The sequence below is a fragment of the Archocentrus centrarchus genome, chromosome 8 (genome assembly GCF_007364275.1).
Source record: "Archocentrus centrarchus isolate MPI-CPG fArcCen1 chromosome 8, fArcCen1, whole genome shotgun sequence".
Classification (NCBI taxonomy): Eukaryota; Metazoa; Chordata; class Actinopteri; order Cichliformes; family Cichlidae; genus Archocentrus; species Archocentrus centrarchus.
In genome coordinates, this window is record NC_044353.1 from 16,246,200 (window position 1) to 16,378,989 (window position 132,790).

The 132,790-nt window shown below is 41.3% G+C and overlaps 3 protein-coding genes across 3 annotated transcripts; 2 read left to right on the forward strand and 1 right to left on the reverse strand.

The window, feature by feature from the left end:
- Window positions 1–4,722: 4,722 nt before the first annotated feature.
- On the forward strand, window positions 4,723–22,823 carry nacc1a (nucleus accumbens associated 1, BEN and BTB (POZ) domain containing a). The gene is given in 9 exon segments (XM_030736233.1): window positions 4,723–5,022; window positions 9,128–9,281; window positions 10,186–10,458; window positions 10,629–11,244; window positions 11,364–11,534; window positions 13,778–13,883; window positions 14,049–14,146; window positions 18,777–18,987; window positions 18,989–22,823. Coding segments are annotated over 9 exon segments (1,920 nt in total). The 5' UTR covers window positions 4,723–4,804; the 3' UTR covers window positions 19,062–22,823.
- Window positions 22,824–35,173: 12,350 nt separating this feature from the next.
- On the forward strand, window positions 35,174–36,190 carry ier2a (immediate early response 2a). The gene has a single exon (XM_030736029.1). It carries the CDS (start codon window positions 35,269–35,271, stop codon window positions 35,830–35,832), a length of 564 nt encoding a protein of 187 aa, XP_030591889.1. The 5' UTR covers window positions 35,174–35,268; the 3' UTR covers window positions 35,833–36,190.
- A 7,063-nt stretch (window positions 36,191–43,253) lies between these two features.
- Window positions 43,254–110,355, reverse strand: cacna1aa (calcium channel, voltage-dependent, P/Q type, alpha 1A subunit, a). The gene is made up of 49 exons (XM_030735635.1): window positions 110,263–110,355; window positions 109,746–109,885; window positions 101,623–101,714; window positions 100,816–100,968; window positions 100,411–100,598; window positions 98,722–98,825; window positions 98,402–98,517; window positions 97,527–97,571; window positions 97,339–97,422; window positions 96,098–96,304; window positions 95,686–95,798; window positions 95,352–95,464; window positions 95,114–95,245; window positions 94,771–94,843; window positions 94,286–94,403; window positions 93,076–93,143; window positions 92,791–92,897; window positions 87,389–87,439; window positions 86,407–86,575; window positions 85,504–86,126; window positions 85,061–85,404; window positions 84,842–84,977; window positions 80,417–80,546; window positions 79,848–79,907; window positions 79,628–79,734; window positions 74,625–74,639; window positions 72,801–72,900; window positions 72,478–72,638; window positions 72,137–72,277; window positions 71,839–72,040; window positions 71,572–71,736; window positions 71,093–71,203; window positions 68,633–68,716; window positions 67,462–67,464; window positions 64,803–64,919; window positions 63,862–63,927; window positions 63,431–63,531; window positions 63,066–63,216; window positions 62,566–62,693; window positions 60,948–61,044; window positions 56,634–56,739; window positions 56,082–56,189; window positions 53,525–53,625; window positions 51,938–52,053; window positions 51,702–51,834; window positions 49,980–50,093; window positions 46,812–47,028; window positions 46,280–46,551; window positions 43,254–44,697 (listed from the first exon to the last, which is right to left on the reverse strand). Exons 1-49 carry the CDS (start codon window positions 110,353–110,355, stop codon window positions 43,897–43,899), a joined length of 7,176 nt encoding a protein of 2,391 aa, XP_030591495.1. The 3' UTR covers window positions 43,254–43,896.
- Window positions 110,356–132,790: the final 22,435 nt, after the last annotated feature.

Here is a 132,790-nt window from a genome sequence, read left to right on the forward strand (position 1 = left end):
GTGGACGAGATTCGCCCTGAGTTCCTGAAGGCTCTGGATGTTGTAGGGCTGTCTTGGTTGACACGACTCTGCAACATCGCGTGGAGATCTGGGGCAGTGCCATTGGATTGGCAGACCGGGGTGGTGGTCCCCATCTTTAAGAAGGGAGACTGGAGGGTGTGCTCCAACTTTCGGGGGATCACACTCCTCAGCCTCCCCGGTAAGGTCTATGCCAGGGTGCTGGAAAGGAGGGTGCGTCCGTTAATCGAACCTCGGATTCAGGAGGAACAATGCGGTTTTCGTCCTGGTCGTGGAACGCTGGACCAGCTCTTTATCCTCTCAAGGATATTCGAGTGTGCGTGGGAGTTTGCCCATCCAGTCTACATGTGCTTTGTGGACTTGGAGAAGGCATTCGACCGTGTCCCTCGGGGTGTCCTTTGGGAGGTTCTGCAGGAGTATGGGGTGTCTGGCCCATTGTTGCGGGCCATTCAGTCCTTGTACAACCACAGTGGGAGCTTGGTCCGTATAGCTGGTAATAAGTCGGATTCGTTTCCTGTGGGTGTTGGACTCCGTCAGGGCTGCCCTTTGTCACCGATTCTGTTCATAATTTTTATGGACAGAATTTCTAGGCGTAGCCAGGTGGCGGAAGGCTTCTTCCTTGGTGGCCTCAGAGTCTCATCTCTGCTTTTTGCAGATGATGCGGTTCTGTTGGCTTCATCAGGGGGGGGGCCTCCAGCTCGCAGTGGAAGGGTTCGCAGCCGAGTGTGAAGCGGCTGGCATGAGAATCAGCACCTCTAAGTCTGAGGCCATGGTCCTCAGCCGGAAAAGGGTGGAGTGCTCTCTCCGGCTCAGGAACGAGTTCTTGCCTCAAGTGGAGGAGTTCAAGTATCTCGGGGTCTTGTTCACGAGTGATGGGAGAAGGGAACGGGAGATCGACAGGCGGATTGGGGCTGCTTCTGCAGTGATGCGGAAGCTGCACCGGTCTGTCGTGGTGAAGAGGGAGCTTAGCGTAAAAGCGAAGCTCTCGATTTACCGGTCGATCTACGTTCCTACCCTCACCTATGGTCACGAGCTTTGGGTAGTGACCGAAAGAATAAGATCGCGAATAAAAGCGGCAGAAATGAGTTTCCTTCGAAGGGTGGCTGGCCTCTCCCTTAGAGATAAGGTGAGGAGTGCGGCCATCCGGGAGGGGCTCAGAGTAGAGCCGCTGCTCCTCCACATCGAAAGGAGCCAGTTGAGGTGGCTCGGGCATCTGATTAGGATGCCTCCTGGCCGCCTCCTGGGTGAGGTGTTCCGGGCATGTCCCACCGGGAAGAGGCCCCGTGGTAGACCCAGGACACGCTGGAGAGATTATGTATCTCGGCTGGCCTGGGAACGCCTTGGGGTCCCTCCGGATGAGCTGGAGGAGGTGGCTGGGGAGAGGGAAGCCTGGGCTTCTCTGCTTAGGCTTCTGCCCCCGCGACCCGGCCCCGGATAAGCGGAAGAAAATGGATGGATGGATGGATGATTTCTACTGCTGCAAATCCACTATACCTTTGACAACAAACATTGTTGTTTCAGGGTTAGTGCTTTCCCACATTCAATGTGAAATTTAAAAAAATGGACAAATTGCCAATCCTGAAACACTTTAATTAGAGGTTTATTTATTGAAAGAACTTGATGAGATGCCCTTTAATGATTCTTGTGCCTAAGTTACAGGTCTTCTATAGCTATTGGACACTCAATGTTTCTTGGACAATTGTCATTTAGATGCTGTTTCATGCACACAAGAGCTCAGATAGGTAGACAAGTAGACCTGGTATATGATTAGGGTCGGTATCAGCAAAGCATCAACTGGTGTCTGTGAGTCAGAGATTTCAGGCAGTGGTTGACTGCAAAAGATTTTCAAATAAAATAAATGTATTTTTACCTATGTTGACATAGGCCCATTCAAACTACACGAAGACTTTGCACTTTAATGGAATGTCCATTATATATATATATTTTTTTTCTTTTAATCTATGACTTCAAAAACAGAATAAAAATGAGAAAAAGACATGGACACACTTACACAACATAAACACATACACTTATAAGTTGGGCGGGGGGAGGGGGGGGGTGGGCCATCTCACACCCCGATTTCTTATGCCTCGCCCGGGGTCGGGGGCGGGGGGGTCCTTGGGGACCGGGCTGGCGGCATCTTGGGGTCACTGTTGGCCCTGGGGTGGTTTCCGCTCCCATCTTCAGAGAGTGGGTAGCTATGGATGAATGTGTGTCTTTGTATTTGTCACAGTCTTCGTGAGTATGGGTGGGCGAGTGAATATGGTGTATCTATGTTTATGTGTGTGGGAGAGTGTGTTTGTGTATAAATGTGTACATGGGTGTGCTTGCCGGTGTGCGTGTGGTTGTATGTTTGGCTGGACCTGGGTCTGGGCCGGTGGCTTGCCTCCTGACCGCTCCTTGCTGGTTGCCTCTCCCCCCCTGCCCCCCTGGGGTGTGGGTACCTCCTGGTTCCTGGGTGGGGCCGGATGTTCTGATGTGGGTGGTGACCTGCTCCCCTGGGGGCTGCGGCGCGGGGCTGCGTTGGCTTCTTCGGCGGGGGGGGGGGCCCTGTGGGGACTCGGGCGGCCCTTGGGTGCCGGGGGCCCTGGGGCCCTGCTGCCGGCCATGCGGGGGGCTGGCCGCTGGGGGGGGGCTGGCTTCTCGTTGCCTCGAATGCTCTGGTGCCCTTGCTCCTTGGCTGCTGGGACTCCATCTGAGACCTCCGTCCTCCGTCTGCTGGGAGGGGTGTACGGTTGTCTTTGGAATGAGTGGCCACGGGTCTTCGTAGGTCTTGATGGGCTGCTGGTGGCCTGGGCTTCCTGGGATTCTCTTTGCCTGCCTCTGGGTTCTGATGGGCGGGGCTGCGGCTTTCTGCCTTCATTGGTAAGTACATTTCATGACACAAACACATATACCCACATAATGACACAAAATGGTTGGTTTGTATAACTATTCTTCTTTTATTTTTATTTATTTATTTATTTTTTTTTTCCCCACACAATCTTTAATTTTGCAGATATTGTCAATATCTTAAGTTTAACAAGTGGCTTACTATTTGGTTTACTTACTTGCACTCTTTCCTGTTTCTTTTTTCTATTTTCTCTCCTTTTTTTTCCCCTTTCTTCTTCTTCCTCTTTCCCTTTCTCTTTTCTTTCTTTTCTCTTTTCTATTTCTTAAGCCTGTCATTTCTGGCACAATTTGATAAATAGCATGTTAAAAATAATTCAAATAAAATAAAGGATTACACAGTAACAAGAGGAGCCTATAGAGAACCTATAGAGCTCATCTTGAAATAGCAAATATGTTTGGCACAACAATGCATTCAGATCACAGTTCTGTTTGCAAGATCTGCCAGACATGACAGGCAAAAAAAAAAATAAATAAAAAATAATAATAAATGTATTTTTACCTATGTTGACATAGGCCCATTCAAACTACACTAAGACTTTGCACTTTAATGGAATGTCCATTATATATATATATATTTTTTCTTTTAATCTATGACTTCAAAAACAGAATAAAAATGAGAAAAAGACATGGACACACTTACAGAAACAAGACAAATCAGTAAAAACATTAAGTAGCAAGTTTGGAAGAACTTGAGTCCTGACCTCAACCTGACAGAACACCTTTGGGATGAATTAGGGCAGAGACGGTGAGCCAGGCCTTCTTTTCCAACATCAGTGTCTCACAAATGGGCTTCTAGAAGAATGGTCAAAAATCCCCATAAACACTCCTAAACCCTGTGGAACGCCTTCCCAGATGAGTTGAAGTTGTTATACAGTAGCCGACATCATATTAAACCCTATGGAATAAAAATGGGATGTCACTCAAGTTCATATGTATGTGAAAGAAGAGTTAATACTTTTGGCAATATAGTGTATGTATGTATGCATGGATAACAATAATCATCATATATACATCAATTTCATCAAAGACTTCTACTGTAATAAAATATTTGGATGTTTTGGCTAGAATTACAGTGCTGGGTTGCCCCAGACCTGATTAGAGGACAGGACACAGCAAACACTTCCCAAATTAATAATAATAATAATTAACTGATGCTCTCATCAGTCTTTACTCAAAAGACTTGACAACAGCCAGGACCAAAGTGGAAGACATTATAGGATAGCATCTTTTTGGGTACCCATATTGAAATGCATGTGACAAAAGCGCATAAATAGAAGAGGGTTTTAGGTGCTAAATATATGGCATTGTATGTGATGGAGGTTTCTTTTTTCCTCTTCCATCCAGTGGAACCAAAGGGTTTTTTGTTTTGTTCTGCAGTTTTTGCCATATTTGGGGATATGCTCTTTTGATGGCGTTTGTTTACAAACCTATAACTCGAGTGATGAAATATTTGTGTTTGTGTGTGTACTCTTGGCACATTGGATTTTGAATTTGCTGTGCCTCCAGCTTTCAGGGGGGAAAAATCATAGAACAGAGCACTCTATAGATAGGCTGCTATAAATAATGCGCCTGCACGGCTTATAACTGTATGTCAATTGAGCAAATATGCCTGTGTAAGTATGATAGGTTTCACTTGTTTACAGCCAACAAGGGCGCGGATTTATCCCTACTTTATATGCGCCTGCCGGGTTCACTTAAGTTAAATAAGTACACACACACGGCGTACTTTTCCCCAATTCCATAGTTCATATGCGAAGAGAGAGAAAGATAGAGAAAGAGAGAAACCCAGACTGTTTCTCCATGCAGGCTGCTGCTGTGCCAATGCGCAAACAGTCCACGCCGTGGGATAGGTCTCCCCAAATTGAGGCTGCGCTCGAAACGATCATGCGATTGAATGACGGGCGCGTCATGCTTGTCTTCCTTCTCTGCTGTTCGCTGCGATCAGTGGCTCTGTGTTCCGCAATCCCCTGGGATACTGTACCGCCCTCGATGGCTCTGCTATCGCCGTTTCGCTCACACTGAATGGCTGCCTGGAGCAAGGAAAAACGGGGAGAGAGAGCGCTGCGTCTCCTCCTTTGAACCAACGCTCTGCATCAGCTTCCCAGCGCGGGGGTGAGTTGTCTTGTTCAGCGTTGCGTGAGACATCCCGTCGGGGTCGTCTGATGATCCACCGGCGGCGGCAAGAGGAGGAGGAGGAGGAGAGGGTGGGCACCCGTAGATTTTTAGGGCTGATAGGGAACAGTCCAGCAGCAGCAGGACATGGGACAATTAAAGTTTGGGATAAGTGCGCGACTTAGGGGATGGGTCCGGGTTGGCACAATCTAAACTTTCTTTCGCCTTTTCCAGCTTAATAAAAACAGTGATCGGCGTGGAACACTGTTTGTTTTCATACATTAAAGTTAATGAGGCACGCAAAATACGCGAAAATGCAACGGCAGTCAGGTTTTTTTTTTTGGCACGGCAGCTCTTGTGAGCGCCGGCTGCAAAGAATTGTGCCTTGTTGTGCTCCCACCCCCCGCTCCGTGCCGCACTGGTTCCGTCTGGCTCGCCCTCAGCTGCTGCGTGTCCTGGGATGACCTGTTGATGTCGGTAGAATGGAGAATAGCAGGGGGAGCGATTTCCCCCATCACCAAAATATTTAAATAAGCAACATTTGGGCCTGACAACCGGCGTCGCAGCACGGCTACCTCGTCCGCTCGGCCAGTAAGTGCTTTGTTTATCTTTTGAGTGCGGAAATGCTTGACATTGTGTAGCTGGGGCTGACTGTGCGTGAGGTGGATGGTGCGCCGGGGCGAACCCAAAATATTTAACAGTGGTGTTAGCTTAGCCGTTAGCCACCTCCTATAGGCCCTGCTGCGGATGGAAGAGAGGGCATCAAGCGTTTAAGCGCTGACAGCCACGAGGGAAATAAGGGACTTCTGAAACTGCTTTACATTAATGTACCCGAATGCCATTTGAGGGCACGTAAGCAGTCGCATACCGCCGCCCTCAAAAGGGGGTTTGCTGCCATCCTGGGTTCCCCTTAATACATCCATGCTGCCCCCACCTTCCAGTTGCCTCCCGGCGGGTTAGACGCGGAGCGGTCATCCCAGTTGGCTAAACAACTCCTTATCTTCTCCACATTATCTGACATCAGTTTCAGAACAGAGGCACACTAGTGGCATGTTTTTGTTTTTTTTAAATAAAACAACAGATATATGTAGTTAAGAAGTTCTGTCTGTAAAAATCAGTCCCCTTGTTATGAGAATAACCAAAAAGCAGGCCTATGAGGAGGACAGCTATGCAAGCATGGGCGCATATAATGAGGAAATGCCTATAGAGGGAATTGTGTGCCAGCTGCATCAGGGGACTCCACATACCAATCTAAAAGCCCATGCAGTTTCCAGTCGCAGATCTGGCTTAACTAGCAAAGAGTCAGGCAGAATAAGTTACAAAATATGTTGAAAACCATCCCATCATAACACAAGTAAACCCTCTGAATGCAGACAGGTCTTTAGTATGTTGTGAGTATGTCTGACCTACTTTACTCTCATGGCTGGTTGGTTTGAGATCTAAGCCACGGGGTTAGTTGGGGTGAATTTCATTTGCTCTCACTGCTGCACTCTACTGTATATATTTAAGGACCTGAGATTATTCTTCTCATCCCTGCAGGCCCTACTGCCCCTCCTTAGTGCATAGAGACACACACATGTGCACACACACACACTCACATTCTCTCTCACTGTTCGGGCAAACTGTGCAAACACACCCCTGCTCTCAGCCCAGTGTTTGTGTGTCTTTATGTGCACGCATGTGTGCTTACTGTGGCTCGCCAAACTGTAAACAAGCAGTATTGTCTAATGTCTGTGTGTGACTCAGTGTGCCTTTTGTGGGTTTGTTTGAGTTTGTGTGTGTGTGCATCTGTGTTTTAGTATGAGGGAGAGGGAGCTTGAGTGAGACAGAGACAAAGGGAGCATTTCTCTTTACCCTGGAGCTTGGCGAGGTCCCAAATGAAAGGCTTTGGATATGATGGGGTGGCTCACTCCAACCCTCATCAGTCAGTCACACCAAAGTTGCTTTTATGTCTCTCACAGGGTGGGCTTCAGTCACTCAGCTCTCACATTATCAGATATCTTATGCTGATATGCTTTGTGGGTGTATGTGTGTATGTGCGTGCATATGTAGGTGCAGCAAGCATTCATGCAACACTTTTAAGTGGTAATGTCTCTGCAGTGCAGGCCTATACCCTCATCTGCGTATATAGAAATACTTATGACTGGACTTGTTCTTTAAGTAAAGCTTTCCGAGCAGTGAAATTCCATGTGGGCTGATCAATGGATCTGTTGTTTTCACAGCTCTTATTGAGGGTACAGACAGCATTTACATGCATGTGAATGACACACCACCGAAATCAGTTATAAAATGAGCTATCACAATGGTGTAATACCATCATAGTGTGTTTACATACCCTCACAGTATGAAGAAGTAATGTAATATACCCTGCTTATAGTTGTCATAGCCACAGCAGAGCAAGCACTGGCTCATTTTAATTTAATATTGACAGGCATAATCTATCAATCTTAAAGCGGATACAGGCCAAAGGGGGGCATGTTTGCCTCTGACTGTTGTCTGAAGTGAATGGAAACATGCTATGTGGTTTTTGTTTAGGCCACACACACACTTTTGCACATAGAATACCAGAACATGACCCAGTTATCCGAGGACACGGGATTTTATAGCTCACAGAAGACACAGAAAATAAAAAGGCTTTTACTGAGCCTGCCCCTGGCACCAGCAACTACTGCAAGGCTGAAGTGACGTATAGGATTAATGAAATGTAGATTATCCTGTGGAAGTTTCAACAAAACTTAGGTTGAAATATCAGCGTGCTGCGAGCCTGCCAAAACCATTCGGTAGAGTATGTGAAGCAATAAATGTGGCCGATGTCGGCTGGGTTTTCAAGGGATATATTGTTTTAATTGAAGGGTACCTTCCTTTAAAATAGAGGCATTTCATTATGAATCATTTTTGGCCTAGCAGACCAGTTAGATTTAGTCATCCATTTTATTGTATTGTGCAAGGTTCTGACATTCCTCATCTGCTTAGCTGTTTAGGTTCTCTGTGGGTTCTGTCTTTTAACACGACTGTGTTACATTACACCTTCTCCTCACACTGCCTGGGGAGGGGTGTCCGCACTCCAAAGAAACAGAACGAGATGAAACTGTTTTTGTCAATGTTGCGAATGTGTCTTTCCCAGCAATCCCACATGTGACAGCAATCATGAATAAAGCAGTGTAGCCCACAAAGTTTATAATGTATCAGAATGTCACCCAACGAGCTACTTGACAGTTCTCATATAAATATTCTCATTCCGAGTCCTTCAGCACATCAAAGGAGTCCTTTTGTTGTGTTGTTTGAAGAAAAGAAAAAAAAAATTCCAACACATTATTTGTAGTGGTACAATCCAGTTCTCCGAAATGTTACTGATTGCAAGTTTTGTGACAGCACTGCTCGTTTCTGCCCACATCACAGCGGGGCCACCAGGTCGGAGCTCATACTTAATAAATGATAGCAGTTTTCACACATGATCATATCTTTGCCAATTCTTGCTTGCAGCCTAGATGAAACATGCTGGAGACAGCACCCGTGGCCTCCACTTTCTTACTATGAATTTGCCAGTTACCTGTGCTATTCACACACGACAGCCAGCATTACACACTAGGCTTCCTTCCATGGAGCTGGAAGTGTGAGGACAGTTTAATATCCTACACAATAAACTGAGTAATTGTGTCTGTAAAAATGACTTCTACTAATTGAAGGTTTTGTAACAGCCATGTGGGCATGCCTTCAGTCAAATATCCAGTGCAAAAACAATGTTACAGCCCTCATTAGTTTGGTTCCTTTCTTAAAGGTTGTAGGCTTTTTTTAATATTAAAAATGTTTGATTCTACATGTTTGAGCTTTGTGTTCTTACATATAGGAAAAAAATCACTGGAGGAAAAAGAAATACGCAGGGCGGGAACTTCTTTGGGATAGATTAAAAACCAAAAAACACCCACTTTAAAAGAATACATTATTTTCCAGCAACAACTCAGTATTTCCACATATAATGTCAGTCCTATTTTTCAATAACCAGGATTTGGATCTAGTTGTGTGGATGAGATGTAACTTATTCACTTCCTCTCCTCCTCATTTGTACTCTTTGTTTGTTTCTGTCCGTCTTTTCTTTCCCAACAAGACCTTTTGGTGGTGTGCGTAGGCGCACCATGGCCCAGACCCTCCAGATGGCGATCCCAAACTTCGGCAACAACGTTCTAGAGTGTCTGAATGAGCAGCGGCTGCAGGGCCTCTACTGCGATGTCTCCGTGGTGGTCAAGGGCCATGCTTTCAAGGTACTGACGAGACATCATGTTTCTCTCCTTTTCAGAAAGGCAATTACACTTAACTGATGGAAAGTTGTGGTTAAAATGAAGAAGAAAAGATCTGAGTGTAAACCAAAATCCCTGTGGCAGTTGTGTTGCATGGAAAAGGAAAGCCATTATTCTTCAGAAGAACTGCTGTTTGGACAGTTTTTTGGGGGGGAGATGTTGCAACATGTAACTTTGTGCAACAGAGGCAGATGATGCATCATTCAGTGTTGATGCAAGTTTGTGCAAGTTTCCATCTCTAGCATATAAGGTGTTATTAATGTTTGTCGTAAGGATTACTTTTAGTCTTTACATCATCGTCTTCATGTGAAGGTGATTATGTAAAGATTATTTCTGTAGAAAACTCTGCAGTGCCCTTGGTTGGATATCTTTCCTCACTCATGCAGGTTCTGTTGAAAACAAATACCCAGATTATATTTTCTTTGGAATTTTCTTTTACTTGCTCAGTACTTTGTGCATTGGATTCATTCCTTAGTTAAAGACTTACCTAATGTGTTTTTCCTTAACCTTCATTGAGATCTTTCACTGTGAATAGGGCTTTCTTTTAAAAAAAACATTGAGAAAACTCAGAATTAGTATTTTAAGAATGAAACGACACCGAAGCCATCCATCCACCCATTTTTTTCTGCTTTTGGGTCCTTTTAATTAATGTAATTTGCACTTATGTCAGTTTTAAACTGTGTTACATCTCCAAGTTCTGTTGCGTACAAACAAAAAAAGGTATATTTTATTATGTGTTGTTTTCTGAGAAAAGAAGGTATAGCATGAGGAAAAAAATGAAACATCCCACTATTCCTGAGTAAATCAATGTATTATTGCATATAAAATCATTTTAAAAGGATTATTTTAAAACATCTTTGTTTCTTAGGCTCATCGAGCAGTTCTGGCTGCGAGCAGTTCTTATTTCCGGGACCTTTTCAGCAGTGGCAACAATGGCGGAGTTGCCAGCAGCAATGAGAGCAGCCCAACTGTAGTGGAGCTCCCGCCAGCCGTGCAGCCCCAGAGCTTCCAGCAGATTTTGTCTTTCTGCTACACAGGCCGTCTCAGCATGACGGTGGGGGACCAGTTTCTCCTCATGTATACTGCTGGCTTCCTGCAGATCCAACAGATCATGGAGAAAGGCACTGAATTCTTCCTCAAGGTAAAGCATTTAGTTCTGAGTAGAACCTTATCGAGCAATGAACGTTATTTTATTACTAAAATTAAGGTTGAGATTTGTTTGTTTTTTTAAGACTGGCTGCTAGATGAGATCTAGCACATTTTATATTACCTGTATGTTTACTCAAAGGTGATGTGTACATTTATTGGTAGGTATCCTCCCCCAGCTGTGACTCCCAGGGTCTTCATGGAGAGGAGGCCCCGCCTTCAGAGCCCCAGAGCCCGGTAACGCAAACCAGTAACGGTGCAGCTCGGCCCACCTCCTGTCTGACGCCGCTCCCACTGGTATCACGAGTTAAGATGGAGCAGCCAGCGAGCCAACCAGAAGCAGCCACTCCTTACTCTGTGGTTTGCACTCCTGTAGCCAAGCGACTGTGGGAGGGGGGAAGCACCCGAGATGGAGGTGGTGTAGGCTCGGGAGGAGGAGGGGCCAGAAAGGCAGCCCGTTATTCCCAGGAGGCTGTGCGGGGTAGTGCTATCCAGAGCCCTGGAGCCCTCGGACTGGCTGTGGGTATGGGTGCCACCACAACCAGCCTCGCGGGAATGATGACCAGTGGTGGTGCCAGCACCAACGGAAACTCTGCGGCAGGGCTTGTCATGTCAGAGGGCGCCAGTCCTGGCACCCTCAGTACCTACGCTAGTGACTCACCTATCAGCTACCATGATGACGAAGAAGAAGAAGAGGGGACAGATGAAAGTGCTGAGGAGCAGTACAGACAAATTTGCAACATGTACACCATGTACAGTATGCTCAATATGGGAGCTGCAGGTAATGGACATAATAAAACATGTAAATGAGAAAATAGGTTATGTTTGTGCAGACATTGTGACGTAGGTCATGCGTATTTCTGTAGTTTATTCTAATTTTTGCATATGGTGGTTTTCTAGCTGCTGGTGAGCGCGTTGAGGCTCTACCGGACAACGCAGAAACACGTGGTCGGATGCGAGGCCGAGATCTTTCATGTCTTCCCGCGGAACTCATTGCACAGATAGGCAACCGCTGTCATCCCAAACTGTACGAGGAAGGAGACCCTGCTGAGAAACTAGAGTTAGTCTCAGGTATGTGTGTGCACTTAAAGACACCAACATTTACAGTAACAGAGTACGGTTTGTTTTACAACTAGATGGAAAAGAAAAAAAAGATGAAAGACATTATTTTTGTTGCCCAAACCTGTCCAATTATCTTGGACAGGTTACCTGTCTACTAATGTCAAACTTAACATCAGAAACCTGCAAATGAAGGGGGGGGCTGTGCACCCATCTATAGAGCACAAGGGGTCAGTGAATGGTTTGAGTATGAATATCATGTGAACCTTATTATTTGGCCTTCAGTCACCTCTTCTCAATCCAGTTGAACACCTACAGGAAGACCAGCGTGCTAAACATTCTCTACAATCATCATCAAAACACCAAAAGAGGGAAGATTTTTGGAACGTTATTTTCATCCCTCCAGTGAAGTACCAGAGACTCTGAGAATGAGTGCTAAGGTGCATTACAGCTGTTGTGGTAGCCTGATATGTGTATGTGGGTTTTTCTTCTTTAATTTGTCACTAGTCTGTAGGTGTCATATCTAGCAGTGGCATTTTGTTTGGAAAACAAAAAACACCGCGGTGGTTAACACTGTTGCCTCACAGCAAGAAGGCCCTGGGTTTGAATCCACCATCTGGCTGCAGCCTTTCTGTGTGCAGTTTGCATGTTCTTCCCATGTCTGCGTGGGTTCTCTCTGGGCACTCTGGCTTCCTCCCACAGGCCAGAGACATGCAGTTAGTGGGGTGAGGTTAATTGTTGATTCTAAATTGCCCATAGGTGTGAATGTGAGTGTGAATGGTTGTCTGTCTCTCTGGCAGACTGGCAACCTGATTTGGGTGTACCCTGGCTCTCACCCTATGGCAGCTGGGATAGGCTCAAGCCCCCCTGTGACTCTGAATTGTATAAGCGGAAGAGGATGGGTGGATAGATGGATGGATAGATTAAGAGGGTTAAGCGAAATGTCAAAAAAGTAACTTAAAGGGCCAAATTGTATGTTGTTTTTTACATCAATTTGCGGACCGGAAGTGGGCGGGGCCAGAAGCGGCCCGTGGGCCGCAAGTTTGGACACCCCTGCAACTGTGGTATCCTTTGTTTTAAATCCAATTAAAGAAATGGGAGAAAATTGTGTTTTTGCAAAGGTTGCTAGTAACAAAGTGCCAAAAGATACAATTTAAAATTGGACTCTTGCCAAGTTGTCTGTTATGTGTAGACACAACACTGGTTTATCCTTTGAGTTAGGCACCATGAGTCATAGGTTAGTGTTCAGTGGCTTAACAGACAAAAATCATTCCTTTGAAAAGGGTCAGGTACAAGGACGGGACTGAAAATGAGTGAAAAGGCAGCAAATGTCCAAAGAAAGACTTTGAAAGATCTTCAGAAAGCCCAGAGAACTATTCTGACTCACTGGAAGCAAAATATAAAGAAATTAGGGGTCACTCAAGAGTTTTGCACAGTGCAGTATCTAGAAATGTTACGTTAGTTTGCTAACATATTTTTGATGCTTTTAGTCATTGTTTCTGCTGTTTTTAGCTTCTTTATCTTGCATATTTATTCTTGTTTTGTGTTATTGTTTATTTTATTGTAGCGTGTGGCAATATTCCATAAGGTCTAAATAGGACAAGCCAAGTAGCACTGATGTTGTCCTCAGATGACTGGGATTGGCACTGGCAAGCAGGGCCGTATTGCACATGTGACTCAGTTTGTTTATGTCAAGGACATACTGTGACTGTGTGTGTTTGTCACCTTACCAGTGGGGGTTACACACTTCACTTTATAGCACCATGTGCCTGTGACAGACAAAGGAAAAGACTGAAAAGAAACCTGAACCAAGTGTTTCAGGGTGGTTTTCTAGCACGTTTGTAAAAGGCAAAAACTACCACAATAAAAGTCAGAGGAATAAGCGTAACTTACTCCCCATTTACATGACCTGTTTTAGTTTGATTCACATTCAAATGCAAGACAACAATTACAAACAATAGTCAGATGCAAAACTTGCAATTAAGATTAGCAGAGAAGCCAAATCAAACCTCAAAGCTATGACATTTAACTAGAGCATAGCCTCCTTTCTCCCCACCCACAGCTGCAGTGTGATATGAATCAGAGCTGTCACTAGATAAACAAACCCTCCGTTCCAGTTACCGATAGCGAGGATCCTGCCTGTATCATTGCTGTATATGGCCCACAAAACTTGAAGGGAAATGTCATAAAGGAAAATAAGAAATAATCTCAGTAGATAATCAATAGTGATAATAAATGGTTTTAATTGTTTGCAGGTACTTCTGTGTATATATCACGAGCTCAGCTAATGAACTGTCATGTGAGTGCAGGGACCAGACACAAGGTGCTGCTGAGGAGGCTGCTGGCTGCCTTCTTTGACAGGTTTGTTCAGTCTGTGTCTGGATCTATTTATGCAAGTGTTTCATGCAAAGTTTTAATATAGAAATTAAAGTTGTTTTTTTTTTTTTATCTGGTGGCATGAGAAGCATAAATCAACTATTTTTGTATTTCCTCTGTTCTGTGCATCTCTTATTTTTGACGTATCAGGAATACTCTGGCCAACAGCTGCGGGACAGGCATTCGCTCGTCCACCAACGACCCGAGCCGCAAGCCCCTGGACAACAGAGTGCTCCACGCGGTCAAATGTGAGCGTACATGTTTTGTCTGTCTGTGGGTGTTTGCACTCAAGCATGCAAACAATTTGCACATGTAAAGATGGAGGGGAATGTACATGCATTCAGACTGTACACAAACACATTGTGTATTTACACTATAAACTAAAGCACACTGTAGCCAAATTCATGCCTGGCTGTGTAACGTCTCAGTTCTTCCTCTCAGGTACATTTAGATAATAACAATAATGTTAATCTTTATTTATATATAGTATTTTTCCAGCTCCACATTGCAAAGTGCTTCACATGAGCAACATAGCACAACAAATGTTTATTTAAAAAAAAAAAGCATACATAAGACTGCAGATGAGTACACAAACAGGAGCTTATGTGCATTAAGTGCACCCTGAAAGCAGATTTTGACAGCACACAGACCAGAAGGAAGATATTGTGCTATTTATAATTACATGACTACCAGTTTTATGATGTTTTAGATAACCTTTTGTTTCTGCAAGCCAAAGCTTGTCAGTGAAGGTTTGGCTTGCAGAAAACTTAGGCTACTCTTGACTTGTTGTTCATTAGCAAAATGAGTGGCAGTTGGACATTTTAAGTGATCTGGCCCTGCACATGTGCAGACAGACCTTGTTCTAGAACAGCAACTGTCTCTTTTCCAGTATATGCTGCAGGTTTTTTTTTTTTTTATTCTTAAAGTTCACTGTTCTATGTGTGGAGTAGCTTTTAGCATACTCCTTTGTTTCAAGGCTAACCTAACTGAAGTTAGTACAGAAGGTAAGGAAATTTGTGTTTGGTTTATGTCTTTGTTGTAACAATCCTTTTTTGGCAATAAATCTTACATCGTTGGAAATCCTGTTTATTTCCCCTTAAATGGTGCAACATTTGTAAGGAAAATGCATTTGTGGGTTGAGCAGCAGAGTTGAGTGTGTGGGTTGCACCCATGAAAAACTTGCCACATTTTCTCTGCAGATTCCAAGCAGCTTATTCTGCTATTGACTTGTTCGGAGTTATTAGATTAGCTGATTGAAGTCTGAAGAAACAAGACATATTGGCAATTTAACAATGTATTAATTTAACAAACAGGGGCCTTAGAAGCACGGGCAGCCCACATACTCAAGTCTGCTGCTCAACCTCCACATGTGTTTTCCTCACAAATGTGCCACCATTTAAGGGGAATTAAACAGGCTTTCCAGCAGTATATTTATTGCCAAGAAGCATTTTTACAACAAAGAAATAATCAAACACAAATTTCCTTATTTTTTGCACTATGTCTATCTGTAATCGTGTATTTAATGCTTATAAAAAGATCCAAGAAAGATGGTTTTTGTCTCACATAGTAACTCTGCCAGGAAGTGAAGAAATATATTTCCGAAAATGTTGAACTGTTCCTCCAAAACAACTATAGTAACATTTTCATGGATGTTTTTGAAGGCGCATGCTACCTCAGCCAGGTAGCACCTGTTCTTTAGTAGCTTTAACCTCTCAGATTGCTTAAAGTTGCCCTCCTCTCAAAGCCCTTTTTTCTGTACAGCTGTAATTTTTGCACAAAAAATATGCAGAAAGTGGAAAATGTGTCTTCTCACTTTTGACATCACAACTAGTCTGAAGCCTGTGTTGCACATCACACACATTATGTTGTGAATAGCCTTTCAGTGAAGTACGAGACACTTTCAGCAGCAGTCTTGTATATGGTAAACTTTTTGAAGCGCAAAATAATATCTGTTTTATATTTGAAATGAAAGGCTTAAAAAACAAAACAGTCATATTTCACTTGTTCACATCAAACTAGAAATGCACGCCAGTTAAAAACAGCCATTCACCACAACTGGTTGTAGCTGGTGGAGCCATGGAGTTTGCTAACTAGCTGCTCTCCCCCGTACAGCCTTTTTCTACTGTGATGTGAGTAAACAAGTGAAATGTGGCTTTTTTGTCCCTGTTGACTTGGAAGTTTGTTTTGCTACAGTTTCACATATTTTATTGACTACATTAACTGGATCTTGGGTTCAGCATTCCACTGAGGTTTTTACTATTAGAAGCCTGACCTCTAACAAGGAAACAGAACTCAGTTTTTATTTTATTTATTGTTTTTTTGCAGAAAAAGATGTCATACCCAAAATGTTATTTGCCTTGAGGGGATCTTGTATTATTCTCCTGGCGCCGTATATGTAGGTGATGTACCAGAACCATCACGGGGAGAAAAACAACTATACCGCACATTACTAAACCAAGTAACGTCTGTTCCAGTAGTGAATATTAAATACATTCCCCAGAAGTAGATTTTAATCAAAAATCAGTCAGCAAAACAACCGCTGCTTTGTTGAGGTCATGCCACATGGGCTGGGGTTTTCTGGTGTATTTCATGTAATGTAACTTTAGTCAGGATAATAAACATTGAGAACAACACGAGAGACAGCTGGATAAATTACTTTCCTGGTGTTTATAAAATATTGTGATTTATTCTCTACAGCAAACAGTTGTCTAAACTGTTTGAGTTGAATTTTAACTGAGAATATAAAGTGTTGATTTAGATATTAAGTATACTTCCTTTTGTCAGACATAAGCTGTTGTCACATATGCTCTGCAGTCCTGAACCTTTCTAGAACTTTCTCAGCAGAGGTGCATGTGAGAAGGCAGATGTCCGATGTGGTCGAATTGGACCGTTCTTTCCAAGACTGTGATTTCAAAATTTTTCCAATAAGTGAATAGCACAGATGATATTCTGGTGCACACAGGCAGTAACACAGGACTATCACCTATTCATGTCTGCTGCCTCTGCACTCTCTCTACGGGCTTTTCTATCACCTACATGCTGTGTACACATAAGTAAGGACAACTATGGAAAATATACTGACCTGATTGCTGAAAGTTTATGTCCATAAACGGCTACAGAAACTGATGAAGTTCAAAGCAGAGCTCTATAAAATACCAGTCAAAAGTCTGGACACACTCACCCATTCGTGTGAATTGGTGAGTGTACTAGAATACAACAGATGTCCGGGTTTTTGTTTGTCCATGAATTCCTCCTACACAATCAGGAGTTCAACGACCAAACCTGGCACACAGGTACGTCTTAGGCTCCTGATGGTTCTTATCTATATCCAATACACTATATTGCCAAAAGTATTTTCTTGTTTGCCTTCACACATAAATGAATTTGAGTGATATCCCATTCTTAATCCAAAGGGTTTAACATGCTTTCGGCCTACCCTTTGCAGCTATAATAGTTTCATCTTCAACAGGCTTTCCACAAAGTTTAGGAGTGTGTTTTTTGGCAGTTTTTGACCATTCTTCCAGAAGCACATTTGTGAGGTCAGACACTGATGTTGGACAAGAAGGCCAGGCTTGCAGTCTCCATTGTAATTCATCCCAGATGTGTTCTGTTGGGTTGATTTCAGGACTCTGTGCAGGCCAGTCAAGTTCTTCCAAACCAAACTCACTTGTGTCTTTATGGAACTTGTTTTGTGCATTGGTATTGGTGCGCAGTCATGTTAGAACAGGAAGGGGTCATCCCCAAACAACCCACAAAGTTGGGAGCATGAAATTGTCCAAAATATCTTGGTATGCTGAAGCATTAAGAGTTCCTTTCACTGGAATTAAGGAGCCGAGCCCAACTCCTAAAAAACAACCCCACACCATAATCCACCCTACAGGTGTAACCCAATCAACCTGCACCAATGAACCTCTGCAGGACAAACCCTGCAGAGTATACAAAAAGTGGAGGGGCTGTAACACTGGGAACCGCCAAACCCAGACTGATTCGTTACTCCAGAGAACACATCTTCACTGATCCAGAGTCTAGTGGCAGTGTGCTTTACACCACTGCATCCAATGCTTTGCATTGCACTTGGTGATATAAAGCTTGGATGGAGAGCTCAGCTTCCATGAAGCTCTCTATGCACTGTTTGTGAGCTAATCTGAAGGTCACATGAAGGTTGGAGGTCTGTAGTGATTGACTTTATGTGCCTCAGCATCTGCTGACCCTGCTTTGTGACTTTACATGGCCTACCACTTTGTGGCTGAGTTCCTGTCATTTCCAATCGGTTCCACTTTGTCATAATACCACTAACAGTTGACTGAACTATTTAGTAGTGAGGAAATTTCACTACTGAACTTGTTGCACAGGTGGCATCCTATCACAGTACCACACTGGAATTCACTGAGCTCCTGAGAGCGACCATTCTTTCACAAATGTTTGTAGAAGCAGTCTGCATGCCTAGGTGCTTGGTTTTTATACACCTGTGGTTATGGAAGTGATTGGAACCCCTGAATTCAATGATTTGGATGGGTGAGTGAAAACTTTTGGCAATATAGTGTTTTATAACGTCATCATTCTGGCTAGCAACCACCTACAATGGGTTAAAATGACCCATGTTTTTTAGCATTACACATTATAATAACATGGTCCACTCCCATATTTATTTATTTAAACACCTGCCAACCCTGTTTTATATATATCAGTTTGCCAATATCACGATAGATCAAACAGTACATGTAGAATAAATCCATATTTTTTAAAGCATCAGCTAAAGGGGTCTGTTTTGGTAGAAGAGAGACTAAAGGATCTGGGAGTACACACAACACTAGTTCTTGTCTCCGTTCACATCATCAAAGTGGGATCAGCACTAATTGTTTTCCTTCTTCTTGTCAGTTTATTGCCAGAACTTTGCAACCAGCTTCAAAGAGAGCGAAATGAACGCCATTGCAGCCGACATGTGCACCAACGCCCGACGCGTGGTCCGTAAGAGCTGGATACCCAAGCTAAAGCTACTGATGGCGGAGAGTGACGCCTACTCTGCGTTCCTTCCCGATGGTGTCAAGACAGAGGAAGACACCCTCGGGGCGGATCCAACCTTCGACCCTGCCTCATTGGAGTCTGCCGGTGGTGCTGGCATGGAGTCCGGCGGCTCTTCAGGTGAATCATTACCTGGTGTAGGTGGGGATGGAGGACCGTTATTTTGAACAGTTGGTGACGCACATACCAGTATTCCCCAGTTGCGCTTGCTTCCTCACTCTTTGGCCCACACTGATCTCTCACATTTTGACTGTCTATACTACACTGTTAGGGTCAACAGTTGTTGCCCTGATGTAACCAGGACTTGAAAACCTAAATTTTTGCTTTATGACTGTATAATGGACGTAATCAAGGAAAGGGAGGGCATAAGAGGGTCTTTAGTTGTCTCCTAACTGCCCTCTGCCTCCCCTTGTCTTTTTAAGGTGTGTAAGCGCATCCACTGTTGCATATTAAATACATTCCCTGAGGTGCTGGTGGTTTTGGGGCAGGGGAGAGGAGTTACCAGTGCAGCTTGGGGAGGAAGAGATGGCTGGATGGACAGATTTCCAGGAGTAGAAGTGACGGGTATATTGAATGTAAGTGTCGGTGGCATTTTTCTCTATGCAAACCTGACAACTTGTATTCCAGCCTCGGGAAAGAAACTAAATTTTAAAAAAAGAAAAAATAGATACCTTATTAAAACAAAGTAACACTACCTGTTCTTCCTCACCTTACATCTTTCACTGATCACCCTGCAAGTATTCTACAACCTCACCTCACCTTTCTTGAGACCAGAGAATCTCACCCGTGTTTCACTGTGTGCTGTCTTACAGAAATATCTCATTCTGCCTCTGTTTTCTAATTTTCTTCGCATGTTTCTCAGTCTGTAAACTGAAAAGTGATCCAGAAAGAAGGTGAAAGCTTTTTACTTAGAAGATTGTAAAGGGAAAAAAAAAATTTGAAGGGCAACAGGTAATCAAAAATGGTCATATTTTTAGAAGACAAAACTATATTTATACAAGTGCCCATGCCTAGAATGGTGTGAGCAGAGAGAGTGAGAGGGATTGTTTTAAAATCTCAGTAATCAGCTTTTATTGAAAGAGGGCTTGTCAAATAAGGAAAATTGCTATTTTTGCAGGAGTATAATAATAATGAAAGGAGTCTTATCATAGGAGCCTCATTTATTTTTATCCTTATTTTACAGTGGAAGTGATGGAATGAGCAGTTGAACTGCTAAATTTGACACATTTCATCTTTTGTTCACTATCTTTAAAGGAATAATAAGACTGCTTCCGCTGGCACGACTGTGACTGTGATTACCATTTCTTGTAAGGTTGTGAACCTGCAACATTTGCCTCCTTTGATAAAACATTGGCCCACAGTTTTGAAGATTACATTTGGACATTTATAGGTTACATCTTTCTGACAGTTCTGCTAGTTTAGTCTTCGAAGTGAAATGATTAAAAGAAGAGGGGGAAAAAAAAAAAAATGATGATCACAGAAAATAATTGTTAATGAGGCGGTGTGTCTCTTTTAAATCTTTACATTAGTAAACAAACTGGTGGGCACAGTGAAGTCATAAGGAAGCAATACTTCTTGACGCAAAAAGGTTTTATGGTACTATATCTGTGTGTGTCTGTGTGTGTGTGTGTGTGTTCGACATAGTTCTCTGGTAAGAAAGCCAAGTCTGTATTGTGCAGATATGTCTCTGGTGTGTGGCTTATTCATGTATGCAATGCACCACCTCTTTAACCAGGAAATTCAAAATGAGTTTTATTTTGAAGTTTGAAATGATTTTGCACCTTCCACGAGCGATAAGAGTGGTGGTTTCTGCACCTTATTGAGAAGAACTAGTGTTTCATGCACCTTTTGAGAACTGTTGTGTAGCAATCAAACCCCTTTAGGTGGAATTTTTGTCTTTTTTTTTTTTCCCATGCCTGCCTGTATTTGTTGTTTTTCATAGTGGCACAAACTCCTACTGTAAATAATCAAGAAGACTGTTGAGTTGAATCCCAAGTGTTCTTCTTTTCTGTTGCTAAATGTGTCTGATTAAGAAACGTCAACAACTGACCTTTTGTATGTGGAAGTCGGTGTTTGCTAGAAACCTGTTTGAATGCATGTTAATCTGTAAGACGGAGGGTAGCACAGGGGATTCATTCTTACGTTTGCAGGCAGAAAACCATAAAAATAGTCGGGGTCTGACTTGGAATGTGTTCTTAACCTGAAATGCTCTCAGACATCTGATTGCTTTCTCTTTCAGGAAATGTTTTTCCATAAAGGTTCTATTTTTGTGAAGACAGGTAGAGTTTGAAAACCAGGAAAAGGTTGATGCTTCCTATTGAAGGCAGTTAAGTCTGAAACTGCTCTGTCTTACTGAAAAAAAAAAAAAAAACTAGTGGTATGATGGATACATTCTAGTGCAGCATATTTTCATTATTGTTTAAAATTCTAGAATGGTTTAGGTGGGAGATACACTATATGGATGAAACAAAATGCAGTACCTTGTGAGTATTCATTAAGGGTAATAACAAAAAACCTCAGTTTTGCATTTGACTGTAGATGCCACATGAGCACCCTCCCCCACGTACCTCAAGTATCTTTGAAGACTGTTGTGCTTCCTGTCCCTTATGCAGCTGGTGTCATGTTTCACTCCTACAAGTTTATTCATGCGTTTCATAAAGGCAAAGTAGTGGTTTATGTAATTTGATCTGAATTATAATATGTAGCTTTAATTTGTTTAGTGGTTTTCAAGCAATGTTGTTTCACATTCTTTTAAGTAAGACTATTATTTTTAAAAAATTGCCAGACTTGCCAGGTTTGTTAAAGTTGCCATAATCAGCTGAAAGGTTTTTATTGCATGATGTTACACAGAAGATCTGTCTGACATCATGACAGTGAGTCTCCAAATACGATAAAATATGAAAAATTAAGCTTTTAACGTGAGAAACACGTTTGTTATTTCCCACAGTAATCATATTACTCAGTGACCCACTGATTGATTGATTGTATTGAGTCACTGACAGGAGCTCGGCTACCACTAGTGTATCGGTGTTGACTCTAATGAAGCAGCAGCCCAGCCCGTATACGAAAATGTCCCCACTGCACCATTGACCTAGTAAGATTGTGCTGCCATTGCACCTCAAAAGCCTACTACATATAAGCACTGGTTAGGGCCCGTGTTGCGATCAGTTCAACAAGTTCAGTTGAAATAAAGTGCGGTTACGGGACATTTCAGGGGTTTCACCTTTTAGGAAAAGTTCATTGACAGCGAAAAACTCCCTCGTTCACAACTTACTTGCTCAGTCCTCCATCATCACTAGGTGTGTGGGTGTTACTCTGTTTTAACTTGTGTTCATTTGAGAGCTCTCATGCTTTTTTTTTTTTTTTTTTTTTTTTAAATTGCACATCCTGAGCAATTTCTCTACCTTTCAGCATATGTGTTTACACTTAGAAAATATGTAGACCTACACACTTGAATGGATAAGGTGTGGCATGGCATTGGGAACCTTTTGTCATTAAACAGTACATATATAAATATGATTATATACATGTATAGATAAATACTGTATATTATATATAGACGCACACATAGACTGTTTGTTGTGCACTCGCAGCATGAGGTATATATTTACCCAGATACAACGCTTCTCTTCACAACCTGTGCAGTAATTGGTCTGCCCATGTCTTTGCCCCTGCTCTTTGCCCTCTGTAACCCTGTAGCACCAGTGGACCTCCCGTACTGCTCATCCTCCTCTTTCTGTGTTCCAAGTGCCAATAACTTTGTGAAAGCCCTGTAACTGTGACCCAACATTATCAAAGGTAATTGCACATTAACAACTTTAAGACAAATGAATACAAATCATAGAGAAAATGTCAAAATGGAACAAATAATGAATATCTTAATAAAAGATTTGTAACAATTTCTTTCAGACTCTTTTTTTGTGTTGTCTGCCACTTGCTCTCATGGCTTTCGCTCTTTGGTGAATTCAGTTTAATCTTAGTTACTGAAAACAATAGTGAAATAAAGTATAATGTGTTTTTGACCGCACAGTGCTGCAGTGGTTGGCACCGTTGCCTCACAACAAGAAGGCCCTGGGTGTGAATCCACCGGCTGGCTGAGGTCTCTGTGTGGAGTTTGCACGTTCTCCTTGGGTCTGTGTGAGCTCTCTGTGTGTTAGGTTAATTGGTGATTCTAAATTGATCATAAGTGTTATAGTGTCTTCTGTGTTAGCTGTGCAGTAGGCTAGTGATTCATCCAGGGCCTTTCACCCCATGACAGGTTCGAGCCTCGGTGTGGCCCTACATTGAATAAAATGGATGAATGTTTTAATGAAACTAATTATAAATCCAGAAAATTTGTTGTGGCTGAGAAAAAAGTCAAGTTAAGTTCCTTTAGAACCTCAATCTATTTTATGCTACATCTAATTTGGGGGGAAAAAAAGGTATTTTAGTTAAGGAAATGTTTCTTTGTAGAAGTGTTTTAATGTAAGTTATTTAAGTAAGCACCAGTCATGAATATAATTAAAAATCTCAGACTCATTTTTGAATGTTTCTCTTAAGCCACACTTCAGTGGTCACACCTGGAAGCTGTCATGTATGACCTGTTGTTTTCATGCTTTCTGAACATGTCTCACACATCTGTTTGTGTCTTCATTTGTTTACAGTTTTGCTTTTGCACGCTTTACATGCTTGAAACAAAGCTGTTTTTTTGTTGTTTTTTTTTTGTTAAAGGAAACGGGTAAAAAAAAAATGTTTACAGGAAAACAGTATCACATTTCCTTACAGTAAATGCCATAAAATGATAGAAATGGTAAGTGCTTCATCAACTTGGACATAAATTTCAAATTCAGTCTATCATGAAGTAGGCCAACCAATTCAGAATGAAGTACTCTCACAGTCTCCATTTTCTTTGCACATAAGACTTCTTTTAACCTTGGTTTCAAAAGCAAACATGCAGCACAGCAGAGTTCAGTAGGCTTTTGAATTTCCATTGTTAAGTGCACCACCCAGTGTTAAAAGGCTACAAGACAACAAACTCCAGGACATCAGATCACTGAAACTATACAAACATCTTATGATCTTCTGCCTCAACAGCTCAAATCTAAGCTTATGGTTATATTTACTGCTGCAGTTTTGTGCAGCACAGCTATAAATCCTTCCACACAAAGAACTGATCTATAGCCATTGCAGATGACCCACAAATCACACATCAGAATTTTGCCAGCTTGCTGCATCCCCGTTTAGTTTGCTGCCACAGCGGTGGACTGTTCAGTAAAGAAAGTATCCTCTGAAAATGGGCTTAAAACCTACATTAATCTGTAGTTTACAACCCCAAAAGCTGCGTAAAATGTAAATTTAAAAAATCTGATGGCAGCAACACATCTTAAGTTGGGACAGAAACAACAAAAGGCTGGTAAAGTAAGTGGTACTAAAATGGCTGGAGGAATATTTTTCAACTAATTAGGTTAATTGGCAGCAGGTCAGTAACATGACTGTGTATATACACTGCTCAGAAAAAATAAAGGGAACACTCAAATAACACATCCTAGATCTGAATGAATGAAATATTCTCATTTAATACTTTGTTCTGTATAAAGTTGAATGTGCTGACAACAAAATCACACACACAAAAAAAAAATCAATGGAAATCAAATTTATTAACCAATGGAGGCCTGGATTTGGAGTCACACACAAAATTAAAGTGGAAAAACACACTACAGGCTGATCCAACTTTGATGTAATGTCCTTAAAACAAGTCAAAATGAGGCTCAGTATTGTGTGTGGGCTCCACATGCCTGTATGACCTCTTTACAATGCCTGGGCATGCTCCTGATGAGGTGGCGGATGGTCTCCTGAGGGATCTCCTCCCAGACCTGAACTAAAGCATCCACCAACTCCTGGACAGTCTGTGGTGCAACGTGACGTTGGTGGATGAAGCGAGACATGATGTCCCAGATGTGCTCCATCGGATTCAGGTCTGGGGAACGGTTGGGCCAGTCCATAGCTTCAATGCCTTCATCTTGCAGGAACTGCTGACACACTCCAGCCACATGACGTCTAGCATTGGCCTGCATTAGGAGGAACCCAGGGCCAACTGCACCAGCATATTGTCTCACAAGGGGTCTGAGGCTCTCATCTCGGTACCTAATGGCAGTCATGCTACCTCTGGTGAGCACATGGAGGGCTGTGCAGCCCTCCAAAGAAACGCCACCCCACACCATTACTGTCCCACTGCCAAACCGGTCATGCTGAAGGATGTTAATTTAAGTCTAATTTAAGCTTGTTACCAGCGTTCAGTTATAAAGACTGCATTCCTGATGGTATGGAGGTGCACACCAGCACAAGCTGCCAATTAGGAATTGGAATGGCTTCATGTAGAAGAGTCCAGGTGCTGAACTGGCCTGCCTACAGTCCAGACTTTTCACCTACTGAAAACATTTGGCACATCGTGAAATGAAAACTTCAACAAAGACAACCCAGAACTGTTGACCAGCTAGAATCCTACATCAATCAAGAATAGGATGAAGTCCAGCAACTGATCTCCTCACAGCTACACAGAGGTAAACATGGCCTGAGTCAAATTCAAACTGACCAAATATTTTTAATGAAACAGTAAAAAGTCTCATTTTAAACATTTGATTTGTTTTTTGTTTTATAAATTTGCAAATCATTGCATTCTATTTTTAATTTTCATTTGACAGTGTGTCCCAACTTTCTTACAGTTTGGGTTGTAAATCAACAATGAATTAATCGTGAAGGTGGATGAGCTTAAATACCGGGGGGGGGGGGTCAACCATCCAAAGCAATGGACAGTGCACAAGAGAGATGAAGAAGAGAATGCAAGCACGGTGGAGTGGTTGGAGGTGAGTATCGGGGGTGATAGCAGCAGAAATGAAATAGTGAGATCTGCTATCATTTGTGGTTTGACAGTAGTGGCACTTACAAAAACACAGAGAGCAGAGCTGGAGGCGGCAGAGCTGAAGATGCCAAGATTTTCACTGGGAGCAACCAGGATGGACAGGATTACAAATGATTATATATAGAGGGAGAGTTCAGGTTAAGCAGTTCAGAGACAGATAGGCCGGGATGGATTGTGTGTGGTGTAGGAACACGTCGAGGGTTGGTGTGGCAGAAGAGGATGTAGGGACAGAGTGAGATGGAGGCAGATGATGTATTTCTAGGTCAACAACCACTGACCTAGTGAACTTCTTTAGGACAGTGAGTATGTTAACTTCTTTGTACAAAAAGTCAAATTTTCTTGAGCTTTTATTAAAGCACAGGCAGACCAGAAGCAATGACACCATCAAAAGACATTTATATCTACTTTTCTTCTTCTTTTTTCCTGTGAGAGGGAGAAAAGCAACTTCATGGTTGGTTTCAAAATTACAATTAGAGGAATCTAAAACAAACACTTGGGATGAGCTAAGACATCATTTTGCAGTGAATGACTGGAAAAAAGTACAAATTACTGATGAATCCAAGCAATATTCATATTATATTTACATCTGCTGGTGTTGGTGGTGTTTTGGTCCATCGTGTTTTAAGTCCAAAGTCAGCGTATCTGTCTACTGGGAGATTTTAGAGCACATTATGCTTCCATCTGCTGACAAGCTTTATGGAGATGCCAATTTCCTTTTCCAACTGGACTTAGCACCTGCTTACGGTGCCAGAACTGCTACGAATGGCTGCTGACCATGTTATTATGAGCCATAATCATCAAGTTAAAAAAGCTTCAATAAAATGTAATGAAACAAAGAATATATGAGTGTTTACCCTTTTGAATTAAATATAAAGAGAGAACTCTTTCACAATATTAAAAATTTTTGACTTGCACTAGTAGTCTATACATCACCTTTTTTCACAAACTTCAATGAATTATAGTAGGAGAACATATTAAGATATCAGAATGCAAGAGCTTATTGATTAGGGCACCTATCACATGACCTAAATAAAAGCAAAACTCCATCCATCTATCCATTTTCTTCCACTTATCTGGCTGGGTTGCACGGGCAAGAGCCTAAGCAAAACTGTCTAGTAAAAAATATTCTGATAGAGAAGTACACATTTGTCAGTTTAAGCTTTTAAATCAAATTGTTAAAGTGTAATTTGTAGCTAAACATTTTGGTTTAGATTTTAAACTAATAGAAATATTAGAAGCGCTCTCAGACTTTTGGGCCCCATATTAAATTTTATACTACTATTACTATTATACTGTATTATCCCTTGCAGATGACATGCAATTCTTAAGATGTGGGACCCAAGCAATGCTTATACAATACAAATCATTGTTGATACCAGTCGCTTCCAACCAGTGACTGTATTAACCCTATATCGCCATTTGTATCATATTTGCTACGCAAGATTCTGTGACCTCTATTTTATCAATGTGATCAATATTTACCACAAAAACCTGTTGTATATCATTTGAGACATGTGATCTGCCCTCTAGTGGATTAACAATGTACTGCATGCAGTGGAACAGCTTTTTTTTGCCTTTTCAAAATGTCTGCTGACAGGAGGTCATCCACACATGTTTTTCTGAAAACCTTTGCTAATTTTTGAGAAGTTATGGTAAGAATAGCATCAATATTGTTAGTAATTTTTAAAAATAAATACTTCCTTTGTTGAAGCAATGCATAATTACTTAAAAAATATTTTTCAATATTACAGTTAAACCGTGTTAAAAATGTGTGTATCAAATTTGATACTGCAGGTATTTAAGGTGTTCCAGTCCTGAACTGTCATGTGACATTTTAGTAATTTAATCTACAAAATTCCTGCCACAATACAACCACACACTATTTTTGATGATTGATATAAACTGGTTAATCACTGAAATGCCATTTGAAAATACATTTTGGGTATTTTCCAATGGGTTCCTTTGAAATTATCATCTCTATGCTGTGCTGATGAATTATTTACATGTGTATTTTTAGATCTCAAAGAGACTTGAGGAAGAAGAGAGAAAAAGAAAGTACATTGAAAATGTCATCAATATGATAATAGATGGAAATTCAAGTGACATAGAACAGTTAGGAGAAGATGAGGAAGAGGAAGAGGAGGAGGAATGGACTCCTCAGGCCATGCATGATGAAGATGATGGAAGTTCAGCTAGCAGTGATGAGGAAGGCTATCAGGATGAAAGTATAGCCCAGACAAGTATGGAGGTTGAGGTCTCAAGAACAACTCTGGACACAATCAGTAATGAGTCAGTGAAGGGCAAGGCAAAACACAAAAAATACAGATGGAGAAAAATACAATATCAAGCTCCATCTGTCGATTTCATTCCAAGTGTTGAGGAAGACACAGAGCAAAGGTGTGACATGACACCATACATGTACTTCAAACAGTTTGTTACTGATGAAATGCTACAGGAAATTGCTGAACAAACAAACATGTACAGTGTACAGAAGCAGGGCAAGTCAATAAACACAAATGCCAAAGAGATTGAGCAGGTTGTAGGCATGTACATGCATATGGGGCTAGTACAAATGCCCAGTGTAAGAGCCTACTGGGAGATGGAAACAAAGCTCCCCGCAGTTTGTGATGTGATGTCTCGAGATCGGTTTCTGAAATTGCTGACACTGATTCACTTTCAGGACAACCTCAGTGCATCTGATGATGCAAAGAAAGACAAATTGTGGAAGCTCAGGCCATGGTTACAAAAACTGCAAAAACAGTTTCTCTGGATTCCTCCTGAAGAATGCCACGCAGTTGATGAAATTATGGTACCATTTAAGGGAAAGTCTCATCTACGTGTCTACATGCCTGCAAAACCTCACAAATGGGGTTTCAAAATGTGGGGACGAGCTGGACAGAGTGGCTTTCTTTATGACTTTGATATTTGTCAAGGTGCAGAAAACCCAAACAGAGAGAAGTCTGAAGTTGGTGTTACTGGAGAAATTGTGCTGAAAATGACATCAACACTTCCTGCAGGAAGAAATCACAAAGTCTTTGCGGACAACTACTTTACATCAGTTCCTCTGGTCCAACATCTAAAAGACAGAGGAATCCACTACATCGGCACAATCCGCATGAACAGGATGAAAGACTGCGTCATGAAAGATGAAAAAGAAATGAAGAAAAGTGGAAGAGGGTCAATGGACTTCAGAGTGAATCAAGACAACAACATCATTGTGAGATGGTATGACAACAAAGCAGTGAACCTGATTTCCTCTTATGTCGGCATTGAACCTGTGGGAAACGTGAAACGCTGGGATCGCAAGTCCAAAACTCATGTGATGGTTCCCAGACCAGCCATTGTTGAAACATATAACAAGTTCATGGGAGGTGTTGATCTCCTTGACATGCTGTCTGCACTTTACAAGTTCAGCTTCAGATCCCGCAGATGGTACATGTACATCTGGTGGCACACTGTTACTGTAGCAGTCATCAACGCTTGGAACCTCTACAGAAGAGATCAAAAGAAGCTACAACCTAAAATGAAACCAATGGCTTTGCGAAGATTTCAGGCTTTGGTTGGCACTTCTCTCACAACCGCAGGAAAGGTCAAAATCAGGTGTGGCAGACCACTGTCCTCTTCAGAAGCAACTCCAACACCACCCCGTAAAAGGCCAAGCTGCAGTGTCCCTCTTGATGTGAGAAAGGATGGCACTGATCATTTTCCAACATGGGAAACCCGGCAGAGATGCAAGCACTGCACTGGAAATCACTTTTCACATGTGTACTGTGCAAAGTGTAAGGTACATCTGTGCCTGAACAAGGACAGAAACTGTTTTTGTGCCTACCACCAAGTGAAATAAATGGCTGTAAAAGGTTCAATGTAAAAAAAAAAACAAAAGTAGTAAACTGCCTAGAGTGTTCTAAACTTGTTAAATGTTATGGGCAAAACAGTCTTTTGTTCCTTAAATTAACATTGTTGTGAGAAAAATGTTACCAAAAAAGCCTACTGTATCAGATGTGATACAAAAAAAATATAAACAAAGTGATGTGGCAACAAATTTTTTTTTGGATTTTGTTTAAAGGCCTAATAAACATGTCAATTCTAAAAAATTAGAATTTTCTGACTATTTTTTGATGGGTCAGGCTTTAAAGGGTTAAAGCTTCCAAGCCTCCACTGCCCCCTGCTGGGCCATGAAGGCAAAGCAGGCGGGGCCAAAAGAATTAATTAACAATTTGTTTTTGGTCCATTATTTCTTTGTTGCAACAATGCTTCTTGGCAATAAATCTTATACAGTTGGAAAGCCTGTTTATTTCCCCTTAAATGGTGCCACACTTGTAAGGAAAATGCAAGTGTGGGTTGAGCAGCAGAGTTGGGCATGTTGGTTGTGCACATGAAAAACTTGCCAAATCTGTCAAAGCTTCCAAGCTTCTGCTGCCCCCTGCTGGGCCATCAAGGTAATACAAGTGGACTGTGGGGCTGGTCCCTTCTGGGGGTCCTTAAGATGAGAAACTTTTATTGTCATTTCACAATACAATGAAATTTTGTTTGTATGTATATATATATATAGAGAGAGAGAGTCCTGTATGTTCTGATAGAACACCTTTGGGAAGAATTATAATGGAGACCATGAGCCAGGCCTTCTAATCCAACATCAGTGTCTGACCTCACAAATACACTTCTTGGAGAATGGTCAAAAATTCCCTAATGCACAGGGTGGGCCGACATCATATTAAACCCTATGGATTAAGAATGGGATTCACTCTAGTTTATATGTGTGTGAAGGCAGACAAGCAAATACTTTTGGTAATATAGTGTATTTGAGACTCTTTCTCAAAGGTCTGCCACTGTGATGGATACTGGATCCTGTTCAGGGAGGTTGCTGTAGCATTTGTATTGTACCTCATCAGTTCCAAGTTGTGATAGCAGTTACTTCTTGCGGATGTTGGAAGACTGAGCTACGAATTTTCAATGTTAGTCTAGAAGGGTGCTGAAGAATCCACATCATGTAACCCCTTTCACTGGGGTTACATGTGTAGCAGCATTGTAGTGTAGCACCAACAGCTCTATTCTCATCCGTTGTTCACGTATGTCTTGTTCTCATCATTATTTCCTGATATACTGATGAGAATACCTCATCAACACCTGACACAGACCCCGTTAATCCAGGTGACATCCAAGCCGCTTCCTGTTATACATCTCTCGCTTATGTTCCGAGGTAGGCTTGGGTAGCATGGGCGGCCTAGCCTGGGCACCCTCACTGGATGCATGCCCTGGCTGGGATTCGAACCCCTAATCTTGTTCCAAAGACGGTCGGTGTTGCCACGATACCCAGCTACTTCTACACTATCCAGCTGCTAAATAACTTGTAAATGACCTGATGGTTAGTTTTACCCTACCGATGATGTGTTGTTGCAATAGGAATCCTGCTCAGTACAAGAGGAGCCGCTGGTTCAAACATTTGGTGTATGTGCCAGTGGTATGATGCTACCATCTGCGGGTTTATGACTGAATGCCTCTAGTGACACGAGAGGGTCTTTCTCGAGAAGTGCACGTCAGGTTACATTGTAGGTTACCGCGTAGGGTTCAGAAGGGTTTCCTGGATATGTACGTAGGCCCCGCAAAGACCAGATGCATAAGTCTAAATCAGGCCTAAGTCAGAATCCTGCCTAGATGCAGTGATACTGAGTGCTGTGGATATTCAGTTGGTCTCAGATAGCTGGCCCATCCAGGCTGGTGAAGGAGAGTCAATTGTTACAAGGGCTGGGGGACAACGGTCGCTTTTCTCCAATCTCATGTTTGTGGAGAACTTGGTGCTACATACATAGTTTTTAGTTTAGTCAGTACCTGGAAAAGATAATAAGGGAGCATTCGGTGTTAGTTGCTAGAAATAAAGGTGTTCATGGAGAATCATCCTCAACAAGCAAGCTGCCACAAAATCCAAACTGAAAACACACACACACACACAAAGAAGGGAATGTTTCATCTCAGGCTTGTATGATGATCAGAATTTTGATTAAAGATTTTGGGTGGGCAGGAAAATTTTGATATTTTGAATTAGGGGTTGCAGTCTTGATCGTGGCAATACTTGGTTTATGTCAGAGGGGAGTTCTGCAGCTATTAGGGGATTTAAGAAATGCCTCACTCATGTAAGAGTAATGCACTGCCTGAAATGCAATGTAGATATCTGATACTGAATAAGGACATCAATAATTCAAGACCAGAACAAAATGCAGTGCAGCGGTAATGCATCAGATTATTCCATAGAAACACAATTATGAGAAGAGTGAATGCTCTCCTCTTCAAGATAGGAAATGCTTTAGTGGGAAATTCTTTTGTTACAGCAGTTAAAATAATAATAATATTTATTGAATGTGGTATGACAGATTTCCCATGTCTGTCTTTGTGGCAGCAGAGCTGAATCAGTTTGGTGTGTAGCCATCCTCTTCAATTTGAGGATGATCGCTCTCTCTCTGGTGTTATTTGCATTCAGAAGCAGATGAGTTCTCCCAGACCACAGCATCTCCTAGTGCTCTGTACCCCTCTGCCTGCCTACAACGTATACATCCAATAGGGTGTTGAGTTTGTGTGACCAGCAGCTGAATGTCTAAGGCAGCCATTCCCAAAGTCAAGAGTGCTGTGGCACATTTAAAAAAAAACAGAACAAACATGGGGCCCACCCAATCTTAAATCTTCAAAGCACAAGAAAAAGTGATGTATTTCCTTGAAATTTGTGTTATTAAGGCGGCCCATCTGCAGTACCTTCGCGGCCCACCAGGAGGCCCCCTACCCCACTTTGGGAATCACTGGTCTAAGGTGTACAAAGTAATCAGGAATGGAGAGAGCACTGTTCCCTGTGGAGTTCCTGTGCTACATATCATCAAATCAAACAGCACACTCTCCAATCTCTCTTCCTGTGGCCTGTATGTCAGGTAGTCAGTAATCCACACGGTGGTGGATGTCTTTACTGATGTTTCCTGAGGAGGAAAGGATGCATGGCGAAAGAGGCAGCAGGGGGCTGTGAACTAAACCTGCTGAATAAATTATTTGGCTCATTTGCTCTCTCCAGACTGCCCAGTTTCTTCCTGCAGAAGGATTGTCTGCCTTCTTAAATCCAGCGATTTTCTTCATTCTACTCCACAATGAACTCCTACTCCTGTGTTTTTCTGCTTGAGTCTGGCCTCGAGCTTCCTCTTCTACGAGCTCTCGCATTTCCTCAGGTTCCTCAGATCATGCTGCACTCTCCTCAGTTCTTTCCTGTCTCCAGACCTGAAAACTTTTTTTTTCTTTTTATTAAGCAATTCTTTCAAGCAACAAGTGACCCAGGACTTTGATTTTCTGTTTAATGTGAGGTCTGGTGAATTCTTTATAAGCACTTCATAATGGGCCCTAAAACGCCAGCATTTTTGAATCCCTTCCACAGGATAGCCACAAGAGGGCACTCTTCAACTGATCAGAAATTTTGTTACAGTGTTTTTAGATGATGTAGATGTTCAGTCTAATCTGGATTTTCTGTCACGTTGTCCCACTCCTAGTGCTCCCGCTTGTCTTTGATAGATTTGTTTTGGGTTTGCAGCCTGTTTGACTTACACCGAGAGCTAATTTGAACACAAATGCCACACTTGGAATCATCTCCAAAACATTTACCTGCTTATTTCGTGAAGAAATAAAGAGAAAGGTCCACACCTGTCTGTGAAACGGCTTTTGAGGAATTGCTTTAATATATTGATCTCCTCGAGAAAAAAAAAAAGAGGGGGGGGGGGGCTGCGCATAAATAATACGTCTTCAAGTTTTGCTTCACTTCTGCTGAACCCTTCAAATTAAGGAAGACGCTGCACTTTAATCCCGCATTCATCATATGATGCATTTTTTTAACACAGCTAAAATAGCCAAAATGTTGTCAGTGCTCAAAAATGTATCAGCCTAACTGTATTTTCCAAGTCACAGCATGTTTAAGAGATTCCAATCTATCTTTATTTGCATCTTATGCTTTACTGAAAGGTATTCACGAGAGAAAATAATGACCTGCATACCGCACATTCCTTTGGAAATATGCAGCCTGAGATTTGAAATCGTCCCCTCTCCCTTCACGAACCAAAAATCTTCTAGGAAACATCTTTAAAACCGATACTGAGCACATTTTTAAGTTTAAAATTCTCATATTTATGTTATATTTCATGCAGACTGTTCTGTCACTGAAATGGGAAGTAGACATTCTGCGGTTTCTGATCACCCTGTAATGTAACAGAGTTGAGTTTCATTGTCCAAATATGGTCTGAAGGAAGCAGCAAGCCCTGACGCAATCTGATGTTGTTACTTTAAATGGCTTCAGGAAAGCAGGGCTCCCTCTCACGTCACGGGTTTTCCTTTGAGCTGGCCCACTACAGCCGGATGGGCTAAATATGGGCATCTGTATGTGATCCTCCACCTCCCATTTTTTTCTTTCTTCCTGCAAGAGGAAGCAACACGCTGGGGGATGGGTGACACCGGAGGAGAACTCACAGACTGTTATTGAGAGGTTAAATGATGTTCATCCCCGGTGTGGAAATGGACAGTAACCGATTGAAGGAAAAAAAATTAGATTTGCAATTTATGCGCTACTAGATAATCTGGTGCAGGTTGCCTGCTAAACTCAACTCGATCGATCAAATTTCAAGATGATTATTATTTTTATTTTACTTTTATTATAATTCTATGCATGTGCAGTCTCGTTGTTTGTGTTATAAGCCTCAAAAAAGCTTTTTTGGGGATATTTTTTTAATTCAATATTCTTGTTTATTATGGTTTGCAATAATTCATTTATACTTCCTATTTCTATGCAAAGAACTGCATTAATGTATACATTAAGAATCCTTGCACACTTCACATTTTTCAAAATAGACAGCAATTATTGTATATAGGCTTTAATATATCTTGTTTGGTTCATATTTATTCTTTGATAGCTCATATTTATTTTCATATCTGTATCTCGTGTTTTTATAGCTCTGTTTTATCTTATTTTTTATTCATTCTAGTTGCACAGTGTGTCTCAAGGAGAAGCATTTCAATCCTGTGTATGTGCTGTACATAATGCAGAATTCGCAATAAAGCTGACTTAGACTTTATTATTTTATTCAGTGTTTATTTATTTATTCTAATCACTGGGCGAGTTATTTTTTCTGCTGATCAGTTACGTGCTTCGTGTGTGTTTCACAGTTTCTAATTAATAGTCATGAGCTGATTGTGTCTGCTCGATGATTAAATTAGCTGTAGTTGTCTAACCAGCTGGTACGCGGCTGTGTGAAACAGGAGTCCGGGTATGTGGCCGGTGGGCGGGACTCTTTCGTATGACGCGGGGTGAGTGACGTCAAGGAGGTGATAAGTACCTGTCTCGCGCGCCGTCTGGGTCTGTATGAAGTCAGAAGGGAGACACGGAATATTCAAACCTTCGACTGTTTGTCTTGGTGTAGTTTCAAAACAAGCTGTGACATGGAGGTCAGCGCAGAGGCCAAGAGGATCATGGTCGTGGCTTTGGGGAAACTGTACAGCTCCCGCACCCAGCGAGGGGGTCTGCGTCTTCACCGGAGTCTCCTACTTACTCTGGTGATGAAATCTGCCCGGGAAATCTATCATGCGGCACAGGCGACGGCAGAGAGCGTCGCCCCGAAATGTGAACTACAACACCCGACTGATGAGATGATCGCAGAGCCAGCAGGCGCTCAGGGGCTCCAGAGTCCCGCTTCTCTCCCAGCTGAAGAGCCACGGTGCACGGGTTCATCCACGGAGCTGCGCCGTGAGGCGCGTACGCACACCAGCGCAGAAAACAAGGAGAATGTGTGCCCGCCCGGCCCTGTGCAGCACTCGAGGAAAAGACGGGGGAAAACGGCTGCCGAACCGGACTTTCTGCCCTGCAAGAAAGCAAAACTGGAACAAGGGAACTGCCCTCAACAGCTCATTGTCTGTTCCGTTTTGAATGACTATGTAACGTGCAGTAGTGAACTGCGAACAGCCCCAACCCCCATTCCCGTGCACACGGCCATTGCAGCTTGTTGAAGACCCGCAGTGAACTTGGAAGGCAGTGAACTTTTTAGGGCCTGCGGGCCTGTATTCCTTTTCCAGGGACTGGCTTTGGAGAGCTGTCCCAAACGTGACTGAGCAAGGAAGCCCTGGAGCAGCCCACCGCGGAGGTCCCAGTGACTTCTGATCTAATTAATGACTTGAAGTGATCAAAGGCGGGACTGTCCTCACGCCTTGAACTGCCTCTATGAACGTTTACGTGAGCCTGTTTGGGGACCATGTTGCTGGTCTGCACAGCAAATGTACATGTTGACTGAAGATGGGAAACAGGTCCAAATGTAAAACCTTGAATGACTGCATCTACCTCAGTATTTATTAAACGTTTTATGCCTAATCTGTGAATCTGAAGTTGTTTATAAGCTGTGGTATTACAGTAGAAATGGCGCACTGTGAGGCCAAGGTGTTTAAATGTGTATGTGAGTGTGCACGGGGTGGAGCGGGTGTGCAGTTTAAGAAAATCCGTGTGAAAGTTTTATGTATATGTGTGTGTGTGTGTGTGGGTCTGACAGGAAACTAGCTTGGGTGTTTCCCTCCCCCACGCCTCCTCCACCTCCAGGCTGATTTGCAGAACAAAAGCTGGGACAACTGGTGGGTGGGTGGGGGTCTAAAGAATGAGGGGGGAGGCTGTAAAGCCTTTGAATGACCAAACAAGGAGAACAATCAGGATCCTGTTGCCATCTAAGAAGTATGCTGCTGTTTGTTTACATCCATTCTGTGTGCATTAATCTGCATATGTAGAGAAAGCGCTCGACTCTGTTATTATTTGAGTGTTGCAGCAATTCTGCAAATACTTAAAACAAATTCATTGATTTGTAATTCTGATTCAAACTAAACTTCCAGATTTTTTTTTTAAAGTAAATTTAAAAGTTTAAACTTGCAAATAACTTGCAAAGTAGGCTGCAAGTTTGTCATGTTTTTAAACTCCAATATTCACACCATGAAGCAAGTACAACAGGGATTCACAGTGGCTGTGTTTGTGTTGGGGGAAGGGGGTTAAGCCAGGAAAAACAGAAGCAGGAATTTTTTTTTTTTGGGGGGGGGGGGGGGGGGGGGGTGCCTGTGTGGGCTTCATGGGGCCTCAACTGTGCAGCTTATTCTTCCGGCTGCAACCGGAGCACAGTCCGGCCTGGGGGAGTGGTCGGAACTGTCTTTACATGCCTGTGAAAATACACACGTCAGACACATGAAACTTCTAAGTGCATGCGTGTGGTTATTCCAGTACAGACAGCTTTTTTTTTTCACCCCACCCCCACTCATCTGTCTTCCATACACAAGTTCATTTGGAATCAATATGCTGACAAACTCACGTTTTGTGCATACCAAAGCATAAAGCAACTTACAGATACAAAAATAGAAAGAAAAAAAAAATTCCAATTAGACCAAACAGAGCAGCTCAGGTGATATATGTCAAATGACTGTTTGCCATCAGTGACCAGCCTGCATACAACTCCCCCCTCCCTGCAACTCTAAAGACTCTTGCTTTGCTGGCATCTTCAGCTAAACTAGATCTGATTGCTGTGTTAAAATGAGGAAGCTGAATGAGCTGACTGAGCCTTTTCAGACAGATGTGTCAGCGAACCTCAACACAGTGTAGCACACTGGAACAGGCCTGTTTGATCCAAATACCAGCGATTCCAAGGTCATTTCTACAAGGACTGGAGTGATTATTGTGATTACTGAGAATATCGTAGCTGACAGGGATCTGAAGGCTTTACGCCACTGAGTTTTCACCACAGAATCACATTAGGTGAATATATAAAAACAAAACACGTGTTCCTGAATATGTGACAGCTAACTAACACTACACGGCCTGACAGATTTTAGTGCTGGTGTTCTGCGAGCAGCTGTGATCCGATTTTAGGCAGCACGCAGGGTGCAAACAGTTCAAAGCAGTCTACAAAAGGATAGCAGGCTCACTGACAAACCCACTGCGTTTCCTGTGGCTGCTTCATAATTAAAGTCGAAATGTATAATTAAAGTGTTTCGCCAGTTGAATGCTTTTAATTTGAAGCAGCACCACAAGAAAATCAATTCATATGACTTTTTTTTTTTATGTTGCAATGCTTTCTTCAGTAGACTGTAGACGCAGTCACTACTGTATGTCATTGCATTAAACTGACTTAAAAGACAACTAGGACCCTAGCTGTGGTGTGGTGGCCAACAGGTAAACCAAAGATCATAGGTTTATGCCTTTAGGAGCACTCTATCTGCTGACATGTACTTTTCATATATGAACAGCAGCAGAGTGAACTTCTAACACCGTCTAATGCATCTGCCTCATTCCTCCTACTCGTGCTAGTAAGGTGATTTCTTCTAATTCAGGAACTCTTTACAATGCATCATAGATACAAATGCTTTGGTAATTTAAATTTTCTTCTTTCAGCTGCTCTCTTTAGGGGTTGCCACAGTGGATCATCTGCCTCCATCTTGCACTATCCCTAACATCTTCTTTTGTTACACCAACCCTCTGCATGTCCTTTGTTACATTCATGAATCTTCTCTGTAGTCTTTCTCTTTTCTTCCTGGCAGCTCCATATTTAATGCCCTTTGTCCAATAACTCCACTCTCCCTCCTCTGCACATGTCCAAACCATTTCAGTCTTGCCTCTCTAACTTTGTCTCCATAACCCTCAACCTGAGCCATCCCTCTGATATAGTCATTTCTAATTTTGTCTATTTTGGTCACTCCCAATGAAAATCTGAGCATCTTCAACTCGGCAGACTCCTGTCTTTTTGTTGGGGCATTTCTCTCCAAACCATACACTACAGCAGGTCTCACTACCATCTTGTAAACCTTTCCTTTCACTCTTGCTGCTACCCTTCTGCCACAAATCACCCCTGACACTCATTTCAACACTCTCCACCCTGCCTGCACTCTCCTCTTCACTTCTCTTGTGCACTGTCCATTGATTTGGATGGTTGACCCCAGGTATTTAAACTTCACTACCTCTACTCCTTGAATGTTCACCATTCCACCTGTCTCCCTCTCATCCACACTCATGTATTCTGACTTGCTTCTGCTAATTTTCATCCCTTTTCTCTCCAGAGAATAGCTCAACCTCTCCAGACTCTCTTCCACCCACTCCCTACTCTCACTAGTGTCATCTGCAACCGTCATTGCCCACAGAGACTCCTGCCTCACCTTATCTATTAATCTATCACCACTGCAAACAAGAAGGGGTTCAGACTCAGTCCCTGATGTAATCCCACCCCAACCCGAAAGTACTTTTTCCATCTTCTCAACACACTTTCTTCATTTTCAATTCTGTCCTTAATCACTCTAACCTGCTGCGGATCCTTTCCAGCTCAATCTCTCTGTCTAGCCAGTTATGTCTTTTTCTCCTTCCTTAGGTCCAGCCTCACATACAACTCATTATAAGCCTTTTCCTTTGCTTCCTATGTCTTTGCCATGTTCCTAGCCTCCCAGTACTCCTGTCTACTTTCTTCATGTCCATGAATACCTCACTTTTTCTCTGTTAATCTTTTTCTTTGGTAATTTAAATGAAAAAACAATAGTCGTAGTTTTTATTTCACAATATATTCTTTTTTGCCTTAAGAGCTGTCTTTATTCTTGTTGGTATATATTGAACAAGGTGCTGGACAACTTCTTCACAGATTTTGGTCCATATTGACATGATAGCATCATGCAGTTGCTGCAGATATTTTGGCTGCACATCCATGATGTGAATATCCCGCTCCACCACATTTCAAAGGTGATCTATTGGATTGAGATCTGTTGACTGTGGAGGCCATTTATGTACAGTGAACTCATTGTCATGTTTAAGACAACAGGTTGAGATCATTTGAGCTTTGTGACAATGTGCATTATCCTGCTGGAAGCAGCCATCAGAAGATGGGTGCACTGTGGTCATAAAGAGACGGTCAGCAACAATAATCAGGTAGGCTGTGGTGTTTAAACAATGCTCAGTTGGCACTAAGGGGCCCAAAGCATGCCAGGAAAAAATCCCCCACAGCATTACACCACCATCAGCATGATACAAGGCAAGATGATTAGATATTTCCATTACTGAGCAGTTGAAGAGGTGTACCTAATTCAGTGAGTGTGTTTATTTAAGGAGATAAAAAGCCAAAACAGAGGAAAAATAAAGTTAATTTTCTGCTTATTTTTACCATGGCTCCAGATAACTTTCTCCAGGAACATTAAGCCAGTTGTTTTTAAGGTGATAATACTGCATGCAAGTATTTTGGCCAATGCATTTTTAAAGTTTATTGGTCACTTTCACAGAACTGCTACGGAGCAATTCTTTCTTTGACTGACAGGCAATAGAAATGTCCTGAGAAACCTTGCACTTCACACACTTCAGCCAGAATATCAGTGATACACATCCACGCGCATACTCAAGGTTGCAAAAGACTTAAAGCAACCATGCAAGCAAGAAATGACGCAAAGCAAGTATGCATTCTCTCTGGATTTTATTCTTTAGGAAGAGTTTCTGTTTGGAATTACAAAATGCACTGGTAGAAATAGCGGTGAGACTGGTTGAGAGTGTGACAGGGGAGAGTGTGAGAGAGAGTAGAGAGAGAGAGAGAGTAGAGAGAGAGAGAGAGAGAGAGAGAGAGAGTAGAGAGAGAGAGAGAGAGAGAGAGAGAGTAGAGAGAGTGAGTGAGAGATCAAAGGTCCATCAGCCAGTTGTAACAAGTACATCAACAGCTCCATCCCTTGACCCTCCCCAACACAAAGTATAAGGAAGAATACACCATCGCCTGAACTGCACTTTCTTTTCTTTCTTTTTTATTAATTTTTTTGATAAATTAAAAACAGTTCTTTTTTTTTTTCGTGGTGTCCTGAACATGGTTGTGTTGTGCCTCAACCCCATGTTAACAGAAGAAAACAAACAAGACTTTGATCTCACCAAAGTCTCTTTTGTGTTTTTACTCTTTATACTTTTTTTTTTGGTAATTTTTTAACCATTTTTTGTTTTCAAAAATAGAAGGAAAAAAAAGGAAACATTGCTTTTTAAAAACATCTATCTATTTATATATCACTTTTTTTTTTAATTCCTCTGAATTAATTAATCTTTTTCTTTTATGTCCTGAAGATGACTTTTTAACCCACGGTGTGGCATGCACATAGCACATGCATTTCTGGAACTAGATATTTTTTCTTTTTTTTTTTTTTTTTTTTTAAATCTTTTGTAATTAAAAAAAACAAAAAAAAGTTTTTAAATTTTTTTTTTCTCCCAGTAGTGACTTTACATTGCTTTTTGAAGACTTTGTGTGGTTAATCAGCGTGTTAGTGGATTTTACTGCAGCATATACACAAAGATGGAGGGTGAACATTTGGGGGGCTTTGCATGTTCCATTCGGTAGGGATTGGGGGGGGGTTACTGACTTCACATACACGCTCACACATACACACACGTGTGCACACACAAACGCAGAGTTGAAGGTCGTTACAATGATTCAACTGAAACGTCTTAAAATTTTAAGAAGAGTTCTGGAAAAAAAAAAACAACAAATTTTTAAAAAAGCGAGCACAAAAACAAAACATTTTTATCAGAAAACCATTCACCCGTGTGCATACAGACACGTAAAAACCCACTGACACACACCACAACCAGGAGCTACATACCTTAGTGTGCTTTCGGATTTTACGTGTAGTGATGTGAGAAATACTTGTGACATTCCACTGAGGCTGGAAAGACACTAATAGGCAGTGTGTATTTTTTTTTTTGTTCCATTTCTATTTTTTTTTTTTTTTTTTAATGCATTCTCTGGTCAACGTGTGATAGGCCTCCAGGTAAGATGTGGGTCAAGTAAAAGAATTATAAAAGAGAAACTTAAAAAAATAACAATAATGTTGGGTCTGACGGTGGTGTGTGTTAGTGAAAAGTGTTAGTTTGAGGCACACAGAGAGAACTAAAACTTATACAAGAGTGATACGCACAGGACGCAGGTGATATCTGGGACTGTAACAAGGCCCAGGCATCCTTTCTCCAGCCCATCTGCTACAATACGACTCAGTCACCTGTGTTTACACACGGTGTACACAGATAAGGCGGCCTACTAGTGAGAGAATGAGCTAAACTGTACTTTCGGTGCACTGACTGTCTAACAACTTTGAGTCAGAAGTGACTGGAGCAGGACACTGTCACACAGCGCCACCTGAAGGTCACGAGTGGTTGTGAGCGGACTCATCCATTTATATACAGAAACTTAGTATGCACTGCCAATGGGACGTTTGATACATTTTCAAAATTTCCAAATAGTTGATAACTTTGAAGAAGACTGATAATATGAGATCATCCTGATAACTCATTCTCCCACAGTGTAGTGGTGTGTTCCAGCTCCACCCCAGGGTAGGAAAAAAAGATTATCTGAGTTCAAAATAAAACAAACACACAGAACAAAACACAAGACTAAATATGGTGAGCTTGTCTCGTCCTCGCGATCATTGTGATCATTATAAATTACGGTATAAGTTTATCCCTTATTATAGTTCAGTAACAAAGAAAACAAAGATGAAGAGTTTCTCTCCTTTCTGCACATTTCTATTGGTCTCTTTCTGCTGCCTCTGTGTTAACCCCACACCCTGGAAGACTTTGAGATGTTACTGATTTGTCATACATATTTACCATATCCATGTTTATACCCTGCTTCCCATGAAACCAGTTTTTAGACTTAATTACAAAAAAAAAAAAAGTTACTTCCACAAAAATAAGTGCAATTCCAGCTCTATCAGTGGCAGGCATTTGGCACGGAATAGACAATAGACAAGCAAGCAAAAAATTATCATTTTGTTCCCTCTAGGTATACATACAGTAACTATCCAATCTCCCTATAGCTTTCTGACAGTTTTTAGTATATGTGAAGGTACAGAGAGAGGAATGTCATTCAGAGGAGAGAGAGAGAAACAGAAAGCACTTTTAATAAAAAAAAAAGAGAGAGAGAGAGAAACCCTGCAGACCACAACAAAAAGGACCGAAGAACATTTCCCTCCACAGACAGTAGATTCTCAGTGTTGCTATTATTAGTATTCTTTTGTATCATTCATGCAGGATTCCATAGGGTGTACAACTCCGCAAGTCTACAAAACGAAGCCGTGTGGGGTGCAACAGAAGATTCAAGCTTCAATGTTTTGAAGAAGTAGAAGGGAAGGAGGAAGAAGAAGCAGCTGCAGGAATAGAAGAAATACTGCAGAAAACAGTTTGTTTCTCTGTTTCTGAAACCCATCCTCCACATGTGTTTTTTTTTTTTTTTCTCATAGGTTGAGGTTGGTTAAATTGTTTCTGGGAGGAGTGTGCTCTCCAGTAACTGGGGTAAACATCCCCAACACACCCATCCCCGTCCTGTAGATGTCCACGGAAGGACTCGTCGACCCCCCCCACCCCACCCCCCCGTGCAACAATCCCCAACTCTCCCACCCACTTGGCCCACTCACCTCTTACAGGTGGAGGGCTCTGTGTCAGGTTTATTTGTATTTAAAAACACAGATGATAAAACTCATCAATATTCAACTGGTGGCTGGGAGGGTTGGTTTTAAATCTTTTTTTGCAGCTAACTTAACAGAAGTTAGCTTAGAGAAGCAAAAAAAAAACAACAACAACAACAACAACAAGGAAAAAAAGAGGTCGCTCATTTTTGTCTCTGACTGTAAAGTATCTTTTGTCGAGTTGCAACTCTTGACATCTTGTAAGTGGCTATAGCTTGTTGCTAGAGGCAAAATTTAAGACACAGAGACTAGTGTCTGTCACTCCTCCTGCCTGTAGTTTGGTCTCATTTGGCATCAAGAAATGATCAACAACAATGCGAGCAGAACACGAAGGTGTTTTGTTACCTTCTCGTGTCACCTTTTTTCTCTCCAGATTCTGCCTCGGCATTCTTGTTCCATCCCTCCATCGTGATACCTGTTGTTTCATCTAGCTCACCGTCCCAGAGACAGCAGTGGAGGAGAGGAAAAAAACTGAACAGACAAGAAAGAAAAGTCATATTTTTTCCCTTGGCAGTCAGTGCTCTGGCTCATCTTCTTTCGCTATTTAAATTATTTTTCCTTGTTAAGCCCCACCCCCAACCCCAGAGGCTAGCACCAATCGTCATCCTCCGTCTCACTGTAGGGTTCATGTAGGCCTTTGCGAGGACCCCTTGGGTGCCCAGCTGGAGGAGGGACCTTGTGAGGCCCAGTATGTGGGGGTCCGTGTAGATGTGTGGAAGGCGATGAAGATCGGTAGCCGTTGGGTAGCCGGCGCTGGGCAGCAGACTGAACTTGGGCCTGCACAGGCCCAGTCAGAGCCGTGGTGGGAGGAGGCGCATGGTGAACAGTTCTAGGCGACGTTCGGCTGGGCTGTGGGTGGGGGTTGTTGACTGGGTGTGGCTGCGGTGGAGGTAGGGGATGGGGGTTGTGTGGCTGTGGTTGTGTGGGAAGTGGCAGTGGGTGGTTGGCCAGGGCATGAGGGTGGGGGTTGCCCCCCTGCATGGGGCTTGGCTCATAGGCAGGTGGTTCATGGTGAGGATCATAGTCCTGGTAGTCCTGGTTGTAGAAACAGCTATCCCCTTCCATGGAGCCCCCTCCTCCACCTGTGTCTCCCCAGCGAGGAGGGGGCTGATGGCGGGGTGTGCCATGGTGGGCAAGCTGGAGGCCAGCTGGGGGAGGACCCTGGCCTTGGGGAGGTTCTGGAGAAAAGCGGCGAGGGGCTGGAGCTGGGGCTGTGGGTCTGCCCTGCGCCACCCCAGGAGGTGTGGGCATGGCCTTACGGACTACAGGGGAGTACGTAACATGGGGCCGGGGTGTTGCAGGGGTCTGAGGCAACTGCCGACGGCCCCGCCGTGGTGTACTGGTCCCCGAGGTTGAGGGGACAGGACTTCCGCTGACTGAACTACTGCCCTACACAAAAAGTGAAATAAAGCAAATAAAAAGAACGAACCACAAATTCAACGACAAAACATGTAGAATAAAGTAGAGGATGGTAAAGATTTAGCATGAAGCCAACAGAGAGCGAAGGAAAGAATGCCAGACAGAGAGGCCAGATAGAAAAGCAAGAAAAGACCAGAAAAAGATCCACAGCAACAATAAGAATAAAAGCACCATCCATAAAAGAGTGGCAGAAAAGAAAGGCATTAAATAGGAGCAGAGCAGATGATGTGGATAAAAAAGATGAGATTCCAAACAGCACCATACATAAAAAAGCAACATGTTACGCAGAGGAAAGAAAACAAAAGACGACAGGAGAAAAGAAGGGTAAAGGGTTGATTTCCAGGATAACAAATACAGTACAGGGTAAATATGGCAACTAAACATACAAAAAATGTGTTTGGGTTCAAATTATTCAGAGGGAGCTGCATGGCATTTCTGCACCATGTCAAGTTCTTATAACACAAATTCAAAAGATCTGTCCTTACTTTATAGTAATTATTAAGCTAGACCATAAAATCGGTGCATTTGGCTGAATAATGTGCATTACCAAAATTTATGAACAAAGGTAACTTAGATCTAAAATGTGGACAATATGCTTGGCAAAAAATGTCATAAGGAAACATATTGGGGAGGGTATGACAGAACATTTAGACAGGGCAACTGGGAACAGCAGTAAGATATTCAAATATACATTTTTATGCATATTTGTTTGATCATTGGTGGTTTGGTAGCACACATTTTTACTTGTTTTTGCATTATTACACCCACAATAATGCATGTTTATGTGGATATAGTGAAACATAAATATATGTGCAAATATACGTAAAGATACACATGCTATCTGTCATTATTAGCACATTGTCAATGACAAAACATGGCCTCTAATCTGAGGGCAGCAGACATTATATTACAGGTGGACTGGGTCTGAGGCTTGCGCTTAAGTGCATTAAACATGCATTCTTTCTAATGGCCAGCAGGGGGCAACCCTCCTGGCTGTATGCAGCCTGAGAAAATGACCCCGTTTCTCACATACATATACTATAATATACTTTTTTCTAATCAGTTTATGGCTCAATAGTTACATTCAAGTCTTATTTGTTAAACAATGATTTTAACTTTAATATATGAATATGCTTGTGCACTAGTGTAATTGAGAAGCCGTTAACACAGGATAGTGCAGAGTCTTCACTGTGACGTGGTTTCAAAAAACCAAGACAAGCCTTCAAAACAGTGGTTGACAAACTAGCGGGTAATTTCATGCTACAGTCATCTTTTTTTACACAGGCTACCATCAGAGGAACATTTGAAACACATCAAAAGGCTACACCTAATGTAGCATTACAGCACCGTGTTTGGCTACAGTGAGAGAAGGCTACAGGGGCTTTTTCTGGCTGATAGTCCACCAGTTAAATACCATCAAATTAGAGGCCCCTGAATTAGACCATTCTGTGTTTTGACCACTTTTTTTTTTTTCTTCTGTTTTTCTTTTCATTAAAAAGCAAAATCGTTTACAACCTAGACATCACATGCACTCAGTAACCCAGAAGCCCACCTGTCTGTGTGTCACGCAATCGCGACCCTCGCTGGGTGATCGCGACCAGCGCCGGTCCCGTTCTCTCTCCCTGTCACGGTCACGAGAGTGCCTGTGTCCGTACTCGCCCCCTCGTTCTGCTACATAGCGCTCCTTGTCCACAGAGCCATGGTGATGGTGATGATGGTGGTGGTGCTTACGGTCTTTGGACCGGCCACGATCTCTGTCCCGATCCTTGTCTTTTGAGGTGAGGTCACCAGACTGAGTGGTTGTGCTTAGATCTGTGCCCAGGCCTGATGACAAGAGTTTTTATAGAGGTTCACTATTACTGCACTCACACGACACATTCTAGCAGAGCTTTGAAGTAACGGGTAAACAAAGCAAAATGACCTTTGTGGGGTTTTTGTTCAGTTGTAAAAAATGTGATTCATTTATTGCAGAGTTTTAGAAGGGAAGCAGTTCTAGATTGCACAAATGTCTTTAACAGCATCTGTCAAACCATTAGTTATGTGATTGTGTGGAAATATGTGTGTGTGTTTGTAGTTTCTCCCACCTGTGTCAGCCTCAGTGTAGCGACAGAGGGACCTCTCGGATGCCCGATGGCTCCGGTCTTTTCGCCGATGTCCGTGCCTGGAGCTCCTTCCTTCCTCGGGAATTGCACGCTCCATGTTGTAGCCATCTGCCCCACCTTTGTCTCTGTGACCACACCCAGACCTGCTGTGGCCAAGCGAGGAGGCGGAGCGTTTCATTGGACTGCTGTCATTGATGGTCTAAGAGAGGAAGAGAAAGAAACCACGAAGGGATGGAGGAAGAGAGATGCAAGGAGAGGTTTTTTTCCTTTGAATGTCAGGTTGGTGTTTCATTTAAGCAATGGGACAAGAGATGTGTAGGGGTGTATATATCTACCTATCTATATAGGTATGTTTAACTGGGGTCTGTTTCAATGAAAGCCCTCCACCCACCTTCCTCCCACAACTTATACCAAATCATAGACTCATGCCGCTTCAAAAACAGACATTGTACACAATTTATAAGGCAGGGGTCGGCAAAAAACCCAGTGGCCAAATTTAGTCCCTGTAAACAATCAGTTTGGCCAAAACAGGAAAATTAAAACATTTCTCATTAATCCACCGGAATGAAATACACAAGACCTTGATCATAGAAGGTTTTAACCACCCAAAGGTGGTGCAACTATGTTTAAACAAAATTAAAAGACAAATGAGACACGACATGTATGCTTATGTATAAGGCATATGTAAACTATGCTGGTCCTCCAGTGAATAACTAAAGCAAACCTGGTGCAGGGTGCAGACTATTACAATTGCCGACCCCTGATACAAAAGATTTAAAAAATTACATTAAAAAAAAAAATCAAAGGGAGCACAAGGAAAGGGATGATGGCAAACGACCATGCCTTCCATGCTTCTGTAACATGGTTTGTAAAAGAAAAAAAAAAAAAAGGGATAGAAGGGTCAAATTCATCACTTCTCCATTTTCACCACCCACAAATGCCCTGAACACGGCACACTCCTGCACGAAACGCTTCTGTTTCTGCTCTATCTCAGCGTGCTTTTCCTGCAACCATGCATGTACATAGGGGATGTCCTGAGTCTGCTAACGACATTCTTCTACAGCGCTGAGGCCTCGTGATCTGAGGCAGGACAGCAGGACAGAGCCTATGGAGCCACAAGTTGCCGACCTGGGCGTGAAAATCACATCAGGTTACTTCAGTGCTAAATCATTTTTGCAGCTGAGCCGAGCAAGTTTTGTAATTGTGAATTAGATTAAATTACAGATGATGGGGTTGGCAGATTACCTGGCCTCATAGAAGTAGCACTGAGAATCCCAACAGCATATCCATTCATGCGCACACATGTCCAAATCCCTCCTCCAACACTCTAACCACACACCACATACATTCACACAAACACACACCCACTTAAACAAAATTCTCATTCCTAGCATGCAGGTAGGCAGTCATGAATGAAGACTCAAAAACGGAGACCATGAATAGCAACATCAAAGACAAGCACACAGGCATGAGGACATAAGACAACAAAGCAACAGGAGCAGCAGCTGAGTAAAGAGAGACAGAGACACAGAAGACCCGGAGACAGTCGTGTGACTGTTGATGATGAGAGGGGACAAGCAGAGTTCAGCCCAAATCCAAACTTTCTGCATTAAGTGCACAAGAGAAGGAGCTACGGGTAGTAGGATCAGTTTGGAAAGTGGACTTGCATATGATATCATGCTAAAAACAGTTGTTTTAATACATTTTAAGAAGCCCCCCCTGCCTAAAAAATTAAAAACACACAACATGAAGACATGGCAAATGAAGGAAAAACAAAAACAAAAAAAAAGCTACATTTTAAAAGAGTTTGAGAGTGAAGGGGACTGAATAAAGAGAAAGAGGAGGAGGGAGAAGACAGAGGAGACAGGGTACATACACTGAGGTTACTGCCACGTTGCTTCCCTTTCCTCCGCTGCTGTATGAGCACAGAGAAGACACACACACACAAACAGAGGCACAAATACACCAAAGGTATGGATACGTGGAGCACACGCAAAACAAGGAGGGGAGGAGTGAGAGGAGAAGGAGAAGAGGATATGCAATGATAAAAGAGAAAGGGTGAAGAGGAGTACAAGTAAAAAAATAAATAAAAATACAAAATAAGAGTTAGTTTGGGGTTGAACCCAAAAAGAGATGGGGTGCCAGAGTGGAGAGATGAAAGAGGAAGAAGGAGGGACAGAGAAAGAAGGTCCGATTAGACACCAAAGCAGTAGTGAAGGTGGAAGAGATACACTTACCACAGATACTGGGGGGGTGATTGGTGCCACGAGAGTGTTATATATATAGACAAGATCACCATGAAAGTGCTCAATCAACAGAAACACGGTCACAACATCAACGATGATAATCGGCAAAATACGCGCAGAAATGGATACACACACACGCACGCACGCACACACACACACACACACGTCTGTAACAGTCAGCATCATGCCAGAAGCAGTCCTGCTAATAAAGAAAAAACAAAGGCCTGGAAATTTAAATTGAGTTCGGTGCTGGGAAATCCTCTGATAGGAAGGAAGAGACAGTTTAGTAAAAATCTCCAAAAAAATATATAAATCAGGGTCCTGACAAAACAAGAAGAAATAATGCGGGGGGCAGAGAACTGAGCATGTCCGTGTGCGTTTATAAATGTGTTGTGTGTGAATGACAACCAGAGCACTCACCGGGATATGAAACAGTATAACATGGAGGAGGGTGTGGGATGGAAAACAAGGCAACCGCATTTAAAAACCTCCATGCAGGTGAAAGAGAGATGACAGGAAGAGAAAAAGACAACAGTGTGGGGGGAAAAAAAGGAATGAAAGGTCTGACTTTGCCTTGCTGTGGTGCTTGTGAATCCAAGCCTGGAGGTTAAAACATCAAGCAAAACATTTCCATGTTTCACCCAGAAATACTGCCATGATATGCTAGTTGATATCATGGTTGTGATCATGTCACCCGACGTAAAATGTAACCAGTGATTGTAAAAGTTAGGTCATTTGCGGCCTCGTCCTAAAACGTTCGCCACTCTGGATTCACGAGGCCGCAGCAACAAATCCGCAAGCAACGAGTCAGACCTTTGCAAATGTCGTCGTTCCAAACAAGCGGAGATAAGGAGCAGACACAATGAGGGAAAACGGACAGTGGAAAGGTGAGAATGCTGCTCACTTGGTTGTCGCCTGGGAGGCGGGGCATGGAAGCGGCCCTGCCGTGGCCTTCCATTGGTGGAAAGTGCTCAGTATCCGAGTAACCATCCTGCCCCATCTCTCTCATCTCTACCGTCTGAAAACAGAGCAGGAGAGCAGGAGGTGGTGTGATTGGCTGCCATGAAAACTAATAGGGAGTGGGGGAGGGAGGCTATTGGTGGAAAGGTTTGTTATCCAAAGAGAGCAGAAAACTGAAGGTCCCAGAGGATAATCTAACCAATTGGATAACCTGGTCTTTAATTGTTGTTTTTGTTTTAAACTGTACAACAACAGCACAAAAAAAGGAAATTGTGTGTTCAGATCTTTAATAAACCACCTCTATACTCCAACCAAAATCCAATTTTGTGTTTGCATATGCTGCTGACACTTCAGCTGCAACAAATGCCAGCAGAAGTTTTTTTTTTTTTTTTTTTCCCTTTTTGTTCAGTGGCACTTAATGCCAGATGGAGGAGCTTGTGAGTCACAGTGGGAATGGATTCTTGGGAGGAAATCCACATGCAGCCAAAAGGAGCATGAGGAAAAAACAAACAAAAAAACCCAAAACTGATCAGATGATAATGTTGGCCAGGTGCGGGTCCTGGTGCATTGTGGGCAGTAAATGAGGTTATGTAAAAATGACAACTGCATTGGCAGGTGAGCTTCCACAAACACTGCAGTTATCAAAAATCCAGCTTGCTGTTTTGGGTCACAAACATGCAAATTTAAGTAGCAAATATGCAAAATTTGATTTTGTTTGGAGTATATCGCAAGAGTTTCAGCTGAATCTGAGCTAGCCACAATCGGAGACCGTTAAAGCTTTCAATATCCGTTAACTGTCGGGTTGTCACTCGAGTGACCAAGTTTACATTTCTTTAGATCTCTGTTGAGTGTTGTGGACAAGTGGTTATGATAAGAGGGCTGACAGATGCACACACCTGCCAGCTCCAACCCCTCCCCACACGAGGTCTACAAGCAGAAATGTTTAACAGCATGAAAACAGAAACATGAACCAATCTGAGGACAGAGGCAAGAAAGACTTCAAAATGAGATGCAGAAATACATAGCTAAGGAAAACTTCACTAAGATTAAAAGAAAAAAAAAAAACACATAGAAACAGGTTTGAGAGATGGAGCTAATCAAAGAAATGTTAAAGCCATGTTTGTGACAACTGAAGAATCCAAGTAAGAGGAACTGCAGGAAATAAGAGTAACCTCTTGAACAGGAATTTTAAAGGCAACAATGCAGTAAGGGTGATCCAATCTGAGCTCTGAACTTCTTTAATATGTAGCATTTGTACCAGTTTATACACCAGAACAATAAGAAAGTATTCATAATACTGACAGTACTGGAAAAAATATAACAAACTTATCAGCAACAGGTCACCATATTGCAACCTCAGCTATAATGAAGCTGCCCTGATTTTATGTAATCTGTATCAAATACAGGTATTTTGAATAGGTGGGATACTGCTGACTGTGGATATGGAATTCCAAACCTGAACAGTCTAAATTTGACCACCTAACTTCCATCAATTGATCTTTGGGAGTTTATTTGGTATGACATCAAATAACTATTATCTGTATGGCCTGTGGGCAGCTAGTCGTGTTATCCCAGGTGTGTGTGTGTGTGTGTGTGTGTGTGTGTGTGTGTGTGTGTGTGTGTGTGTGTGTGTGTGTGTGTGTGTGTGTGTGCATGAGCTTTTTACCTGAGAGTTGGTCATGCTTCCCAAGCCATCCACAGGGTGTCCCTCAGGGCTCCAGCTGCCAACCTTCTGAGACATTTCCTGAGCGCGAGCCGTCACCCATGACTGGCTTTCCGGGACACCTCCCTCCACCGGCCTATGACACACAAAAACACACACACGTAAACAAGTGAAGGGTATGGCTTTCTTCAACAAACCACCTCTTGCAGAGTGAAAAATGCCAGAAGCATCTAACTCACAGGCTGTTGGTAGTCTCTGTCATCTCAGGTGGAGGTAGGGCATTGTTAAGTCCCGGACCCCCATCCTGGGCGGGGGTAGGTGGCTCCACGCGCTGAAATAGTAATGGCGTTCGATTCTGTGTGAGATATACAACATGGCCGTCGCCAGCTATCAGGCAGACTGACAGGGAAATGGGAGGGGGGAACAAGGGCAGAGCATGAAGAGAGAAAGGGGGCTGTCGGCTGAAGCGAGGCCAGGCAAACAGGATAATGGAAAAGGAATGAATGGAAGAGCAACGAATGCCCAGCAGCGAGCAGAAGAAGAGCGATGAGTGGACTCAGAATTCATTCCTGGACCGAAGCAAAAGACACTCAGTAAAGAAGCGAGACTCAACCACCGCACTTGCTAAAGAGAACGATCGGATTATTGGGGTTTCATCTGATGAACATGTCATCTGATGTTTTAACAGACTTAAATTTAATGGGCGAGAAAAAAACAAACAAACAGAAGAAACCCAATAAAAAAAGGGCCCCATTCAAAAGATGACAGAGGAGATTACAGAAAAGAAGCTCAAAGAGGGGACAAGCAGGTAAAATAGATGATGGGACGAGTCGAATAAGAATTGCTACGCTTGCTATCAGTCAGCTATTGAAGAAGTTGCAACAACTGCCTAATAACCACCTTTCATAGTTTGATAAGATAAACGAGAGTTCTGGGAAAATCCTGCGGCAAACACCCCATTTAGTTTGCACAGACTACATAAAGTACAAAAAGTAAAGCACATTTAAAACTCGTGTGATGCAATCTGACCTAATGACGAGCCTATCTCTCTCTCTCTCTCTGTTTCTTGAATATACAGTAATCAGCGCCCCAGTGAAGTCACACAGCAGCCTACATGATACACAGCATGTATGAGAGAAATGTGTGGATGTGGAGCATTGCTGAGAATAGTGAAGGCAGGAGAAAAGTTTGCTGATTACTGTATCATCAGAAGTATCTCATAATACATAACACGTGCAATGACAATATTTTAATAGCAAGCAAATATATCATGGCTACGTAATAATGTTAAGAACCCCAAAATTTCAGTATTGATAACATATCTTGTGATCCCAAACAGTAGAGTGTTAAAAAAATTATTGTAAAGGGTGGTCTATACCTGTCCAAGGTTACAAGCATGGGTAGCAGGGAGTTAGAAGGTACAGTATTGTTACAAGCAGTTGATATAGGAAAGACATAAGCTCAGCACTGTGAAGATTCCCATGAAGTTCAGGCATGGGCACCTTTGGGACTGTGACAACATTTTAGTTTACTATGAAAAAAAGGTGGAAAACAGTATGCTTTTCCTTCAAAATTTCAGTGTTAGTGTAATAAACATTGCCCAAAAGGTAGCAGCACTGTTTTTGAGCATCACCTTTAGTTATTCTGTATGCCTTTACAGATAATTGAATGGAGACTCTCCCTTATTCTGAACGGATGCTGTCACAGCCCGGCTTTGTATAAATGAAGTTACAGACCTGTGGCCCTGATCTCGGCACGTCAGTCTGCCTTTAATTTTAAAGGGTTGGATGCAGGTAGAGTGTTACTTCACTCGAGACAGGCAGTACCTGCTCATCACGAAGAGCCTGCGAACGTTTGATCTTGCTCTGCCGGTAGTACTCCATGATCATCATGGCGGCGTAGATTTTCCCCACTGTCAGGTCGGTCGCTGCAGAGAGAATGACAGGTTACCCTGCAGGATCCGACTCTTTGCCATGGTCCCTGAGTGAGGAATGGAAGCACTTGCATGCTCACCCACACATGAACATAAAGCAAATAGTCTTTTCACTGCCAGACTGCTTAAAAACCTTATTTAACTCTATATTGCATTTACATTAGTCACAAGTAAAACTCTGTAATTAAAGACTCTCATTCTGATATAGTTTATGCTTTATCAGAATGATAAAACTCAAACAAAATTTAGTCTCTTCAAAAAAATAAAAATAAAAATACAATCTATGACAATAAATGAATCATAGCAAAGCATCACAGAACTATAGTAACTCCTGTTTTATACTTTGGCACCTGTCTGTGTTTTACCCTCAATATAATTAATGTTTTAAAAAAATTTAAGAAATCTAGATCTGGTCTATAGAGCTGACTGCCCTGGAGTGAAAAGACATCCACAGAAGGTTTATCTATAGCAGAGCACCCTCTGATCTCAGGCACAAAAAGTGGGAGAAGTGCTGAAGTTGAGGATTGGTGCTTGATCAATACTGTTGAATCTTGCTTTTCTAAGTGTAAGGAAAAACAGTAATGGTATTCATATTGTATCGGGATTGCAAATAAATACTTTACCGCCACCTGTTGGACACAGGGGGCAGCTTCAGTCTCGTGACCCTGTTCCACCAAAATTTCGTAACTAATTTTTTTCTCGGGGCTGCTGAACTATTATGGGCTGTGCATGAGAAATCTGTGCACTGTGTTGCATCCCCTGCATGAACCAGGAATTGGAGCATGTGTACAAAGTCCCGCAAGTGTACATTTGAATTTGAGGCTGCCTTAAAAATAACAAGGAGCAAAGCAACTGAGAAAGAACAATGACAGCAGGAAGTCACTGCAGCTAGTCTGCAGTGAATAATCAGAGGTTCTCACTGTCATTTCTCATTTCACGGAGAAATGTGAGGAAAAGTCAGCTGGATTTACGTCATGAGCGAGGCAGAGAGTCAATACACTCATGCGTAAGAAAGTACACAGTACAGTACAGTCATTTTGCAAAGGAGTTTCACAAATATTATTACAGGAGGATGTTTACCGTCATTAATGATTAGTGAGTACTCTTGGCAGTCCTGGGCCCAGGGCCAGCCATCCCCACTTTGGCTGCTTTGAGAAAGCAGCATTGGACACGCATACTGATGGCATCCAACTATGACAGTATTCAGTCATTAAACAATAAAAATGCAGATGCACTTTTCAGAAATCCTCTTTTGAAACGGGAAGCAGAGCCACAGATGAAGAAAATGACTCTTTTGCCTCACTCCTGCAGGTCTGATATGTGAAACGCAACAAAAGAGTCCAGACAGGCTGACTAAATCACATACACTATATTGCCAAAAGTATTCACTCAATCATCCAAATCATTGAATTCAGGTGGTCCAATCACTTCCACAGCCACAGGTGTATAAAACCAAGCACCTAGGCATACAGACCGCTTGCTACAAGCACTTGTGAAAGAATGGAAACTGTTCTGATGAGGCAGGTGTCAGAAGACTTGGAGACTCAACAGACTTCGGTATCAATGCAGCATAAACAGGGACACCTTTACAGTCTGTTAGCTGACAGCAGTTTCTTTCGTGGACCTACTTCAGCCAAGTCTAGCCGAAACAGCTGAGGAAGCAACAAGAAAAGAGACTCATCAAGGTGACATGGGGATTTTGGGGAAACTTAGTGCTTAACAAAAAAAATTTCATAATTTAAACGAAAAACCTGATGGCAGACCTGGACTCATCACTTGCATGTAGAACTACTTGAAAGGATCAGGACAGGACAGTTTTTGATCCGCTCATTCCCCAAAGATATATGGAAGAGTCAGCCCCAAACAAGCCGAGCACTGCCATCCAAAACAAGACTGAACCTTTGAACCAGTGTTGTATAAAAGGTATTGTAATTTTTCTCATTTAGTTTTTTTTGGGGGGTCTTTTTCTCACTGCTTTAAGTTATTGGGGATTAGAGGAGGAGTGTAATGTATGATGATTGCATGGGACTGTAGTACTGCACTGCCACCCTTTGGATGTTTCGGGTAGCTTCAGTGGTGGTGGATTTTTTTTTCTTTTTTTCAGTAAAGAGGTGGTGTCCTTGTGTAGTTCAGCCTCAGTCAGTTTCATTGATTTCCACTTCAAGATATCGCACTATTGTGTGGGTGCACATAGCTGTTTTGTGTCTACCATGCAGCCAGTTTCAGTGCTTCTGTTTCTTCATGTTCACTTGCACAGAATTAAAGGATCTGGGTGTAGGTGTGTGACACAGGTGTGCCGGCCGATTCAGAGGGTGCAGCAGTGAAAAAAGACCAGTAGAGAGAAGCGGACCTCAGGTGGCGTGAAGAGAAATAACAGTGGAGCATTGGGTGGCATGAGGTGGTTGGAGAAAACCACACTGCTGTGCTGCACCCAAACTCTTGTCACTTACACTTGTGTGGTGTCACCAGCAAATCCAGATGTTTCTGGGAGAGGTTGGGCCAGATTGCCATCATCTCTTTCCTTAGTTCTGCGTCCATCTGGTGCTTGTCAATACCACCTAGACATATTCATAATAAACATGCGCACACATGCAGATACACACACAGATGTATGGACATCCACGCCCAAGTATGTGGACACAAATGAACACAAAACACACAAAAATGTACATTAAAAAAGTTTACCCATACACACAAAACAACACATTATTTGTAGCCATTCAGATTGAAAGGAAAAAAGGCAAAAGACAAATGACATACAAACATGGAAACAGACAAACAGAAAAAAAGTTTTTTATTAGTCATGTAATAAGGATAAAATCACAACTGCACTAAAACACAAGCAATCAACTTTGTAAGCTGAAGAGATGTTTTCATTCTACATTCAGTCTCACCTTCAGCCTCATACTAGATCTAGCAACATGCTATTCACGAAAGAGACAGAGAAGAAAGTATGTAGTAATCTGAAAAAGTGGATATAGCGTATTTCAAACCGTCCGTACCCTTGGCAATCTTTATGTCCAGCGCTGTGCGGATCAAAGCCATGAGGGTGGAGTTGAAGTGGACCGTGTTGTCATCGGCCACAGGCAGATCCATACGGAGCAATCTCTGCGAGGAAGCCAGTCAGCCAGTAAGAACACTGAGGAGTAGGTGGGGTGTATGTGGAACCTCCAGGTGAAAAGGGGGAAGGGCTCTGAGCTTGTTGCAGGGAAGGAGAATGGGGAGAAGGGAAGAGGGGCGGGCTCTGAAGTTGAAGGAGCTGTGCATAGCATCTGCAGCAGGCCCTGAATCTGTCTATCTGCCTAAAATGGCTCAGACTGTGTCAAATTTGGCATACTTGATCATGAGGGCTGAAGTGGCAACAGTGTCATAATTATTCCCAAATTTCAGTTTGCTTTGTGAGACAAAAGAACCTCAAAGTAGCAAATTGATCATTTTTCAGATCTTTACTTTGAATCACATTTCATTTGCTTCATAACTGCCCATTTTCTTTTTTTTCTTTTTTTTTGGTGTGCACTTCTTGACATTTAAAATACCTCACAGAGTTGCTGAACATGTTCTCAATGAAGAAACAGAAGGAAAGGCTGAGCAGCAGTTACTATTATCCAGAGCTCCCCCTAGTGCTTTGGAGGTTCACAGTCAAAAACAACAGAGACCGGATGATAAACCAATAAGCCAACCGAGGGACTGGTCTAAGAAAGAGGAACGCAATGGTTTTCGTTTATTGGTTTTATCCTTTGTGGGTCTTGTTGGTTAGTAATAGAGACACATGAAACAACAACAACAATTCACTGAGTGACGTTCATGCATGTTTGGTGACAACAGACAAACAACCCGGCGACATCCCAGACATGCAGCGTGCCATGCCCCCCCCCAACATTCCAAAAATGTCTCTCCTTTAATCCGCCTTTCCCCCAAATCCTTCTTGCACATCCCACCCCCATGCAGCATGCAATGCAGGCACAATATGCCTCACAGGACAAGCAGCTGTGCAGCTGTACACAGAAAGCATCCTCTGTTGGCGACATTAAAATGAGTTTGTGAGTTGCTTTAATGTGGCTGTCATCGGAGGCACCGAGAAAAATAGTAGACAATGGGGCTACGCTGACATTTTCTGATGTCAAATGTGTGAAAAATGGGTATAGACTTGAAGGGTTAATAGGTGAGAGAGAGCAGCGTTCTGTGGAAAAAGAGGAAAAGAACAAACAACAACAACAACAAAAAAAAAAAAGCCCACCATGGAAGCGCTGTTCTGGTGCTAAGATGCGTAATGATTTTTCAGGTGAACATAATCCAGGCGTGTGTAGGAAATATGAGGTGAAGCAAAATATGTCTTCTGCCAGAAAACAGATATAATAAGAACTGAAAGGGAAGGCTTAAGGGAAAGACATGATAGAGAAAGAAAAATCAATAGGTTATGAGCTGGAGCACAAAGACAAAAAGTGACCGAAAATAGAAAAACAAAAGTCAAAACAATGCAATGAAAAAAGGAGAAAACAAAACAAAAAAAAAACAATCACTGCCATACTTAGTTGGCTGTGTCTGTAAAAGGAAAAAAAAAAAAAAAGGCAAGCAGTCCTGCCTGAAAGGCTGTGCTGTCTCTCTTCAGGACAGAAAAGATTGAGGGTTAAAGGCAGCAGAGCTAGAAGGGTCAGGACTGCTGAAAGGTCATAGTTAAGATTTGGATTTCTCTCATAATCAAACTGAGACAGATGCTGAGTTCGGGATCATTGCTCCAGTAATATTTCCCAAAGAGACGATGAAGTTGTTAAACCATGCATTAAAAGCATGTCAAGTTGCTGAGCACACGTACTAAGGACACATTATTTTATTTTATTTTTTTTCATTTCAGGAAGGAGGCTCATCGTTAGAAAATATTTAATGACACAAATTAAAAAGAACGGGGATGGATGCTGACAGGCAGGGGTTAAACATAAAATGATCATCTGAAAAACAGAGTTGAAAAGCTTGGGTCAAGTAGCACATTTTAGATCACAAAGTTAGCAATCATTACTCATTTGTATGTAATCAAATAAATGAGGATAATAATTTCCATACAGGGAAGACCAATATATTATAAATTGCATTCATATGCAACTTTAAATCATGTAAAATCTCAGTACTATTTGCCCCAGCTCTACTGGAAAAGAAGTGGGAGGTGGAAAAAGTGATGGCTAGCAATGGAGTGATCATCTGTGCTTACAAGCTGTGAGGCTTTCTGTCTCCTGAGGCTAACAGTGGTCTGCAAATTATATATATAAATATGTGTGTGTGTGTGTGTGTTTTAACCTGTTCACAAGAGGAGTTACAGGAACATAAAGGTAAATGTGTTATTATTATTCAGTATATTTTTATTCTAACTGTTTATATAATATTCTTTGTGTCTGTATTGTAATTGAAGGACATGTGAAGGAGCGATGTGGTGGTAGTGGTGGTTATCGGCCATGCAGAAAAGAAGGTGAGAGAGTGTATGTATGTGTGGAGAAGGGAGCAATATGCAAAGATGTGGGGGGGCTGGAAACAGAATAGAACTGCATTGACGACAGAACCAAAGGACAAAGAGAAGATTGGACTTGCAGATAGAAAAGGCTGCTTGGGGGCTTGGAGCTGCTACATGAAGGGTGACAGAAAAAGAACTGCTTCTGTATGGCAACCAAAGGCTCTCTGAGGAAAACACATCACTGACACAAGCCCTTCTGCTCTCTCTACCATGAGAAGTAACAGAAAATATCTGTGTAGGTTGATGTGACCTAATTCTGTGTGTTTCAGTGTATGCATCTACCTCATCCACAGGATAGAACGAGTCAGAGGACATAAGTCTGCTGGACCTTCCAAGCCCTGCTGCACACGCATGCTTCTGTGTAAGTGTTTGTATTTAACAGTGTTCACATGTGTGAAAAGGTTGTCTGCTTAATAGGTATTTTAATGTTTTCATACAGCACTGATCAATGCACTTAATAACAGGACTGATCATGATGTGCGTGCCTTTTGTGTTTTTGTGTAAGTGAGCTGCTCCATCCACTGTACACGGTGCAAACGAGCTGAGAAGGTCCCTCTTTGTCATCCCCTCCTGTGGATACACAACCCCGCCTAAACCCTTCAACCTAACCATCTTCCTACCTCCACCCACAAGTCCCACATCACCACACAACGTCACAACACCGACCAGCCCACCCCCACTTTCCACAAAAAGAAACAGGAACAGAACCAAAGAAACAATGACACTAAAAGTTTACACCACGTTGATAGTTTAAATAACTGTTAACTGAGATCCTCCCATCCCCCCCAAAAAACCCACATCACCCATAGAAGACTTGGGTGAAGATGGGGGCCTTTCTGACCTTGTAGGCCACCCGAGCTGGACACCTCTTCCCGAGGCCTAGTGGAGGACTCATGTGCCTCAGCATGTCATACATTTCCCTGCAACTGATCCTGCCACTGCATCATGCCACCACCCCGTTAACAAGAAAGAGAGAGATGCAGATATTCCAAGAGGGAGAAAGAGAAGGGAGGGAGAGTGAAAGAGCAGCAGAAAAAAATTATAGAGAAAGATAGAGAGAGAGAAATGACCGAAACAATGTTTAAAAAAAAACAAAAAAACACACAACAGAGAGACAAGGTTATTGGGATGATTTGGAGAGACTGTGGCTGTGTGGCTTTTCTTTGAGCAACAGTACTCTCTAACAGGTTGTCATATCAGAAAACAGTGTAAATGACAGTGGATAGGGAGGTGTGCAAGAGGAAGAATTTAAGCAGTAAATATCCTCTTGTAGTATCAGAAGATAATTCTGTGCAAGCACAGAGCAGGCAGAGCCTGACAGCGGGCATCGAGCTGCTCCTGCTCAGACAGGAGAGGGAAGGAAGAGGAAGGAGTGAGGGAAGAAGTGTCAATGCAGTTTCTGTCGTTCCCCCAACCCCCCAAAAACCAAGAACAATGCAACACTACAGTGGGTGACCGTAGCTTGCTACATTATAGCCATGTCTCCACAGCAAGCAAAAGACGAAAAAAAACAAACACAAAAAAAAAACAACTCATAAATTTAAAAAAAGAAATGATTCTTTTTTACAATGAGATAAAACACCTGAATGTGAATTTCCCCCTCCCCCATTTCAGTTAATGCATTTCCACATGCTTATCTGGGTGTCTGCATTGTCCCGCACATTCTCTCAGCAGTTCAGAATGCAAGTCGATAATGGTGGAAACAAAGTTGTAAAGTTGAAATGAAAAAAAGAAAACAAAGCAGCATTCACTCCATTCCTGGATGCTGTGGCTAGCAAGTGTGGTTTAAGAGGTTTTGTTTGAATGGAAGTCAAACCTTGCAGGCCACCCTATGGGGGCATTTCTTGCCTAAGCCAAGAGGCGGGTCGATAACTCGTAATAAACTGTACATGTCCTTATAATGTATGCGCCCGCTGCAAGAAGAATACAGGGGAGTTAACAAACACACCCATACAGACAGGAAATACACACACGCGCGCACACGCACACACACACACACACGCACACACACACACACACACACACACACACACACACACACGCACACACACAGGCATACACATCGAGAAAGAAGAGAGGACATTGGGAGGAAGAGTACAAGATTGACAAGAACACAGTATCTGGAAATACTTTACAATATATAAAAACTGTAAAACTGTAAGACTCTTACGACATCACTCGAATGCACCTGTACAAACCTTACATGCACACACAAATAATAAAAATGAAAAATAAAAAAATCACTGAATGGCACGTTTGGTTTGAAGTTGTCCTAAGCACTGCATCAATCCCTCCTTATTATAGATTTTTTTCTATGATTTCTCTTCTCCAATTTGACCGCCCTTTCCTTCCCCCTCAGCTGGATGTGTGCACAATACAATCTAAGGAATTGCAAACAGACAAGAAAAGCACGCACTTGCTAAAGAGCTAATTGCTTAACTCCTGCTTGTGGTGTACAGCTCTCCTCCCTCTTAAATATACGTGTTCAGTGTCAGCCATGTGTTTTTGTTTCCTGTCCTCTATTCCCTGTCCGTTTAACAGTCAGGGCTAAAAAGTAGCATGTTAGTTTCAAGAAAGGCAATGCTATCACAACTGTGCAAAATAATTCTCTTTTGATTTATCAACTGTGCACACCAGGGGTTTGAAAACAAATGATATTTCCCTTAACTTTGGCTACCCTTCCACTTCTCCTCATATATTTGTATTTTCCTATTTATAGCAGTGCATTCTATAGGACGGCATGAGGGCAAAACACAGGCACTGGAATACAGATACCAGGAAACTTAGCATGTCTACAAAATACATTTTGGACTACAGGGAAGCTTTAGTTTGGAGTGTAGACGTTGCCTCGTTAAGTTTTTGGCAGTATACCGATTCCAGGTGAGGGAGAGGGAGAGGGTTAGGGAAGGGGTGAAGGGAGTTTACAGAAAAGGGGAGGAAGGAGAGGGAGGGGTTGTACGGTGTGAGAGAGATAACCAGATGCCTGATGAGGTTATGCTCAGATCCGTTACAGCCCCCTTGCAGCTGTTTCTCTAGAAAATTACTTTGTTTTAAAAAACTGACACTTGGGCGTGTTCAATGCCATTTTTCATCGCATCACTTAAAAACAAAAATCTTCACACACACACACACACACACACAAAAAAAAAAAAAAAAAAAATCACAAAATTGTGGAGAAGTAGCTGCTTTAACTTCTTGGGTCTCTCTCTGTGCGGGAAAGCTTATTAAAATAGAGAAAAAGATGCATTAAAGAATTTGCTATGTGTAATTAGCAGGTTGTAAATAGTGCTTTTCTGGTTTTATGTACAACCTCTAACAGTACACTTTTATGACTATATGAGCAAGTATTTCTGTGTGTGTAAAAAAAGAGTTACAGACGTGTTTCTTTGTGTTTGTGTCTATTTACACCCGATTGTGGTCATTGCATCACTCACCAGGCAGCAGGATCATACTCCGCCCATATCCTGACATACTCATCCAAATGGTGAGGTCCTAGTATGGATGAATCTCTAGTCAGGTACTCAAAGTTGTCCATGATGACAGCTACAAACAGATTCAGCATCTACACATGCATGCGCACAAACACACAGGTAGAAAAGTTAAAGATCTGTACTTACAAATAGCCACCGATTTCACAAAATCATCAGTTTAATAACTGTGAATTACCGATTTCCTTAATTAGCTTACGCTAAACTACTTTAACTTTATACTCAACAAGGCCATAGCTAAACAGATGTTTATACAGCAGTCCCCAGCTTCTTCTTCTACAAAAAAAAATGTAGCTCCAGATGCAGTTAATACAATTTTATATAATCTGAATCTGTCGTAGTTGCATTCCACCACAAAATATGTTGTGTTATATGTAATGTTATATGCTGTGTTGTGTTGTGTTATGCTTTACTTCAGCTGTAACTGGGATAACCTGAGTGCTCACCAAGAATGAACAGAAGAAGATGAAGGACACAAAGTAGAGGTAGGCAACCTGGCTGCCACATTCTGGGTCTGTATTCCCTGAGTCTGGGTCACATTTCTTACCCCCAAGACACGCCAACATGATCTCGTGCCATGCCTCTCCTGTTGCACTCCTTCAAACATGCAAAAAGATTATTTGACTTGTGCAGAACTGAATGAGTGTAAAGTTTACCTATTATGTGTTTCCAAAGCTCATACTGAAAACTAAACCTTTATTTATGAGATCAGTTTATAAAAGGGTAGACTGGAGCATGCATGAAAATGTATAATATACAGTACTGTACAAAGTCACATATATAGATACATATATATATGCCCATAAAGCACCTAAAGAGCAGCATCAGAGCCTGTACAAAGGTCCTGAAGTTGTTGTGCTGGTTGATGGCACTCTCGTCATCTTCTTCTTCAATTGCAATATTCCCAAACAGCTGTCAAACACAATGACACTGTTAACATTGAAGCAACAGATAACGGTTGTTAATCACTACATTTTTAGTCTTTTTTTTTTTGGCACAAAATCATACAGAGATAAAGAATCTACATAACAATCTGAGACTAAGAAACAAACATGATTGCTACATTTAACAAAAAAAAAAAGTTCCTCTTCTTGCTATCATACTCAAAATGCTTACAGCCATTATCATCATTCATTCACCTTCAGTATCATGTCCTCCTCCTCATTATAATTATACTATAAAAAATATTTAATGCTTCTCAGCAGCACTGTATAAAAGCTTTAGGTTGAGGTTCTCACCCACCTGCATCCCAATGATGGCGTAGATGAAAAACAGCATGGCAATGAGGAGGCAGACATAAGGCAATGCCTGTGGAGAGATGCAATAATAGTCAACTAATAATCTGAAGCCTGATTTGGCATCTATCTGTCTGTCTCTCTGTCTGTCTGTCTGTCTGTCTGTCTGTCTGTCTATCTGTCTATCTGCTTCTAGTGATCTTCTGGAAATCCCTACATGACGTTTTGTTACCACTTCCACCAATGCAACTCAAACACTTTATAAAGCCCTCTGCCCTCTCTCGGCTCCTGTGTATCTAATAAATCACTATCATTTAGCATCTGTGATGATGTAGGGGTGCATTAGTGCATATGGTATAAGTAACTTGCTCATCTGTGAAGGCCTCTTTAATGCTGAATGATATTCTGTATGGACAAAAGTACTGGGCCACTATGTCACCTTCAGGAGGTGTTCAACAATTGAAACTCATGCCGTGAAGTTCCCCCTTTTTGTGCAGATGTTAATGTCAGAGGATGTTTGGAACTCTGCAGTTATTGAGTCATTGGTGACTTTTACACAAATCTTGTAGCAACTGAAAACACCCGATTTCAAAGATCAAGAAGTGTGACCCAATGCTTTTGTCCATATAGTGTAAATACAAGCTTTGGATTGAAATGTGTTGCCATCCTTCCAAGTCTTTTCAGGGAAGTCTTGCTTAAGAATGACAATGGTACCAGTGCTGCAACCAGCTTCTTCCTGCTGGCAGCCAATTCAAAATAAGCAATATATTTTAAAATGACAATATTGTTTAAAATTTTATATAGGATTTAAACAGAATTTCCTTTTTTATTACTTTTTACACAATGTTAAAATTGGGTTACTATACAGTGAATACACTCACATATACTCTTACACAAATCAATGCACGTGATTTCTTAGGGTAATAAGCTGTATAATTGGAACCAAACCTTGAAAGACTGAACGAAGGTCCAGAGCAAGATGCGGATGGTTTCTCCCTGTCTCAGCAGCTTGATGAGACGAGCTGCTCTGAACAGCCTTAGGAAACTTAGGTTGATGAAATTATTCTACAATACAGCCACAGTATAACCAGAGAGAAAGCGAGATGGGAAGTTGAAGAAGGAAAAGGCAAGAAAAAGGGAATGGAAATAAAGGATCATGAAAGGGGAGCAAGAGGGAGGATTTGGGAATGGAATGAAAGGGAAGGGAAGGGTAGTTAGTTATACTGCAAAGTGTGCAGACAATTTTCCTTACAGATAAAGATTTAAAAAACAAGAAGAAAAACAGTCAAACCAAAATTAACAAAGATTCAAACTCAATACAAATAAAAATATAATAATGAGGAGCCAAACAAGTCAAAGCAAACCAAACTCAAATCAGCAAGGCTCCAAACAAGCTTTTCATATCCAGTAAGGTAGAACCAAACAATACAACACAGGGGAAAGGAAATCATCCAGATGTAACCAGTTTCATCCAATTGGGATATATATTTTTAGTAACTGTGGTAGGACTGGTGAGTAGTTAAAGTGCAGGGACTTCAGGACATTTCTTGGAAAGACAACCAAATGCACTAATTCTCTGACGGCAAAATATGCAACTTCTCAAATGAAGCAAGCCACAGCATGCAGATGCGCACCAAACACAAGGCCAATGCAAGACAAGCAAAAAACGGCAGCTCATGCACCATCCAACAGGACTCACTGCCAAAGTCATGTGACATATATTAGTGATGTCACTGTCAAATAAGAGCAGAGAGGGTGGACCAACAAAGGTCACTGTAATGTAGGTGAATTTCTTTAGGTTGCCATTTTCCGCTCTTATGAATATGTGGCTTATAACTGTACATATTTGAGCAGAGAAATCTATAGACTGCAGTTTGAGATGCGAAGTGCTCAAAAGTAACACATGGCAGCACATGCAGGCTCCATTTAATTACACCTGAAATTGCATTGCTGAGTGTGTGTGTGTGTGTGCCTGTGTGTGTGCGTGTAAGTGTGTGCGCGCATGTGTGTGTGTGTGTGTTTTGTGGAAAAAAAGGCTCCTGCCAAACACATGCAAGAGGGAGTCACATGTTCTTTCTGCCACAGGCAAAGCTTTAGACTTACTATATTGTTACTAGAAACACTCTCCCAGTCACTGTTATATATGTGTGTGTGTGTGTGTGTGTGTGTGTGTGTGTGTGTGTGTGTGTGTGTGTGTGTGTGTGTGTGTGTGTGTGTGTGTTTAATACATATTCAATGAATGCCTAAATGAACACATTTTGTGATCTATTCTACTTTATAGAACCTAGCCCTTTAAAAACTGAATATTAGTATTAAGTAAATGATATACACACACACACACACATATAGATACACAGTGACTAGATGAGAGACAACAAACAGAAATTTAAGAGTTGAGGGTTCTGGGTGATTGTATTAAAGCAGTCAAGCAAAGCATGCATATTTCATAGTCAAGCATTGGCTGGGATGCAGCTGAGATACATGCAGTAAAATAAGAGCTCCAAAAAATTACAAACCATCTACATGTGGATGTTGCAGAGTTATGGTTTATAGTAGCAAATTTTTGGATTATTGGTTGGTACGAAGAACAACCAGTCAGATTGACCAAGCCAGTTGTCATGGGTGGACACAGAGGAATCATAGTGCATTTTGATTGGATGGAATCACAGCAAGTAGTAGGTGTTGAGGGGAGAAGGGGATTGGGCGAAGTAGATTACAGAAGATCGTCGTTAAGTTTGAGGGCGATTTAAAGAAAGCATGTGAAAAGATAAAAACAAGAAAGAAATCAACAGTCATTCAAAGAGAAATTAGCACAAAAGCCAGAGTCTGTAGAGTTTACACATTCATATACTCAAACCAAGAATCAAGGCAGCATGAAAGAAAAATTTGTGAATTCTAAATACCCGTGATAATATATTAATATAAGGACCAATTTGTCCCAGAAATATTTAGCAGAATTTGACCAATGAATAAAATCTTGAATAAAAAAATACAGATACATGCAGATGTGTACCAAATACAAGGTAAGCAAAAACAGCAGCTCATACACCATCCGATAGGGTTGACTGCCAAAGTCATGTTACATACAGTAATGATGTCACTGTCAAATAAGAGCAGAGGGTGGTTCAAGGACCAACAAAGGTCAATGTAATGTAGGTGAATTTCTTTAGGTTACCATTTTCCACTCTTATTACACTGAATATGTGGCTTATAACTGTATATATTTGAGCAGAGAAATCTATAGACTGCAGATTGAGATGTGAAGTGCTCAAAAGTAACACGTAGCAGCACATGCAGGCTCCATTTAATTACAGCTTAAATTCCATTGCTGCATGTGTGTGTGTGTGTGTGTGTGTGAGAGAGAGAGAGAGAGAGAGAGAGCACGAGAATAAAAAATATTTGGTATCTTCTTGCAAAAAAAAAAATGAAAAGAAAGAAGAAAAAGAAAAAAGAAACACCTGGTTGTAGTAACTGTTACATGGCTCTTGATTCTTGGTTACATCTGCAAATACTGTACAACTGACTGACATTATTGGGTATAATTTTTGAATTAAAGTGATCCAATAAGCAGCTACATATAAATATAGATTATGTATTCCTATTATACCATCTGTTCAATCCTCAAGCAACAACAGGCAATTCTTAAGGCGTGATCCAACAAAATATAAAGAAAATTTTCACCAAAAAGTCAGTGTACCAACCTTTAAACGTTAGCTTTAATGACACCTCTGATTACCTGTTGTTTGTAAATTTATATTTAAAAAAAAAAAAAAACATTTTATACTGTCTCTTTACAGGTGTACTGCTTTCTTTGTTCCAGTTTAAATGCCTTTGTCTCAGATTCCCAATATATATCTAATCACAGCCACTCGCATCTTTGCATTGCCTACATATGCAATTGCACAGCATCTGAAAATAGCAATGTCATGTTCAAAAATATTTTTAGGAATAATTGTCTAAAAAAATGTTTCAGAAATGACACTGTACCTAGTTACATGCAAGACATAACATATGCACTCATGCACAATTTCAGCAGTTTCAGACATATGTGACATCATATTGTTTCACAATCTGAACGTAAAAGCTAAAAAAACCTCAATAAACTAATTTTGTTTAGCTGATACTGTGTGTGTCATTTAAAGCAATTTGGTGCAATATTTAGCACAAATGTAATGCTGGACACCATATCTAGGGCACTCATTCATTATTGAAAACAATGTGCCCATGATGTTGTTGTTGTCGCTGTTATTGTTTTCAGGTACCTCTTTAGTTGTCGAGACATCAACTGATTTCTGATGCAACTGCAAACTGATGCACCTACAGACCGCATGAGTTTCACCCTGATAATATGATAAACTAAAAGGCTGTTTGGAGAGTCTATGGCTCACAACAGATAATCAGCATGCTTCCTGCCTTCCTGCCTGTCAGTGGCTCAGCACTGGTTAGCTGCATTCCCACCCCACCAACTGGGACAATTATATAAGACTTTCAAGAGATGCTCATGCATGACTGAGCAGCTCAACAGTGGCCTCGAACTCATGCTTTCTCCTTACTCCTTGTCTTGTCTACTTAATGTTTTTTAGATGGTGTGGCAGATGTGAAGTCCACAAACACATGCTGAAGTTCACTAAACAAATACTTCAGTCATACTTGTTTAACAACAACAACAAAAAATTGCTGATATAATATCAAGTATGTTTGTTTAAAGTTTGACTTCTCAATACAGGACTGTCAAACATACACATCTGTACACGAACGCCTCAAATCCTGGTACTTACCCCAAGCTCAGTAACGAGGATGTCTGTAATGCTGCCCAGAACTGTCACACAGTCAAAAATATTCCAGGCATCTTTGAAATAATTCTGTGAGTGACACGAGAGAGACAAAAGAAGAGAAGTACAAGAGAGAAAGAGAGACGGGACAGGGACAGAGAAGAACAAGGAGGAGGATGAAGAAGAAAAAGGGAAGATATGAGGTGACATGATGCAAGAGTGACACAGTAAAATAAGCAGAAGAACATTGAAGCAGACAGAGAGAAAGGACGGGAAGAGATAAAGATTGACAGAGAAATGGAGTAACGCATAGACAGATCACATGAAATTACAAGGGAAAGGATGTGGAGAGGTTGAAGTCATATTAAAATCAAAAATAATAAAAGGGAAAAAAAAATTAAGAGGTAAAAAATTAGAAAATGAGGCAAGGATGAATGTTTGGGCAGATAGAGAACAGGAACAAGAAGGTGGAAGAAAAGAAATGTCAGTGTTGGACAGGAACAGGAAAGAAATTAAATGAGACAAATTGACCATCAGTGAAAGCAAGCTGGAACGATACCAGCAGACTTGGTACAAATTGTACCACATCAGAAGACTATAGCATCCATCAAATATCACATACAGTACAGCAAAAAACAACACAGTCACACTGACATTCTTCCAGTTTCAAAAACCTTTAAAAACTGTATTCTAGCCCTCGCCTATATGTAATTACCTCAGTCTATATATATATATATATATATATATATATATATATATATATATATATATATATATATATATATATATGCACAAATAAGTTTTTTGTCAGTCTATATTTGATTATAGATTTTTTTAAAAACATTCTTTCAAAGAACGGAGACACTCGACGGGTTGTGGCGTACTCAGGAGAAAATGCTAATAAGTAGGCTCTGCTTTGCTTTCCCACATATTGCCTATAGCCAAATTGTGCATTAGACAAGTGGAGGGACCAGGGGACAGCAAGGAGGCAGATATTAAAATAAACCACCTTGACACACACACACACACACACACACACACACACACACACACACACACACACACACACACACATACACACGCACATGCACACAAGTTGGGATTATGTGTGCTTATGACATGTGTAACGCGTGCATAAGTTTGTCCAGGATTTAAATCCAATGCTGTCTAATCCCCACCCTCTCTGTAATCTTTGTTTCTCTTTTTACCGCCTAGATGTCACTCACCCTCATTTTTTAAATTAGTGTATTATAGTCCCACCTCTGTCCTTAATGTCCTCCCAGCATTCATCCCTAAACTATCTCTTCTAGCCATTTTTTCTCCTGCCTGCCTGTTTTGCAGCCACAATGACTTTAATCACCGAATTCCAGTGGTTTCTAATTTGCTTGAATCTTTGCTTTATACCTAACAAACCCAGCTCATTTGCTCAAAAATCCTAATTACAAATACTTTACAAATAGATGCAAGTTAACCTGGCTGGAAGTCAGGCCCATACTAAGGGGTGTTTTAAACTGTCAATAGGCTACATTATCCATTATTTTAACAGACGTTTATAGGTATTTCCAACCCAGTATCATGGCAAAGTGTGTAATGAAGCCACCTATCCACTCCTGGAAATCATGTGGATGTCACGTTTTTTCAGTCCTACGTGAAACAGACACACAGCTGAAGTTGCAGTAACATGCACTACCACCAGGATGTGATATTTTATTTCAAGCCAACAAGCTAGATAGCAGATATGTATGTAAAAATGGCCTCCATAAACCCATCATGTTGTGTTTTGTTGTTGTTAAGCAATATTCGTAATGTTGTATCATTTAAATGGCTGAAAATCAAAAGAAAGGTGGTAGAAAGTTGTTAGCTGGAAATTAAATATCGCACCCTGCTGGTGCTGCAAGTTACTGCAACTTCCTGCAATTTCGGCATGCGTGTACATTTCACAACCACGAGAGGCAAAGCATGACATGGACATGGTGGATAGGTGGCTCTATTACACGCTTGATACCGGGTTAGTATTTCTGTAAATGGTAAAAGGTCAAATTCAATGCATGGCTACAAAACACAAAGAAACATCCATAAAAACTAAATCCAGAAAATGTCTTCATTTTAAACAGCATTGTATTGTATTTTAAACTAAAATTTCATAAGAAATTACCAGCTATCCAATCAAAGATGAACATTTTCCCTGGGCTATAACATAAGGTTGGATTTAAAGAAAAGTCTTTTTTTTTGTGCCTGAAAAGGTTTTCAGGTTGTTTGCTACTTGCGTGAATCTCAGGCTTTGGCTCTGCACTGCTTTTATTGTGCCTCTACTGTATGTCACCTGGCATCTCTTAATTATCTATGTGAACACATCAAAGCACTGTAATAATAATAATATAATAGCTATTTTTCCAGCAATACTCCAGAGATGTAGTAGAGCAGCTCATCCTCACCACACATAAACACAGAAATACTTGCACTCACCAGTGCTCCAAAGGCAATGATCTTGAGTACACACTCCATGGAGAAGAGGGACGTAAACACTATGTTCAGGTTGGCTAACACAGTTTCATAGGTGTCAGAAGCTCCATAATACTGTAAACAAAAACACATTCATACCAGCAAACCATTGTACAAATATGTGAGAATGGATTGCCATCAGCACAGAGAAATGTGCATTCATGCAAACACACACACACACACACACACAGGGGAAAGAAAGAAGGGGGAGTGTAAAGACAGAAAGAGCCAAAATTTAGCTCACTCAGCTAAACAGAAGTATTTGAATCAGTCCAACCTAATGAGAGTTGCATGTATGTTTTTAATGGGTCAGGCAGCAAGCGCTAATGGTATAAAGACAGATGTTAACTTTAGCAACTCTGTGGCCAATTGTTAATGCCATCTTGGTGTTTATATTAATGTGGGTATTACTGATTCTTTGCTTGTAGCATGCAGGACTTTACCTTCATCATCAGCACAACTGTGTTGAGCGCGATCATCGCCATGATGGTATACTCAAATGGCGGTGACACCACAAACTCCCACATACGGTACTGAAAGCTTAGCTTGTTCTGTGGCATGTGGCGTGTCAGAGGCTTGGCGTTAATGGCAAAGTCTATGCAGGCTCTCTGTCAAAAACAGCAGAAAAATACAGTTTTGTCCTCATCTAGCCTTTCCATTACACAACACTTTTATTTCTAACATCCTTCGGTATCTCAATCCTTCCCAACCTCATTCTTTTCTAAACTGTAATCCTCCATCATCTTGTCCCCTTGTTCCTGGAAGGTGATGATAATGAGAGCTACGAAGATGTTGACGAAGAAGAAGGGGAAGACCACGAAGTACACCACGTAAAAGATGGATATCTCCATCCGGTATCCCGGACTCGGGCCCTGATTCTCATAAGTCGCATCGACTGAGTGTTTCAGCACTCTGAAGTGACAATGAAGGAGACAAGGGAGTGTTAGAGGTTGTCAATGCATGCATGCTATACATATGAATGAACACCTTCACATATAGGCTACTCACTGCGGCCACCCCTCTCCAGTGGAAACAGTGAAGAGGGTAAGAAGGGCCCAAGCCACATTGTCGTAGTGGAAATCGTACTTCTTCCACTCCCGCTTCTGCGCCTTCACTTCGTTATCGCGTTCATAAACCAGATACTCGCCTCTGAAATACATCATCAGCATAATGACTAAAGGGAAGAGAATTTATACTTGTTTTTTGGGTTTTTTTGAGTAGATAATTAAAATACAGAGAATGAAGAAGGCACACTTGAAATCTTTAAGGCTCAAACCAAAAGTTATCCAAGTCACCAGAACATTTTCACAGCACAAGGTGAATACAGTAGTTTTTTTTTTTCCCCTGACCTGCAGTCGCGCTCAAACTCTTTGGATTCATCAGTGCAGTAAAAAAAACGGCCCTTAAAGAGCTGCACAGCAACCACAGCAAAGATGAACATGAAGAGTAAATAGACGATCAGGATGTTGAGCACATTCTTCAGAGAGTTCACCACACAGTCAAACACAGCCTGAGGACAGAGGAAGGGTACAACAGAATATTATGGGGAAAAATCTGATGACGGCACATTGGGGTGTAATTTGTATAATATTTTGGCTTCGGTACATATATTAAAGTATATTAAGGTAAAGTGAACATTAAGTAATGGCAAGTCTTTATTGTGTAATCATACCTTGAGCTTGGGAAGTCGTTTAATAGTCTTTAGAGGTCGTAACACTCTCAGTACCCTCAGGGATTTGATGGTGCTGATGTCTTTTCCCTTGCTGTTCCCCCTACACGTGTTCATACACACCAAAACACAGAAGAGACACATACACACACAAGAGAGTGAAAATTACAAGACTCAGCCGATCAGCGTAGAGCACATGACAGCCTCGATTCCAAAATGGCGATGGGCAGCCATTTCTTGGTGGCATGTGTGTCCGAGTTAACTCAAAATCAATGAGTAACTGCGTCTGGGTTAAGTGCATAGCAACGCATGCAGCATTGCTATCACATTACACTTTAGCCTTATTTCCAAGTGTGAGGTTAACATTGTAGCTACATGCTAGAATTAGGTGGGGATTTATAACTAGAGTACATGCTACGGGAACAACTGATATCATTCCTGTCTGAATGCTATCTCCCTTGTGTAGTGTTTCGCAACGTATTTCAATGCTTTACAAAAACGCTAAAGCCTCAGTTTGCGCATGCGCAGTTAATGGTGAAATCTGTTCATGCTGCATTGAAACCTTGCTTTCCATGCTGCAGTATTTCTTTTAAGCAGCAGCTTGAGTGGCAGAGAAATCTATTCTATAGAGAGACATTTACAGAGAGAGTTTAGTCACGGTCTCAGCAAGACCAAAGTAGTATTTTGTTGTACTGCAGCTCAATAATGGGAGCAAAGAAAAGCGCTCTCCTGCTCCTCACTGTAAATATTAAAAAAAAAAAAAAAAAGCCAAAACAGCCAAACTCTCTCTTGATGACTCATCTGGTTAATTTCTATAAGAATTTCTATAAGATTAACTTGTTTCACAGCATGGAATCTTGTCTTGCTCGTTTTTTTGGCCAAGACAAAGATTTTTACAAGGCATTTCCTGATGAAATGCTAAGCCAAACCTCTCTTCTTTTTTTTTTTTTTTCAGCACTTTGCCAAAGTTTACCAAACTATAGCAGACATGTAACACTTTGTTCACACTGTAGACATGCCAGATTTGTTCCTGCCTTTACAGTTATTTTCAGGTGTTACAGTTGGATTTGTACTTCCAGAGATCACCAACCTATCTTCATGGGTCTCTGTGGTACATTTTGATACAATCTAGACATTAGAAAAATTGGATTCAGGCTGGCACTTGGTACAAGGCTAGAGGGAGTCTAAAGAACTTATGCTGATTTTCTGTTTCCATAAATAAATGGCTGCACCTCACTTCATGGAAACTTTACTGTAATGCCCTGATTTTAAAATTCAACATACAGATCAGGGTAAAAAGGTCACTGCAAGTGGTCCTTTGGGTGGGCAGCAGCTGTGTATACAGCTGCCTGTGTCTTACAGCTGTTAGACCAGATGGCAGACTGGTGGTGGTTGTGTGCGTATGTGCACAAAACCACCACTAATGTGCATGTCTGCATGAGTGTATCTGTGTATGAATCACTGTGCCTGTGTTTTCATCAGTCGTTGATTATAAGATTCTTCTTGGGAACTTTCTTGATTATGTTTTTTATCTATATTTACTGAAAAAAAAAGTCATATTTTGTGGGGAAAAACCTGCAATTAGAGCACAAATATCACTTTGCATTTGTGTGAATCAGCTGAGAACCTGATGGAAGTTAATACGAGGTTTAGTTGCGTTTGAGTCTGAGTTGTTCCATGGTGAACAATGGTTAAAAAAAACACAGACAGGTACACATTTCAACTGTGATGATGCACAAATGAGAAGGAAAGAGATGCGTGGTCAGAAGAATAGATACCGAGAGTGCAGAAGAAGAAAATGAGGAGGAAAAGGAAAGAGAACTTTACCCGCTGTTGCCGCTGCTGGTGGTCCAAACGGGGAGATGGGTAAGAGGTGAGAACAACAAGACAAAGGAAGAGAGGAGACAAAAATATAGAAGGTGGGATAAAGAAACAGAATGGGACACAGAAAAGGGGGAATTTGTGGAAAACATCCATATGAAAGACAGAGAGGGGGGAAAAAAGAAAACACAGGGCCTTCTCTTGTTAGATCAACCAACCTACCAACAGATTACTGATACCAAATTAAACATACACATTCACATAGTTACTAACACTCACAATTTAGACAAAGCTCTACAAGGTCTACAAGATTTTAGATACTAACCACAGCTGGATTTAATACTGGAAAATCCACTTTTAAAATCATCTTATGAGTAATAATTAAATATTCAAATCACTATTATTAAGGACTGCTGGAAAGACCAACAAGCCCACATATAAACTCAGTTTACACACATAATAGAACAAACACTGCCTGGTGAAGAAAACATCTCAGAATGTCAAGGTGCGCCGTAAGGCAAACCAAACTTGATTAGTCATCATCGCTGCCTCGAAAGCCTGTCTGGACCCGAACCTCAGTCTGACTGCAGAAATATGAAGGACAGCCGCATAAGAGGTCCAAGACACAGCAGCCCTCAGACCAGAATAATTGGATTAAAGGAGTGATAAACATCTCCAATGAGACTTCTGATTCCTTCAGGAGTGCTGTTTGATTTCCTCCAATTGAATTAAGGTACTATCTGGATGGGTAGGAGTCTTTTCTGACTGGTTCAAATCTCTCCATCAGCCATTAACATTCTAAACCGCTACTGTAGTTAAATCAGGCTTTTTTTTGTTCAGTTATTACTGGTTGAGCACACGCCATAGTTCATACTTATCATTTGCTCTGGAAGTCTTGCAGGGAAGAGACAGAAAAAAATTCACCAATGTAACAGAAAGAGGTTGGGACACACAGAAAAGGACAGATGGGTACAAACATACCTGTATATACAGACAGACACACATATTTAACTAAAATAAGGGGAAAGAGTGTCAGTTAAAAACATACATATATAAAGATGATTCTGCCTCTGCTAGAACCGTGGAGCACCGGCCTTGTTTATGATTTCGTTGTTCAGCAGGAGTAGAATGAGCAACAATGTGCTATGGCGTAGTTCTACAGTCTGAACTCCTTTTTCCACAGATAAGCTGCAAAACCTAGTTTGGGTTAGATTAAGCTGAAGCTATTTTAGCACAGCGGTGTAGAAGCATGCGGGGAATGTGACAGCTGGAAGCTTTTAATCGGCTGAAGACACTTGTAGTAACGTTTAACCTCTTGGGTCTAACTTTGACCCACTGGTAGAGACACACACATGAAACTTGGTGAAATGATGCAGGACTGCTCCCAGTGAGCGTGGTAAAATTTCTAAAGTTTTTTGTTTTTGTTTTTTTGCCACACAGTTCCAGGGACTGCCACTGACTTCAGTAAACAAAACACCAAATTATAAAAAAAATATGCAAATTTCTCAATTTAAGTGTGTGGAATATTTTCTTCTACATATCCAGAGAAATACCTGTGAAAGTGCACTGTTTCATGGATTTACTGTGGCCAGAATGATGAGAAATAAGAAGCAGAATTTGAGTGTAAAAATGAATGATAAAAGAGCTGGAGGAATGGACAAAAAGTGCAGGAGGGAAGGAAAAAACAGTTACACCATCTGGGAATTTTGTTCAAGACTGCTTTGGCTCTAATTCACAATAACAGTAGAAGCACTATAAAAGCACAATAAAGGCACTTTAAAAGATGAGCGATCAGGAGCCCCCTAAAAATGTTTGGGGAGCTCTGAAGGGACAATGTTAGAGGATAGCATTCTGGGAATATGAAAATCCATGTGGTTGGTTTAGTTTAGGTCATCATTCAAAGCTATCCCTTTTATAACATGAAGAATGCAAAATGCATTTGTTGTTGACCTTTTGTAACTGCTTCATTTCAATTCAGCTCCAATAAAACTGATAAATATATTTGGATTAAAATAAAATCTGCTGTGTCTTCAAATTTCTCAAATTTTAGAACATTGTTGTTAATATATTATTTTAGGGACTGAGTTAATATTGAATGTACCAGCCAAAAAAATATTAGTGTATTTACATTTGGCTGCTATATACACTGCTCAAAAAATAATGAACACTTTTTAATCAGAGTATACCGTCAAGTCACTTAAAGTTCTGGGATACTGATCAGTCAGTTAAGCAGCAGAGGGGGCTGTTAATCAGTTTCAGCTGTTTTGGTGTTAATTAAATTAACAGCAGGTGCACTAGAGGGGCAACAATGAGACATCCCACCAAAAAAAGGAATGGTTTTACAGGTGGAGGCAACTGACATTTTTTTTCTCTCCTTATCTTTTCTGACTGTTTTTTCTCTAGTTTTGCATTTGGCTAGGGTCAGTGTCACTACTGGTAGCATGAAGTGATACCTGGACCCTACAGGGATTGAACAAGTAGTCCATCTCCTCCAGGATGGCACATCAATAAGTGCAACTGTCAGAAGGTTTGTTGTGTCTCCCAGCACAGTCTCAAGAACATGAAAGAGATTCCAGGAGACAGGAAGTTACTTTAGGAGAGCTGAACAGGGCTGTAAAAGGGCCTTAACTCATCAGCAGGACCAATATCTGCTACTTTGTGCAAGGAGGAACAGGATGAGCACTGCCAGAGCCCTACAAAATGACCAACCTTGTCAGGCAGGCATACAAGCAAATTGGAGCCATGCAAACTACTCAGTACCATTTTGAATTGCTGCAATGAAATTCTAACAAAATGAACTACCCCATTACATGATTTTTTCACTTTCATTTTGAGGTGTTTTGGAATTCATCCCTCTGTAGGTTGATAATGTTAATTTCCAGCAAATCATGTGGCATCCTTAAATTCCTAACAGACTATCCATTTAATATCACTATAGCAATCCAGCATGATTTTTTTCCCATTGAAATCTGATGTATTTAAAAATGTTTCTTTAATATTTTTGAGCAGTGTATTATGTAAAGTATAGTATATGCAAGTATATCCAAATTTTCTGCATTGTAGTTGATCACATGATGTATATAAATATATATATCCAGTTGCTTATACACAGCAACTGAGTGTATGCTACTACACTATATGATTAGAATAGAATGCCTTTATTGTCATTATACAGGATGTACAATGATATTGGAGGCATTCTATATAGACAAAAGTACTGGACCACCTATTTGTTACAACAACAGGAGCTGCTCAGCAGAAATCCATGTCATGAAGCTCCTGGTGCACTGTTTTTGTGCTGATGTTAATGCCAGAGGAGGTCTGGAAATCTGCAGTTACTGAATCACCAGAGCATTGGTGACTTTTATGCAGTATGCACCTGAGCACTGTGCACCTGGCCCTGCTCTATAATTTTACCTAGTCTGCCAGTTTGAGTTTCTGTGGTTCCCACTTACAGTTGAGTGTGGAATATCTGAGAAGGAAGAAATTTCATGGACAGACATTTTGCAAATGTGGCATCTTATTACAGTACCATGCTCAAATGCAGTGAGCCATTCATTCACCAATGTTTCTAAAGGCAGACCACATGGGTAGGTGCTTGATTTTAAACACCAGTGACAACTGGATTTAAAACACCTGAATTCAAGAGAACGTGTTGCCCAATACTTTAGCCCATATTGCATATGTTACTGTTGCTTAGGATAAAATGAAAAGAGCACCTCCATTACCCAACATAAAGGATGCTAGGTGCCTTACATCATGAGGGTCCAAAGGAGAAACCACAGATGTTTAACAGCAAACAGCCATGATAATTCACTTAGACATTTTAGCATTTGCTGTATTCAGTCCTACATGATCAACGCAATACATCACTGTTGCAAAGCAACACAACCAACAAGTCTCTGTTCTCCCTCTATTTGATATTTACAACAAAACGAGCAATATGTATTCAGACTTTATCCCATTGAACGTCGACTTTTATGACCAACTAACATTGTGCTAAGCTCATAGCAATGCAGATTTGCATTCAGTCACTTGCACAGTAAAATATGTTCTCAGTATGGGCATTTTTTCTGTGTCGGTCACACTTATTATTATCAGAAGCCACTGCCTTTATCCACTCAAGTGTAACCTAAACACAAATCTGTTTCCTGAAACTTTTTTTTTTTTACAGTTTTTAACTTAAGTTTTCTCATTGAGTCAAGCAACGCTTCACACCTGTGTGAAAATTTATGGTATATCATTATCATTATAAAATTAAAGGTACAATACAGCTTCAAATTATATTATGATGATTTATTAATGCAGATTTCTAAAGGTATAAATTACCTTATTTTCTCTCAAACCATGCAAAAGCAAAATCCATGCTTTTTATCCAGCATAGCACTTATTAACTACAGTCTCACTCAGTAATCCCTTACAGTCATGCAAATTAGGTAAAAATTAAAGTACCTGCTTTGTCGTAGAGAAGGGTGTTGAGATATTTCGTGACTTGGCCTGGCTTTGCATGGGGCCTTTTACTTTAGAACGCCCTGGGCACTAAAGGGTTACAGGTGCAAAGGGTGGTCCTCACCTCTCACATGAGGAGGCAGATAGGGAGAGGATGCTGGGACACTATTTGATAATGTGGGAGTGTTTAAGCAGAAGGTGTGAGGGGCTGGAATTAGGAAGGGCTTAGAAATGAAAAGACTGCAGTAGCAAAATATGATTGTGAGAGAAATGGCCAAATAAAGAAGACTACCATTTTGCACTCTAAATAACGGTAAGAAATGAGTTTGTGGTGGAGGAGAATGGGAGACAGGAGAATGAGAAACTTCTGAGAGAGAAAATGTATGTGAGTGAATGAAAGAAAAGTGTGTAGGACAGAGAGAGTAGAGGCCAAAAATCAGGCATGGTTGAGCAGAGAAGAATAGGGTAGGCTGTACTCCAAGGTACCAGTGAGACAACAAGGAGCAGGAGAGGAAAAAAAAAGCGGGGGGTGGGGGTGGGGTAGCAGGAGTGGGACTTACGTGAAGGCGAAGGCCACCAGAGCACCACTAACCACTATAAAGTCAAGGATGTTCCACAAGTCCCGGAAATAAGAGCCCTGGTGCAAGACCAACCCTAGATCCACCATCTAGAAGAGAGACCAAAAACAAGGAAATTGCTGTATAGCAAAAAGAAAGGATGCTGTTTAATCCTGTTATCTTAACACTAAGAAAAAACTGTGATTCTTCATTTTTTTCTCACCTTTATTAACATCTCAAAAGTGAACACTCCGGTAAAGATGTAGTCAAAATAGCGCAGAACCTGTACAAAGAAAAAGTGAGCATATGATGATTTTGTATTTCAGATGTCAGCCGCACACAATTTATTTTAATATTAGAATTAAATAAAAAGTATTGTACATATTTTGTATCATCTGATACTATATTACTGAAGAAAACAGTACTTCAAAATTTAACTCTTTACTGAACCTCCAAAAACACTGTACATGTGCGATCTATGAGTTTGTCTCACTCTGCTGAGTCTCAAAACAGAAAATCTCGAAAAGCATGTGTGCCACTCAGTTATCTACAGACTATAAATATAATGGTAACAGATTTAAATGCTGAACTTATATGTTTTTGTTTAATGCTTTATATTGTTATTTCATTTACTGCTCAAACCTCCACACATATAGGGCTGGGATAATGTTACAAAGGCAAAAATAACCTTGAAAATAAATAAAAATAGATAATAGATATCAAACTCACATTACATTCATAGTATTTGGGTTGACAAAAGAACTGATAATACATATATGATGACTCTCTTACATTATTTCGAGGGGAATCGGGCTTAACAGGGTCTTCAGCTGCTAGGGCAATACTGCTCATTGCAATGACCAGCAGGATGCACATCTCAAAATAACGCAGGGTGCAGATATAATGGCATGCCCGTCGAAACCTAGGAGCAGATAAAAATATTTGTTTTTCCTCTTGCAGTAATGCAATGCATACCATTAAAAATATTAACCTCCCTCTGTAATACTTGACTAATGTTTAAACAACCCCATGTTAGTGTTTACAGACTTTACACCTGCTCATTTGCTAAAATTAGGCTTCATCTTTTCATTTCTTCTACAAATTCAAGAATTGCTCAGTTTTTATGCTGTCCCAACCCACAATCTAGGATAGAAAAGATAATGATTGCACTTGATTTGAAATTGTTTTTTGAGATAGTGACAGGCAAGTTCATCTTTCCTTAATCTGTGTGGGTAATTATGGAACCACAGTAGAAGGGCTAAAGTAAAATAGGGGTTTCCCAATCATCAATCTGGGAATCTATCAGTTAGTCAACAGCCAGGCAGTGGCAAACTTTTAGGGAGCATGTGGTACAAGCCACCCTGTTCCTTCCATTTCCCAAACCTTGGTTAAGTATAGACAATTTAAAACACAGCTTTTTTACAAGAAAAAAAAAGAAAAAAATAATTAAAATCACACAACCAGATCCCCATTGAGCTGTATCAAATAGACTGAAGTGGACAGAGTGCTGGGCTGTCTTGATTTTAACTACCTCCTTTTCTACCCTCCAAAAACTCTAGCAATAATCAACTTTTGGGCCAAAATTCAACCACAATAAAGCTGTTGTTTGAGTTGTGCCTGTACAAGGTGCTGGCAATAGAAAAGTACTCTAAAAAAAATAAGCCAACACAAGTAACTTATGGCAGAAATACCAAGGGAACAGTTTACCCTGCCCAGGATAGCATTACCGGGGCCCCACTCTGGAGCTAGGCCTGGGGAGGGAGCTCGAGGGAAAGCGCCTTAGCTGGGCCTTAGTGCATGGGGCCCGGGTGGGCGCAGCCCAAAGAGGAGACATGTGGCCGCCCTCCTGTAGGCCCACCACCTGCAGGAGGCACCAGAGGCCTCAGGTGCAGTGTGTGTCATAGGGCATAGGCCCTGACGGACTAATCCCAGGCTATCAAGACTGGCTTTTGGGACATGGAACTTCACCTCTCTGATGGGGATGGAGCCTGAGCTACTGTGTGAAGTTGAGAGATACCGGCTAGATATTGTCAAGCTCACCTCAACACACAGCCTGGGCTCTGGAACCAGTCTTCTGGAGAGGGGCTGGACTCCCCCTCAGCTTGATGCCTGTATGTCTGAGTTTTCGCCAGTGGATAAGAGGGTCATTTTCCTTTTTCCCTGACTATAGTCTGGACTTACGTGTCAAAGGACAGTTCAAAGTACCCAGACAGTGAAACCTGGAAGGGCATAATTGGGAGAGATGGCCTGCCTCATCTGAACCCAAACGGTGTTCTGTAATTGGACTTCTGTTCAAATGACAGTTTGTCCATAATGAACACCATGTTCAAACATAAGTATGTCCATTAGTGCAACTGGCACCAGGACACCCTAGGCCTCAGGTAGATGATTGTTTTTGTAATCCTATCATCAGATCTGCAGCTGTATGTTCTTGGGTGAAGAGAGGAGCTGAACTAGTGGTGAGTTGGATCAGGTGGTGGGGGAGGATGGACAGCCCTGGGGCACCTAAACGTATAGTGAGGACGTGCTGGGAATGCCTGGCAGAAGCCCCAGTCCATGAGATTTTAAACTCCCACCTCCAACAGAACTTCAGCAACATTCCAAGGGAGGCTGAGGACACTGAGTTCTGCAACCCTGTTGCTGAGGCTGTTGCACGGAGCTGTGGCTGCAAGGTGGTTGGTGACTGCCATGGTGGTAATCCCCAAACCAGATGGTGGACACCGGAGGTGAAAGTAGCCATCAAGCTAAAGAAGGAGTCCTATCGGGCTTGGTTAGCCTATGGGACTTTGGAGGCAGCTGACAGGTACCGGCAGGCCAAACGGAATACGGCTCGGGTAGTGGCTGAAGAAAAAACTTGGATGTGGAAGGAGTCTGGTGAGGCCATGGAAAAATAGACTTTCAGACTGCTTTGAAGTGATTCTGGCAAACCGTCAGGTGACTCAGGAGGGGAAAGTGGTGCTCTACCCACATGGTGTATAGTGTGGGTGGGGTGCTGCTGACTTCAACTGAGGATTTAGTCAGGTGGTGGAAGGAATACTTCGAGGACCTCCTTAATCCCACTGGCATGCCTTCTATAGTGGAAGCAGAGTCTGGGGATGCGGGGAACAACTCGCCAAACACTGGGGGTGAGGTCACTGAAGTAGTTAAACAATTCCTTGGCAGCAGGGCCCCTGGGGTGGATGATATTTGCACTGAGTTCCTGAAGACTCAGGATGTTTTAGGATTTACTTGGTTGACATGCTTCTTCTGGGGCAGTGGCTCTGGATTGGCAGACTGGCGCGGTGGTACCCATCTTTAAGAAGGGGGACCGGAGGGTGTGCTCCAACTACTGGGGGATCACAGTCCTCAGCCTCCTAGGAAGGTCTATGCCAGGATGTTGGAAAGGAGAGTTTGTCCATTAGTCGATTCTCGGTTCAACAAGAGCAATGCAGTTCTCATCCTGGTTGCAGAATGCAGGAAAAGCTCTTTATCCACTCAAGGAGTGTGCGTGAGAGTTTGCCCATCCAGTCTACATGTGCTTTGTGGGCCTGGAGAAGGCATTCGACTGTGTCCCTCAGGGCATCCTGTGGGGCTGCTGTGGGAGTATGGGGTGTCTGGCCTATCGTTACAGGCCATTCAGTTCCTGTACAACTGCAACGAGAGCCTGGTCTGCATTGCCGATACTAAGTTGGACTCCAGTGGGTGTTGGACTCTGCCAGGATTCTGTTCATAATTTTTATGGACAAAATTTCTAGGAGTAGTCAAGTGGTGGAAGGATTCTGCTTTGGTGGCCTCAGAATTTCATCAGATGATGTGGTCCTGTTGGCTTCATCAGGTGGTGGCCTCTAGCTTGCACTTGGAGAATTTTGCAGCCAAGTGTGAAGTGGCAAGCATGAGAATTAGGACCTCTAAGTCTGAGGCCAAGAGGAGGCCCCAGGTCAGACCCAGGACATGCTGGAAAGATTATGGCCCCATTTACATGAAAATGTTTCCACTGGAAAAGGTGTTGTTTAGATGCATTTCGGCCTCCCGTTTACGTGAGAATGGAGTGAAAACAATACTTTTTGGAAATGGGCTCGAGTGGAGCGTTTCTGAAACACTTCAGCCTCTGTCTCTGTGTAAATGTGCACTTTGGAAACGGGGGCGCTTGCACATGCGCACTGTGGTTGACAGGGGCACTTGCAAATGTGCACTATGGTTGCGACCGCCACAGTTTTCCATGCATGCGCTAACAGATGAACAACAATCACAATGGTGGATTCACGAGTGCTTCTTTTGCTCCTCAGTCTTTTGAACTTAACAGCCTTTCTTCAACAAAATGTACATTTGCTACACCATCATGTGGATCAGCAGAGATCCAACCTTGTCGTCAGTCCACAGAAAGGTTTTCAAATTAGCCATTTTGTAAATAATTAAAAGATCTTAGCCACGCATCCCACTGAGTCCCTCCACGCATGTGCGTGGTGCGTAAACAAGCTTTGCAAAAAAACACTGCCAACTTGTGGCCTGTCAATGGGAACTGCATCGTTTTCACCGTTTCTAGCGTTTTCACGTAAACAGAGATCGTTTCTGAAATGTTTCCATGTAAACAGGAGGCCGAAATGCATCAAAACGACACACTTTCCACTGGAAACGTTATTGTGTAAATGGGGCCTATATCTCTCAGCTGGTCTGGGAACACCCCGGTGTTCTCCACGGATAAGCTGGAAGAGGTGACTGAGCTGAGGGAGGTCTGGATTTCTCTGCTTTGGCTGCTGCCCCTGTGACCCGGCCCCAGATAAGTGAAAAAAAAATGGATGGATGGATGGATGGATAAGCTAAATCATTGTTGGTTGATAGCTGATGATGTAAAGGGTGCAATTCGGCAAGTGCAAACACTCTTTCTCTGCCCATAGAGACTGCCTACCTGCATGAAACAAAAGCCTGTTCAAACATGAAGCGTCAATCATCATCACTACACAAACTACAACTGGGAACCAAAAACCTTCAGGTATTAAAAATCTCATCCATTTTCTTAAGTTTCTGCATGTTTACATGTTAACTTTGAGCCACTGTGGACAAATGTTGCAGTTGACAATTTCAGCCAGTTCAGCTATTTTCTATCCCAGATTTGAATCCAAAGATGCATGTGTACAGTAAACAAATTAAACACTGAGGAAAGCCTCAAGTGCATATACTGCGTGTGTCAGCCTGTGTGTATTCATATGGTTTAAGTCACTGTGTGCATGTATCACTTACGGGTTGGTGGTGGAGAAGATGAACATGGAGCTATATGGAGGCATGGGCCTGGGTCCTCCTTCACCTCCTTTCTCATCATCATCATCATCCTTATCCTCTTTTGCTGGCAGAGGCTCAGTGTTGGCATTTTTATTAACTGAAGGTAGGAGGAAAATTGTGTCAACAGCTAAAAAAAACAGAAGAATAGAAACCTGAAAAAAAAATCACAATCACCCCTACCTTGCAGTATGGCATTGGTGGATGGAAAAATATCCACAGCAGTATAGTCAGGGTGGGGCAGCCTGATTACACTGTTGGCACGGTGGTGTCCGATATTCCCATAACTATCTAATGTGACCAAACTTCCACGAGTGCCACTGTTAGCAAGATGGAGGGCAGATCCAAATCCAGGGGTGACAGCGTGACTGGTCACGGGATAGGGGCGACCCTCACTAGGTGGTGTAGAAACAGACACCAGTTTGGTGTTCATGAGGTTGTCCATATCTTCACTGTACTGGCTATTCTGCCTAGAGAGGCTCTTTTGGATGGGCCGTGTGGTAGATAGGTTTGGGACACTGCAGTCCCTAGGAAGAGGTCAAAGAAATAATTATAGACATCAGATTAGAAGAGATTGTGAAACAAAATAACTGAAAAATTAATCATCTATAACCATGTAGACATACTTCCTTCTGTGTGAGCACATCCTTTTCCCCTCGCCCTCCACTTGACTTCCATGGCGGTTTCTTCTTGGCCTCTTCTCACCACCATTGCCAGCTCCCTCATGCTCTCCTCCTTCCCCATTTCCATCCACCCCTTTGCTCCTATGTCTTCCTGACTTTCCAGCACCTACCCCACCATCCTCACCATCTTCTGCATTCTTTCGATGTGACCTTGGCTTCCTGTGTTCAGACTGCCCTCCCCCTCGACTGCCATTCCGGGTGTGGTGATGGCGCCTGGGTAGCCTCTCCTCTGGCCCAGGAATCACTGTAGCATCCAGTCGGACATGAGAACTGTGATGATGCTCACTTTTGCGGCTTCGTCTACTCTCCGTGGATTCCCCCCTCTCCAAGGGAGGTCTGGGTAGACCTGAACCTCCTCCACCATCCCCTCCTACTTGGCCATGGTGCTCATGGAGGCGTGTTTGCCTGTGAAGCTCATCAGCAGGATGGTGCTGGCTGACACAGAAGTCTGAGTTGTTGGCAGTGGTCTTGTTAGTGTTGTTGTTACGGTTTTCATGGGGGTCCACCACTAAGGGTCGATCCAGATGGGTCTTCATATCTGGACGAATGTGACGTGAATAGTTGACCTGCAAGGAAATGAGAGGACAGAGAAACAACATAGAAGGAATAATTTAAAATGTTTACGTAATGAAGAAAAGGCAAAATTTAACGTAAACTGCATTTTATGGTCTTATCTGGAAAATTCCAGCCAATATTAAGAATTACAGTTGGTATATCTGGCACTAATAAATAACTAACAAGAACAAGTTAAAAAAAACAACAAAATCTGTCATCAACATCATCACAGCCATAACTTGTGTACGCTGATAGCACAAGTCTAGAGGCCTTTTTTGCCTTGTCCTTTACATTGTTGTGCTCCTCCCTCCCTGTCCTTGCCTTCCAGCGGTCGTCAGCGTCCAATTCGTTATAGAGGGCCTCACGGCTAGATGCCAGAGTCTGCTTCCTCAGCTCCTTGGTGCGCTGCTCCCACACTGACTTACTGACCCCCTTATTGTGGTTCTTCTGCTGCTCCTTGCTGCAAAATGAAGCATGGTGGAAAAGGGAGAAAGGGATTGGCTGCATTAAGACCTGCTTTAAGACTTGATGCTATGCAAATAAACACACAAAGACATGGGAATGATGAAGTGGAAACCAACACCAAAAATATAAGTACATTAAATAGCCAGGACATAAAGACACACTGGGGCCACAGACACTTAAAGGGTCATTTAACTAGACCTATACAACAAGGCAGCTCTCAACATAACAAGGCTTTGGGTATCTGCACAGCTTGCCAAAGCACAAGGCAGGACAGCCCTATTTTGGTAAACCACGTGGGAAACAGTGTGGAGGATAACACTGAGGCAAGGTCAGAATTTGTTGTAATTATAGATAATTAATCACCCCATGCTAAAGCATACAGAATTTATTAGACAGGTTTCATGCAGAACAAATAATCCCCATTGAGCTGAATTGAATAATTTAAACTGGTTAGAATAACTGAGATCTTTCAAAGATGAGATAAAGATGCCACCAAACTGTCAGTGACCACCTCTTTTTGTACCCTCCAAAATTTCTACCAATAATCAACTTTAACTCACTTTTCTCTCAGGGCCAACAGTCAACAACAGTAAAGCAACAGCCGTAGGCAACAGAAAGAGTACTCTTAAAAATAAGCCAACATAAAGAAAAGCTAAAGAAAGCCAGATGTGTACATTAATTAATAAAAAAGTTACAAACAAAAGGGCAAGAATAGGATAGAGATCTAAAACACGAAAGTAAGCAAAGAATGGTTGTAAAGTCAATAAACAGAAGGAATTCATAAATGAATAAACAAATAAATAAATACCAGTCCAGAAAGGGGTCAGAAGCGTTGTGACACTCACTGTGTACTTTGTTGCTGAGGAGGGAAACAGCTGGTGAGTGAGATGACACAAAAGAACAGAAGGAGGATTTCATTCCAAAATGGGCTATCCATCCATAATTTAAAAAGGAAAAAATAAATAAATAAACCAAACAAAACAAAACAAAACAAAAAAATACAAACAGCGAGGCGATTCTGAAAAATAATCGCTATCCGAATTAAACGTGTTAAATTACTAATCTCGAAATCCAAAAATCTCAGAATATTTTTTTGGCCAAAAAGTTCAAGCATTTTGGAATGCAACCCTTTGTACATACAGGCACACAACACATGTATCCAAACAGATATTCACACACACACACACACTCCCCTTTGTGGTTTCTTCCATCTGTGAATGTACACTCTTTCAAAATCCATTTTCTTGTATCACTCATTTCCCCTTCCTGAGTGCTGCTGCTCTGCGCTGATCAGTTTTACTTGTTTATATCGTCCTGCATCTGTTTACCCTTCTCTCTCTTCCCATTCAAGCTGCTGTATTTCCTCACTTAAAAAAAAATACTTACCAAAATGTGGTCCTGTGGCTATACCCTCAATGACAGCACTGGCACTATGACTTATAAGCACATTACAAATATAATAAAAAATGTCATATCTTTATAGTTTTGGCCTTTCTGAAAAGCAATAAACGCTACAAAAGGTTACAGTAAGATTTAAAAAATACTTAAAACATGTAATGTTCTGCTTTGTCTGGAAGAGGATTAGGGCCAATGAAAAAAAATTTGTAGGTCATGACCTTTATTTATTCTGAGGAAAAGAAATCAGACTGTGATATGAAAATCAATAAAGTTTTTTCTCCGAATTCTGACTGTTTTTATATATATATATATATATATATATATATATATATTCACACACACAGAAATTAGGGAAGTCCCACAGGTCTAGGGTATACTTCCAGGGTATACTTGGCACAGATGCTATGCCAACCACTTGGTGGCTTGCCTGAGGTATTTACTAAGCAGTTGATCAGTTGTGGCAATCTTCCTGTTGTACTCATGAATCTTTGTTGCTTCATCCATAATAGTGGTTCTGACATTCACTAGTCCTCAGCCTCCTTCCTTCTGCTTAGGGTACAGAACATCAGAACTGGACCACAAATCAATGGAAAAAGGTGGCCAAGTCTGACGAATCCCATGGGGATGGCTGGATGTGTGTGCATCAGCTGGGGAACACTTGGCACCAGGATGCACGATGGAAAGAAGGCAAGTGGAGGAGGCAGTGTGATGCTTTACGCAATGTTCTGCTTGGAAACTTTGGGTCCTTCCCTTCATGTGGATGTTTTTTTTTTTTTTTTTTTTCTATATCTGACAGCTACCCAGCCATGCAGCATGAACAGGTAGGAAACTGGAAAAACCAAAAAAACCAAAAAAACCAAAAAATCATTTATGCTATCTGCTACAGGCTGGGGTATCTGTTAGTTGATAGTGTTTTAATACATCATTGGCCCTCTTTTTTTTTGAGTGTGTGTGTGTATGTGTGTGTGCTCATGCTTGCATGTCCCTATTCACATACGTGCCCATGTTCATGCTCTTGCGAAGGCATGCATGTGCATTGTGGAGCAGGGGAGGGAAAAAGGAGCAGCCGCATAGCCCAGCCAGCAAGACCTATATACCCCAACCCATCCCCCAGCCGCACCGCCCCCAACGCCCACATCTCCCCCACCCCGCCCACAGATCCAAAAACGGAGCCCCTACGCTGTCACGATGACACCCCCATTGCGACCAGCCACCCCTCCGGAGAGACACGGACAGGTCCACCAGGCCAACATCCACCCTGGGGAACCCCAGAGGACCGGACCCCACCAGCACCGGGGAGGAGAGAGACAGCAGGGGAAAGGAAGAAGAGATGCAGGGGGCCGCAAGCACTGCTCCAAACCCCCCAAGACTCCCCCCCCAATCCTAATCAGCCCACCTGCCACTCAACCCCTACCATAGTGTTAGTCACCCATACCATTCCTTTGAATATTAAATTAAATAATTATATATTTTTATATATATATATATATATATATATATATATATATATATATATATATATATATATATTTTTATATATATATATATATATATACTTTTTTTTATTTAATTATTATTTATTTTATTTTTTATTTTTTTTTGTCATGTATAATATATGGAGTCTATGTATTTATGATTCAAATTTGTTCCCCAATTTCCCGACTGAGGAACATCAAGGCCCCCGCAGGTTGAGGCCCAGAGGAATCGCCCAAGGATCCCTGGAGAGGCAGAAATCACAGCGAGGAGACAGGGTCAAGAGCGTGAAGGGTTTTAAGGACTGATCAAGTAAATGGTAAATGGACTAGTTCTTATATAGCGCTTTTCTACTCAGTCAGAGCACTCAAAGCACTTATACAACATGTTTTACATTTACCCATGCACTCCCATTCATACAAGCACTTCCATGTTTACTAAGCTAAGTGCTTTTAATTAGCTAACATTCACACACATTCATACTCCGACAGGACGGTCGGAGAGCAACTTGGGGTTAAGTATCTTGCCCAAGGATACATTGGCACGTAACCTGGAGTAGCCAGGAATCAAACCGCTGACCTTCCGATCAATAGGTGACCTGCTCTACCTACTGAGCTACAGCCACCCAAGGGCGAGAAGGAAGCCAGAGACCGCCGGGAGGCGGAGCAACCAAGAAGAGGGACATGGGGCCATGGGAGGGAGTCGCACCTTCAATTGTACGTGGCCAGGCTTCACGCAAAGACACCACGGACAACCCCCTCAACCCTCTCCCAATCCCAGGAAAGGTCTCCCCATCCATTGCCACCCCACCCCACCACACCCACGAAGCCCGGGCAGCACAGCCCCGAGTCCACCCAACAGGCTCAACCGCCCCACCCCCAACCGGCCCCCAGGCCAGAGGGAGCACCCCCGCCCCCCAAGGGGAGCCAGGGGCAAGAGAGGAGGGCACCCAGAGAACCGACCGCCCCGACCCCAGGGCCAACCAGGGCACCCCGACAGGCCTGGCCCGGACCCCCCAGAAGTCCAGGCCCGAACAGGGCCCCACGACCCCCACAGCGCCCAGAACCCCATCATCCAAGTGCCCAATGTGGATGTTACTTTGACACATACCACCTACCTAAGCATTGTTGCAAACTATGTACACCCTTTCATGGAAACAGTATTCCCTAATGGCTGTGGCCTCTTTCAGCAGGATAATGCTCCCTGCCACAAAGCAAAGATGGTTAAGGAATTGTTTGAGGAGCACAAGAATGTGTCTGAGGTGCTGACTTGGCCTCCAGATTTCCTAGATCTCAATCCAATTGTGCATCTGTGGGACATGATGGATAAACATGTTTGATCCATGGAGACCCCACCTCGCAACCTGCAGGACAAGGATCTGTTGCTAACATCTTGGTGCATATACCACAGCACACCTTCAGGGGTCTAGTGGCGTTAATGCCTTGATGATTTTTTTTTTTTCAGTTGCCCTAATCCTCTTTTGTAACTTTGTAAAAGAGCATGCTAATGTTAATAATTTAAAGGACCAAATCTACAGGGAGAAATTTTGACTTTAATATAATCTCAAACAAGAACAACTTACTGAAAACACAGTGGTGAAACTTTTTAAAACCCTATTCACTATGATTAGAGAAACATTTCCTAGAATGTTCCTGTATTCCTGCACTCTGTTTAGACTGCACGGCTGCTTAAGGGAGAGCGTTTTTCTTTTGAGAGTACAAACTGGACTTGTGTTGCCTTACAACTGGTTTTATGTAGCTTTCATGGGGACCTCCTTTCTGAGTCTGCCATAGAATATCGTCTTAAGAGATTCTTCATGCACCACTGATGTCCCCAAGTTTAAAATCCCTCCTTGGAAAAAACAAGGACGATCTCTACTTGAATTTAAATGTTGTTCTCTCTTTTCTTCTTTTTTTTTGCACTACAGAAATTAGGGATTTGGATTTACACTGGCACACAAGAATGGAAGGCAATCTGCCACCCTACAAAGCTTAGAGCTTAACTCAAATTTAAACCAGGACTCTACCATAACCTCTGCCCTAAAGTCTCCTTTCAAAAGAGCAGAAGATTTGAATCTTTAGAAAATTAGGCAGCACTGTTTGTGAAGGTGGGTTTTCTGGATAACTTTGGACAAACAACCATAGCAACCTAGTGAAAAATACTAGTTCAGTATATTAAAGTAGATCATCTCAGTCAACCAACATCAACTCTATACCTGTTTCTTACACACATATGCATCCACACACAGACACACATACACATGCACTGTAGTGAAAATCGGACATATTTAACTTTAACAGGAATATCATGTAAATTAAACTGATAAGACAGACACAAATGATCAATTCATAGTGAAGCACACTACACAGCACAAACAGTAACAAGAAACTAAGCGAGTTGTGAAATGATGAACATGTTAATAAGCAGGTTTATGCGTGAGTGTATTAAGCTAAAACTCAAGGACATGTTTGTTCATTGTGAGTGATACTGAGCTCGCATATCAAAGTGGTGAGGACAGGGCTGTGTTATTATATGGTATTTAAAAAGAGACATGAGTCCCCCTGTGTTATGCAGAACACATGTGTGTGTGTGTGTGTGTGTATGTGTGTCTGAGGGCAGAGTGTGTGAACTTAACCAGAAGTGAAAGTAAAGACCCCTGTGTATACAAAGAAAGGGGATCAAAGACTCCTCTCCTGGCGAGAGGAGAACTGGCCTGGATCAGTCCAACACTGATTTGTGTCTGTGTGTTTAAGTATGCACAAAAGTGTGTAACAAAGAGAAGTAAAAAGAGGAAAAGGAAAGGAGAAGGAAGGGATGACAGAGAGAGGGAAAAGAAGCAAGTATATGTGTTTTCAAGCTATCCCTAATTGGCTTTTTCCAGATAAATGTAGCCATGTTTCTATGATGACAAAATAGCAAAACATGCAAAGAATTTTAAATGCATGAACATTACATTTTACACTGAAATACAGAAAAAAAAAGAAGAGGGTATTTTATCAAAGAATATTCTGCAAGCAAAAAATCAGGGACTGTGTATTTTGATGTAATCTTTTCAAGTGGGATTAGACAATAACGCTCACTGTGATGAAAGACTCTTTGCAATCACCAACATCACCACAGATTGATAAGGTGATGAAGTGATGCTATAAGAGTCCCAGCTTGAATAGATGAAAGTTCATTAACAATTTTGCTCACTCCAAACACTGAAGTGTACTACACAGTCCTCTTTCCAAGGCGCTGAATCCTACATAACATATGCAAGTCATGAAATTCCTGCTGGTATTGTGTGCCCCCCCCAAAAAAGGAAAAGAAAAACAAAGAATAGAGACAGAAACTCACGCTGCAATGGAGAGGTTTGCAGCAGACAGTGGGCTAACTTCAGCCACCTCCTTGGCTTTCTGTAGGGCAATCTTCTGATTGGCAGCTTCCTCTTCTTCCTGTTCATCCTGCAAATGAGGATTAGGAAAGAAATCAAAATCCAGACATGGAAAAAGCAGGAATAAGGCACATAAGAGAAACAAAAAAAAAAAGGGTTGTTGATTAGAGGAGCATAACTCTTAATTAATCTGTTAGTGTAAGAAACTGTGCTCATACTATATGAAGGAAAATTAGACTGTAATCTACCTTGGTCAGTTCCTGTGCATTGGCCAGATTGTCCACAGCGATAGCCAAGAACACATTCAGCAGAGTGTCTGAACACAGAGTTAAAAGCAATCCAGCATCTGGGAGATTGTTTGTACAAGACAATATAACATGTACGTAAATTGAAAATTGGAATTGGCTAAACCACTTATATTATAATGTACCGCTTGGCAAGTTGATGTTTTGGATTGTAGCATATCAATAATGCTATAATATCATCCCTGATACAGTTCATGTAACAGTGTCTGGTTTGACTTCCAGAGATAGATGGCAGCACACCATGTAGCATTATAGTGATTACGTGATTAAAGGTGCAGTATCAAAGACATGATAAAAAAAAAAAAAAGAAGATTAGAATCTGAATTAGCATTATGACAACAAAATCTGCGCTGATGAGATGTTTATTGACATTAGTATTGTGACCCCAGTTCCAGAAAAGTTGGGACGCTGTGTGAAATATAAATAATAGATAGAATGCAATGGTTTGAAAATCTCATAAACCCATATTAATGTATTCACAGCAGAACAAAGAAAACAAATCAAAACTGAGAAAATGGACCATTTTAAGAAAAAAGATAAGGTCATTTTGAATGGCAGCCACATGTCTGGGTCATATTTTTGGGTCATATTTTTGATTTCATGATGGGCCGAATGTTTTCAATTAGTGAAGGCCAGTTCAGCGCCAGACTCTTCTATTATGAAGCCATGTTGTTTTGATAGCTGCAGTATGTAGTTTAGCATTGTCTTGCTGAACTACACAAGGCCTTCCCTGAAAAAGACATCTGGATGGGAGCATATGTTGTCTCTAAAACCTGTGTGTACCTTTCTGCGTTGATGATGCCTCTATGAGATTTGAAAATCATCGCATTCTGTTTTTATTTACACAGCATCACAACCTTTTGGGGACTGGGATTGTACATAATTTACGTTGTAGCTCAAGATAGAAGTAGCCCTGCTTAGGATCCAGAGGGGCCGCAAAAACAAAAGCAAACCCTTTCTAGAATAATGCATTCTACCTATTGCACCTTTAAGATGTGCTAAAAAACAGTGTAAAAAAAACCTTTGTATGGTTTTTACTGAGCGTAAAGTAAAAAAACTCAATGTAAAACTCAACTACAAATGTCTCCACTCTAAATATCTGAGAGCTGTGCATGCATTTAGGCTTATTTGCAATGTCACTGTCAAGGGATACAGTTGCCAAAAAGCGTGAGTACAATGAAGAAGACAGAGAAGGCCATGCCCTTGTTGACTCCTCCCTGAGATTTGATGCCATCATACATCACCACATTCCAGTCTTCGCCGGTCAGGATCTGGCAAACACACACAAATAGTCAGACAAGGCTATACCAGTATTTAGTCGTTGATGAGTACATACACATGCACATAGTATGCGGTTGCTCAAAATGCTATAATCAAAGAACAGACTTGCTCTCTTTTATACACATACCTTAAATATCTGAACAAGTTTTAGCAGAATTATGCTCCTGCCTAATAATCTTTAAGGATTCAAGAGTAGCATTTTACATTTTATATTACTTCCTCATGCGCAAATCCTCTTTAGTCCTTTTATCGTTTAGCTCTAATCCAGCTTTGTCTTCTACATCGCAGCTCCCTCCCCCCCACTAGCCTCTCCCTCCCCCTTTTCCCCTTTTACAGTACACAGTCTCCTCTGCTTACCTGGAACACCGTCATTATTGCTGCGGGAAAGGTATCGAAGTTGGTTGGAGGGGTGCCACTTTCAAAATTAAACCTAACAGTGAAAAAAAAAAAAATAGTAATAGGAGAGAGATGGGGGGAAAAAGAGAGAGAGAAATGAGCAGGAAAATACAGAAGCAGAAGAAAGAGTGAGCATAGAGAGAACGACTGAGAGAGCCAGAGGCAAGTACAACAAATGTTTGTCTGAAAACCTAGTGTTCAAAAAATGCCTTAGGTCAACTGCCAATTAACAAAAACCAATAGGTTAGCAGAAAATTAAACCATGACTGTTAAAGGGGAAGGAGAGAAGGAGAGAGACACTGACTGTCCTCCGAAGAGCTGCATGCCTAACAGGGCAAAGACAACTATGAAGAGGAAGAGCAGGAAGAGCAAGCTGATAATGGACTTCATGGAATTGAGCAGAGAGACGACGAGGTTACGCAAAGACGCCCAGTACCTGGTAAACAGAAACAGGAAATGAGTGTAATACTGTGTCCTTTAGTTAAAGATAATTACTATTATTCTTACTATTATTAATATTTACTGTATTACAACTGACTTACTTGGTGACTTTGAAGATCCTCAATAACCTGAGAGCTCGTAGCACACTGATGCCAAATGATGTGCCCGGTTGGATGATGGACCACAAAACTTCAAATATACTAACAGATATCACCTAATATAAATGTAAGCATACGCAAACATGTACAGTTACATAGTATATGTAACAAACCGTGTGCACATATCAGCATGCAGTACGGCATGTTTGTGTGCATGTAAGTTTTTTCATACAATTTCACTGTATTGATGCAAAGTCAGTGTATAGACCCGCTTATGAGTCTGTGCATTCCTGTGTTGTTTTGTGTAGGGTTTGGACCCAACTGGAGTTGGACTCACAATGCAGTCGAAGCAGTTGAAGGAGGAGTTGAGGTAGGCCTGTCTGCCCAGGCCGTACATCTTTACGCACATCTCTGTCAAGAATATTCCCAGGAAGATGAATTCAGCATAATCTGCATAGAGGGCAAAACCCCAAAAAAGAGGAGGGCGAAAACCTGAGTGAGTCTCTGTATATGCATTTGTCCCATAATCATTTTTGAACGAGAGAGAATCTGCGTGAGAGGAAGACTCTGTGTGCTTGGATGTGCTTGTGCTAAATGACTGGGTCAGCTCTTTCATGGATTTAGTCACATTACTGAAGAATTTGCTAGCCCACTCCTTTCCAGTAATCTGTGATGAAAGTACTTGTGCATTTGTGGAGATAATCGCTGCATGCTTGCACTAAGTATACATGTATTCACCTCCTACTCACATAGAAAATCTGAAAGTGGTTCGGGCTGGTCGTAGTGCACAACAGCCACACACAGCGTGTTGAGGCCCACCAAACACAGCACAGTCCAGTAGAAGCCCTGGGACTTAACAACGTGACGGACAAAGAAGCGAAATCGCCGCTCCCGCCGCTTGAAAGTTGATCCCTCGAGTTTGGAGCTCTTCAAGCTGGCACGAGCAAACGGTGAACCTACCATTTGCAAGAGGTAAACGAGGCACATTGTATATCAGTAGCTTCACTGTGAAATGAATAGTTGTTCATTGGTAAAACACGGCAATCTTGAAATAAGATCACTGATATATTTGATTGTGCTGATTCCCAGTCATTACAAAAGGAATGCAGAATGCTTTCAAACTCATGTGAATGGGTAGTAATGAAAATCAGTGACCAAAATCACTGGCACTAAAATGCTACATAATTATTCTTATGACTTAATAGGAAAGTGGAAGAATATATCAATCTTCTATACTGGACTGTCAACAAGGAAAATCGTGTCTATGGACTTCCTGTTTGTTGGAACTCTACAATTCCGGAAAAAAATCCAAAACACTTTTCTACACTGCATCTGTTTTATTTTCAAGTACAAACTGGTGTATAATTCACTTAAGGTAGCACATGTCTCATCAGATTGTAATTTCTAGGTTACACTTGAAGAAGGAAAAAAAAAAATTCTTATAAGAATCTTAGAGAAATACCTAGAATGACAGTGCTGAAGCAAATGGTTGGAGCGGAGAAATGGGAATGAAGTAACAAGGGCAGGTTAAAGGCAGGGGAAAAGATGAGGGGCTTGAGGACAGTGAAAATGTAACATTAGGAGAGCAAAGCACCAGAGAAGGAGAAAGGAGAGGGAAGGGCGGGAGAGGGATGGAGGGAAGGGGTCAGGTAATGCTGATATGCAAGATAAGATAGCATCTCTGTGTACCTGTGGTTTGTCTTTGACTGTGTGTGTGTGTGTGTGTGTGTCCCCGACTGTGCTACTCTTGTTGTGGCGATATAAATCCCTTTTTTACATGGTCATAGGAAGTAGGTGTGTTTTAAATGAAGATTATTATGAGGTTAGGTTTAGATTAAGGGCTGGGGTAGAAATGCATAGTGTTAGGAACCTTTACAGAAAAAAGCAAATCCAGTGTTCTCTGAAGGGATATATAATGGCTTTTTTTGTGTGTGTGTGTGTGTGTGTGTGTGTGTGGTAGAAAGGCAGAAAGAAACACAACGTATCTTACCTACTCCCAGGTCACCCTCCCCTTCCTCTGGATTTAGAAGCTCGGCTTTGCTTTTATGGTTCTTTGTGGCTCTCCTACGAGAACCTGTTATTAAGAATATATAGATTCACATATTAACCTATAAAACACTGATATGTTCCTTAAAAAATTAAACAAGTCAAATTCATGTTCACAAAAGAAAGTCATACCATCATAGTCATTTTCATTTTCATCATCTGCCAAGATGACCTCTTCTACAAAAGACACACAAACAAAAATGTTAGTATATTACGTAACCACATTAAATTTATGTCTCCACAATATATCTTTATGTTGTTTTTTCAAATCATAGTCTCTGTTTTACTCATCAGTCCCTCCTTTTGTTTTTTAGCTTCCTTGTTTTTATGTAAAATTGTCTTTTCAAGGAGATCAAAGCTCTGTCCCGTCTATCTGCCTCTTTAGCCACTCCTTCCAACATCCAGCCTCTAACCGTCCTTCTTGCATTTTTCCTACCCTCTAAAGAGGAACTGTGGACCCTCTATCCAAGGGTCTGCAAACCTTAACATATCCAATATATGTTATGTTTGCTCTCCCTCCCCACGTGATATATGTGCCATTAAATGTGTGTCACTGCTTTACTGGATATGCATTATGTTCAAGGCAGTTCAAGAAGGCACATCTTTATACAGCAGCTGCTATAGAAAACCAGTCTGTGACATGTAAGTGTCAGTGTGTATTCAACTGTAAATAAAATACAATCTAATATAGCTCCTTGTTGCCTAACTAAAAATTCTTGTGCAAGTGTGTATGACAACATTATCTCTGTGATTATAACTCATCTTTCCTGTGGCTGCCCTTATGGTAAAATCCACAACAATTGGCTTTTTTTTTTTTTTTAGACTTTTTACGTTGATGTTCCAACAAAAAGTGCTGGTTTACTTTTATTACATCATCACACAAATCCAAAATATGCAACGTTTCAGTGGTTTGAGTGCACAAAAATGTGCTGCGAAACAAAACACTGTAAACTAACACATAAAATGTATCGTAGCAAAATGCCACATATACACACAATCTGACATACCAGCTTTACAGATCCACTCAAGGTAACCGTTAAGTTCCCTTTCAATCTGCTGTTGCCTCCTGAGCTTCAGGAACTCGCTCCTGTTTTCCACACGCTCTCTCTCTTTGGCAAACTCCCTACAGAGACAGACATGACAGAAAGTTAGCGAACACTTTTATGCACCCTGCATGTTTAGTGTGATGCAACCTGATATCAACATTCATTAAAAGATTAATGTACTGTGTATAGGAAGGGGAACTTTGAATAAACCCTTTCAACACACACACACACACACACACACACACACACACACACACACACACACACACACACACACTTACCCTGACAACACACCCAGCACCAGGTTGAGCATAAAGAAAGAGCCGATGATGATGAGGGGGATGAAGTACATCCAGTTCCATGCACTCCCTGAGGCATCATTGCTCTGAAAACACACGTGCATACACACACACACACACAAAACCATCAGTAATTAGTAATCAATATTTTCCTCTTTACTCATGTATTTGATACAATGGCATAGGAACTTTCACAAAGAACAATTTAAAAGAGACATAAACTCTTCAATTAATCTCAGTCAGAGAAGAAGAAGATAAAATATATCTGACCCATTAAAAAAATCTAATTAGCTGTAAATTAGCTGTAGTGTCATATACTGTCAGTCTCTGCTTCCCTGCTTTGTCAAATTAAGGTCTATTCATTTGCATCTACAGTACATACTCCACAAAAGTTAAAGATCTGATACTCTTCATGTAATTAAAATAAAGAGTAGTCATATTGTAAGATGTGACTTAATCTTGTGAATAAATGTCAAGTCAATATTGTCATTAAATAGTGGCAACAATACACTCTGAACTGCTGCCCACTACTTATGGAACCATAAACAACCACAGGCATGAGATGATTTTGATTTAAGTCACCTCAGTAAGTAAATGCTTATTTGCCACTCTACTCAGCTGCTCCAGCAGAGTAAAAAATGTATAACAATTGCTTTGCTCTCTCCCTCTCTGTCCCTACCATCCTCCCATAGACTATCCTTTCATAATCATCCCTTATTCTGTCCTTATTGTTTTGTCTCTTCTCTTCCTATGGAACCCCTTAAGAACCCCCTCCACCTGTCTTATCATCCCTCCCTTATCTATTTCAATGCTTATTTAATCTTTTCTTAATTCCTTTCTCCATACCCATCTCCTCACTGCCACTAAACAACCTTTACAGTGATTTTATCAATCCCAACTTGAGACCCGGGCTTTTCTTTCCTGTCTCGAGCTGTCTTTCTCATAGTCTCCCTCTCCTTCCTTTCCCGTCTCCTCCATCTTTCCTTCTTCCTGCATGTACGTAAGCTGGCATTGCCGCTGTGTACCCAATGTACCGCAGACCCTTTTTCTACCATTAAACTTTTATTGCTCCCCTCCCGAGCAGCTGCAAGAATAACTTGGGCTGAACAGGCCCTTTTAAATATAGAGCAGCCCCGGGAAGGAGGGACAGAAGGAGAGAGACAGAGAGTGAGAGGGACAGGACAGAGGAGAAGGAGAAATGAGGGAAGGAAGGGAAAGATAGAGGGAGATAGATAAGAGAACTGGGTGGATGGAGAGGGAAAGGACATGGAAAGAGAGACAGCTACAGTAACACTCAAAGACCCTCATCTACCTCTGGTTTCCACAGCAACCGTTACCCCTGACAGCAGGGAACAGTCCAGTCTTGGACATGAGTGATGACACTGTTGGTAGTCATTTCATAGGCAGATGAACAGTGTGCACAGATGAAATTGTTGAAGGTTTTAACAGCCTGATTTTTGTATTTTATCAAAGAAAACAATCTCAAATGGCTTTCTAATGTGGAGGTTTAGATCCATGCAAAATGGCCATCACATATGACTGAAATACTTCATGTTTTTTTTATATGGTCTCTAAAAAAACAACACCCATAGACATCCTCTGTTTCCCTGCGCTAAAAAGCTGGTCATTGAATGCGTGCTTGTGTTCCAAAAGCTGTTAAGCTTTACATACATAGTAGAGCAGGTCAGTCCAGCCCTCCATGGTGATACACTGGAAAACGGTGAGTATAGCGAACAGGATGTTGTCAAACTGGGTGATGCCGTAGTTTGGTCCCAACCAATATTCTCTGCAAACGGTGTCCTCTGGACACTGCCGTGACTGAGGCTCTAGCCCACATGGAAAGTCTTTCCGGATCTCTTCTAAACATGGGTAAAATTGGGATAAAACAAATATGGGATTTCTGCATCTGCAGAAACTGCACAGTACACCAAATATTTACTATCTGTTTGAGTTCTAATTTTAGCACTGCAATTATTTAAAGTCTACCTCATCATGAACAGGTGCACTGTTCTCTGAGGAAAACGTTTTAGCAACTTAATCATGACTGCAAACAAGTGTGCACACAAAATCCTTTACTTGTTATATTGTCAAAGCAGGTTTTGTGGAATTTGCCCATGTAGAACTCCAGGCCAATGATGGCGAACATGAGGATGGCAAAGAAGAGCAGCAGGCCAATTTGCAGCAGAGGAATCATGGCCTTCATGATGGATTTGAGCACCACCTGTAAGCCTAAAAGACACAGTGTATATAGTATTAGGACCTTCAGAACAAACATTTAACGAGTTTTGATTTTAATATGTCTGGTCTCAATTAGTTTGCAGTTAAGCTACCTTTCTAAGAAGACAAAAGAATCCTCCTAACATCTGTTATAAAGCCAGGGCTTACTCATCATAAAAGTCATAAAAGTTTATTTAGCTTCTGCTGCATGTTGAGCTGAAGCTAAATAAACCATATACAGTATATAGTATGTCACATATTGATATGATGCTCCCATTTGGTTTTCATAGAAACCCAGGTGACTTTTATGATGAGTAAGCCCTGGCTTGCCTGTTCAAGCCTGTAGTGGAGAACAGGCTATTAATAACACTGCAGTGGCAGTAGTGCTGGAACATTACTGCCACTATAACATTTAAAAAATGAGCAGAGTGTGCACAGAAGTACCACTTTTGTTGTTGCATTATGCAGCGCAACACAGAAGCTGCATAAAACCCTTGAAACAAAATGCTTCTCTGTGCTATTTTGATCCTCCAATAAAATTTAAAAATGTTCTGCACTTTGAGAAATATCACTTTCTCAATTGTTAAGGAAATATAAATGTAGTTTAGGGTAAAGGTGAAGAAAGTTTTTTTGTTTTTTTTCCTCAGATGAAGAGTATCGACTTACTGGGAATACCGGACACCAGTTTGAGAGGCCTCAATACTCGCACGGCCCTGAGTGTCCGCAAGTCGAAATCTGAGCCCACAGTGGACAGAATCCTAAAGGGAAAAAGACAAATGCACAGAAGTGTGCACAGAGAATCAATATTTAAGCCAGCCAAGCTTGTCAATGTCCGTCAGCCTCGCAGTTTCACTATTTCTTTCTCATACATGCACAAATCCATGCCAGGTCATTACAAACAACTGGGTGAGCTCTGTATGTAAATCCCGTAAGAGCCGAGCTGATCGATAGGGCTGACAAGTGAAGTAAGACAGAGAAGTGTATCAGGATGAGAGAGGGATGGGCTGAATGGAAAGTGTTTTCATATCAGGGCGAGAGAGTGACTATAAAATGAAAAAGGAGAAAGATGGAGAAATGGAGAGGAGAGGAAAGATGGGTGGAGAATGGGAGGGACTAAGGAGATAAAAAGATAGAAAAAACAAAAAGATTATGACTTATTTATTGCTTTATGTCGCATGTTTCTGTTCAGGGTAAGCACATTTTGGTGTGTGCTATGGCAACTATATAACCACTCATCAGCTAAATAAAAGTTAAAAAGCATAAGCGTCTATTTGAGAAGGTTAAAATGTTCCCTCGTGCCGCCAGACTTGTAGTCAGTCCCATCGTCTGACGCACACTGTGAATCATCAAACTTCCCACTTCTCTATCTCTTTCTCTCTCTTTCATCGTGTCTCTCTGAAACGTTTCTATTTTCCTGTGTTCCTCTAAGAGGCCCAGTGACACAGCAGAGCCTTAATCACAGGTTTAAGGCCGATTCCTACAAATTTTAATAGAAGGGAATAGTGACACTGACTCAGGGTCTTTGGGTGAAGGTATACTTGGTTGTGGTTTTGAATGTGGTATTGTGTTACCATGAAGCCCCCCAATAGCAGCCCCCCCCTCATGCTTCATCATGAGTGTATAGGCTAGGGTCCTTGTAATGACATTGTGTGATATCAAATGCCTCATCAGATGCTGACCTGTAACTGAGAAGTTCCTAGTTTAGTAGGAGGCATTAATGCACTTCAGCTGGATGTGCATGATATTTGCAAAAGAACAGACATCCCACAGAGATAATACTCTGTTCTATTAATGGAACCTGTAAGTCACTGAAACTCGATTTAGGAATTTCAAGGAATTGTTTGCCAGACACAGACATTTTTAAACTGTTACATACTGTCCATATAGTCATAATTTTAATATAATAAATTGGGAGTCTCTCAAAGCTCTTTTTACAAATAACAAAGCTTAGAAAGATTATATTTTTAAAAAATCAATAACATCAACAATAATAATAATAACCATTAAAGGACAAATGTAAAGCCAATTTCTCAAAGAAATATGACATGTTGCTTATTTGCTTAGAAAATCTTCAGAGATTATATTTTATTACCAATATGTTTAGCAGATTTAAGCACAAACACTAAATTACAGCTCTTAACAAATTTATTAGATCACTTGTCATAAAAACAAGACAACAGAAATATTTTAGAAATCTGTCAAAAACTATATATAGGTAGGTAGATGTAGGTAGATGTATATGTATTTACAGTGCATAAAAGGCCCAAATACTTTTTTTTACTGTATATTATTTAACAAATATTTAATGATAGCATTGGAATCACATAAATCACATATTAGTTACATAAATCTCTGAAAGGCTCCACAGGGTTAGTGCTGTTTTTTTTTGTTTTTTCATACTGGAGCAAAAAATCTCACATTGAATCACTTTCATACGTTTCAAAAAATGTATGACGCTACTCAATCGCAGTATGATATTGCTGAGAACTCTGCTTCACCAGGACGTGAGAGCACTGCCCTCTGCTAAGCAACATGACCAACAAAGCAAGTACAGATTTAGTGTTTTGCTCAAGGATACATTAGCCTGAAAGATGCTTGACAACACAGAGTGCTACATTAATGCAACTTCGGATAGCTATAAAGGGAGAGATGAAGATGATGTAGTAGAGGAAGGCGACTTTACAGTATGTTTTGCACAAGGGGAAAGAAATGCAATACATACTGTAAGTACAATGGAAACAGGAAGTTAGATACCCTACTAATTTCTATATTTCAAATGTAGGGACAAGTATTGAGGCTTGAGGACAATAATTATCCTCTAAATTGAGCTGCATTGATGCAAAAGCATAATGCTGCTATTTTGTAAAATAATAACCTGCATATCCAGCTGGGAAAACAGCACCCTGTGTGCTGACATGAAGAAACACAACTACATTTACATATAAAAGATGAACGAGTATACCCATGTTAGTATTTTGGGGGCCACAATACAGAAAATATCTGACAAAAAAAACCCTGGAATTTCAAAATCTAATTATGTTATCTATTTCTGTGATGTGACTATAATTACAGTAAAAACAATAACAACACTGATGATTGGACAATAATGACAATGAACTATGATGATATTTACTGTCATGGTGATAGTAACAGTGATGATGGTAATAACAATGGTGATGATGATGATTTTTTTCTAACCAGCATCTGCCATCGCAAATAGTGTCAAACTGATGAGGCAGTTCCTCATTCACACTGTCTCCACGGTTACTGGGTCCTTTCTCATTCATAAGTGTTTCCATGGCAACAGGGACCTTGGCTCATTGATAGAATCTCTGTATCACCTTGGTAACAGGGCCAAGGGGAGGAGCCAGATTGATTGCCCCCCCCCCCCCCCCCCCCCCTTCTCTATTTAATGTAAATGTTTTTAATGTAAATGTTTTGCATCTTACATGCACAGCTGCACATCTGTACACCAGTACATACAAAAACATTCATGCACACAGATGCACGCATCTGCACAGCAAATGGGCGTTGGTTAGAGCTTAAACATAGTGAGCGAAAATAATTTTATTCAAGTATGCACAATGGAAAGTGGGTCATTGGAATAATCAATGGAAAACAATTTCTTTCTTGTCAGAGACAGATGCTCTCTTGTGTACATCTTTAAATTCACACACAGACTGCACACATATCCGCATTTAAGCAGAAGAACACAAATGTTTAAGGAGAATCAGATGAAGCAATATTGCTGTAACAAAAACCTCCTCCCTCCACTTCTGATGAGAATCCAACGCATTATCCAAACAACATTTATCCCTGCTATCTCCCTCTGCTGCTTCCTGCTGATTTCAGCTAAAATCCAACTAAATATCTCTGTCCACATCACTGACTAAATCTTGCAATCTCTTCTCCAGACTCTCCTGTTATCTGCCCTTGTCTCCTTGGTTGCATCTGTGACTATGGTTCAGATATTTCAGATTAAATGCACCAGCATGTTCCTTAATGTTTTTATAATATTAATAAAATCTTCCATGTCTCTTAAGCAAGTTTTTCACCTGGCAACTGGACTGTCAAGACACCCGATCTGAACCAGACCCCATGTCTCCTCCTGCAGGTGGTCAATCCAGAGAAGAGCCATTGTAGTGAAAAGAGAGCAAATCCAGAAGGTGAAACTGTCAGTTTCCTGGCTGATGCAGGTTCCTACCCTCACTTATGGCCATATGCAGAACATGATTGCTGATATACACAAACTTTTTGATCCTCAGAGATAGAGTTAGTAGCTCAGTGGGTTGAACATTTGAATAGAACGCCTCATAGATGCCTCTTAGGTGAGTTATTTTGGGCATGCTCAACAGGGAAGAGACCCCAGAGCAGACCCAAGGCACACAGGAGAGATCATTTTTCTCGGCTGGCTTGGAAACACATTGGTATGCCCCCCAAAGAGCTGGTGACAGTGGCTGCGGAGATGAAGGTCTGGGCAGTTCTGGACAGTTCTGCTGAGACTGCACATGTATTTTCATTGTGTTATTTCATCTTTTATAATGACATTCCATTTAATAAATGGGAAACTGGAAAAGCATCACACACAGCTTTGCATTAGGTCCGGTGAGCACAACTCTAGACACATTTTAAAAAAGGGAAGGTACAGTAGTAGCTCTAGACTGGCCTATACAGTATTTAATTATCTCAGTGTTAAAGCTGCAGGGAAGTCTCACAGTAACCTCAAAACACATTTCAAACTGGAAGGCACACTCCTTAAGGATGGTGCAGTTGTGCAGTGGGTACCACGGTCACCTCAGAGCATGAAGCTTTCTGGCCAGCTCGGTTCTTTCTGTGTGGAGTTCTAAGTGATTCTGCTCAGGAAGCTCCGGTTTTCTACCACAACCCAAAGAAATATTGTTTAGACTAACTGATGTCAGGCCTGCAACTGACTTGTGACCTCTTGGGTGTGTGCCACACCTCCCAGTTAAAATTGGCTCCAGAAGAATGGGGGTAGATAACTGATTGAAGGGAAGATGGACACACCAATTTAAGAGACTATGATTTCACAGTACTAGTAAATTAACTGGTGCAAGTCATTCTTCTTCTTTTTTAAAAAAAAAAGAATCTTTGTAACTTCACTTCTTTTTTTTATGCTTCTTTGTGCCTTTTTTAGCTGATAAAAAAAGAAGAAAAAAAAAAGAAGCCCTAACATGGATACAGGAAGGCAACTAAAAAGGGGGAGGATGCAATGCAAGTATGGCTGTAAACTAAAAGTAATTGGACTAATAATCAATAGTGGGTGTAGTAAAAAAAAACCAGCCAACTTATTCTCCCTGCCAAGCCACTGACAATTAACTACAACACATTGGTCAACACCCACAAATCAAACGACTTGGAACAAGAGTAAATGGCTAATCTCAGTGATGTATTCAGACATATTAAGTGCTATTTGTGTGTTTGTCTTTGTGTGTGTTTGAAGAGAGCGCCGGCAAGTGCAGCGAGGGCGAGCAGGACATGGAAAAGAATGTTTGAAGTGGAAATGTCTCTGTGTGCGCGCGTGCATGTGTGTGTGTGTGTGCACTGGACAGTGTGTGTTATCAAAGGTTTCCACCAAAGGTTGATAGAAAGGCCAAGTAGCCTTTCATCTTCAAAGAGCTGGACTGTTAAAAACACACCAGCCATTCAGAGAAAGCACAACAAAGAATGCGTGCGCCGTGTGAGCGCAAAATGTATTGACTGCAGGCCGCGTCCGTAATGCATGATGGGAATGTACGATATACATACTCTATGTGCTGCTCTGTAAATATCGCTACAACACAGCTGGTTGACAGAGAGGGTATGTGCACTATGGCTGCTGTTTAGACTGCACGACAATGAGATTTGTTTCTTTGAAGAATAATCTTTGAATTTGATCATTTCACACCTCCATCCATCCATCCATCCATCCATCAATTTTCTCAGCAGCAGAAGGGGTGGAGCCCATCCCAGCTGACAATGGGCGAGAAGCAGGGCTGTCAGTCAATGACAAAGCTTTCACCATTTTTAATTAACCGCACAGCTATAGCCATGTCATCTTTGGACTGTGGAAGCTGAAGCACTCAGGGAAAACCTGCACAGACACAAGCAGGAGACGCAAACTCAGCCGACCAGCAGCTTTGAATCCAGAGCTTTCTTGCTGTCAGGTGACAGTGCTCACCTCCCCGTGTTGCCCTAACATCACACCTGAACCTGTAAAATAGTGCCTCGTAATGTGTCAGACTCAGCACAGCGTCATTTCCATTGGCTGTTCATGGGTGATTTGTCCGATCTTGAACAAGACTGCATATGATGCACTTGTCAGTCATCTATTAGTGATGCACCAACTGTGAAACTGTAATAATCGATGCTGATGTTTTTTGTTTGTTTGTTTGTTTTGTTTGCTTGTTTTGCTGTCACTGTTATTTATTGCCCCCTTTTCTGAGAGGTCAACAAAGAAATAATTACAAATAAATATTCTGAAGTCTTGCAGCTGTTCATTATGCTGTTCTTGAATAAAATCATACAAATTTAGAGCTCGTTTCCAAATAGGACCAAAAAACCAACGTGATGAAACTGATGTCATTAATGAATGCCATTATCTTTCTTTTGTGATTGTAGTTGTGTTTGTCATCTTTAATGCTCCTCTAGCTGCCCCCCCACCCTGCAGATAATAAAGATTTCATTGACTTTAGACAGTAGTTAACAAGGCAAATATCTGCTGATAAAATATTTCATACATAATCAATTCAAGGAAATCCAACTTGTTTTGATTTGAGTCATATGCCTTTCAGCAGTGATCACCCTGAGGCCATCAGACAACATTTCTTCTTCTTTGGTCCCTTTAGGGGTCACCGCAGCGGATCATCTGCCTCAATTTCACCCTATCCCTATCAGCTTTGTCACCGCAACCTTCTGCATGTCCTCCTTTACTACATCCATGAATCTTCTCTGTGGTCTTCCTCGTCTCCTCCTGTCTTTCAGCTCCATATTCATCACCCTTTGTCCAGTATCTCCACTATCCCTCCTCTGCACATGTCCAAACCATCTCAGCCTTTGCTCTTTAACTTTGCCTCCAAACTGCTCAACCTCAGCTGATATATTCATTTTAAATCTTGCGCACCCTGGCCACTCCCGGTGACAACTCACTTGAGAATAATCTACCAGCAGATCTAGTGGTGAAATGGAGAGACTGACAAATAATAAAATAATAAAATCAAAGATCAGCTTTAAGGATGTTCTACTTTTCTTCCGCTCTAACTCCTTATCCTCTCTGCATTTCACTTCTTCCTGCTGTCGTGCTGACACTTGTCTTCTCACCTCTCTTCTCTCTTTCAGTTGCTCTATTGCGCCATGCTGAGAGGAACTTGGCTTCATGATTGCTCTTATTAAAGCATAAGGACATACTGCCACACTGAGTGTCCGCTCAATGAATGTGTGTTTGCCTTTGTATAAGACAGAAACATTTGGGCAGAAAGGCGCAATCACTAGATTTACTGGTGGCTTTGTGCAACCGGTGAAGCCCCCGCCAGTCACCGCATGCACACACAAGAACATATAATTACCTCGACGTGAAAATCTGTGCCACCACTCCCAAACAACAATGTGATTTAATGACCCGGGAAAACTATATTGCTGCTGGAATTTGCAAAGTTGTTAAGAAACATCAGCCTTTAAATAGATGTTAAAAATTAATTAGTCAGTCAGTTAATGAGATATATTTTTTAGCTTTGTTGTAGTTTTTTGTGTGTTGTGGCAAATTGACTGCGACATTTTGAACATCAGCAGTAAGACATACAAACACTGTTGTTTGCTAATGCATCACTCATGCATCACATTCTTCTATATCACATCAATCTTTAAACAGAAACTGCAGCATTACACCAGCAGTGGTGAGATACATAAAAGAGGCTTACTGTGTCTTTAAAGAAATATGTCGGATAGACGGAATGACATTTGACAGTCAGTTTGATGGATGGATTAACAGATGGATGCGCCAAATGAGCGCATTCCTGAATGTAAAATGTAAACCCATTTGCATGTGTGTAGACACCATCATTCTGCTTCTCTACCCTCTTTTTCATTTCTGTCAATCAAACCTATTATCTAATGTCTCTGGTCCTTTGCCGTGATCTATAATCTAATAAGTGAAGGGAATAGTAAATCCATCATTTGAATCCTATTATGTCTGAACTCGCCCTTGTTGACACCATTTCTGGGACAGGTTTCAGGTTGCATTCCATCTCTTCCCTTTGCGCTCTCATCTTCACCTTCTTATTGAGTGTTCAAATCAAATGCAGTGGTGGCCCTATACAATGATATGTACATTTTCCCTCTCTTACTTGTTTTCTCCTCCTGCATTGTCCTTTTCCATTTGTTCCTATTGCGTCTCTCTTTCTATCTAGGTAGCAACAACTGTATTACATCCTCCCTTCTTGCCTTTTTTCCAATGCCAGTTCTCCCTGTGCTCCCCAACCCTTCTGTCTCTGTATATATTGTGGTGACATTTGTTCACTACCCAGGCTGCTGGCTGCCTGCAGTTCTGCTCTGTGATCTGACTGCTGCCTCGCCCAGAATGGGGCCTTTCATTAGGTCAAAGGAGCAGGAAAAGGACACTCACACACATGTATGCATACAAACGCACTAAAACACATGACAGACCTTGACATGGAGTCACAAAAGTCCTTTCTTAAGTTTAGTCAGATGCACATTTAGATCTAACTAAAGGTTACATACTGTATTATGCATGCATGTGTCTGTGCTTGGCTCATATCTTTTTGTTTGCTACTCACCCTGTGAGCACTACCACAAAGTCCATTATGTTCCATCCATTTCTCAGGTAAGAGTTCTTGTGGAAGGCAAAACCAAGCGCCAGGATCTTTATTCCCGACTCAAAGCAGAAGATTCCTATGAAATACGGCTCTGTATCATCCTAGTATTATCCAAGAGAGGATAAGAAAAGGAAGAGTAGAAAGACAGGGGAAAGGAAGAGGAGGGGAGGTTAAAAGAGTTTGAGAAACACAGTAAGACAAAGTAAGACAGCTGACAGTTGGTGAAGTATTTTTGCAAAACTTAAGTGTGGCTGTGAAGTGACGGGTAAAATTATATTGTTTCTACTTTGTCTCTTCTGGCTTCACGTTTCATATGGATATTATTTTAAGACATCATCTTATGTGCCATAGTGAGCAGAACATATGGCTGGAGATGGAGAAAAAAACATCTCACCAATACAGAGTGGTAACTGTTACCTGGATTTAATTGTGTTTACATGTAGAACAAATGCAATTTTGTCTTGACTGTTTAGCTTACCAGGCGTTCTGAGAGTGGCGTCTTGTCCCCATCAGGCAAATGTTGTTCCAGAGCCAGAACGATGCAGTTGGCAATGATGGTGGCTAGAATCATCCACTCAAATGGAGTGAGAAAGGTCAGTCAAGGAACAAATCTTTTTTTTTTTTAAATTGACATTTCCACCAGGTGCTATTCTTGTCAGCTAAGAACAGGAAACTGAAGCTACAATTCACACGGGCTCAACAAAATTGGACAAGGTTGGAAAAACATTGCCTGGTCTGATGGTATTCAGATGGCAGGGTGTAAAAACATGAAAGTATAGCCGGATCCTACCTTGACTCCATGGTTTAGGCTGATGGTGGTGGGGTAATGGCATGGAGGATATTTTCTTGGCACACTTTGGGCCCCTTAGTACCAACTGAGCATTATTTAAACACCACAGTCTATCTGAGATAATGAACCACGTCACAAAGCTCAAGTCATCTCAAGTTGGTTTCTTGAATATGATTATAAGTTCACTGTACTCAAATGTCCTCCATAGTCACTAGACCTCAATCCAGTAGAGCAGCAAATATTTAAGTGTTAGAGTCCATCAACAATTATGTTTCTTTAAGGCCACACATTGTCTTTGTATATTGCTATATGACTCTAATGGCAGTTGGGCGGGTTCTTACAGAGGTCAAAACACAAGTTGTCAAAATAATAGGCAAACATACAAATGCTGATTCCATAAATCCTAAATAAACATGTTAGGAGTTACTGTTATCTTTTAATTTGCTAGTGCATTTTCAAGAAAATGTCTATGAGAGCCCCAAAAAAACCAAACCAAAAACGTATGCAATAACTACAACTTAAATCATAAATATCATGTCATGGTGGCAGGAACAGAACAGCAACAACAGAACAGTTTAAACCATGCAGCACTAAATTGTTGGACAGATTTAAGTATAACTTATGGTGCTAATTTACTTGGCTTGCTCAAAACCTCATGAGACATTAAAGGATAACTGAGACAGCACCCCTACTCTAATGTCAAAGGTCAAAGAGAAGGTCAAATATATATGCAACTTGAAGGCACTGCATGTAAGCAAGTCTGGAAAAAATATAGCAGCTCTATCTCAAATGGAACAAAGTCTGGCCTCTCTCTGCCACTGTTTACCCACACAAATACACACACACGCCCACATGCCATCATTATGAGTCAGTTAAATATGTTCTGCTAAGTATATTTTCTGATAACACACCACCCACATGGGCAAGCAAAACAAAGACACACAAAAAGACACAGGCTATATTAAAGTGTTAGTGTGTGATAACATGCTTGGACACTGACTGAGCCTTATTGTGGCATCACCATTTGGCTGTAGGTACACAACATCCACACACTAGTACAGAGAGCAATAGAGAGACTAAAGAAAGAGAAAATAAAGAAAGAGGGACTACCTTTTTATACATTTAAATATCTCAAATGGAACAATGTCCGGCCTCTCTCTGCCACTATTTACCCACACAAACACACACACACACCCACAGCCATAGAAAGACAAACATGCACACGCACACACACATGTACACACAGGTGGGGTCATCGTGAGTTAGTGCCTCTGTCTCATTACGGTCACGGGATAAATGGTTACATTTAAAGAGATAAAGGAAGAAACCAAGAAAACAGACGATGACGAGAGGACCAAAAGAAGAAGCTAAAGAAGAAAAGAAGTGACTGACTTATTGTGCACACACACAAAGGACATGTCCAGAATTTATCCTTCTTCTTCTTCTTCTTCTTCTTCTTCTTCACCTTCTTCTTCACCTTCTTCCCACTTTAATGCTTCCTTTGGGATCAGACATTCCCAGGGTAGTGGGAAGAGGGGAAAAATTGAAGGATGAAAAGACAGAAAGGGAGAGAAAACTATTTATAGGAACATACATTACGTGTGAAACGTGTCTGTTACACTGACATGATTGTGTGCTCGTGATGAAGGGGAGCTGAAACACAGCTCCAAGCTGCAGAATGTGTGTTGAGATCATGTGCGTGTGTTTGACCACTCTTCACACATCACTCAAAAACCCAAGGCACCATTCAATTAACCTCCCTGCCCCCAGCTATGCATATTAATGTATGTATATGCATATGAATATGTTAACCTGTGAGAGTGCAGAATGTAGATGAGTGAAAGAGGGAGAGCGAGACAGGACAAAAACATGCTGAGACAGAGAAGAGAGATGTATATAAAATCAAATGTGTTTGTATGTATCTGCTATGTGTGTGGAAATGGGCTTTCAAAAAAAAAAAATCAATACTCAGGTACAAATCAATACAAAAATCAGATAAGATAGTCATTTGCAACAGTATTGATAGCAACAATGGCGTCTTCGTCTTCTCCAGTCAACACAACTTCACACAGCACGCTGCAGACAGAAAGGCACCAAACACTGGGCACAGCTTCTGGGTCAGAACAATGAAGAAGTGCCTTAAACCTGCATTGTATATGAAGGCCACCAGATTGTAATAGGATGTGGTTGCAAAAACACATCTGGTCTGATATAGATTAGGGACAGAAAACTGTTCTGCTGTTATCCAATGACCGAGTGGTTTCACAGTAAGGGCCGCTCCTCCTCATCACACCTGTTTTTTTGCAACAAAGACAGCAAAAACACTCATTTCGATACTTCAAACCGAGACCTTAAAAAAACCAGTGGGTGACATCACGGTAGCTGGGTCCATCTTTTGCACTGTTTGTGGCCTGCACACTGCCCCTCCCCTCACTAGCAGCTGAAGTATTTGACATTGTTTTTAAAATGTGCACGTGAGGATGGATGACTCACTCACTGCAGACCAAATCTACCTCTGAGTACAAATAAAGTAACGTTAACCTGAACCTTTATATCTGTTAGTCACATTAGTCTTCTGTTGTCATTAAGGTAGAGGCTAGTGGCTATGGCGAATAATAAAATGATGATATGTGCACTAGGTGGCAAATGTTATCAGCCCTGCCATCTGTAATGTTATTAGAAAGTGTTAGTTTAACAGGATACCACAGATATTTGTGTCTAAAAACTGTTCTGTTTCTCTTAAAATCTGAGACCCAACCTGAGAAAAGGCTACCAGCAACTAGACAGAAACAGTGGCAGACAACCTTAAGAGCTCTGCTTGATCAGCAGTGAAAACATGGTGCTTTATGATTCAAGATATTGATGATTGGCTCGTTCTTACTCAGGCAGTGTGTTTGTTTAAATGGGTGTGTGATACACTCATAGAGAGAATTAAAAAAAAATATATAGCACCTCAATTCACATTCACAGATACTTTTGGTACAAATTCAGGATATGAGTAAATGACTCACATAAACATTCAATGACAAATCTTCTCTTCCTCCTTCCTTAATTGCTATAAATAGAAATTCCCTATTGTTAAAAGCAAAAGATAAAATACAGTGTGATTCAGTGAAATTTAGACTGTGTGTGTGTGTGTGTGTGTGTGTGTGTGTGTGTGTGTGTGTGTGTGTGTGTGTGTGTGTGTGTGTGTGTGTGTGTGTGTGTGTGAGAGAGAGAGAGAGAGAGTGTTTATGCACTGTAATGGGAACAGCAATAGGTCGCAGACAAAGAAGTCTCGCCAAGAAAAGGTAATTGAGGCCATAATACACAACTAGTCAGCCAAATTACACACACGTATCTATCTATAGAACTGTGAAAAAGTCTTGAGCCCCTCATTTCTTTATATTTTGCATCCAAGGAGCTAAATTTTTGTGTAATTTTTGTGCAATAGTTCGCCTTTTTCTGAAGGTGTTCTGAAGTTTTTCTTTGTACATTGGCTGCCTTTTCACTCATTTTCAGTCCCGTCCTTGTACCTAACCATTTTCAGAGGAATGTTTTGTTTGTTAAGCCACTTAACACTGACCCATGAATCAATCAAGCACAAAAAGGCACCAAACTCATGGGATGATCCAATGTTGTGTCTACACAAAACAGACACCTTTTAGCAAAGAACTGATTTTAAATTGTATTTCTGACACTTTGTTACTGGCAACCTGTTTCAAAAACACATAATTTGTTCCAATTTCTTTAGTTCAACCTATAAATAATGCTCAAGTTAATGCAGTTTGACAGGTATAAAATATTATTTTTGCACCAATAAGAGCTATTAACCAAACTCTTGGCATATCGACGCTTTTTTGGTTCAAATCATCATGAATATGTATGGAGGAGGTCAGGAGAGAGGTACAACAGTGAGTGTCAGCTGTGATGAAGAATAAAGGTAGCCATACCAAATATTGACTTTCAAGCTCATTTGAATTGTACAACTCTGCTTTAGCCTTATATACTGTATTTCTATGTATGTTTGTGCATGTTTCAATAAATCACTGCACCTATTTCCTATTTTCAGAGCAAAACATAAAGAAATGAGGCGTGGCTCAAGACTCACAGCACTCCATGCAGGCCTTATCTTTGCTTTCTCCTACCTCCTCTCCTCCTTAGTAAAACCCTTGCCTATATTTCCTTCCAGCTTACTCTGTTAAGCTTCCTCTCTCACACAACTCAGCGCTTGTATATGACTATGCCCACTTTCAGCCATCTCCCAAATTTTTCCTTATTATCTTTTGCTTTCCCTTCTTTTCTCTTCATCTTTCTCACAGTCGCCCATCTCTCTCCAGTCCACCTTTGTCTTACTGAGCACACCCATCAGTCATCTCTATCTGTATCATGCCATCTCCATTCAATATCGAATGAGAGGCGAGAGAAGGAAAGAGAGATGCTGCGTCAGCATGAGGACACAGACAGCCAGAGACAGCACAAAAAAAGAAAAAAAAAAGGTTAGGGAGGAGGAAAATATATGGTGAGTTAAAATGAAAGAGAGAGAGTAAAAAAAGAGAAAGAGATTGTCCTGTGGGTACAGACATGATTGAAAGGAGTGAGTGGTGAGGAATAAAAGGGAGAAGGAGGCAGGACGTATTAGAGGGAGGGAAACAACAATGGGGGAGAGAGAAGGGCAGAGATGAAAAGCACAGGAGTGCTGAATGAGGAATAAAGCAAAAGGTGTATGAGAGTATTGCAGTATGTTTGTGTCTGTATGATGTTTTTAAAGAAATCACACTTAGACGCACACACACTTAGTGACATACAATACTGTGAAATGATAATTGTAGCAAATACCACCAAATGAGCACACGTGCAGACCCGATAATTGTAATTATTTGAAAGCGCACACACTTGCTCTCGGACTTCCCGCAATACCTACACAGCCCTGCCCCTCCCTCCACTGATCTAATCATTTCCATACTGACATTCAAGCACACATAATGATGCATGTACTGTACACACATACACCAACAGTAGACGTCACGTCACTATGCTATATTTGTCTGCCAGTGGAGTCCAGACCAGCTGCTACCCTTTAGAAAGGTGCCAGCCTCCCTATTAAGAAAAGGAAGTGTGATAGTATAGGCCTGCTTTTATTCTGACAGTCATTTCATTCCTGATTAACTTTGCAATGTTTATAATGTTTGTAAACAAAATATTCTCCCTGTCCATCTTTTATACACTCACTTTTATGGCTGATTTTAAATACAAAGAAAAAAAGAAGAGGGATTCAGCAAACACCTCGCCTACTAGAACCGTCTCTTCCTGTCATTATGTGAAAGAGGCCCTGTGTTTTACGTATACTACATTCACCATTTGTTGTTTGTTATCTTGTTTAGAGAAATCCAGAGTAACTTATGAATGCACTTTGCTTATGCTGCAAACACGCACTCGGCTTTCAAAAATCTGCCTCGTGAAAGAGTTTGTGTTGTTTTTCCAGAAGATAAACAGGAAGAAGTTGAACCGTAACTTAGCAGCCTTCCCTTTTCTCTGTCAGTTTATTTATATCCCTCGCTTCTTTCCCCTCCCTCCCTCTTCCCCTCTCTCTCTCTCTCTCTGGGTCCTGTTCCATTATGCAGCAGTGGCAGAACAGCTCAAATGATTTCTTCACTTACTTGTCACTTTTCCCTCAGAAGCACTGATTTGGTCAAATGAATGGGATTAAGCAGTGCAGTTGAAACCAATCTAATTATTTTGATAATCAGCGGCCCTAAAGATAAGAGACACGGTTGAAGTGCTCCATTTTAGTCCACCATTGTGCAATTTCAATAGATTCTTATTAAGTGCAGTTAATGTTTCTTTCAGCAATTCAAATTTGCCCTTTCATTTTTGCTTTTAGGAGCATTTGGATTAGAAAAAAAAAATAGGAATGGATAAAAGTTATTTATTTTCCAAGCTTTATCCAGTAATCATAAAAAAAAAACAGTCTTTAAATTAGTTTGTAATTTAAAGTAATCCCCTCAGTATCTCCCTCCTCAAACATGGATCACTTCGAAGCCTATTTACATGAGACAATATGCCTCCAGAATTAAAGCTGATTCATTCTGCTGGTCCACACAGCACCGTGAACAAAAGCAGAGCTATAATGTTGATTAAAATAAAAAAAAAAAAAAGGTTTTACATTTTACATTTGACACAGCTTTGATTGCTTTGCCAAATGAATGGCATCACCCAAAGGTCTGTTTAGCCCTGCTTGGCCTCTCTTACTCTCATTTAGCATCATTTAGTGTGTAAAGGCCTTACAGCCGCCCACTCTTCCTCCCTGTTTATTCCATACAGCATATGTTGCGCCTCTATCTCACCCCTGCCACTGCCTCTCCCTCATCACCCACACATAGCCGAGTTGTCACTTTGCACAAGATGCTGACAGTGCTGTGTGTGTGTGTGTGTTTATCTCTGCACTGTGTGTAAAGTGCAGAATTTGACTTTTTTTTATATTATGTTAATAAGAAGTTTGTTTGTATAGCAGACAGCACTTGCTGATTTAACCGTGCGAACTCACTTGCTTTTCACAACCAGTGAAAGTGTGTGCGCGTATGTGCAAGCTTGAGCATATGCCAGCACGCCCTGCAGGTAGAGCGCAGGTTTCCAGCAGGGTTTGTGTAGTATCAGCTGCTACACGTGACCAAAAAACATGAGCATGAAAAAATCAATCCATCACAGACTCTCTCCCTCTATTTTCTCTCTCTTCACGTATCCGAATCCCAAAAATAGCTCTTCCCCACGTCACTGCGCCCCTCCACACAAACACACACACACACACACACACACACACACACACACACACACACACACACACACACACACACACACACACACAAACACACACACACACACAGACATAGACACATTCTCAAAGACACACACCCAACACAAACACACTTTTAGGCACACACTCGTCGAAACTTGCAACTGAATTATTCAGCAGAGCCAGAATGCAGACCTAAGAGAAAGGGAAATAAGAAAAATCTGAAGGGAACAGAGACAGGGATGAAAAGCAAAAGAGAAAGAATAGCCAATTCTTTGTGCATACAGTTAACATGGAAAGGCAAACAGATTTGTGGCCAACAGGTTTAGGAATATCCATCGACATTATAATAAACGGTCAACTATTCATCCTTGTTTTCACTTTGAATCCCCCCCCCCCCCCCCCATAAAAAAAAAAAAACAAAAAACAGCATATTTGGAAACAAAATAAACTACTAGTTTATTCTGGCCAAGATTCAGATTAATCATTAGAAATCTCTTTTTCTGATTATATTAGCACAGCTGAAAACTGTTCCCAAGACAAATTTCTCTTAAGGAGACATAAAAGAATAATCTAATCTCATCTAATCTAACAATGAAAAAGGTAATAAATCTGGCTAGTTGTCTGGGGCATAACCATTTTGGGTTTATTCTGAAATTCAGTTTTCTTATTTGAGGTAATAAAAGCTATTCCACGTGGGAAAATACCAAAAACCTGCAGCCTTCATACAATAGTGTTTACTAATTCAATCGCAGGTCAGTACAAACCGACACTAAATGAAACAAAATGCAAAATGAGAGGCCTCGACTTAGCAAGAGGTCAGCTACATCAGCATTTAGTTTGAAAAACACAACCTGCAAATCACCAACCTTGACTTCAACAGTAAAGCGACAACTTCTGGCCTTCTATGCAAAAAAGACAAACTACAGACTGAAACCCAAACAGAACACCACCACGGTCCAAGGAAGATTGAGAAAAAAAAAGGTGTTGAATTTAGGTTAAAAAAACAGGAATGACATTTGAGACAGGAAAAACAAATGGAAAGATCCTCAGGGATGCCATCTTTAAGCATGGTTGAGGAAATTGAATAGTTTGAGGGTACTTTGTCAGTTGTAAAGTAGGAGATTTATACAGAATAAAATGAATCATATTCAACTAACAAAAGCACAGTTCCAACCTATGCAAACATTATTTAGAGAAAAGGCAGTCAGCCGATGTGCTGTAATAACAGAGTGACCGGCGCAGCCACAGGATGATCCAAGTGAGCGGTTAAGGAAGCACCTTAACTGCTGGGGGGTTGGGGAGGTGTGGCACTCTATTAATGTAAAGCTATCGATCCACTGTATCACTAATTGCGAGGGACTGATGGAACAGCAGATGCATTTCTGCACATAGTGGGTGATGGAGAGAGAGAGAGCATAGTTTATTTATTTATAGTTTATTATACTTTGAAGTTTATGCTAGTCTATACCAGTGAGAGAGCACCAAATCACAGTTAACATTGTCTGCATAAAAAACAGTGGTGGTTGGATACTGGTTGAACAGGTAAAACAGTACTAGAACATTTGCCTGGTTCTTTTTTTAGATTTTTTAAAACTCTTTGTAGTTTTTTTTTCTTGTGTTTCTGATTTTGATTTTGCTCCAGTTGATCACTCACAATTAAAATAGCACCCACTGGCACCATGTCAAAAAAAGCTAACACAACACATTTATTAGATACTGGAGGGCTGATTTATAATCAAAAACAATGTAACTTAGATTTGTCATTTACTCTCTGTGATCTGTTGTCCCATTAGGCCTACTTGAGGTCCCAATGAATTTACATTTATATCTTAAGGCTTAAGATATAAATGAACAACTTTAAGAACTTGATTGGCAACTAACTAACTTTTTAGAGGATTTAATAAAGCCTAATACATAAAAACATTTATTTACAAATGAATGATATACAGCTGTGGTCAGTTTTCAAACACTCATCGTGAGCATAAATGTTATGGTAATTTTGAGCTTTGAATGATTTCTTTGAACTGTTCTTTTTCCAGGGTGGACTGATTGTACAGCATACATCTTTGATCACTTTGAAAAAACAAGAATTGTACATATTTTTGAATTTATTTTGGATTTTCTCGAATCCCCACAAGATCAAAAGTATACATACAGGATCAAATATATACAAACACCCTCACTACTATTTTGTTAAATGTCCCTTAGCAAGTTGCACCTTGACCAGATGCTTTTGGTAGCCATCAACAAGCTTCTGGCATATTTTGGGCTGGATATTTGACCACTCCTGCTAGCTCGTGGCATGGTCCACAAATTTCCAATAGAGTTGAGGTTGGGGCTTTGGGAGAGCCATTCCAGAAGCTTAATGTTATCCTGCTTTATCAATTCCAAATCAGTTCTGATGTGTGATTGGGATCAATGTCCTGCTGGAACATCCAGTTATCTCCAATTTTTAATCATCTAGCTGCTGGTTTGAGGTGAAGTTGAGGAATTTGGAGGCTGCCCTCCTTCGTCATTATTACATCCACTCTGTGCAATATATCAGTACCTTTGACAGCAAAACAGCCCGAGAGCATGATGCACCACCATCATGCTTAACAGGTGGTATATTGCTCTTAGGTTTGAAAGCCTCACCTTTGCTGCTTCAAACCTCTTGTCACTGTGACCAAATAGCTCAATTGTTGTCTCATCTGACCATAAAACTTTTCTCCAGAAGGCATTGGCTTGTTCTTGTGGGCAGCTGCAAACTTCAGCCAAGCTTAAAAGTGTTGATTTTGGAGCAGGGGCTTCTCTCTAGGTGGGCACCCTCTCAGTCCATGGCGATGTAAAACTCACTTCACTGTGGACAGTGATGCTGGCTGGAACCTTTGCGATTTCTGGGTTGGCCTTGAACATCCTAGCCAATTTCCTCTTATCTAAGCTTGACAGTTTGGGACGTCTTCCAGACCTTGCCAAGGTGGTGACACATCCAAAAAAAATTATACTTATATAATGTACAATTGCTTGAACTGGTGATCTTGAATCTGTACTTTTTAGAAAAGGGTCCAAGAGACCTTCCCAACTTGTTTAAATCTACAATACCCCTTCTTAGATCTTCACTGAGTTCCTTGGACTTTCCTATTATTCAATCCAATTATACAATCCAATGAGTGCTGTCAAACAAATTTGTTTTATGCTGACAAAGAACCAACCAGTTGTAGTCAATCATGACCACTAATGAGAAGTTAATAGGTCTTGGCCTTGTGACAATAAAAGACATTGTAGAACCTTCAGCAGCAGTTATTAAAAGACTTGAGTGAGTTGTTTGCACATATTTGAGCCTGTGTGGATTAGAGAAAACCCTAAATAAATTCAAACTTGTGGACCCAATTCATTCATATGAATGGGTGAGTGTGTCCAAACTTTTGACTGATACTGTATACTGCTGTCCCCCTTCACGATTCAGAACACAGATGAGTATTCATGCATATTAGCTGTGTGATCCTAACAATTATGAGCAAGGTAAACTAAACATGATTTAAGTTGAAGCTGTCAGGATGTTCTCTAAAATTTCCCCCAAACTTCTGGCAAATGCTGTCGACTAGCATAACAAAAAGCACAAGCAGCCAGATAGACAGAGGGCATGATGCAGTGGGAGGAGAGCAAGAGGAACAGCAGTGGCAGGGATGAGAGAAGGGGAAGGAAAGAATGATGGATAGGAATTGAGCAAAAGAGAAAAGTAAAGGTAGTGAAACGTGAGAGGAGATGACAAAACTTCACATCCTATTAATCAAAGAGTGAGAAAAAGAGGGAAAGAGAGGCATGAAGAAAAAGAGAGGAAAGGATTGGCATTAGTACTCACTGTGTGTATGTGTGTGTTTTTATTACTCATAATTCAGGGAGGTTGTGGGGACAAAAAAATGTTCCCACATACCATTTATGGTTAAGACTTGGTGCTTTGGTTAAGATATGGGTAATGTTAGCTTTAGGCATGTAGCTGCTCACTGCAATGCTTGTCTGAGTGACAAAAGCAAGTTTGTACTGAAGTCCAGGCTGCATTCAAGCAGGCCATCCCAGAGTGTTTGTCTCTCCAGCACTTTGTGTTAAATGATTTATATGTAGACAGGCAGTTTGATTCTCTCTCTCCATTGTTTCTCATTAAGCTATCCCACACTCCTACTGACTTCCACCCTCCTTTCTCTGCTTCTGCCTTGTATGTTTCTGGTGAACCAAATATCTGACAATTTGGATTTTTAATCTGGGGATTCATATATTTGTTGTTGAGTTTGTTGTTGTTGTTGCTACTGTTGTGTTTGTTTGTTTAGGAGGTGTGTGTGTGTGTGTGTGTGTCTGTGTGTGTGACTGATATAAACAATTTGTCTTCAGCTTTTTACAGTTATAAAATAAGAAACATAAAAAAAAAAAATTAATTACACCCAAAATACTGCTGATTATGATAAAAGTCCAAAAAGTGTTATTTTGGAGAGCTGAAAAAGCCTTTTATCTCATCTTAACACCTTAATCCTCACCTAAAATATCTGCATGACATATCTGAAAAACACATTTCTAACACGGACTTGTTACTTTATTTTTCTGTTAGCAGTGTGGCTACAATGAGACCTTTATGTGAACTGGAGGACATAAAAAGAAAAAGAGCTAAAGAAAGGGGGGCAGTGTATCATAAGTGAAAAGTGCTCTTTTCAAGCAGCTCCTGTTATTTTTAGGCTGGCCTGATGTGAAAGATGAAGACTCTCAGACATTACTGGACTGAAAAAAAAAAAGAGACCCCATATGAGAAGTACATCTGTACCAAATGACAGGTAGAAAGAAAACAAATAAACAAAACATGGCAAACAAAAAAACCCCAAAACAATAGGCAGCAAAGGAATGACTGACTGATAAGGAGTGACAAACTTATTTTAAGTACACAGATCATCTGCAGACGTCTACAGAATTAAGCTGGTGTTAAGCCTGTAGTTATCAGTCAACAGTAGCAAGCTGGAGAGAGGCCAGTAAATAATTTAGATTCTGCAATGATCACCAACTTACCACATTCAACCAAAAATAACCAGGCCCTTCTATCTTTCTCAGTCTCTCTGTTCCTGGGTGTGTCACTCATTCCTTTGTGTGCCTCCAATAACCACGTAATATCCCTGCTATGTCTGTCTCCAATGAAAGCTCGTTGCTGCTACTGCCATCCATGAGTCAAAATTTCAGGTTATTATCTCAAATCTTCAACTTAATAACTCAAAATTTGAAGTTATTTTCTCAATTCCCACACATTTGACTTAGTAAGTCAAAATTTTGAGATGCCTAACTCAAAGCTTTGAGATGATGACACAAAATTTTAAGACAGTAACCCAAAGACTTGACTCTTGAATGGCAAAAAAAATACATTTCAGTGGAGAAAACCAGCTTCCATAGTCTGTGGAGCGCACGCACACGCGCACACACACACACACACACACACACACACACACTGCTGAAAAAAAGGCATCCTACTATTCTCTATGATGGCACTGCATGTCTCACTGCAGGATTCAGATAGACACACCTGAATAATAACAGTGGGTTTCCCCTAACAGCAATTAATAAAATATCATACCAAACAGCATATGCCAGCAAATCAATCACACTGTCCTACAAAAATATGAAAACTCTATAAGCACGTCCACACAATGTCACGTACATTAGTAACCCTTTAAATTTTGTAGGTTATCCTTTTTTTGGTTTGATGACAGAATTTTTTTATAGTTACCACAATGGTAAAAGTTTGCAAAAACATAATTTAAAGCACAATTTAAGGCTATGATCTGTAGCAGGGATGTTAAAAAAAAAAAGAAAAGAAAAAAAACTGTTTTGGTTGTCTACAACTTGTTTTCCAAACACAACTTGGTGTGTCTGCAGGAAATGGAAAGCAACTGCCACAAGGACTATGTTCATCTTTTGTCTTTCTTCCTATGCCCTCTAAAGTTGCATGTGCATTTGTGCAATGATCCAAGAGAGCTTACAGTGCTGGTGGGAGCTCTGCTACCCCACTCTGACTCTCCCTAAGCCCAAAGGAGAACATGTTTGTTTTCCTAGTGTGCAACAGACATGACAAACCATGTTTAAATCTTGTCGAGCCATCCTCTGTGCTGAAGGAACAGTGTTTAACATGCGCAGTGCCTTTTCTTTTGCATTAGTTTTGTACCACTTGTTTGATAAATATAACCATCTTTTTTTACTACATACAGCATGTGTTCCTTTGTGATTTGTGCAGATACTCAACAGATACAGAAATGACCATGTAACCTGAGCAAATCCTGTGCAACAGATAAATAAAAGGCAAATGCCATCAGTGTATACCATTTTTTTAGCCAGTGGCAGTCAAGCCAAATCGCCAATTTACATGGTCAAACAGAATTCACAATAAGTGGCACCTGCTCCTTGTTCTCCTCATTAAATACAATTATTTAAACTAAGCTGTTATTAAACAGAAGTGCCGCTTGTTGGGTTGGAGGTGTAAACATGTATAATAAACATAAGCACGACTGATGATGGCACCTACAGCTTATGCAGAATATTTGAAACAACTCTTACAAGGTACTGGATGCACAGACAACACTTGTCAGTTTACAGCTAGATTTAGCCTTTTCTTGAGTTTTGCTGACCATATGCAACACAAGTATTTTAGAAATCTGTCAAAAACTATATATATATATATATATATATATATATATATATATATATATATATAAACAAAAAATTTAAGAAATCAGCAGACATTCTTAAATATCGCTCACATTTACATGATCGCTGAATGAAACACGTTATTTGCTGCATACTGACTTCCTCTCCATTTACCAAAAAAAACAAAAAAACAGAGCGTGATGATGCAATGACACCATATGGTGTGCCTGCAGTGTATACTTGTGAAGCTATGTCTGTGTGCTTACATGTATGTCTGCAGGTGTTAAAAAATGAGTGTGCCCTGTATTGGTGTAGATTATCTAAGTTGACACAGTATAATACAGTACTTACACAGAATCAACTGAATTGCGTAAAAATGCTTTTGCAGGGTTTGGAGAATCTTATTGTGCAACACCTTTCGGACAAGGTCATTCCTGTTGGATGAATCTTTTAGTTTCAACTTCCCCTGTTGATGCTACATTATGCATTGTGCAATAATTTCAGGTTCGGCTCATATTATTGTGGCAGGATAATTTTTTCAACACGGGAAAACTTAAGTGTTGTCTGTTTTATGGTACTTACCATAAAATTCTAGCTTGCTGCCTGCACAGATTACCTTGTTAAAACTGCAGACATTGTAGTGTCAAAGATACTCAATGATGCCAATTATTATCAGAAAATGTTCCAAGCATGGTTGATGGAATCACCTATGCACCGTTAAGATGGCTCACAGTTTACTAACAGTATATAATCCATAGCATTAATTTAATTTGCAACAAAAGAGTCCCTGCTTCCTTTGACTCCTTTAGGCAATACTTGCATAGTTTCATGAACCAATCTAAGAACAGAGGTGTGAATGCTGAAAGATTATACACAAGTCTGTTATGCTATGGGAGATTTTTTTCTGTCATGTTTTAGACCACCCTTACAGGGAGGGGGTCACTGCAAATCGATCCATGGTTGTTGTGACTGATCACCATTATTCCTGTGATGAAATATTTCTATCCCTTTGGGAGTGAGCTCTTCCAGGATGACAATGCCCCTCTCCATAGGACATGAGGAGTCACTGAATTCATGAGTATAAAAATGATGTGAATGGCCTTCACAGTCATCGTATTTCAAACTGAACACTTGCGGGAGATTTCAGACCAACATATTAGACAGCGTTCTCTTTATCACATCATCAAAACACCAAATGAGTGATTATCTTTCAGATGAATGCTGTTGCATCTCTCCAGTGGAGTTTCAGAGATTTGTTGAATCAAAGCCAACATCAAACGACCTGTGAATTTGTTAGCTGTCTCTATAGCTCCTAGCAAAAAGACAATTCTAGGATTAAATCATATCTGAGCCCTACCGTGACGCTACATGTTCACTTGTACACTGTAATGCTATTTCTGATTAAATGACCAAATATCAGCCTAGTATGTAAATGTACGTGTCAGCGAATAGTTATTTATGTGGTGCTCCCAAGGGTTCGGTTCACTAATAAATAAAGCTGCAAGTAATGGTTCAACCTGTTAGTGAGTCCACTGAGACTCATACATCTGCTGAATCAAAAAGCTGTTTGAATCTGCACTCAGAAAAACACTGGTTGGTTAAATCTAACAAATAAATCTACATGTTATCTGGCAACACTTTTAGGTGCTGCAGGTTCAAATGAATCAATCGCTAATTTCTATACATCAATTTACTTTTTTTTTTCTCTGCAAAACTGGCACATATTGACATGTACTGTATGTATTTCATTATTGTCTGGGTACCTTTTTGCCTCGCCAGGGTAATACAGTATTTATTAACCATTATTTAGCCAGTAAAAAAATCTTGAGATAAAGAATCTTTTTTGTGAGTCCACCCTGAGCTCAGTAAATTAAACTACACTGTGTAAGCATGTTTTTTTTTCACTGACTTACTTTACTTACTATAGCTGTTGGATGTAAGCTATGTAAGGATGTAGGTCTGACAAAGTGCACTGTGACAATAACGACAGCTATAAGCAACATATCCAAATGTGTTAAAATAGCTGAAAGAGTAAGAATTTGATGTGTATTTAAAGTGTATGGGCCATGATAATCAATTAAAATATCTTTAGTGGCTGTGATGTGCCACTTTGGTAGAGTGTACACTGGGGTCAGAGTGAGGACTGATTCAAGCTTTAGCGTACTAGCTAATGTAGCAGGATGTGATCAATTTGAAGAAAAATGACATTTAAACAATAAATTTAAATCCAAAGAAATGCAGCAGGTTTTGTGTTTGGAGTATCAGCTGAAAGAGGATATGAAAATCCCAAATAACTTTTTGTCATGAAACCCATTTCCTTTCTTCTTCTAAGCTCAGCTTGATTTCCCACATTAAGCTACACAATAGTATAAATTTTAAACTGCTCATGGTTGCACATAATATACTCTGTAGTACAGTTCACTGACAGTATAACATGGCTTACAACACTGTATAGTTACACCTCACAATTAATTACATTATGTTCATTTTTCAGCTTTTTTGTTTAACAGTAAATTTGAATATTCATGGATATTCAATAATGATATTTTAGCATAAAAAACAGCATTTTGATTGAAGAGCTTGCACATTCCTGTGGATTAACCATTACAGAAACATAAAAACATACAAAACTTACATTGGGTGGTGGTCTAATAAATTTGTTGAGCACTGTACCTGGATGGATTACAGAACAGGCTTCAGGCCCCTTAGCCTGTACCTCTGTTTTAAGAGAATGCTACATGTTCTTGTTAGAAAATCAATCAAATGACTAGAAGGACACACAAAATAAATGCAAATCAACCACACAAGACACAAAATGATCACAGAGACATTCAAAAGTGACATGAAAGAGAATGCTAAAAAAACAAACAAAAAAAAACAACCCACACCCACAAAATGAGAACAAACACATGCAAAATGACTTCAAAATAGTTCCAAAGAGATGCAACATGACCACAAAAGGAATGCATAACAACCACAAAGGCAAAAAACAACCACAAAGAGAGACAAAAACTTCAACCATGTCACACGGAATTACGTAAAACAAGCAAAAATTTTAACTTATCAACTTACAGTCGGAGTATTTTGCGTTGTCCCTTCTGTTTACCTTTACTGTTATTTGCACAGACATGATAGGGGTGCACTCATGGCCTAAGAGCCACGTCATTAACAATGAACTGCAATGTACCTGGTTTTGCATATGACAGGGAATCCCAAACATCTCATTTGGTCTATCTCTACAGTATGCTAAACTATCTAATAAAAGGCATAAAATGTTAGGAATATTAGATCAAACAACTAAAATGTGAAAAATACCCAGCCATAAGCATTCCTGCCTTCATTAGAGTCATCTTCACCAGGCTGTGGGGTGAGTTGTTCACAAAATGTTGCTACATAAGAAAAGCACAGGGGTTGCTAATAAAATGAATTATTTGGCCCCAGTAAGCAAAGACAGTGTATTTGAGTGTTTACGTTTTGATTTTAATCATGCTTTGGCGATATTCGACTATATTGGAAATGGAATCTGTGAATATACGTATAACCTCAAATCGCTGCACGCGTTTGCTTTTTCTTACCAACACGTCTGCCATTTAGTCACTAAGACATGATTCAGAGGCGCTGTAAGTATCGCCGCATTGGAACAACCCAATTAGTGTGTGTCGCTATGTCATGGCTCAAGCATCAGCATAGATCAATATAATCATTACTCCAATTTCCCCTCTTGTCATTAACAGTTACATAAAAACTCACTTCCACATTTGCATGCATTCATGCCTGCATACACAGATCCTGGAAATGAAAATACTGAAATCACTTTTCATTTTCTCTCCCTAGGAAACCTGCTGGTTCCTGAAATACGAAAAATGCTGGGGACTGCTGGAAATGCAACGCTGTCACACTTAATGCTTGGAGTAGGCCTACACACACAGTTTGAAATGATGACACATTCATTCAGTGACACCTGCATCTTCTGTGATTAAGATGAGCATCCTCAAAATTTGCAGGTTTCTATATTCCCACTGATATGCTTGACTGGTTACCACACCTCTCTCCTTTTCTCTCACACACACACACGGACACATCATATAGAACACCTGCATCGTGCTGATATGGGAGCTTGTGTACATCACTGCGAGAAGCCACATTCACACACGCGCGCGCGCGCACACACGCACACTAATCCAATTTCTCTTTTGGTTCTCCACACCGCTGCTCCTCCCTCCTGTTTCTCTATACCCTGGCTAGGCATTGTGCCTATACCGCACATGCTGACATCAGCAACCAGATGCGCCCCCTAGACACCTCCACCACAAACTCGCCACACACACACACCACTTAGAAAACGTATATCGAACAAGTCTCGCGGGACTGTGATGTGAAATTCCAAACAAATGTGATTAATGGTTAACAGAAGGGTCCACTGCTACACATTCCTCCCCGTTAATTGACTATTAATTAAATATCCAGCAACTCCTCTGTCACCTACGGTAGCCTACCTCAGTCAGACTTGCGCTGATGGATTTGCTTGTTACACCTTTGGTATTGGGACATAATGTAAAGTCTGCAGCTCATGGAATAGAAAAAAAAAGTGAAACATAATTCAAACAGCTGTCTGCACACAGGCCTGCCTGTAGGCAAGGCCCATAGACGCGTTTACTCACTGCACAAATGGTAAAGGATATGGCCATTCGGTGATCTTTTTGGCGTATTTTCTCACGAAGTTATCCTCGCTGAAAATGAACAGCGAACGGTTGACAGTGAAGCAGTTCTGGCGTACGGGAATAGGGTTATACAGGGCCATTGTCCGGGCTCTCTGCGCCATAGACTGCTTGTACATTCTCTGGGCCCCGGGCCCTGCAGGTGGGCCGTGGCCATGCCCGTGTCCATGCCCATGGCCATGTCCGTGTCCATGGGGTCCTCCTTGCCTGCTACCACCTCGGCCTCCCGGGCCCCCTCCGCCAGGCCCTCCGCCATACCTGGCTGGTACCTCGTCTCCGAACCGCGCCATTCTCTGGACACCAATAGCCAATCTTCACGAAGCAGCGGAGAAGGAGACCAATGCTCAGCTGTACAACCACACAACATTACATCCCATCTGGATCAGAACGTCTCATATGCACAACGGGTTGTCTTGTAAGCTTATGCTGAACACCTGCACCCGGCGAGCAGTTTTGCAGCTCTTGGTTTTAGCAGACGAGGACGCCCATGTACTGTCTCCTTTTCTGTGCGTCTCTGCCAACGGCCAATTGTGGGTGTGAGGAAATTAAATGTGTGGTCGGTTGGTTGACTGGTTGCACTGTATGGTAGTACTGTGGGGTTTCTCAGTCTTTGTCCACTCGTATATCCATATAAAGCAGGACTCGCCCCCAACATGAAATCAAGGGGAGACTGTAGCGAGTTAACATGAATGTTCCATGTTGCCCACGGTACATGCCTGCCTCAGAGCGCACCAGAGCTTCCTGCACCTTTCTGGACGTTTCATTTCTTTGCTCTCGTGATAGCATGTAATGACAATCTAAACGCACCGAATATAACCCAGGCCTCAATAAATGAGATTATTAAAATAAAATAAATAATCAACAGCTTACAGCTATCCACGACAGTCGGTGATGTTCAGCTTGGCATTTTTTGGAAACAGCAGCGTTTCCACAGACTTAAAAGGCATTGAAAGGGAAAAGCTACTATTATTTATTTATTTTTGAAACATCCGCAATGTTTGATAGAGTGTGTGGTAATAATGTGGCTCCAGGCACCTTACAGTTGTTTTACCAGTGCGCTCTGACAAGCCTTGGGAACAGAAAAAATGTGACATTTGCTATTCATGAGTCTTATTTCAGAATGTCAAATCTCAAGCAGAAAGGAGAAAGAAAAAAAATACCGTTTGCCTGTGAAATGTCGGTGTCATTGCTGTCTTGCGCCGTAGCCTAGATTGAATAATTTTTTCAAACGATTTCAGTAGCACCCTCCCTCGTTGAAACCATCATCTTCTATCCCTCACCTGCGTGGCCATCCAGAAGCCCAAGCAAGGGACACACGAGCGGCGTCGTCAAAGACAAGGGTATGACGGTCGCTTCTCCGCCGCTTTACACCCTCTCATGATCTTGGTTTGGCCATTTTAAGTGCAGTAGTACCGATAAAGTCCATCACCATTCCCGCCTTAAAAAGTCAACCTTCGTCCGCACTGAGGAGCTCAAATGTCCTGGCAGAGCGTCCTTTCTCTCGATCTCATTGGAGTAGTCCGTTCCTCCTCACGGCCTCTTCTCTTCTGGTCCGGCAGCCCCAAGGGGGAGGAAGAGAGGGACAAACGGACGGATGGATCGGTGAATGGATGGTGACAGGATGAAAGGGAGGGGACTGGCTGTTTCCTTAGAATTCGGGACGAAGTCTTGTCAATAAATGAAATAAATCGCTCCGCGCGTTGTCTCTCAGCTTATAGTGTGAACTATAATGGGGAGTCTGCTCAGTTCTGCAGCCACAGCACATGACGCACGCAGCGCGTCCAACTTCCAGACCTATGTCAGGGATGGAGGCATCGTCTACCGCCTGTTTCTTTTAACGTGATTCGCGCTGTACAGCCCTGCCCAGTTGAATTGGATAGAACTGAAACAGAAACAGTCTGTTGGTGTAAAACTGAGGTGACCACTTGTCTTTCTTCTTCAAAAGAAGTATTATGATCTTGTAGGGTATTCTTATTATAGCCTGTTAAGCGCGCGTGTGCGGCGGAGGGGAAGTATGTGCGTCCAAGTATACGTATGGGGATAGGGTGGAGGTGCGTGTGTGTGTGTGTGTGTGTGTGTGTGTGTGTGTGTGTGTGTGTGTGTGTGTGTGTGTGTGTGTTTGGGGGGCGGAGGGGTGGGGGGTGTTGGCATTATGCAGCTCCCGCAAAGATACAGCTGCAACCCAAGCTGACAATGACTGCGCGCACACGGGCTCGTGAGTAAACGCACGTCAAAGTGTGCCCGCGCGATTCTGCGTGTGTTTGTTAGGGAAGGTGGAGGGGGGAGGCTATTCTTAGCAACAGACATTTGGAAATTAATGGACGAAGAGAGCTCTCTTCTCCCTCCCTCCCCGAAACCGAGTCTAGGATCTTCTTTCCTGCCTTCCTCGCTTCTTCACTCTCATCTCCTCTCCTCCTCGAGGCTTTTATAATCGCTCGACCAAAACACTGGTGCCTGTTCAAGGTGTGACCATATGCTCTGCGCATTTTCAGTGACAACACAGAGGAAAGAGAGGGGAGGTGATAGGACAACGCCGAGAGATGATAAGAACTGTGCCATTTATTTATTTTATTGCGAAAATATCTCTGCACGTACCCTCATTCCACCTTAATTAAAGCAATTTTTAACCTAAACATATCAGTTTTAAAGAAAAGCTGTAAGTGGGCACGGGAGAAAGGCGGCAGAGAGTTGTTGTCATATTTAATCATCCAGTATACACCTTTAGGAAAGTGCTGGTGCCACATTATATTAAGCCCCTGCGAAGAAGTGAAGAAGCCTGAAGCATGTTCCAGGAGAACATTCCCTTATATGTGAGCTAATTGATTGACTCTACAAATAGCCGTGTCAGTCAATGGGAAATGATAATGCATATACAGATTTAAGGGAGTCTAGCAAATCTGGCAAACCGAATCAGTAGAGGAGCGTGGCACGTGTGACAGCCAGTCGATAACAGTTCCACCTTAAACGCCTATCGAATATGTCAGAAAGGGATCGTTTTGTGTGCACTTAAGCAAAGCAACCCGTCGTGAGAGTGACACTGACCCCTTCCTCAAGGGCATGCAAGAACACAAACTTTAAATGCTGATCATAACCATAGATAGATATCACTGAGATGGATAAGATTATGAGATTAATAACTGTACTGTTCTTTTATTATAATCGTATTTTAATGCTGCTTTGGCGATATTGTTTTCAGAAACTGTCACAATAAAGCACCTTTTGAATTTGCATTTCATTAAAAACCTTCTGCTGGCTGCTAACCTTGATATCACTTCAGGACAATGGACAGCAACACAATTCAGCACAATGGAGAACGACATGAAATCAGAAATAAAGCCCCAGTGCTGCAAACATATAGGACTGCTCTAGCGTATTGTGGGGTTGACTCCCATGCACGGGAGATGTCACCTCAGCCAGCATGGTTCAACAAAACAATGGTCTCTTTCCTCTGGGAAGCATCATTCCTTTCTATCCACGTGTTACTGTGACTTTAGCCACAAGAAGACTTGACTACAAGAGTGACATGCATGTTTGCATATGTGCAAATTATACAATAATTAGTTAAAGTTACTTACCTTTTTCTAAATTACTTGTAGCAGTTTAAACCATTTCAGACTATTTTTCTACTACTTTAAATTTTAGTCTTAGTGATTACACCCAGCTAACTGTTAATCAGCTGTTAAGACGTTCATGTGCAGCTCAACCTAATTCTTCAACTAACTGAATTTTGATGTTTTTTTGTTTTTTCTATATTGGTTGACACAATCTTTCTACTATCCTCCTGTTTGCAGGGGAGTTGCTGACTTAGGGATTAGGTTATTCATGATGATTTAGGGGTTTGGGAATACAATGATTTTCACAAGTACACAAAGATGAACATGTCCACGATGCAACACAGGTTCAAAACTTTTCAAGACCTCTGAAGGAAGTCCCCAAACCATTAACATAACAAAAGAAGCAAAGCAAATGATGGCATTTCATCATTTGTATTATGCTGTATTATGAGGAATCTTGAACTCCCTTTCTTATATTATAATTACACAGTATGTAGGTGTAGTGTAATAGGTGTGTG

Bases quoted from the DNA above. Each gene is read 5' to 3' on its own strand.
- ier2a (XM_030736029.1), top strand. From the start codon at position 35,269: ATGGAGGTCAGCGCAGAGGCCAAGAGGATCATGGTCGTGGCTTTGGGG.
- cacna1aa (XM_030735635.1), bottom strand. From the start codon at position 110,355: ATGATTCTAGCCACCATCATTGCCAACTGCATCGTTCTGGCTCTGGAA. The intron at 62,694-63,065 runs GTGAGCACTCAG...ATGCATGTGTAG, and splicing joins TCTTCTTCTGTTCATTCTTG to ATGCTGAATCTGTTTGTAGC. The intron at 50,094-51,701 runs GTAAAAAGCTCA...CTCTGTTTTCAG, and splicing joins GAAGCATGACCAACTCTCAG to ACGGTAGAGATGAGAGAGAT.